Raw genomic sequence first — 107984 nt, 5'->3', positions numbered from 1 at the left:
TGCTCTCAGGAGTGTGGTTTCATCACAGAGTGCTCTCAGGAGTGTGCTTCCTCAAAAATAGTGCTCCCAGGAGGGTGCCCCTCCTCATAGTGCTCCCAGGAGGGTGCTCCCTCACAGAATGCTCCCAAGAAGGTACTCTCATCACAGAGTGCTCCCAGGAGCGTGCCCCCTCATAGAATGCTCCTGGGAAGAAGTCCACCTTGGATTCTGCACCATTAGAGATTACTCCCCTCAAGGATGATGCCTGGGGAGGGATGGCTGCCTCAGTGCCAGGGCTGGCCCTACATTGGAAGGCAGCCCAGAGGGACTCTGCCTGGATGGGGTCCCCTCCCCCCTTCTCTGTGCCTCAATGCAGGCTGTGTGCTTTGATTTAAAGGCAGACATTTCACCATTTCATTCCTTCACATGGCATCCTTGGGCTCGCAGGTAGTTCTGGCCAGCGGATGGCCCTGGAGTGCTGCCCTCCCTCCAGCCGCACTGCTGCCCTCCCTCCAGCCGCGCTGCTGTCCTCCCTCCAGCCACACTGCCGTCCTCCCTCCAGCCGCACTGCCGCCCTCCCTCCAGCCGCACTGCCGTCCACCCCCCTCCCCCCCCCCCCCCCCCCCCCCCCCCCCCCCCTCCAGCTGCCTGCTCCACCCTCCAGCTGCTGACCACCCTCCAGCTGCTGTCCTCCCTCCAGCTGCACTGCTGCCACCTCCAGCTGCCTAGCCGTCCTCCCTCCAGCCCTGCCACTGCTGACCACCCTCCAGCTGCTGACCACCCTCCAGCTGCTGTCCTCCCTCCAGCTGCACTGCTGACCACCCTCCAGCTGCTGTCCCCCCCCCCCCTCCCCCCCCCCCCCCCCCCACTGCCCCCCCCCCTGCCCCCTCCAGCTGCTGTCCTCCCTCCAGCTGCACTGCTGACCCCCCCGCTGCTCCCCCCCAGCCCCGCCGTCCTCCCCCAGCTGCTGTCCTCCCTCCAGCTGCACTGCTGACCACCCTCCAGCTGCTGTCCTCCCTCCAGCTGCACTGCCGTCCTCCCTCCAGCCGCTGTCCTCCCTCCAGCTGCACTGCTGACCACCCTCCAGCTGCTGACCACCCTCCAGCTGCTGTCCTCCCTCCAGCTGCGCTTTACAGGTGCGTTCCCAGATCTCTGGGGCCACAGGGCTGGGCCCTGGCCTTGCCTCCTCCTCGCCGCTGGGCTGCCCTTCAGGGGCCTTGGGGCTTTGGGTCAGACCAGCCCCAGGGCAGAGCAGGCCTTTGTGGGTGACTGTAGGGACGAGTGCCACAGGGTCGGTGGGTCTCTCCCCCTGTGTGGCGACGAGAGAGTGTAGAAATAGACACAAGACAAAGAGATAAAAGGCAGCTGGGCCCGGGGGACCACTACCACCAAGACGCGGAGACCGGTAGTGGCCCCAAATGTCTGGCTGCGCTGTTATTTATTGGATACAAAGGAAAAGGGGCAGGGTAAGGAGTGTAAGTCATCTCCAGTGATAGGTGAGGTTACGTGGGTCACGTGTCCACTGGACGGGGGTCCTTCCCTGCCTGGCAGCCGAGGCAGAGAGAGAGAGGAGACGAAGAGAAAGACAGCTTACGCCATTATTTCTACATATCAAAGACTATTAGTACTTTCACTAATTTACTACTGTGATCTAGAAGGCAGAGCCAGGTGTACAGGATGGAACATGAAGGCGGACTAGGAGCGTGACCACTGAAGCACAGCATCACAGGGAGACGGTTAGGCCTCCGGATAACTGCGGGAAAGCCTGACTGGTGTCACGCCCTCCACAAGAGGTGGAGGAGCAGAGTCTTCTCTAAACTCCCCCAGGGAAAAGGGAGACTCCCTTTCCCGGTCTGCTAAGTAGCGGGTGTTGTTTCTTGACACTTTTTGCTACCGCTAGACCACGGTCCGCCTGGCAACGGGCGTCTTCCCAGACACTGGCATCACCGCTAGACCAAGGAGCCCTCTGGTGGCCCTGTCTGGGCATAACAGAAGGCTCGCACTCTTGTCTTCTGGTCACACCTCACTGTCCCCTCAGCTCCTATCTCTGTATGACCCGGTTTTTCGTAGGTTATGATTATAGAGTGGGGATTATTATAATATTGGGATAAAGAGTAATTACTACCAACTAATGATTATTGATATTCATATATAATCATATCTAAGATCTATATCTGGCACGACTATTCTTGTTTTATATTTTATGATACTGGAACAGCTCGTGTCCTCGGCCTCTTGCCTCGGCGCCTGGGTGGCTTGCCGCCCACATCTCCCCCCTTTTTATTAACTAGGACCGCCATCGCCATCATTGCTTGTCGTTGACTTCGGACTTGGTTTCGGACTCCTTGGAGGCATCTGCAGACTAAAAGGAGACAACATAAGCATATTAATATTAATAATGCCTGTAACAACAATGATCCTCCGAAGGGTTTGAGCCATTCGAAGGGATTAAAATCAGATAATTGTTTAGTTATGCCTTCAAGTATGTCTGAGCCAGGAACAGTGGATAAATGGGCTTGTGAAGCCTCAAAAATTTGCTCTTTAAGTTGTGAAATATCCAAGGTTAAGTTATCATCCCAGGCTTTTAAATGAGACGTTTTCCCAGCTATGTTGATCTTGATTATAAGCATAAGGCATTACGCAATAATCAGAAGTATTCCAATCACACTGTAATTGCATAGGGTGTTCCAAATTCATAACTCTATCTCCAAGCCAGGTTACACTTTGGCGGAGATCATTAATTTGATTAGCTAATTTTTGATCAATTTGAGCCTGAGAATTCCAAAGTCTGGAGGAGTTTTTTTTGCCATGCTTCGACATAGTGAGCGGTTTGAACAGAATTGTGAATGGCCACTCCAGCAGTTGCTGCTGTTGCAGTAACTGCAATTAGTCCTGCAGGGACTGCAATAAGAGTAAAAATAAATCTCTTTGTCTTTTTTTGTTTTTGTTTTTGTTTTTGTTTTTTGAGGATACCTTTAAGAACTTCATTGACTATGTGAATAGAGGGGGAAGGCTCCCATGGACGATGTAAAGAAACTGGTATCCATACCCCTTGTCTAGCCCTAACTAAGAGAATACTTGTAGTGGGATTAAAAGTAGCATCAATGCAAGTGAACAGCTTACAGTTATCACATTCTATAGTTTGTGTATTAGGAATAATAATTATATTTTTAACCAACAGCATGTAAGGGAGTTTGACACAGCTCCTGATGGGTATCACCCGTTGAGAAATGAGGGTGATGTTGAATGTGGGTGTTTTGGTATTAGTGAGAAGGAGGTGATAGGTAGTGTCCCATATCCTTATTCCTGTCATAGCTGCAGCTAATTTTCATAATTCAGGATGTTTTGGGGTAACAAAGGGATGAATTATTTTTGGTTTAGGAGGAGCAGTGCCTGCGTCCATCCATTTAAATGGGTAAGGAGACACCCATTGTCTCAGCCTGTATGACTGCCATCCATGCTCTATATAATCTAAGGAATAAATAAACTCCGAGCATAAGGTATTTTTGCTGGAGCAATCTTGCCAATAATGTCCTTTTGGAGCCCAATCAATAACAATACCTGTGGCTAGAGTTTGAAGCACAACAGCCTTGGGAGCATCACAGTCATCCCATAAAATTGAAGTCGTTATAAAAGGCCCCTTTGTAGGTTTCTTTGGGCAGTCTGGCAGTTTTATTAGTTTTAGTAGTGAGGGGAATTCTCCATGCCTCATGTGGAGTACGTTTGACAGTGAGAAGTTGAAAAGAGTTAGTACTGAACACATTATGTACTTGATAAGAATCATCGTAAAGGACGGTACGGTCCACATCCAATTCTGGTAAGAATAAGCTAAACAGCCAGGTGACTTCCTGATGCATAGTGGTGGATATCTATAGCCAATTGACAGATTAAAGTGCATACCTTCTTCTTCCGGTTGAGCTGGAAACCGATCATCATTAGGGGCCGGCATGAATGCACTATTGTTACTGTAAACTTCTACTGGGGAGTCCATCCAGGAGAGAGACCGAATTAGAGGGGGAAAAGGAACATATGTCCAATAAGTATAATTTTGAATTGCCCCAACTGGTGGTATACTTACTGCTGCACTGACTACCATAAAGGCAGCCAGAATTATATTACCGGTCGTTTTTGGGATTCCTTTTTCTGTTAAGAACTTTTCTGTTTGATGAGATAAAACCTTTATATGACCCCATGTTGGTGGAGTTGAACGAGCGGTGTTGTAGGTCACACGGCGAGATTTTGTCTCAATGTGGAGGTCCTGAAGTGGATGTGTCAGGCGGCGAACGTTGCTCTTTGGTTTCCGAGGGGTCTTTGCCTTTTGTTTCTGGGAGAGTTTCATCTTTGGAGTTATGGTGCAATTTTAATCGTCGGGAGGGGACCCACATGGGCTGTAGTCCTTTTCCTGGGGAAACACAAGCAAAACCCCTTCCCCCAGTTATGACCGTGCCTAATTGCCATGTGTTAGTTTTTATGTCCTTCTACCGTACCTGCATTCCTGTTTGTGGATCAAATTTATTTCCAGTGAAATGTTGTTCTGCGGCTGTGAAAGGTTGATTTCTTGTTAAGTTTAAGAAATTTAGTGTGAAAAGAGCCAGATTTAATTGGGCATGAGGAATAGCAGCATCTCCCTTTGATTTAGTATCCTGTGTTCGAAGTTGATCTTTGAGTGTTTTATTGGCTTGTTCAACCAAGGCCTGTCCTTGAGAGTTATAGGGGATGCCAGTTGTGTGAGTAATTGCCCATGTCTGAGTGAACTTTTTAAAAGCAGCACTAGTGTAGCCGGGGCCGTTATCAGTTTTTAGTTTCTCGGGACAGCCCATAACTGAGAAACAGGAAAGCATATGTTGTTTACCATGAGCTGTACTTTCTCCTGTTTGACAAGTGGCCCAAATAAAATGAGAAAAGGTATCAATAGTTACATGTATAAAAGAAAGCTTGCCAAAAGGAGGATAATGAGTCACATGCATTTGCCAGAGAGCGTTCTGTGAATGTCCTCTAGGGTTAACTCCTGAAGACAGTGGCTGTACAATTAACACTTGACAAGTAGGACAGTGACGTACAATGGTTTTAGCTTGTTTCCATGTAAGGGGGAACTTTTTTCTTAGTCCCGCAGCATTGACATGAGTTAAAGCATGAAAATTTTTTGCATCTGTAAAAACGGGAGTAACTAATGTATCAGCTCTGGCATTTGCCGTCTAGAAGAGTCCGGGGAGGGGTGTGTGGGCCCGAATGTGAGTCATGTAGAAAGGAGAAGACCTTGCTCTGAGCACAGACCGAAACTTTTGAAAAAGAAAGAATAGGTTATCATCGGGCAAAAATTTGATTAAGGCAGTTTCAATGTTGCGAGCAAGATGTACTGCATGTGCTGAGTCAGAGACTACGTTAACTGGTTCAGGAAAGTCTTCAAGGACAGCCATTAACAGCAAGCAGCTCAGCTCGTTGTGCTGAAATAGCTCCTGTGTTAAGAACACGTTCTCCTGGTCCTGTATATGCTGCTCGGCCATTAGAGGAAGCACCAGTGAAAACAGTGACAGCTTCAGGTAATGGGGTGTTTCTAGTAATGTTAGGTAAAATCCAAGAAGTGAGTTTAAGGAACTGAAATAATTTTACATTAGGACAGTGATTATCAATTATACCCGGGAAACCTGCCAAATGCACTTGCCAAGCGATGCAAGTAGCAAAAGCCTGTTGAACTTGTAATCGGGTAAGAGGAACAATGATTTTTTGGGGCTCTGTTTCCGAAAGACGAAGGAGACGAGAACGAGCCTGACCAATTAAGGTAGAAATTTGATCTACATAAATAGTTAGTGTCCGTAAGGAGTTGTGCGGAAGAAAGCACCATTCAATTAAATTATGTCCCTGAATAATGAGTCCTGTTGGTGAATGTTCAGTGGGAAAACTTAGTATTTCAAAAGGTAAATGTGGATTTACTCTGGTAACCTGAGACTGTTGAATGCGTTGTTCTATAAGCTATAATTTAGAATCTGCCCCAGGAGTCAAGGACCTTTTACTGCGTAAATCAGGATTGCCCCGTATGTAGGAATGCCGAGGGAGGGACGAATAAAATTAATATCTCCAAGTAATTTTTGGAAATCATTTAGAGTTTTTAAGGAGTCTCATCTGAGTTGAACTTTTTGAGGCTTAATGACCTTGTCCTCTAGCTGCATTCCTAAATAGTGATAGGGAGATGAAGTCTGAATTTTTTCTGGGGTGATAACCAAACCAGCTGCCGTGACTGCTTCTTGTAAAGCTGAAAAACAAGATATTAATACAGAGCGTGAAGGTGCCATGAGATCAGCTGCCTGCTGAGCAAGATCAACAACAGGCTGTGGGTGATTTTTGTGCTGCTGGGGTGGCAGGTACTGGAGGTTGTAAAATTGCAGGAAATTGCCAGGCTTTGGGGTCCCCGTATTCCCTTGCCTGAGCTATAGCCCTCAGAAGAGGAGTGTCATTTTCAGGGATGTGTGTAGTTTGTTGCTTGTGAGTGGCAAAGGTAGATGAGCTTACCTGCTGAGCAGGTCTTTCATGGGCCTGAAATTCAGGCTGCCACAGCAACTGCAGACCAGGCTTCAAGGGGGCCTGTGACTCTGAGTCCGATTTGTAGGAAAGGGACCAGGCTTCAAGGGAGCCTGTGACTCTAGCCGAGTCTGAGTACTTATTACTGGCTTGTCCCGTGGTGTCCCCGGAATACTCTGAGTGCTGTAGCTTACTACCAAGCTTATTGACTGCAGTCCTCAGGAATCTCTCGTTGAACTCCGCTGAATCCCGCACTCAGGGTGCAACTTCACACAGCGAAGGAGAGCCCCACATCAGAGCGCCAGATGTAGGGACCAGCTCCACAGGGTTGGTGGGTCTCTCCCCGTGTGCGGCGACGAGAGAGTGTAGAAATAAAGACACAAGACAAAGAGATAAAAGAAAAGGCAGCTGGGCCCGGGGAACCACTACCACCAATGCGCGGAGACCGGTAGTGGCCCCGAATGTCTGGCCGCGCTGTTATTTATTGGATACAAAGCAAAAGGGGCAGGGTAAGGAGTGTGAGTCATCTCCAATGATAGGTAAGGTCATGTGGGTCACGTGTCCACTGGACAGGGGGCCCTTCCCTGCCTGGCAGCTGAGGCAGAGAGAGAAGACAAAGAGAAAGACAGCTTACGCCATTATTTCTGCATATCAGAGACTATTAGTACTTTCACTAATTTACTACTGCCATCTAGAAGGCAGAGCCAGGTGTACAGGATGGAACATGAAGGCGGACTAGGAGCGTGACCACTGAAGCACAGCATCACAGGGAGACGGTTAGGCCTCCAGACAACTGCGGGAAAGCCTGACTGATGTCAGGCCCTGCACAAGAGGTGGAGGAGCAGAGTCTTCTCTAAACTCCCCCAGGGAAAAGGAGACTCTCTTTCCCGGTCTGCTAAGTAGCGGGTGCTGTTTCTTGACACTTTTCGCTACCGCTAGACCACGGTCCGCCTGGCAACGGGCATCTTCCCAGATGCTGGCGTCACCGCTAGACCAAGGAGCCCTCTGGTGGCCCTGTCCGGGCATAACAGAAGGCTCGCCCTCTTGTCTTCTGGTCGCACCTCACTATGTCCCCTCAGCTCCTATCTCTGTATGGCCTGGTTTTTCCTAGGTTATGATTATAGAGTGAGGATTATTATAATATTGGGATAAAGAGTAATTACTATCAACTAATGATTAATGATATTCATAGATAATCATATCTAAGATCTGTATCTGGCATGACTATTCTTGTTTTATATTTTATTATACTGGAACAGCTCGTGTCCTCGATCTCTTGCCTCGGCCCTGGGTGGCTTGCCGCCCACAGGTGACTAACACAATCCGCTCACTCAGGGCAGAATATGCGTTCCTGGAGTCTTCCTGAAGATTAGATGTGTAGGTTGGAATAACCAAGACAAGGGGACTGGAAGCATAGCCACGTGCCGTCCAGCCACGCTGTGGGAAAGGGCAGGCTGCATAGGCAGGGGCGGCCCTAGAAGATTAGAATGCTGGATTCTTTTTTTTTCTTTCTTTCTTTCTTCTTTTTTTTTATTTATTAATTTTTTTTGCACACAAAAACAATAAACATTTTCTAAAAATACATACAAACAAAAAGATGCGTATCAAACATATTAGGAAGGTTACACATGGGAAGTCGGGGAATAGAAATGGGGGGTGGGAGTTAAAATAAATGAGAGAGGGACTTTATATGGATCAGTGATAATAACTCAATCCTCTATTTGACAAAGAAGAGGGAGAAGGAAGAGGAAGAAAAAGAAAGTGGGATAAAGGATCAGAAAGGGAGGAAAATAGAAAAAATTAGAGTATGACTCCAGGGTAGACCTGTTTTGTTGTCACTGAGTTGGTTGGTTGGTTTGTCTGTTGTATTTTTCATGTTTCGCCAAGTTGGCCAGACTGGTCTCGAACTCCTAGCCCGAGAGTGCCGGGACCACAGGCGTGAGCCACCACGTCCAGCCCCCACATTGCTTCTGGCCTCCGTGGTAGACCTCCCAGACGGAGCGGCCGGGCAGAGGCGCTCCTCACTTCTTCCCAGACACGGGGCGGCCGGGCAGAGGCGCTCCTCATTCTTCCCAGACGATAGGGGCCGGGCAGAGGCGCTCCTCACTTCCCAGACGATGGGTGGCCGGGCAGAGGCGCTCCTCACTTCCCAGACGATGGGTGGCCGGGCAGAGGCTCTCCTCATTTCCCAGATGGGGCGGCCGGGCAGAGGCGCTCCTCATTTCCCAGATGGGTAGCCGGGCAGAGGCTCTCCTCATTTCCCAGACGGTGGGTGGCCAGGCAGAGGCGCTCCTCACTTCCCAGATGGGGTGGCCGGGCAGAGGCGCTCCTCATTTCCCAGATGGGGCGGCCGGGCAGAGGCGCTCCTCATTTCCCAGATGGGTAGCCGGGCAGAGGCGCTCCTCACTTCTTCCCGGACGGGGCGGCCGGGCAGAGGCGCTCCTCACTTCCCAGACGGGGCGGCCGGACAGAGGCGCTCCTCACTTCCCAGACGATGGGTGACCGGGCAGAGGCGCTCCTCATTTCCCAGGCGGGGCGGCCGGGCAGAGGGGCGGCCGGGCAGAGACGCTCCCCACCTCCCAGACGGGGTGGCGGCCGGGCAGGGGCTGCAATCCCAGCACCCTGGTAGGCCAAGGCAGGCGGCTGGGAGGCAGAGGCTGCCGCGAGCCCAGACCACGCCACCGCACTCCAGCCCGGGCAACAGCGGGAACCGGGTGAGCGAGACTCCGTCTGCAGTCCCAGTACCTCGGGAGGCTGAGGCGGCCAGAGCACTCGGGGTCAGGAGCCGGAGACCAGCGTGGCCAACATGGCGAACGCGCGCCTGCAGCCAAAGGAGAAAAAGCAGGCAGCGGTGGCGCGCGCCGGCAGTCCCAGGCATTCCGCGGCGCGGGCAGCAGCGAGCCGAGTAGATTGCAGCCTGGGCCACAGAGAGGAAGGGAGGAAGGGAGGAAGGGAGCTTCTTTCTTTCTCCTGAGACAGAGTCTCGCTCTGCCTCCCAGGCTGGAGTACAGTGGTGCGATCTCAGCTCACCACAACCTCTGCCTCCTGGGTTAAAGCGATTCTCTTGCCTGAGCTGGGATTACAGGCGAGTGTCACCATGTCCGGCTAATTTTTTGTATTTTTAGTAGAGATGGGGTTTCACCATGTTGGTCAGGCTAGTCTCAAACTCCTGACCTCAGGTGATCTGCCCACCTCAGCCTCCCAAAGTGCTGGGATTATAGGCATGAGCCATCACGTCCGGCCAGAATGCTGCATTCTTACTGTACCTTTTCATGCACCGGGTTATAGCTGCCGATGGGATTCGGGAGTCACATGGGGTGCAGCCCAGGAGCAACAGGCTGCCCCATCCAGGTGTGTGCCATGCGCTGTGATATTCACACAGTGGCAAAATCGCACGACACATTTTCCAGTGTCTCCCCATCGCTAAGTGGCAGCTCACTGTAAAGGCTGAAGCCCAAGTTGGGGCACAGAGGCCTGCGGGGACACAGAGGCCTGCGGGGTGATGGGGCTGACTCCACAGGAAGCAAACCCTTGCATAGAAGCCCCACATGGCAGATGGTCCAGGCCCCAATGACCCGGTGGGGCGTGGAGTGGGACCTGCCCCTCCTGTCAGCCTGGAAGGGTCTTGTGGGACGCAGGGCACTCCTTGCTGGGTGCGCAGTGGGCCCACGAGGCCTCCTTCTTAGGTTGCAGCCCTGGGACCCCTCAGTGAGGAGTGAATTGGCAGGGACGGGGTGGGGTTGACGCTGAGGTCAAGGCCAGGTGTGCACCTGGAGCTTTCCTGACCATCACTCAAGGCAGGTGGGCCTGGCGCTCACTGCACTGGAGGGTGGGGGCTGCCACCTCTGCACCTGGCTCCTGCCCTCTGAGCTCCTGTTCATTTGGGCACAGCCAGGGCAAGGCCAATCCCACAAGTCCCTGCGGGGCCAGAACTCTGGCATGAAGGCAGGAACTAAGAGCACCTTCTATGTAGAAAACCCCGTGGACGTGAGGGAAGGCGGCCCGCGGGGTCGCTGGGGGTGGGACGACGGGGGGCCGCGTGACACCCCCAAGAACGAAGGAGCACAATGGGACATTCAGCAGAGCCAGGAGCTGGGGTTTCCACGGGGAGAGGTGGCGCTGGGGGAGGGGGGCTGGGCAAAGCCGGGGTGGCAGCAGGGCTGGGATGCTGGGACCTGCTGTGCTTCACTTTCGGGGCGATGGCACCGACAGCGTGGGGCCGCTGAGGTGCCCAGCATCCCAAGGTGCGCAGGAGGGACGCACGGCTGTAGGGGGTCAGCCTGGGTGAGGCTGGCCCCCCAACGCCACACAGAACACGCGACCACAGTTTCATCCAAATCAAGGCTGTATTTATCGTCATTGATTGACATGGGAACAGAATATTTAAAACAAACAGGGTCCACCGTGGAAACGTGGCTGAAACACAGAACTGAGCAAAGCAAGTGGCTCGACGGCTGACCCCGAAGGCTGGGAAGCCCGGCAGGGACACAGCCCAGACGTCGGGGAACACAAAAGGCCGCAACGGGGGGCAGGGCATGGGGGGGCTCATGTGGGTGAGGGCAAAACCCAAAGAGAGGAGGCCAGGCCAAGGGCCTGGGAGGCAATGACCACACCGAGGTGACGTTGATGCCTCAGATGGAAGAAAACACACAGCAGTGATTTTTTTTTTTTTTTTTTTTTGTAATCAGCCTTTAGACTCTTGCACTTCTAAACCTCCACTGATCTGGTCTACAGATTCCGAGAACACTGCACCATCCACACAAACGTCCACAGAATCGCCCTTGCGGCTGGAGCCGGCCAGTCCTGAAGCCCACAGGAGCTGCCCAGGAGTGCTGTTCTGGCCCAGGGGCCCTGCTGGGGGGACCCAACCCCTCCATGGACCCAGGGGCTGGGAGGTCGCTGGCATAACCTTCCCCAACCAGCAGAGCCGCCGGGGAGCGCTTGCATAGTTGAAGGAAAGTTGCTGCCATTAAACTTCTGATAATGTTTACAGCCGGCAGCGCCTGGGTTTTTGTGACCATGTTAGACAAACAACCAGAGGGGTTTCTGGAAACCGTTTTTATAAAGTCTAGCTAGATTAAGAATTTAGTAACGTCATATATTTATATCAACAGACTATTTACACATTTCGTTTGCTTTTAAAAAAAAAACCAAAAAAGAAATTACACTTCAGCATAATAAGGCAAAAAAACAAAGTTTTGTACATTATTATTATTATTTTAATATAGATCTGTAACTTCGGTTCCAAGTACCAAGGGGGGGCCAGGGCTGGCCTGAGTGGGGGCCTCACAGTGCGCTGGACAAAGTGACCGGTTTTTCTCCATAAATAAGACAAAGAAACCCTGGGGATCTGGAGAAGGATCTGAGGCCATTAAACTGCAAATCCCAACCGAAAACGAAGAAGCAAAAGTTTCTTTTTTGGTTCTTTTAAACGTCTAAAGAGCATAAAATTAAGAAAAATACAAATCCATTACAAACACTTCTCATCTGTGGGGGGAAAAGGTACAAACGCGATTTTTTTTTTTTTTTCCCAACAGCCGAATCCCAAACTCGGAAAACAAAAGATCACCCTCAGAAAAGCCGACACCCAAGTCCCCGCCTCCGCAGGCTGCGGGTGGAGAGGCGGCGCCGCCCCAGGATCGGCGGGAGCTGTGCTTGAGTTCTAGGAACTGATGGAGAAAGGAACAGCGGTGCGCTCGGAGAGGCGTCTGCGGCCCCGGGGCTACCGCGCCTCCACCTCCGGGGGGTTTCGGGACGGGGAGTAGTCGCGCGCCTCGCCCGGCCCGAGGCCCCCCAGCGGCGTAGTCCGGCTCCGCGGCGGCCCGGGGGGCGTGGGGGGCCCCGCCGTGGTCACCAGGGGGGGCGGTGCACCGAGGGCGGCGGCAGCGGGCGGGGTCCGTGCCAGGAGCCCATTGTGCAGCGCGGCCGGCGCGAGGCGCGGGAAGTGCAGGGCTCCCAGCGAGGGCAGCAGCGCGCCGTCCAGGGCGGGGGCGGCGGGCGGCAGGTGCGGAGCCCGCGCGCGCTCCAGCTCTCCGCGCAGGCGCTCGGGGCTGTAGCCGTGGGGCTCGCGGTCGCGGTAGGGGCGCTCCGGGGGCTCCAGGAGGGCGGCGGAGCCCGGGGCGGGGGCGGCGGCAGGGAAGGCCCGACGCGGCAGCTCCAGGCCGCGGAAAGGCTCCCACGTGAAGCCCGTCGCGCCCAGGCGCTCGCGGCCCAGGCCGAGCTGCAGGGGCGCGGGGTGCAGGCCGCCCCCCGGGGGCTCGGAAGCCTCGTCCTCCCCGCGCTCCTCCTTGACCTTCACGTCTCCAGGGACCGCCTTGCTGTGGGGCGGGGACGCGCGCGCGGGCATCTTGGCGGCCTCCTCCTTGGCCGGGGAGCGGCTCTCCTTGACCCGAGGTTCGGCCTCGCGCTCTGCGGGGGCCCCGGGCCGGCCCAGCTCGCTCTGGGCCCGGAGCAGGAGGCCGCTGACGGGGTGGCCAGCGGGGGTGGAGGGCGAGGCCCGGCTCAGCAGACGCGTCTTCTCCAGGAGGTCCCTTGGGGCGGCAGGGCGGACCCGTCACTCCCGAGACCTCCGTCCTGCCGCGCGGTGCAGCCTCGGGATGTTCCCATTGCCTGGCGGGGCCTCCAGCTCCTGGGTGGCCAGTGACCCCCCAGCACCCACGGCTCCTGCACCCCCACAGGCTCCCAACACCTACGCGTCCTCTCCCCGCTGGGCGGCCTGGAAACCTCGGCCGGGAGACGGAAGCAGGATGAGCCGCCAGCAGCGACTTCAGCTCCCCACGGGCCCCTCCCTGTTAGGACGGGGGGGGGGGGCTTCCGGCAGCCACACCCCGAACTCCTCCCTCAAACTCCGTGGGTCAGGGCGCCGCCACCTGGAGGTCTCCCGGATGGCAGGTGTGGGTGCCTGTGGTGGGGGTCTTCACCACCCTCATCCTTCCCAGCCCCAGGGCCCAGCCTTCACTCCCCACCGCAGGGAGGAGCTGCCGGGGAGCAGAGCTTTGGCCCCCGTACCCCGGGGCTCAGCACAGAGCTGGACAGAGCGTGAGTGGGCAGCAGTGGGGCGAGGAGGGTGAGAGGGAATGGGGAGGAGGAACGGGGAAGGGGAACGGGGAAGGGGAAACGGGGAGGGAGGGGAAACGGGGAGGGAGGGGAAACGGGGAGGGAGGGGAAACGGGGAGGAGGAGAGGGAATGGGGGGGGAACCGGGGATGACGGGAGTGGGGAGAGAGAACGGGGTAGCGGTGTGTGGTAGGGATAGGGAACAAGAGGGCCACTCACCGTTCCTGCTCCTCCTTGCCATTGTCCGGCTCTCGGTCATGGTTGGTCAGGGCTGACACCCGCTCCACGTCCACGGACTTGGGCCATGGGGGCGGAGCCGGGAAGGAGGGCGGTGCCCGGTGCAGTCGGTTCCAGGCCTCGTGGGGGCTGGGCAGGCCGTGCACAGAGGAGCCCTCCTTGGGGGCAAAGATACTGCCACCAGGAGCTGGGGGCAGAGGCCAGGGAACATGAGGTTGGGTCTGTCCGCTCCCCAGCCACTCCCCAGGAGAACCCGGTAGGGGTTTTAGGAGGGTCCCAGGCTGACACTGAGAAGGGGGTGCCCCAAGGAGGCCCAGCCCAGACAGGAGGGAGGTCAGCCAGGCATCAGGGTTCCTGCAGAGGACACAGGCATGGGGGAGGGGCGCGGGCATCGGGGGAGGGGGCACAGGCTGGGTCACTCACCCAGTGCGTGGCTGCCCAGGCCCCCAAAGGCGTGGCTGCTCAGGCTCCCCAGGCCCCCAAAGGTGCTCGGTCTGCTGAAAGGGTCTGTAGGGGCAACCGCGGGACCCAGAGGTGTGTGAGGCGTGGGCTGCGGCTCCCACCTGGCCCAGTGGGGGCTGCTGCAGAGGCTTCGGGCCTGGTGGGTACTGCCTGCATGACCCAAGGGGCTCCCTGGGGCTTGGGGCCACCTTCCCACCCACCTAGTTTCCCTGCCACAAGGCTGCTGAGGAACCAGCCAGGCTGCGTGGGCTGAATTCAGAGGCACCCACCTGTCAGGGGGCCAGCGGGCAGGAAGCTGCCAGGATGGGCTGAGGGTCCAAATGGGTTGGAGGCAGGATGGGCGGCACCTGGGGGGGGCAGCCAGGTTTGACAGAAGCCAGGAGAGAGCACCAGGGCCTCCCATCTGCAGCTCTGTTCACAGGGAGCACCCCAATTTCCTCTGTGAACCTTCACCTCCCATTCTCTCGCATGCCCTGAGGGGTGAAGTGTGTCCAGTCAGAGTAAGAGGTGGAATCTACCCCACAATTTGGAGGAGGTTTGACTTGGAGACGCAGTGGCAGCCATCCTGGGACCCCAAGGGGGGGCAGGGAAGGAGGTGCTGAGTGCGGTGCAGCCCTCGGAGCAAAGGGGCTGCAACTTGGGCAGACAAAGTCCAAGTAACATGCGCCTTGATCAGACCACTCCTGAAGCCCTTATCCCAGAGCTTTCACCTGGGAGCTGATAGATGGTCCTCACTTCCTAATGTGGTGCTGGGCCTCAGGCCTGCATGGACATGGTTCTGTCTTGGAGGCTGCGCATGGCAGCCCCTCGTGGCATTCCTGGGCACAGGCCCAGCCCACAGCACAATGTCAACATCAGCCCTGGCCCCTCAACAACCCTTGGAGAGCAACCATGTGGGGCCCTGGCCCTGGGAGGGGCTGCAACAGGGGACTCAGTGCTGTTGGGTCAGGGGCCGTCCTGCACATGGGTCCAGAGGGCAGGTTTCTGGTAAAGACCAGCAGGGCGTCATCTTTAGGTTACTCCGGCTCCCTCCCAGCACCAATCTTAGGGACCCCAAAGATGGGGTGCTCATGCCTCCCATGTAGGACACGGCAGGTTGTATTCAGAGCTTCTGGTCTCCACTGAGCTCTGGCATGAAAGCTGATGCCACTCTTCTAAACTAGAGGAAGACAGCCTGCCCCATGCTATGAAAACACAGCTTCTCAAAGCGTGTGCAGCAGGAGGTGGGGAGTACATTGTCTCAAATGCCTGCACTGTGAGACGCTGAGGAATCAATATTCTCAACCACCAGATCAAGCTAGAAAGGGCCAGAAAAGTGAGCAACACACAGGAAAACACACAGAGAAGGCAACAAGGTCAAAGCTGCTCCTTTAAAAATCCTGGTGAAATTGGTTGGGCGCAGTGGCTCACGCCTGTAATCCCAGCACTTTGGGAGGCCGAGGCGGGAGGATCACCTGAGGTCAGGAGTTCGAGACCAGCGTGGCCAACATGGTGAAACCATGTCTCTACTAAAAATACAAAAATTAGCCAGGTGTAGTGGCGCCTGCCTGTAATCTCAGCTACTCGGGAGGCTGAGGCAGGAGAATCGCTTGAACCCGGGAGGTGGAGGTTGCAGTGAGCCAAGATCACACCACTGCACACCAGCCTGGGCAACACAGCAAGACTTCGTCTCAAAATAAATAAATAAAAATAAAATACTGGTGAAATGGACAAACTTCTGGTGAGATTAATGAAGGAAAAAAGACAGATGGCACAGCCAAGCAATATTAAGAACTGCCAGGGCCTGCGGAGTTCAGGCGTGATGGATGGACACCGACAGCTATGGAGCCTGCCCCAAATCAACTTACTAGAAACACTCGAGTTACTGAAACCGATGCCAGAAGAAACAGCTTGAGGAATACCACACCCAATGGAGAAAAAAAATCAGTACTTGGAACCTGAAATGTGAGCCTGCCAAGCCTTGAAGGCAGTGATGATTGGGCCTCACAAGAGCTCTTCCAGAGAACAGAAAAAAGGAAAGCTCCTTAACTCACCGAAGAAGGCAAACAGCCCTCACGACAAAACCTGACAAGTGCAGCACAGGAAGGGAATTAAAGGCCAGGCTTACTCAGGGAAACTCATCTGGAACAAAGCGCTGGAAAAGTGGCTCCAGAAATGTATCAACAGTTTATACAAGGGGGCAAAACCATCCACTCGTAGATATGACCTTCCTACACAGAAGAGGTAAAGGAATTGACAGACAAATGTCTTTGCATTCGTAAGAACTTAGCGGGATTGCTAGTTACAGAATCAAGAGATGGCATACAAATCTTCAAAACAGATATGCATTTCTGTTTTCTAGCAACAGCTTAGGAATGTAACTTACAAATTCCAGTCATAATATTAGTAAAATATAAAGCATCTATGAATAATTCTACTAATACCTAAATAAATGAGCTACACCATGATCAGGGATAGGAAAATGATACCAGAGATGACGTACAAATTCCTCTTAGGTTGATGTACACCTTTAACCCAACTCCAGTGAAAGCTGGGACCTAACAGGCAGATTAAAAGTTTATATGGAAGAGAAAAAAGAGCAACGAGGAATCATCCTGCCCCCTGCCAGCAAGATATCAAGACCTGCCAAGGAGATGGAGGAGGAGGCAGCATTGGCCCCAAGGACTGAGGGGGCCCAGCCTCGCAGGACAAATGGCAGAGCATCGAGGGGCAGCCACCAGGTGTCCAGAGGAGGGAAGGGGAGGCAGGGAAGGAGCACGGTCGGTGGGGCGGGCAGTGTGGAGGGCCCAGAGCTGGGCGCCACACTGAGCAGGTGTCCTGGGGGCTTGAGCCAGGCTGCGGACAGCCAGAAACTGCAGTCTGGACTTCTGCTTTCTGAGAAACCCAGACTACTGGGCTGCTCCATGGCCCAGAGGCCACCATGCTTGTGAAGCCAGCCTCGGGTGGCTGCTGGGCACGCCTATCACCCTTACGTGGACAGGGCTCTACCTTCACACGTCCACGTGCAACGTGCCATCAAATGCTCATGAACGTGGAAGAGACAGAGCACGCTGAGGGGAGAAAGGGGGGCTGCAGCGGGGGTTGGGAGCTCTGAGGAAGGGACAGGCCTCAAGGACCTGGTGGCTGGGGAAGGTTCCAGCAGCAGGACAACTAGGCAACGCAGAGCCCATGTGTGTGCGTGTACGTGTGCCTCTGTATGTACGTGTGCCTCTGTGTACGGGTGCCTGTGTGTACATGTGCCTGTGTGTACATGTGCCTGTTTATGTGTGCCTGTGTGTACGTGTGCCTGTGTACGTGCCTGTGTGTACGTGTGCCTGTGTGTACAAGTGCCTGTAACTGTATGTGTGCCTGTGTGTACGTGTACCTGTACGTGTGCCTGTGCGTGTACATATGCCTGTGTACATGTGCCTGTATGCCTGTGCCTGTGTGTACGTGCCTGTGTACACGTGTGCCTGTGTGTACACGTGCCTATGTACGTGTGCCTGTGTGCGTGTGCCTGTGTGCACATGCCTGTGCCTGTGTGCGTGCCAGTGTGTGCGTTTGCCTGTGTACGTGTGCCTGTATGTGTGCCTGTGTACGTGTCAGTGTGTATGTGTGCCTGTGTACGTGTCCCTGTGTATGTGCCTGTGTACGTGTGCTTGTGCGTACGTGTGCCTGTGTGTACGTGTGCCTGTGTATCTGTGCCTGTGTGTACGTGTGCTGTGTGTACGTATGCTGTGTATGTGTGCCTGTGTACACGTGTCCCTGTGTATGTGCCTGTGTACATGTGCTTGTGCGTACGTGTGCCTGTATCTGTGCCTGTGTACGTGTGCCTGTGCGTACGTGTGTCTGTGTATCTGTGCCTGTGTGTACATGTGCCTGGGTGTACAAGTGCCTGTGTGTGTACGAGTACCTGTGTATGTGCCTGTGTGTACGTGTGCTTGTATGTGTGCCCGTGCCTGTGTGTGCCCATGTACGTGCCCGTGTACATGTGTCTGCACCTGTGTGTACATGTGCCTGTACCTGTCCCTTTGTGTACGTGTGCCTGTGCATGTACCTGTGCATGTGTACGTGCCTGTGTGCGTGTGCCTGTGTATGTTCCTGTGTATGTATGTGTGCATGTACCTGTGCATGTGCGTGTACGTGCCTGTGTGTGTGCCTGTACATGCCTGTGTGCCTGTACGTGTGCCTGTGTACATGTGCCTGTGTACGTGCCTGTATGTGTGCCTATGTGTACCTGTGCGTGTACATGTGTATACATGTGTGTGTACGTGTGCATGCAGCTGACCCTTAAACAACATGGGTTTGAACTGTGCGGGTCCACTTAAGACACAGATTTTCTCCCAGCCCTGCCACCTGAGACAGCAAGACCGGCCCCTCCTCCTCCTCAGCCCACTCAGCGTGAGAACAAGGATGAAGACCTTTAAGATGATCCAGTTCCACGCAGTGAATGGCAAATATCTTTTCCCTATGATTTTGTGTTTGTGTGACACAGGGTCTTGCTCTGTTGCTCCGGCTGGAGCGCAGTGGTGCAATCATGGCTCACTGCAACTTTGACCTCCTGGACTCAAGCGACCCTCCTGCCTTAGCCTCCTGAGTAGCTGGGACCACAGGTGTGCGCCGCCACGCCTGGTCATGGTCTGCCTCGTGAGGTTTTCTTTTCTCTAGTGGACTTTATTGTAAGAATACAGTCCATCATACATGTAACACACAAAACAGGTGTTCAGCAACTGTTTATGCTATTGTAAGGATTCCTGTCAACAGTAGGCTAAGTTTCGGGGGAGTCAAAACTTATACCTGGATTTTCAACTGTGTGATGGGGAGTGCCCCAGCCTCTGTGTGGTTCAAGGCTCAGCTGTATGTGGATGCTCATGCTTCACGTGTGCACACACGCATGGATATGTGTAACTGCGTAACTGTGTATGTATAGAAAGGCGTGCACCGTGCAGGCTGAGACACCATCTTTGGAAAGGTCTGTGCACACGGCTGGCTCTCAGCCAGCCTCTAGGCACCCAGCCTGTGTCCACCCCACACTGTGGCTGAACTTCGAGCCCACTTTCCTCCTGGGGGCCTGGAACATGGACTCGTGCCTGACAGTGGTGCCCACGGATCAGCACCCGAGTCTGTGTGCCTCTGCGTGCCTGGAGGTTGACACTTGCCTGTGGTCACGTTGCGTTGCTGGGGGAGGGGTGACTCGGGGGAGTGGGTGACTCCAAAGGGCAGGGAGGCCCTCGATGCTCCTGGCAGACCCCACCCTGGGCTGTGCCACGGAGGACAGTACAGGCCAAGTCCTGGGATCCTGGGAGCAGCTGTGCATGTGAGGAAGGGGCACTGGGGTGTGGGTCCAGCCTGGCTTCAGGAGCAGCTTCCTGCTCTTCAGCAAGAGGCCAAACTCCTCCTGGGAAAGGGGGCTGGGAGACAGAAGGGGGCAGCCTCGAGTGGGCCTGGGTCCCTGCCACTCCTTTGCCTCTGGTGGGGCCAGAAGAGGGAGCCCCAGGGAGGAGGGGTGGCCAGGATCAGCTGCCTCAGAGCCGCATGGCATGGGCTGAAGGCCCCCCAGGACACACTGGGTAGGACTTGGTGGGGAAGGGCAGCAGCCCCAGGCCCAGGTCCACCCTGGGGAGGCTGGTGGGGAGGGGAGGGGAGGAGGTGAGGTGAGGTATGAGATGAGGTGAGGGAGCTGCCAGGCTCTGACCTGAGTAAGTGGTGAGCATCAAAAAGCAAAAGCTGGTGCTGAGGTCCAGAGAGCGCTCTCACTCCTGGCACAGGAAGGAAGGCTCGGCTGGGCACGAGCGTGAGGTTTCTGCGCCCCCCCACCTGGCCCCTGACTCCAGTCTCACCTGTGCTGGGGAAGAGGGGCCGGGCCAGGTCCTGTGGGTAGTGGAAGCCGGCAAACACGCCCGGGGCAGGGGGTCTGCCGAACAGGTCCAGCTTTGCACCCACCTCCAGCTTGTGGGGGTCCAGCTGCATCTCCTGGGAAGATAGAGTGGGTGAGGGCCACCTGCCCGGGGACTGGCCCTGAACACAGGGAGCCCAGGCCTGGGGGGCCGCAGGGACTGGGTGTGAGCCAGTCCAGAAAGGGGAGCAGGTGGGATGGATTTCAAGGGTGTATTCTCTAACTCAGGATGATGGAAATGTTACATGTGATCAGCAAAAAAGTTGAACGGGAGAGCTCACGTCCTCTGAACTGTGGTGTGTATTTAGTGCATCTCAGTTGGGATGCTACGCTGTCATGGAAAATAACTTCTTCTGTATTTAGATTCTTTTAAAAGTTCAGGCCAGGTGCGGTGGCTCACGCCTGTAATCCCAGCACTTGGGGAGGCTGATGCGGGCGGATCACCTGAGGTCTGAAGTTCGAGACCAGCCTGGCCAACATGGCGAAACCCCGTCTTTACTAAAAATACAAAAATTAGCTGGGCGCAGTGGCGGGCGCCTGTAATCCCAGCTGCTCAGAAGGCTGAAACAGGAGAATCACTTGAAGCCGGGAGGTGGAGGTTACAGTGAGCCGAGATCGCACCATTGCACTCCAGCCTGGGTGACAGAGCGAGACTCTATCTCAAGAAAAAAAAATGAAATTGAAAAAGCAAACTCACATGACCAAGTTGTTCCAAATATGCTGAAGAGTTTCTCAGTGACTGAATTTGGTATCAGTTTTCAAAGTTAAATGTGTTAAAATTATATGAAACTACAATATGTGCCCCTCACTTGCACTGGCCACACTGCAGGTACCCACGGCTGCCAGGCGGCTGTGGGAGGCAGGGCCAGGCTTGGGCGGACTGGGGATACCCGTGCCCTCCCATGGGAGCAGAGGGGCTCAGAGCCAGGAGGGCTGTGGCCAAGCAAGACCCCACCGCGTCCTGGTGACTGTGCTGCCTCCGCCTGTCCTGCCTCTGACCCACACTCAGGCTGGCCCGGCCCGGCCCCTCCTGGTCCCTGCAGTGTGCTCTGGCACTGGGGTGGTTTCACTGGCCATGATGATGCTGTGGGGGCAGGAGTGAGGGCTGGGCAGACCCTGTGTGCACCCCTCTCCCTGGACCGCCAGCCTCTTACAGTATCTGCCCTCCTCTGAGGAGTAACCACGCCCTGAGTTCCAAAGACAAAACCAGGAGTGATGAGGTCTCCCAGCTCTGCCGTGGGCGGCCCCCCACCGGGAGCACCTGATTCCTCTGCGGTGTGTCCAGAAGTTCCACCCAGACACGCACGTATAAAGACATACAGCATTCTGGCCGGGCACAGTGGCTCACGCCTGTAATCCCAGCACTTTGGGAGGCCGAGGTGGGTGGATCATGAGGCCAACAGATCGAGACCATCCTGGCCAACATGGTGAAACCCCGTCTCTACTAAAAATACAAAAAATTAGCCGGGCGTGGTGGCGGGCACCTGTAGTCCCAGCTACTCGGGAGGCTGAGGTTGGAGAATGGCGTGAACCCGGGAGGCGGAGCTTGCAGTGAGCCGAGATCGTGCCACTGCACTCCAGCCTGGGCAACAAAGCAAGACTCCATCTCAAAAAAAAAAAAAAAAAGAAAAAGACATACAGCATTCTGCTCTGAATCCCATCCTGCTGACGCCTCTCCCAAAGGGTATTTAGGACACAATGATTTTTAAGAGTTGTGTGCAGAGGTGATGTGCGTCATCAGGACAGCACAGGGACAGCAGAGGTGCAGGGTCGCACGGGGCTGAGGCCACAGTCCCGCTGTCCTGGCCTCCCGGGACCCTCTCCTGCCCCCGCGGCTCCTAGCCTGGTGGGACCTGCACCAAGCTGCCCACGGGGCTCCCTCCTTCCTCAGCCTTCCCACGTGCACATCAGTTGTGAGCACTAGGGTCCACCTGGGTCACTGCTGAAGACTGAAGAACACAGCAGACACTCAATCACTGCGGGGAGTGGGGGCGGCAGAGGACCCCAGAGGCACCCCAGTGACGTGGGGAGCTGGCGCGGCACCCCGTGCCCCTGCTCTGCTCCCCGTGGCCCAGCCGGCACACCTCGCCGAGGGGAGGGGCTTGTGGCACCCGGGCACCCAGCACTGCCCTGTGGCCTCGCTGACCTGCTTAGAGTAAGAGCCCAGTACCCAGAGGAAGGGGCAGGCGGCTCACGCGTGAGAATCACACCCGTGCACATGCATGTGAACACACACAGCCTCATGCCTGGCCTTCCAGGGCCCAACCAGGCTGGAGACGGGTCCACAAGCGCCCTGCACCAGCCCAAGTGGTCTCACCTTTATCTTCTGCTGGTGGCGGTAGATCTGCCAGGCGATCTGCACGTGCACGGCACACCACCTCCCCGGCTTCTGCGACAGGACGGAAGCACTCAGTGGGGCCGGCGCCACCCCCACCCATGTCTTCTGCAGACTCCTGCTGTCACGGGCCCCCCGAGGCCACCCAGGGGGGAACCAGAGTCCCCCCCGCCACAGGCCATCCCAACGCGCGCTCACCTTGACCACCGCCCGGTACGGGTCAGACACCTGCGGAGACAGGAAAGGAGTGTTAGGTCCGGGAGGGGACACAGCCCGTTTGCTGTGGCCACCAGCACACACAGGGCCGGGCCGGGGCAGGCCATCACCCGGGGTGGGGACAGGCGCCCACTGACACCTACCCCAGGCGCTTTCTGCAGGAGTGTGTGAACTGCACCAGCTCGGCGGGCCACCTCAATGGGGCTTGAAGTCTGAGGGGAGAGAGAGACAGCTTGTGTGCGTGTGGGGCCGCCCGGGCAGGAGGACGCCTCGGGCTTCCTGGTTCTGGCGTGGGCCTGTGCCCTGCTTTGCCTTGCTGTGGGGCCCCGCACGCTGTCTCCCAGGGGCAGCCTGCCCTCCCTTGCAGGACTACCACACCTTCAGCCCACCAGTTTCTGCAAAGGTGGGAAGAAGGTGCTCTTGCCGGGGAAGGTGGGCGACCCTCCCTGGGGAGCCACTTGCCGCCAGGGCGGAGACAGCCCCACCTGGAGGGAGGGGTGGTGCAGACCTAGTCTCCAGCCCAGGAGGAGCTGCCGTGAGCCTGGGTGGGCCAAGGGGAGACGGTCGTTTCCCACCAGGGGTGCCAGGGAAAGGGAGGTCCCACAGCAAAGACTGGCCGTCACACCACACCCCTCTCCTGCCCGGACCGGCTCAGCCGCCCCTTTCTTCTGGGCTGCCGCCCTGCCCAGAAGCAGCTGTGTTCGGGGTGTGGCTGGGACAGATTCCTTCCCTCCCAGACTCACGGCCTCAGCGTCCTGGCTGTCTGGGCTCAGGGCAGTGCCCCCAAGTCCCAGTCTGGGGGTCCCTGTTCGACACCTGCAGGTGGACCACATGCATCCCTTCTCCATTCCTCTGAATTCCTCAACCACGGGGTCTGGGGGCCCAAGACCCTCTGGTGCCCAGGGATGCCTGGTCCTCGGAAGCGCTATCTGCCCATCCACGACGTGGGCAGCGCCCCAAGTGTGCCTGCTGGGCCCTTCAGGGCAGCTGTGGGCAATGAGTTGGGGGCTGCAGGGTCCTGGGAGGTCAAGGGCGTGGCAGCTACTGGGGATGGTCCAGGCCCCGTCTTCAGAACCCAAGGCCCACAGGTGAGGAGGCTTCAGGACTGAGAGCTGTGTGCCCCTCCGTGGAGGGTGGGGTTACAGCACAAGGCCGGGGACAGTGAGGAGGGTCACAGGGTTCCCTCTCCCCTGGCTGAGGTGGCACACAACCTCCTGCTGCCCAGGCCCCCTGCCCTGCGGACGGCCCCGTAAGAACCAAGTTCCTCGCGGTGTGGATGGCCCTGTAAGAACCTTCTCGCGGTATGGACGGCCTGTGAGGCTGCTGTTCACACCAGGGCCTCCTGCCAAGGACTGGAATGTTCTCCATCGAGGCGTCCACAGTGTGCTCTCCGCACAGTCCCACCACCTCCCAGGGCTGCTCCCAGGCCGGACCCCCTGCCCCTCCCATGGTGGCCGCACACAGACCGCAGGGCCCCCCATCCTGGCAGGGGCTGCTCACGCCAGCGCCCAGATGACGACAGGTACAAGGGAGGGAAGGGGGGGTGGTTGTGGGCAGAGAGTTTGGCGAGGTTGTCATGCACTCCCCCCAAAATCCACCCACCCGCTGTGCCCGCCCCACCTGCCAGGGGCAGCGGTACCTTGGGCTGAAAAGCGCCCTGCAGGGACCCGAAGGGGCCGGGGTGTGGGAGCAGGGTGGGCAGTCCTGGGATGGCAGGAGGGAAGGACGGGAAGAACTGTAAGAGAAGGAGAGCGGATGGAGTGGGGGGCCCAAGTCCTCACCTCACCCTCTGCCTGTAACCAGAAGGTGGCATCAATGCAGCAGGGGTGAGGCCAGGTGACGGGCAGCCCCACCCGCCCGCCCCGTGGCCAGGGCCTGCGTGCACAGGGACACGCGCCGGGCCTCTCAGGGACACTCACACTCACGCTGGAATGTCGGAAGTAGGGGCTGTCCAGCTTGGGCGCATACTTGTCAAACTGGAAGGGAAGGAGAGGAGGGTGAGGCCCCGCACACACGACACCCTTGCTGGGCCCCGGCCCCCGCCCACCTGGCCAGGCTGGGCAGTGACAGGATGGCGTTGTGATTCTTGAGGCTGGTGGCTGCGGCCAGCCGTCCCAGGCTCCTCTAGAGCGCCAGCCCCACGGCTGTGAACTCAGTCTCAGACCAGGGTGGCCCTGCCACTCTAAGGGTCCCCTTGAGTGGGGTGGGAACTCAGCCCACCCAGGCAGTCTGTGTGCCCGGCTGAGGCCTGGGGCATGAAGCCCTGGCTGCTGGGTCACGCTGGGGACACACTGGGTTACTAACAAACTGGCCAGTTTCCGAATAAAACTCGAGAAAGTGGAAGGGACTCGAGCCCCCAGCAACTCCCTTCTCAGACCGGGCCTCTGGGGCGGGGAACACGGGAGGCACCCTGAGTCATGGTCCCTGTGCCCCTCAGGCCTGTCTGGGCCTCCAGCCCTGGCACTGGGGATCTAGTGCAGGTGTGAGGGTGTCCCATGCACATGGGCACGGGGTGCCTGCCTAAGTCCAGGACCACGGCCCAGGGTGGGGGCCTCATGGCACAGCTTGGGGTGGGGACACCAGAGGGCACGCTGGGGACCGGACAGACAACAGAGAGGTGCCGCTGGCCCCCCACCTCCTTCTGGGCTGGTGTGTGTGCGAGCGTGTGTCTGCGTGTGCCTGCTGCGTGTCCCCGCCCCACGCCCGCCCCCGCCCCCTGCCAGCACGCGGGCCTACGCACCGGCGGGGGTGCGGCGGGCGGCGTCGGGGGCAGCCCTGCGGGGAAGGGGGCGAATGTGTGTTGGTGCTGGTGTGTGTGTTGGTGCGTGTGCTGGTGTGTGTGCTGGTGCTGATGGAACTCCGCCCGCAGCAGAGCCCCCGGGCCCAGGGAGGCGCCAGGCCGCTCGGCGCTCTGCACCAGAAACCGCGTGTTCAGCTCTTGCCTGAGCAGCTCGTGATCTACAAGAGAAAAAGAGAGAGAGACAGAGAGGCACGTTGGCCGTGGGCTCCCGGTGGGGCGAGGCGGATAGTCACCTGGCACTCCCGGGGTCGGCAGGCCAAGCCGGGGTGGCCGCTCGCCACGTGCGGGCCCAGGGGTGCAGGTAAGAGAGGAGCCTGTGACCAAGTACCAATCAGAATCCCCGAATGAGGCTGGCAATACATGATTGGCTGGCTGAATGAGACCGACAGGCTGGCATCTAGAGGCAAGAGAGAACACGGTGAGCCCCTCCCCGGGAGCCAGGGTCCAGCCACCCCCAGGCCAGCGTCCTGGTCCCATCCCGGGACACGGGGCCATCCCCAGCCTGGACCGGGCTGACTCGGAGCCTCAAGAAGCACCTGGGGGCCGAGGGAGGAAGGCTTCACGGCTGGGGTCCACTGGGATGACGCCTGCTTGATGTGCGGCCCCCTCCTCCCGGGGCTCAGGACCCAGCAGGCTGCGGGCGAGGCCTGGCCCCATGAGGGGAGGCCCGTGCGCCTGTCTCAATGTGAACACGTGTCTGTACGTGCATGTGCACGTGTCCTCCCTGTCCCTGCACACACATGGCCCGTGGCCCAGCAGGGACTCCTGGGGAAAGGCACACCTTGGGGAACCAGAGAGGCATGCAGGGTCCGCTGAGACCACAGCAGGTGGAGGGCCAGGCTGTGCACCCCTCCCCGGTGGCTGTGTCCCCGCACCCCCCACCCCTGCCCTGGGCGAGATTGCGGCCGAGACACCTACCGGCCGGGTGTCCTGGGAGGACCAGGCTGCTGGCCGGCAGTGCCGGGGGCGGGGGCAGTGTCGGGGGTGCAGCAAACATGGCCGCGTGGAGCTGGTGCTGCGCCTGGGACCGGAGCGCCAGGTGTGAGGTAGACAGGTGGGGGCCCGGCCCGTGTGGCGACAGCGACACGTGCTTCCCCAGGCCCAGGGGGGCGCTGCTGCTCCTGCTGCAGGACACGGGGCTCAGTGCCTGCCAGCCCGACCCCTGCAGAGCCCCCAACCTGAGACCACACAGGCCCCGTCCCCCGCGGGGACCCCACCTGAGGCCGTGCAGGCCGTTGGCTGCCGCCTGGCCGTGGCCCGCGAAGGCGCCCAGGGATGCAGGCACGTGTGTCGAGAGCAGGCCGCGGGGCTGCGGGGGTGGCGGCTGCGGGGTGTGGTGGGGCGGGGCGGGGGTCTCCTTCTTCACCAGGGGAGTGGCGCGGGAGCCGGGCAGGGGCCCCGGGCAGGGCGCGGCATGGGGCGCGGGGCTGGCTGTGGGCAGGAAGCTCTCGGCGCTGAGCTCGCGGCTGCGCTCCAGGCCTGACACCTTGGGCACCGGCCCGGCCTTGGCCTCCAACTTCTCAACCGCTGGGCCTGCAGAGAGAGGGTGGCTGCGTTCAGACCAGCAGGGCCTCATCCCTGCCCCTCCTGTGGCCCAGGGAGCCCTGGCAGATGCCTGATGTCCAGGCTATGTCTGGGCTCCAGCTATGCCCCCATTTCAGATGAGGAGGCAGGCACGGAGGCCACACAGCCAGCTGGATCTCACCCAAGGCTCCAGGCCCCGCCCAGAGGAGGGAGCTGGCTTGAGAGCCTGGGCCGTGGCCAGGGGTGGGGTGGGTAGCCCACCTGCCCGAAGACGCATCAGTGGCAGGGACAGGACAGACCTGCAGGAGTGAGTCCCTGGACAGGGGCGGCTATGACCTCATTTAACAGACAAAACCAAGATACATCAAGGACTTGGCCCAAGAGGGGAGCTGCATTTGAACACAGGAGCTAGGGCCTGTGTGCCTATGCCTCATGTTCATGGCCCCTGGATGTGCCCCCAGCCCAGGGCATGGGTCCGCCCCACCGCAGCAGCAGCGCCCACAGCTGGTGCCCACCTTTTCTTTCTGAAACCCCCTGGTGGAAAGCTTGACCACTTCCTGGAAACTTGGGCAGGGACTGGGTGGGAGGCTGCCCCCCACTGTGACTGCCTGTCACCTGCCACCCTCACCCCTGCTCCCCGGCCACCCTTCTGCCCACCTAGGCACGTCCCCCACAGGTCCTGTGGGCCCCTCTGAGCCCCTGGGGCCTGCCCGCCCCCGCACACCCCAAACCCTCCTTTTCAGGCCCCTTCAGGCAGGTCTCAGATCAAGTCCCCGGGAGTCAGGAGAGGGCAGCGTCCATGCGGGGAGCCCGTTCCTGGGGTCAGGAGCCGCCACGGTCAGGGGGCCAGTTTCGCAGGAGAAACAAAACCAGGTTCCACGTGCCACATGCCTCCTGTTCACGTCCCCGGCAGACCCTGCTTCCTTCCTGAGGCCTTGGGATGGTGGAGCCATGGCCCAGGGGGACAGCTGCAGCCGTCCCTGCCCCACGTGACCATGGGGCCTGGTCTGCTGGGGCCTCAAGGAGCTCCTCCCAGGTGAAAACAGGCAGCAGGAAGCAGCCCCATCTTCACTCTTCACCTGGGGCCAGGCCTTCCACAGCAGCCACCACCCAGCGACCGCAGAGAGGCTGCGCGGAGGACACAGGAGAGAGGGAGCCCACGGGCACTATCTCCACCGGCTTTCCCAGCTCCCCGGGTCAGCCCCACGGGGACCTCTCGTCCTCTCTCCCACATCTCCAAGCCACCCTTGCGTACAGTAAGAGTCGTGATCAGGATGGAAAGAGGCTCGGGCCACACAGACCTGGACTAGACCCCACGTGCGGGGCCTCCTGTGCCCTTCTAGCACCTCCAGACCTCACTGGGACATTGTCCAGATGCAGCAGCAGCAGCCACGGCAGTGAGCTGAGTATTCAACAGCCCCATGTGACACTCTGTCTGCGAAGCCAGTTGCCTCTCCTACTGGGGCCCGTCCCGTGCACACCCCTTCCGACACCACCCCATCTGCACCTGCTTTGCTGCGATGCTCTGATGTGAACAGGCTTCCAACGTGAAGGCCGGTGAAGGCCATGCCTGCTACAGGGCAGTAGGGCCCATCCTTGCCTGCGTTGGCAGGGCCTGTCCTGTCCAGTCACACCCGGGTGAAGCCGTCCCAGCAAAAGGGTGGTTCCAGCTGGAAACCCAGGGAGGCAGGAGCCGAGACCCCGCGGCCCTCCCGGAGATGCTGCCCACCTGGGTCCTGGTGTGGGAATCCCAGGATCCCAGCACCAGGGAGGCCCTAAGAAGATGCCGGGCTGTCCCCTCTGGAGAGGGTTGCTGGCCCGTGGACACCCCGCCCCATAGCTCACAGCCACAGGTTTTGAAGGCCTGGCCTGGAATGGCTATCCAGGCCCCTCTACCACACCACAGGGGCTCGCAGGCAGCAGAGCCAGGGAAGTGAGTCAGTCCCGTTTCTCTTTAACTCAGCAGCCACAGGTGCTTGTGGTGCCCGTGGCAGGTGGCCCTACAGTCCCGAGTGTCTGACCCCACGAGCCCGGGGAGGGCCTGAGAGCACGCATTCCTAACGGTTCCACTCTGGGAGCCGCTGCTACTAGCTGAGCCCAGGCCCTGCCTATGGCTCAGTGGCTTCGTCTACTCTCCCCTCCTCCTGGGGGCTTCCCAGCAATCCAGCACCCTGGTCCCACCCAGCTCTGCACCCTAGGTGCCAAGACCATCTCTCCCCTGACTTCAGGGGGATGTCCTGCCACCAAGACGCAGGGCACATCGTGTCCCTTCAGAGGCCCAAGAGCTGAGCCGAGGTGACCTACTTACCTTTATCGGTTCCCGGGGCAAAGAGCTGCTCGGAGCCCACGGATGCCTGGAGAGAGAGAAGGGGGTCAGGGGCAGTCAGGGTGGTCCTCATCCTCGTGCACCCTGCGCCCGATGCCCACACAAAGTCTGGGTGGTTTTCCAGCAGGGCTGGGCGGGATGTGCCCTTGTGGGTGCCCCCGTGTACGAGGCGAACACGCTTAGTCCTGAGCTCTGCGCGCGTGTGTACATGTGCTTACGCCGGGACACACAGGCCCTGCTCTGCTCAGAGCAGCAGGCTTCCTAGAGGGGGTCTGAGTGAAGACGGGGTTTGGGGGGGATTGGGAACCAAGGCTGCTGCCGGCATGGACTGGGGGAGCGCTGGCATTTGTCAAATCTGCACCTCTCCCAGGAGAACCAGCACCAGTAGCGTGGGCCCTGCTGGGCTCCCACCCGTCAGGCCAGAGGCAGATGACGGAGAGCCCCAGGACACACCTCCTGCTCCCAACCACAGCCCAGCACAGGTGCCCTGGCAAAGGTGAGAGAACCAGGATACCAACCAGGCTGGACGTGTGGGTCCGCAAGGCCGCAGGACACCTCACTATGCTCCCGGGCCGGCCGAGCTCCCAGCACCCACAGGATACCGCGCTGTGTGCCTGGGGCCGGCCGAGCTCCCACCACCCACAGGACACCACACTATGCTCCCAGGCTGGCCAAGCTCCAAGCCTGGTGCCCAGTGTTGCTGAGAGGCAGCTAAGTGTCCCGGGCCATGTGGGGGAGCTCTCAGAGGGTCAATTGCAGAAACTGCGCAGCCCCACTCCTCCGTCTCTTCCAGAGAAACTCGCTCAACCACCTGCCACAAGCAGGTGGCGAGAACGTGGGCCTGTCAGGGCGAGAGCGTGGGCCTGTGGCCACTGAGGGGGAGGGGTGGACGGAGGGCCCCATGCTCTGGAGGACTTCACGGCAGTTTCCAGGAATGAGCTTCGTAAGAATGACCTTAAATAGATATTTCCCTCCTAGTTTCTCCTTTTTTTTTGTTTTGATTAAACAGCTTCATTGAGTCGTGGACTGAACGTTTCTGTCTACCTAGAATTCACACGTTTAAATCCTCACCCCCCAGGTGATGGGATCAGGAGGTGGAGGGTGATGAGGTCATGAGGTCTTGAGTGTGGAGCCTCACAAGCGGCATCAGTGCCTCATAAAGGGCCCCAGAGCCACATGGCCCCTTCCACCACGTGAGGACGCAGCGGAGAGGCACCCTCTACGAACCAGGAAGCTCTCACAGGGACTCTGCCATGCCTTGACCTACTTGCGGCCTCCAGCACTGCAAGCTGTGAATGTCCGCTGTGGACAAGGCACCCGCTGGGGTACTGGGCCAGAGCAGCCCGCACGGCCTAAGACTTGAGATGTAATTCACACACCATCCAACTCACCGTCTAACGCTTACAATTCACTGGCGTTTGGTATGTTCACAGTGAAGCACCTGTCACCACCATCAATGACAGAACACTGTCATCACCCCAAAAAGAAACCCTGACCCCTAACCGTCACCCCCAACCCTGGGAAACCACAAATCTTTCTGTCTCTACAGAGCTGTCCTTTCTGCACTCCACGTGAACGCTGTCAGGCGGCACAGACCTGCTGTGATTGGCTTCTCTCACTGCACGGCTTTTGACGTTCACCCACACTGCAGTGTGTACCCTGGAGAGATCGGGGACTCTGTGTGTGGAGGAAGCAACTGCAAAGAAAAAGTGTTACGTGGATCTGGACAGTGTGCCTGTGCTTGGGCACATATGCACACTCAGGCACGTACACACACTCGGGTACGTGAATGTGGGCACACTCTCGGGTACGTGAATGTGGGCACTCTCGGGTACGTGAATGTGGGCACTCTCGGGTACGTGTCCGTGGGCACTCTCGGGTACGTGTCCATGGGCACACTCTCGGGTACGTGAATGTGGGCACTCTCGTACGTGTCCGTGGGCACTCTCGGTACGTGTCCGTGGGCACTCTCGGGTACGTGTCCGTGGGCACTCTCGGGTACGTGAATGTGGGCACTCTCGGGTACGTGAATGTGGGCACTCTCGGGTACGTGTCCGTGGGCACACTCTCGGGTACGTGTCTGTGGGCACACTCTCGGGTACGTGTCCGTGGGCACTCTCCGGTACGTGTCCGTGGGCACTCTCGGGTACGTGTCCGTGGGCACACTCTCGGTACGTGTCCGTGGGCACTCTCGGGTACGTGTACGTGGGCACACTCTCGGGTACGTGAATGTGGGCACTCTCGGGTACGTGTCCGTGGGCACACTCTCGGGTACGTGTACGTGGGCACACTCTCAGTACGTGTCCGTGGGCACTCTCGGGTAAGTGTCCGTGGGCACTCTCTCGGGTAAGTGTCCGTGGGCACTCTCGGGTAGGTGTCCGTGGGCACACTCGGGTACGTGTCCGTGGGCACTCTCGGGTAAGTGTCCGTGGGCACTCTCGGGTAGGTGTCCGTGGGCACACTCGGGTACGTGTCCGTGGGCACTCTCGGGTACGTGTCCGTGGGCACTCTCTCGGGTAAGTGTCCGTGGGCACTCTCTCGGGTAGGTGTCCGTGGGCACACTCGGGTACGTGTCCGTGGGCACACTCTCGGGTAAGTGTCTGTGGGCACACTCGGGTACGTGTACGTGGGCACTCTCGGGTTGACGTACAGGGGCACGCACATTCTCGGGTGTGTGTACCTGGGTGGCAGTGTGTGCATGGATGTTTGTGTACATGAGCATCACGTATGTTTACGTAGGTGCCCACGTGTCGGCGTCTATGTTGGTGAAATTGTAGAATGGGTCTCGAGCTCATGTGTCCACCAGGAGAGAGCAGTCCCCTCTGGGAATGGCAGGGGTGGGGGGCACAAGAGACTTGGCTTAAACTCTCACATTTTAAGTTTTTACAAAGGAGACTGCATTCTGGTAATACTTGTGTAACTGAAATGTAACAATGGCAAAAGTAATAAACAGCTTCACTGCTACCAGGGAGGGGCCAGCCAGGTTTGCCTAGTGAGCACGGCTGTGAGAGACCAGGGTGTGGGGAGCATCTGACTCGGAGGCTGGGTGCTGGGAGATGGGGATTCTGTGCTTGTCTGCCCCCTGATCTGTAACATGATCTGTGACTCTTAGGGTTAAAACAATAAAAAGGGATTTAGGAAGTTGGCTAGTGAAAAGTGTGCGAGACCCACAGCTCTCTAACCTGCTAAAACCTGGGAGCGTGGCCGGGCGTGGTGGCTCACACCTGTAATCCCAGCACTTTGGGAGGCCGAGGCGGGCGGATCACAAAGTCAGGAAATCGAGAGCACCCTGGCTAACACGGTGAAACCCCGTCTCTACTAAAAATACAAAAAATTAGCCAGGCGTGGTGGCGGGCGCTTGTAGTCCCAGCTACTCGGGAGGCTGAGGCAGGAGAATGGCGTGAACCCGGAAGGCGGAGTTTCAAGCGAGCCAAGATCGCGCCACTGCCCTCCAGCCTGGGTGACACAGCGAGACTCCGTCTAAAAAACAAACAAACAAACAAACAAAAAAAACCCTGAAGGGCGAGGGCAGGGGCCCTCCCATAGCCAGGAAGCTCACCAGGGCATAAGCCAGACCAGAGGGGCACTGGGTGCTGAGAAGAGGCCTGCTGTCCCCATGCCACAGCACGCGTTTCCTATCACCCCAATCAAAATCCCAGGCAGGTATCTGGAACACATGCATTACTAGGTCCTTCCTATGGGAGCTGCTTCCCCTGAATCCCACACGGCCCAGCCAAGGGAGCTGTGCTGCTTGCTGTTCAGGGCAGAGGGGAGGCGGCTCAGGGTCCACCGGGGCCTGGTGTGAAGCCAGGCCCAGAGGGACACCCGTGTCCAGCAACTGGCAGACAGATCAACAGTGAGCGCGTGGCCAGATGGCGCCCGCAGGTGGGTCAACGGTGAGCGTGTCTGCCTCAGCCACACACGGAGGAGCTGTTGGCATGTGCTCCGTGAGCCTCAGAAACATCACAGGAGCCAAAGCCAGACCACAAAGAGCATGCAGCCGTGTGACCGTGAGCGCAGCCCCAGCCACAGCAGCCGAGGGGTGCTGGGGGTGGACAGGAGCTCGGGGGTTCAGGGGCGACGGGGGTGAGTGTACAGTCTTAGGTATGTGTCAGCCAGAGGGGTGGGGGTGGACAGGAGCTCGGGGGTTCAGGGGCGACGGGGGTGGGTGTACAGTCATAGGTATGTGTCAAAAAGCAAACCGCACACTTAAAATAGCTGCATTTACCGCAAAAATAAATAGGTGAATTTACCGCCAGTAAATGACAGCACTGGAAACCAACAAAAAGACCTGACACGATGCTGGGACGGACGGACAGATGGAAGGAGATCCAAGAGCGGAATGAGAAGCCCAAGAGTTCCCACAGATGCCGGGACGGACAGAGATCCACAGAACGGAATGAGGAGCCCCAGACGTGGTGCAGCCTGTGGGGGCCAGACGGGTGCAGCCTGTGGGGGCCAGACGTGGGGTGCAGCCTGTGGGGGCCAGGCTGTGGGTGCAGCCTGTGGGGGCCAGGCGGGGTGCAGGCTGTGGGGGCCAGGCGTGGGGTGCAGCCTGTGGGGGCCAGGCGTGGGGTGCAGGCTGTGGGGGCCAGGCTGGGGTGCAGCCTGTGGGGCCAGGCGTGGGGTGCAGGCTGTGGGGGCCAGGCGTGGGGTGCAGGCTGTGGGGCCAGGCTGTGGGGTGCAGGCTGTGGGGGCCAGGCTGTGGGGTGCAGGCTGTGGGGGCCAGGCGTGGGGTACAGGCTGTGGGGGCCAGGCGTGACGTAGGTCCTTCAGAGCAAGCTCCTGTTTCACCCCCTATCTGAAAATAATTCCAGACAGATCGCAAACATAAAAGGGAAAAGCCATCAACGTATCAGAGAAGACCAGGTGTGGATTCCACCTTCTTGCTGGAATGGGAAGCCCTTCCCAGTCACGTCGCAAGAGCCTGAACCACAGAGAAGACCAGCAGGTCCATGCCTGTAAGATGGCAAGAGCCAGGAGGGCCTGCCACACCCACACGCGCCGAAAGGGCCCCTGCACAGGAGGAAGGTGGGCCCCTGGAAGGGAGCAGTGGTTGGGCCCCGCACGTTTGTGTGTTAAAGGGCTGTGGTGTGGCTGGTGTGAGGGGATGGGCACTGACGCTACAGGGTCTGCTCACTCTGTGCAGTTCCCGGGGTTGGGGAGGGGTCTGTCCACCTGCTGAGGGCCAGCAGGGGCGGGGGTCCTGCAGCCCAGCCTCCTGCTGGGTGAAACACCAACTCTATGTCCAGCGCCCCCAGCCACCAACCCCCAGGCAGTGAGGTAGGACCTCCTTCTGAGAGGAGGACACTTCTGCTCAGACCCAGCTCAACCATGCAGGGGCCGGGTCGGATGGAAGCTAGGAGACCCCGGCACCCCAGAAAGGGACCCTCCCAGCCCCAGCCCAGGGCCCCGATGACCCTCTCCCTCCCCCAGCCTTGCAGCCACCACCCGTAGAATCCTGGCTTGTTACAAACAAAGACAGGAACCTCTCACCCCTAGGAAGCCAGGGGGCCCGGAGGTTGGGGCGTGTGGCTTTCTCCCCTCTGCTCGCCTCAACATCATCCCCCAGAAGTGTGGCTCCCATGGGGTCCGCCTCCACCTCCCTGCCCTGTCCGGCCACTGCTGGTGACCCAGGCTACGCAGTGACCATCCCAGCATCGGAAACAGGAAGGACTCCGAGAGAAACAGGAGGAATAGTGAAGGGGCCTGTGCAGGTGGGCAGGGAGGAGTCCAGACCAGCCTTTGGGCCTCCAGGGGGCACTGGGGCTCCCCAGAAAGGCCTCGGCACCTCCTTGGCTGTGCCCATCCCCGAGCAGTGCCAGCACCAAGTGCTCCCTTGGGCCAGGCCCGCAAATCTGGGCCCCTCACACAGCAAGGATGGGGATCCAGTGCTGCTCCACGCCAGCCATGAACCAGGCACTGAACACCCAGGCCTGCCACAGCCCCCTGGGGCCTCTCCTGGGCCTGCACCACCCTCCTGGGAGGCCTTCTGGACCCTCATCTGAGGGGCTGCCCCGTCTCTGGCACCCACACGGGCCCTCTTCTTGGCTGGAATCCTAGATTTGAGTCGCCTCTTCACCAGGTGGCCCACCTGTTAACTGCCCCCTCTGTGGTTGGGGCAGCAGGCCCCACCACGCCACCAGGACTCGCCAGGGGCCAGGAAGGAGGCGGGTGCTGAGGCCTCCCAGGTGGACAGAGGGAGGAGAATTCAGCTTAGCCCGCGATTTGACGCCCAACCCAAAAGGCAGACCCCAAAGCACAGCCCCCAAAGCCGGCCCTCGTCTCTAGGGTAACCATAGGTGGAGCCCTGTCTGGGGCTCTGCTGCCCTCCACCTCACTGGGACCCGAACACTCTATTGGGTTCCACTCCACGTCCCAGGCTCGAGCACAAGCTCCCCAGGGCCACAAGGGGGCGCCCCAGACACCAGCAAAGCCAAGAGGGCTGCAGGGGAGGGGAGGGTCTTCCGCACGGGCCGCGCGGCTGGGGCCATCCAGCACCCTTTCTGGTTACGCCACAGTGGGCCCTACACTCAGCAGACAAGTTTGCTCAGGGAAGCTGAGAACGGGTGCTCCAGGGGTCCTCGGCCCTAGCAGAGGCCCCAGAGGCAGCTGGCCTCCACCTCACAGTGAGAACCTGGACACCTGGCCAGGTGCAGCCACGCCCATCCGGGAGGGCTGAGAGCAGAACAGGGGCCCGCCCTCTGTGGGCCTGGCCCAGGCTCCAACCCCTTCCTAGACCACACACAGCAGCTGCACCTTCTGGGGCTCGTTCCCCCACGCGGTCCCTCAGCGCTTTCCCTTCTAGAACAGGGCTTCTGGCGCTGGCCAGCTGACCCAAAGGGGGTGGCAGCCCCAGGGGCCACCAAACTCGTATTAACTTCTCAGCATGATCTGTAGGGACGTGACCCAGGCACGAGCAGCCGCCTCTGCCTCCTAGCCCGCGTGGGGTGGAGGGAAGGGGGTCACTCAAGCCCAGCGTACAGGTGGGAGGACTCCGGGCCCGCAGGCTCAGGGTCCCTGCGAAGAGGCAGCTGGGGCGCCCGGGCGAGCCTCAGCCCTCGCGAGGTGCACAATCCCGGCGGCGGGCGGAGGTCAGGGAGCGCTTTGTCTGCGAGGACCCGACCCGCGGAGCAGCCTCGGCCAAACACGCGGCGCAGCCTGGGCCAGCCGCGCCCCGCCCCAGACAAAGAACTCCAACTCGGGGCAGGTGAGCGCGGCGCCGGGAACCCGGGTGGCCGATTCCGCACCGGGGCGCAGACAAAGGCGCGCGCCCCCCACAACGCTCGGCCCCGCCTCCACCCCCAGACCCCGGGTGCCCTGACCCGGGCCTGGGACCCTCGGCCGCGCCGCACCCCCGCCCGCCCGCCGCCACGTGCGCCCCCGGGAGGACGCGGTCTCCGCGCTCGGCTCCGGGAGAGGCGGGGTGGGCAGAAGACCCGGGGATCTCGGGCGTCCGGCTCTTCTAGGGGGCGGTCGCTCCCCCTCCCCTGTTCCCCCGAAGTCCCGATTCCCTTTCCGGAGCCCGCAGCGCGCACTCACCTCGCCGGCGCCCCAGGCACTCGCCACTAGTCCCGGGGCCGGAGCCGGGCTGCATGGACGCGGGCGTGGAGCGCGGGCCCCGGGTGGCCCCGGCCCGTCCAGGCGACCCCTCTCCCCGCGTGCCCTGCTCAGCCGGAGCTCGGGCCAGGGACGCGCATGTCCGCCGCGCCGGCTCCGCGCGCTCTGGGCTCCCGGGCGGACGTCAGGCGCGGCGCGGGCCCCGAGGCGCCGGGCGCGGAGCTGGGCGCGCAGGAGGCGGGAGCGCGGGCGGGGCAGGGGCGGGGCGCGGGCAGACCCGACTAATCCAGCCCCGAGGCGCCGATCCACACGCGCCCGCCGCCGGCCCGGGGTCCGAACGCGCTGCCTCCGATCGCGGCCACCCGGGGAAAGGCGCGCAGCGCCGGCCTCACTGAGCGCTGTGTGGGCGCTGCTCCTCTGGTCCTCACAAGAAGTCGTTACAGACACGTGCCACCCCGCTCCCAGCAGGGGAAACTGAGTCAGAAAGGGCGACAGCCGGGCGCGGTGGCCGGCGCCTGTAACCCCAGCACTTTGGGAGGCCGAGGTGGGCGGATCACTTGAGCCCAGGAGTTCGAGACCAGCCTGGCCAACATAGGAAGACTCCGTCTACAAAATGAAAAAATTAGCCGAAGGTGGCGGCATGCGCCTCTGGCCCCAGCTACTGGGGAGGCTGAGGTGCGAGGATCAATTGAGCCCGGGAGGTGGAGGCTGCAGTGAGCCAAGATTGCACCACTGCACTCCAGCGTAGGTGACAGAGCGAGACCAGGTCTCAAAAAAGGAAAAAAGAGCGACTTCATTGCCACTGTGGAGAGTTGGGACCTGAAAGGAGAAGCCCTTCCCCCACCCACCCGCTGCAAGCCCCGCCCTCCCTGGTCCTCGGTTTCTCCCTCTGTGAAACAGGTGTGCAAAGTCGGAGACGGCTCCAAGCAGCTGCTGTAGCTGCCAGCGGCTGCGCAGCACACCCCCCAAGACCACCGCCCTGAACCCCCAGTGATTTTACACGTGAGGTGGCCGGGAGGGACAGGAAGCACCTGGCTCTCCCTTACAGTGGGCGCTAGAACTGGGATCCAGGCCCAGCCATGGCTTCCTGCAAAGGCTGCTTATGTGCGCCTGACCAACCCAGACGCCCAGGCGGGACCCTTCCATCCCAGCGCCCACTCAAGTAGAAAACCAGGACACCAACTGTGAACTCAAACGCGGTGAGTAAGGGAGGGAGGGTGCAGCTCTGGACCCGGCAGTCGGGAAGTGTTTAAGGACGGGTCCCCTCCAAGCTGCTGCGTGGCTGGCGGCACACAGGGAGGCCGGCACTGGTGCGGCCAGGGACAGACGACTTGGGCGCCGGTTTCGGGACTGAGGTGGGAGCTGGGGACACGTTTCTATTTCTGGGCTTGGAAGGCCTGGCCCGGGCAGGGCCTATCCAAGGCGGAGCCCGCAGCCATTCAAACTGTGGGAGCGGTTCCCACACGGGTTCGATGGAGACCTCTGCAAGCTGGATCAGCACTTTCTGTTCCCAAAGGCGCCAACGTGCGCAGGATGCCTCCAAGGGTATAGAAGGAATCGCCAAGGTCGGCCTCAGCCAGGGAGTTCCAGCCCTCAGGCTCTGTTTGAACTATTTACCAAATACACGCACTCCCTTTAGCAACAAGTCGCCCCCAAAGCCCTGCTGTTTCCTGCCATGAAAACGGCACGCGCTTGCGTCCACGCACACACTGTGTCCACACAGGCACTTCTGGGCGCACTGCGTGCCGCAAGCCACAGGGCCCTGAGGCCTGTACTCTGAGGACTTGGACAGGCCACCAATCGTCTCACTGACGAGGAAACAGACATGCTGCTGGCGTGGCTGGTCTGTGGCAGAGCTGAGCTGGGCTGAGCCGGCAGGCTGGCTGCAGGGCTCATGGCTCAGCAGGGATACTCCTCCAGGAAGGTGGTGGGCCACTCCTGAGATGGGGATAGGGTTGCTTCATTTGAGATGCATGGAGCCCTCAGGGATGTCAGGGTTAAGGTCAGGCCCAGGGCGCTGGCCTGGGCAAAGCCAGCCAGGAGGGGCCGTGAGGACAAAGGCTGTGAAGGGGCCCTGTGCCGAGGTCATTTCTGTCCATCGGGGGTCCAGATGGCGAGGCCCACAGAGAGGGAACGGGCGGGGGGGAGGGAAGGAGAGAAGACAGACTCAGGCACAACCCTAGCTCAGCCCCTTCCTGCATGCCTGGCCCTGAGAGGATGCCATCCCCGGTCCCCTCTTCCGGGCCCTGCTCTGGGGACCCTGCAGATGCAGCCAGTGCATCCTCAGCCCCCTGAGAAGCTGTGCTGCCATCAGCTCCTTCTCTGGGTACAGGGCACGGGAGGCGGCTGCCCAGCAGGCCAGGGTCCCGCCAAGCTGTGCCCACTCTCCCTGCTGACTGGAGACCCCAGGGGGCTGGGGAGTTGGGGGAGCAGGAAGAAGGAACTGAGGGGCAGCAACTGGCCAGCTCCAACCGGGCTATGGCCAGTCTCAACGTGGCCAGCTCCTCTCTTGGGACCTCATCACTCGAATCACAGAAGCCATCTTCCTCCCACAAACGAGGCTTCCAACCCCACTTTCCAACCTCAGTCCTGAGGCTGCCTTCAGCACTGACCATCCTGGAACAGGCAGAGATCCTGGCCTGGGTCAACGGGGCCGAAAACCCAGCCCCGAGCCCCGCCCCACAGCCCTGTGCCCCAGTTTGGGAGTGAAATTAGACTCTGAGAACCAGGGGCAGGTCGGTTTTGTTTAGAAAGGAGAGTAGCTGTGATATGAAAGATGTAATGAGGTTAGAAGCCTAGAAGGAAGCAGAATGGGAATAGATTATCTGGAGAAAGAAAGGCATTCACCGGAGAGCACGCTGATATTAAATATCAAGCTTCCAGGCCAAATATACATAATCCAGTTAGGGACTGATGGTGGTGTTCAGAGGCACATTTATCCGGAGCTTATGGTTCAGAAACCAACACTGTAACTGCGTCTGTCACTGTTACGCAGCGGGGGGCCGGGGGTGTCATCATGGGAAGGCATGGGAAGGTGCTGGAGGCCCCAACCATTAACCAGGGAGTGCAGGGCACACAGGGTCCTCTCAGCCATGCTGCCCCAGCCACCCCAGGACACCGGATCACCCTGGGAACCGCCCTGGGGGGCACCCAACCTCCATTCGGCCATGGTTAGCCGAGTACTGGGGCCAGGAGATGACAAGACTGCTTCCTCAAGGCTGCCACTCCGCGGGGCATGTGTCCTTGAATTGGGCTGTGTCCTCTCACGCCTGGAGAGGGGCCTCCCACACGACGGGGGTTGGGGGGCAGCGTGAAGGCCTGGAGAGGAGCGTCCCACAGGAGGGGGGTGCGGGGGCAGCAGGAAGGCCTGGAGAGGAGCCTCCCACAGGACGGGGGTGCAGGGGCAGCTCGAAGGCCTGGAGAGGAGCCTCCCACAGGACGGGGGTGCGGGGGCAGCAGGAAGGCCTGGAGAGGAGCCTCCCACAGGACGGGGGTGCAGGGGCAGCTCGAAGGCCTGGAGAGGAACCTCCCATAGGAAGGGGGTTGGGGGGCAGCAGGAAGGCCTGGATTGGAACCTCCCACAGGAGGGGGTTGGGGGGTGGGGGCAGCAGGAAGGCCTGGAGAGGAACCTCCCACAGGACGAACACTCAGACGCGCCCAGCAGGCTTGGGCCTTGAATGGTGGTGGCGTAGGGGGTAGGGCCTGTGCCTGCTGTTGTTCGGCCTGTGCAGGCCACGGCCACGCTGGCAGTGTGGCTTTCCCATGGAACGACTCTGAGGTTCTGTCTGTTGCAGAGGTGTGAACTCTCTGAGCAAGGCTGTGGTGCACAGGTGAGGGGTAGGCCAGGCCCCCCAGGCCCAAGGGCGACATCAGGGGGAGCCCGGAGAACCGTGCACTCACCATCTCCATCAGAATGTTGGGAGAAAAGCAAAAGCCAGAACCACCTATAGAGATGCTCAGATGCTACTCAGCATCCCTGGCGGCTGCCGGCCTGGAAATGCAAATCCCATTGAATTTCAGCTCCCAGGGAAAGTGCAGAAAGCACTGGAACTTCGCGGAAACACAGAAACCCAGGGAAAGCCTCTGAGGAGAGAGGACCCCAGGGGCTGGCGGAAGAGCCCAGGCATGCTGTGCCCGAGGCCCTGGATGGCAGCGCCTCCCCGAACCCCGAGGCCACAAGCGGCCCTGCAGGCTGGTACACAGGCACGAGTGCCTGCGGGGAGAACGGTGGGGCCGCCTGCAGGACCCAAGGCCACGCCCATCCCGACCCTCAGATGGGGCCCTCCCAGGTTATCCGGGTGGACCTAAATCCGAGGACTGGCATCATTTTGAGGAGAGGAGACACAAAGACACACACAGGGGAGGGGCCACGTGAGGACGGACAGGGGCAGAGATAGGAACGATGCGGCCACCAGCCAGGGACGCCAGAGTCAGCAGGAGTGGGAAGAGGCAGGAAGGATCTTCCTCTGGGGCCTCTGGAGGGAGCGTGAACCCAACACCATGATGCCGGACTTGTGGGTGTGGCCCCCACGCTCACGCTCGGGTGGAGCGGCTACCGTGGAGGCCACGGGACACCACGGCCCCATACTGCCTGCCAGAGAAAGCCGTGACCCCCCTCCAGAGATACGCCACAGCTACACTCCCACCCAAGGGAGAGCTGTGCACAGCACAAGTTTAACATTCGTGAAATATTAAATCACAGGAAACGCGTACCTCCCCCAAATGCATCGAATTCAGCCATCCCCACAGCTGTCCTGGGCAGGCGCTACTCCATTTTACAGGCAAGGAAACCAGGGCTCAGAAGGTCGTCTGCGGTGGAGGTCGCCCCCAGCAGGGGGGCAGGATGGGGCCAAAGGCCACACAAGCTTGTCTTCAGAATGTTTGGTTTCCGATTTCGAGATATAGTTCCAACCGCACATTTTATTTTTTTATTTTTTGGAGACAGAGTCTCACTTTGTCGCCCAGGCTGGAGTGCAATGGCGCGATCTCAGCTCCCTACAGCCTCCACCTCCGGGGTTCAGGTGACCATCCCTCCTCAGCCTCTAGAGTAGCTGGGATTACAGGCACGCACCACCACACCCAGCTAATTTTATATTTTTTTGTAGAGACGGGGTTTTGCCATGTTGGCCAGGCTGGTCTTGAACTCCTGACCTCAAGTGATCTTCCCGCCTTAGCCTCCCAAAGTGCTGGGATTACAAGCGTGAGTCACCGCAACTGGCCCAATTGCACATTTTAGAAAAGCATTAAGATGCATATTTAACATCAATTAAGTTACATTTATTTAAACACACTCATCAAAACCCACCTTATGAAACATCCTTTCTGTGACACCCTGTTCTGTTCCAAATCCACTCTGGGCTGCTGTTTTCAGACCCCAGTTTCTACCGGTGCCCTGCAGTGACGCCCCCAGCTGGGCCTCCTGAGGGTGCAGGTTGCCCTCGAGGCTTCTGAGGCAGGGGCGGCACCTCCTCCACATGCCGGGGGTGAGGGCCCGAATGGGGGGCCCTTGTCGCTGCCCCCTCCCACTGCCCAGGGTCTTCCAGTAACTGCTGACCCCTCCCAAGGCGGCGAGGCCCTTCCCGACACTTGAGGGTCTGACGCCCGCTGCAGTGTTCGTGGGACCCCCGAGGTGCCCCGTGGCGACCAATGGCTCTGGGACTTCTGGGCTTCCAGTGCGTCCTACATCTTCCTTTGCTGTGACGGGGACACCACGGGGCCCTCAGGACGATCCAGGCTCTGTTCTTGGAGCCCTGTGAGCGAGGCTAGGCCTGTGGAGCGGAGCAGCTGCCCAGGTACAGCCAAGTGGGGCCTCTGAGGCTCGGAAAGGCAGGACACCAATTCCCCTGAGGTCGGTACCTTGACTTCAGCCTGGTGAGACCCATCCTGGACCTCCAGCTCCACCGCCGCCATCAGCTCGTGCCATTTTGAGTGACTGTGTTTACGGTGACTTGTTACAGCAGCTGTGGGACGCTGAGACCCCCTCGCACCCCCGTTGCCCTGAGTCTCTGACGCCACTGCCTCAGCCGGGCCCCGCTTCTGCTGGGACCAGTGCAGAAGCCTCGCTGGCTATTGAGCCTTTGATCTGAGGACCCAGGTGCTCGCTCTGTGGTGGTCTTGGTCTTGGTCCTCAAAGGGACGGACACGTCCGCATCTTGTGCCTGTGCCCTCAGTCCCTCCGCCTGGCTCCAGTGAAGCCTGAGTGCCAGCTCAGGGTGGGGCGCCGTCCCTTCCTGTCCCCAGCAGGCCCCCACCAAATGCCGAGTTCTACCAAGTGGGACCCAGGCAGGCAGGGCCCCGCAGCCTGCCACACAGAGAGCAAGATGGCCTGTCTCGGGCACCCAACCACCCGAGGCCCCCACTCCCCACGGAGCCAAGCCTCTCAAGGCCCTTCTGGGCTCAGCAGCCCCAGCTCAAAGTGCAGGCTCAGGCAGGAGGGTGGCGGCTTCAGAACTCCACACACCCTGTGAGGTCACCCCATGGTCACCCGGTGTGGGCAGGGCCTGTGTCCAGCAAAGGGAGTCCTGGCCCAAGTTCACCAGAGACGGTGGCGCCTGGGACGCCGCTCCCTGCACTTTTGTCCCTAGGGAAGGATAGATGGGCCTCCAAAGCCCCCAGGAAGGTGCTCCCAGGAGTGGGCTGGGGTGGGTGGGTGTTAATCACACACAGAGGAAGGCCTCCGTGAGCCACAGACACGCAGCAACCCTTCCTCAGAAGGTGCCCGGCCTGCCGGCGGCCAGATACAACAAAGGCGCAGCCTGCACACTGGGCTGCTGTTGAAATTTCCCAGGACCCCACGGAGGCCTAGCAACTGTGGGGTGAGTGTCCATGGCAGGGGCCTCCAGCCTGTCCAGCCGTCCATCTGTCCTTCTGTCTGTCCCGCGGGGTGAGTGCCCCATGGCAGGGGCCTCCAGCCTGTCCAACCGTCCATCCATCCTTCTGTCTGTCCCGCGGGGTGAGTGCCCCAAGGCAGGGGCCTCCAGCCTGTCCAGCTGTCCATCCAGCCTTCTGTCTGTCCCGCCGGGTGAGTGCCCCAAGGCAGGGGCCTCCAGCCTGTCCAGCCGTCCATCCATCCTTCTGTCTGTCCCGTGGGGTGAGTGCCCAAGGCAGGGGCCTCCAGCCTGTCCAGTCGTCCATCTGTCCCTCTGGCTGTCGTGCTGGTAGTGCCTGAACTCACAGTTCCCAAGAACAAGAACCTACGAACTTCAGTGACGAGAAGGCAGAGGTTCAGAGAGAACCCAGTCAGGCACAACGCCCCACTGGAAGGAGGGTCTGCTGGGGAGGGGCTGGGTGTGGAGGACTGGCTGGCCTCCAGCCCTCTGGGGACTGTGCTTGGGGTGGTGGGCAGTTCTCTTCCTCTGCCCAGGCCCCACTGTGGCCCCATTTTGCAGACAGAACATGGAGGCTGTGGATGGTGGGCTGCCTCCGGGGTCGGCCCCACGCCATGTCAGACCTCATGCCACTGTCCCCAGCCCTGCCCCTTCCAGGCTGGTGCTCTTGGCCGAGGCCCGGCACTGGGGGTGCTTCCTGGTGGGCTTCCACAGACAGGCCACACAGCCGACCCTGGAGGTGGCCGTGGTGGCCGCCGGCAGCAGGAGGAGCAAGGCTGCCACCACCACCTGGTGGCTGCCTATGGAGTCCCATATTGCTCTTCACCCCACACTTTTCCAAGGAAAAAGTGGTTAGACACAAACTGCAGACTTGCAAAGGGGCCATCTGGCAGTGCCCGAGCCTCCCGTCAGCTGCCAAGGAGCCTCCTGCCAAGGGCCAGGAGGGGCTTTGCAGGGCGGGCAGCCTCTAGGGAGGGGGCGGCTGGGCAGGCACAGCGTGAGGGAGGTGGTGGAGAGGTGTCCTGGTCAGTCTGTTCACGTGGAGGAAGGCTGTCCCAAAGTCTCCACCTTGATTGGCAAGAGAGCCCAGGGTGAGTCCCCAAGGGGTGGCTGGCCTGGTGGGAGCTGGCACCCCAGACCAAGCTCAAACCCGCAGGTGTGGGATAAGATGTGGAAGCGCACTGGCCTGAGACGTGCGCCCGCGCCCTCCCCACCACTCTGTCCAGGAGGCTTCTTCGGGGTGCACTGCCACCTGCCCCGGCGTCCGCTTCTGTGGGCAGGGCTGTTCCCTGCATGGCTGCTGGGTCAACGCCCACAGACCCCACGCAGGATGCTGTCTGTGGCTTCTCCGTCTTCTGTCCACCGGGAGCGGCCAGGCCACGTGCGCAATGGGCTTCCCAGGTCTGAGTGAGGTCTCTGGGGGTCCCTGTAAATGTGGGCACTCGGGGACCTTCCTTCCACATCCAGTTCACAGACGGGTTCCACAGAAGCCCAGGGCTGCTGAGGGGCTCTGGGCACTGCTGATGTGAAGCGCCCCCACGTTCCTGCCTCAGAGCCGGGAATTCTGCCATCTGGAGCCTGCAAGGCTCTGTTCCTCCTGCTTCTCCCGCCTGCTCCCTGGCAGGGGTGCCGGCCTCGCACAGCGGTGCCCAGGGACAGAGATCTGGGTGCCTCTGCTCCCAGCGGGTAGGGAGGAGGGCTGGGGACGGCCAGTGGGGCATTGGCTGACTTCCCACACCTGCCTACGCCTCTGTGTGCGTCTGGATGGGCTCCACGCACACCCTCTGCCCAGCGTAAGTTCCTGAGCCCCTGAACCCAGCGCTGGGCAGAGAAGACCAGGAGGGACCTGAGGCCTCTGCCCTCCCAACTCTCCCAAACTCAGGACGCTAATTTCCGAGCATCAGGGGCTGGATGCCACGGGGAAACGGAGACGTCTGGACGGGGGTGTCCTATGGTGCAGCATCCCATGCACTCAGAGGGAAACGGAAACTCCCACTGTGGGCTCTGGGCTCCTCCCTCTCGCTCCGCTGCAGCCTGGGACGCACTGCCGGCTCCCAGAACGCACCAGGGTCGTCCCCACCTCTGGCAAGCCAGTCTTGAGTCAGCCTGGGACACACCCCTCAGAGCACGCCCCAAGGCCACACAGAGACGGACAGGCTGACGGGCCAACAAGGAGAGGCCCCTGCGGTTTTCCTGGCCCACCCTGCTGCTCTGCCCGGCCTCCGGGAGCTGCCCCCCAACAGAAGCAAACGGGGCCACAGGCAGGTCCCACCCACTCTGCCAGCACTGTGCCCCTTGTGTGCCGGCGCTCAGACCCTGACGCAGCCAGAAGGAGCCACCATCACGGGGACTCAGTGTTTGGCGGAGCTGCCTTCTCTGTCCCCGCCCCACCAGGCCTCTCTGCTCTCTCCAGAGTGGGCGTGACCCGAAGTGCTGCCTTGGAGAGAGGCTTGCAGCCCCTCTCTGCTCCCCTGCCGTCCTCCGCAGCTCCTCTCCCTCCCCTGCTGTTCTCCTCAGGACCTGTGGCCACCACAGCCCTGGAAGCCCCAACACGGCCCCAACGACACGGAATGCCGACCTCGCCCGCCGGGACCCTCCGTGTGCGGAGCCCTGGACTGGACTCAGCCTCCCGGACACCGCCTAGAGCTGGTCATCTCCCCTGGGGCTGCTCGGGCGTCTCAGAGATAAACGCCCCAGTGTGCAGCCTCCACCTGACCCTTCTAGAACCCTCTTTCAGCCTGTGCTCTCCTATGGACCCCTCGGCCTCCAGCCCAGGTGCCGCATCACTGCAGGCACGGCCTGCACAGACATCATTTGGGTCTCGGAGGCTGGCGTTACCCTTGGTTGCTGGACATGGGGGGTGTGCAGTTATGGGGGCGGCTGTCAGCCTTCCCCGCCAGCATCGCCGACTCCACGTGGACCTGGCCTCTGGGGCCGCAGGCGGCTTTGCCTCATCTCCGTAAGGCAGGCGGGGAGGGGAGAGGGAGCCCCCAGCAGGCCCCAGCCTCCCGAAATCCCCTCCTTCCTGCCTGTCTCAGAGCAGCCCTTGGTTGTCGAGAGTGTCTTCCCCAAAAACTGCTTTTAAATGAAAGGAGGTGGGGAGGGGGCGGCTATTTCCCGGGTGCCCGTGACCTCATTTCATTCCTGAGATCAGGACGAAGGTCACTCCTCTGAAATGTTAGGCCTGTCAGGGTTCGGGCGCCGGAGCTGTGGGCAAGGGCTGAGGGCCACGCAGAGCCACGCGGGGTCCCGGGTGAGGCCACTCCTGTGGGCGACCACCAGGACGCGTCCCCAACACTGTCCATCCGTGGACGGGTGAGGAGAGGTGTGTTGGGCGGGGACATCGTGGCTAGAAGCAGCCCAGGAAGCCGGAGCCCCAGACATGGCTGAGCCTGGCATTGCGGCCCATGCGGCACCTGCCCCAGACCCCAGGCCGCGGCGACGGGAGAAGCCAGCACAGCCCGGCCTCTGGCTTCCATGGCAACTTACCTTGACTTCTTGGCGAATCACAAACTGAACCAACCGCCCAGCCCCTCCTCCCCCGGCCACCGCCACTGACCCCAATATCTGGACCCCCACCGGGCCCTCAGCTGTGAGACCCCACAGCCCAGACAGCTCCTGCCAGGCCACGGGCCACCGTGGGCGTCCCCAACCCCTGTGCAGACCCCTCATAGAACTGTTCCATTCATAAAAACCTGCCTGGAAACCCAGGGCAGCGTCTCCCTGGCCCACGGCGAGAATCGTCGCACACATGCAGTCCTCCTTGGGCCTCTGCAGGGCCGTCCCTGAGGCCGGGGTGTCCATTCCCCTGGCACATCCGGCAGGGCCCTTACCCCCATCCAGGTGCCCCTGGGTAGCCCTTGGCAGTCACAAGGGGACAGTGAGGTGCACTGGTTACGGGCCAGGACCTCGCGCCGCCTGCCTGGCCTCCTCACCCTCCCAGGCCTGATGCTCCTCGGCCACAGCAGGTGACGGTTCCTTCCCGCAGGGCTCTGGGGCAAGTGGGGCAGGCCTGGGCCCTGGAGCTGCCCTGGGGCAGAAGGAGAGCCCCCCAGAGGCTGCTCCGAGGCTGAGGGGACGTGGCTCAGGGGCTGCTCGGGGGTTTCACTCCTGCTCAGGCTGCAGGCATCCTGCACTAGGGGGACTGTAACACCGAGGGTGACTATGATGTGGTCCCAGGCTGGGCATCTACCTCCTGGTTCTGGGGGCCACCGGGTTTAGGGTGGGGGCTGGGCTCTGCCCCCGCTCCCTCAGGACTGATGGGGCCAGTCCTGGGGCACAGGCCCAGCTGCCCCCTGCTGCCCAGGAGCTGGAGCTGATGTGCCTGACCCCACGGCAGCCCTGCCCAGGGCACCCTCCTGGCTGGGGCAGCACTGATGCCCACCTGGGCCTGTGTCCCGCCAGCCACAGTACCAGCTCCAGCCCTGGACGGGCTCTTCCACAGCCCGGAGAGGCCAGCACCCCCACACCTGGGAGGCCACAAACCCCCTGCACCCACTGGGCGGGGGGATCCCCCCAGTGCCCGACCTTCTGCCTGGTCTCCAGGGCCCACCTCACAGGGCCAAAGTCAGCAGGGGAGGGCAGGGCCGTCAGCCGAGCCCAGGAGGAGGACGCTGGGCTTACCTTGTCATCCGGGCCGCTCTCGCTGTCACACTGCAGGGACAGAGAGACAGAAGTGAGTCGGGGCCCCACCAACCAGTGTCACCCGCCCGGGGCACGGCGGCAGCCAGGCTGCAGGGGCACAGGTGGGGCGGCCCTGGCTGCTGCCAGGAGAGGGAGGTGCCAGCAGGCTCAGGTGGTCGGGGCGGTTAGGAGGAACCTGGGCCAGGGCCCGGTGCTGCACCAGGCAGACCGGGATCACAGCCCCCCCACGTGGGATGGACAAAGGGGCACAGCCAGGCCGACTCGCCAGCGGTGGGGACAAGACTGGCCCTGCAGCCCAAGAGGAGCCCTCACTGGCCAGACCCTCAGAGCAAGGCGGCCATGAAGACCCCCATTGTGGGCCAGCCAGGGCCTTCCTCACACCAGGAAGGAGGGCAGCCTCCGGCCCAGGGCAGCCCCACTGTCCCGTGACCCCCCGAGGGGATCGATGGCACCACATGGGCTGGGAGATCCAGGCACCCCAGCTCCTCATGGAGGGCAGAGCCTGGTCAGGACAGCCGGGAGCAGAGGAGGGGCTGGCAGCACACGGAGGGCCACGGCCGCTCAGGGTTAGACACTCGATGCCAGCGCCATTTGTCAGCTTGGCTGGTTAGGGTGGGGGTGTGATAATCCCAAACACAAATCCGTTTTCCATTTTCAGTAAGCAGAGCTTTACAAAGAACACACTGACTGCAATGTCCCCCAAAACAATCAAAAGGGGAAAAATCCCTTCCTGGCGACTGCAATTATGAGGAATTCACGTCGAATGAATGACATGGCGGAAGAATAAACCCCCCAGTGCACGGAGGGTGGTGAGTGCCAGCCGGACGTGTGGGCGGCGCCCTCCTGTGTGGAGCCCACTGGGTTAATGCAGGGAACCGAACGCACGGCCACCCTTCATGTCCAGCCGCGGCTGCAGAGTGTGCAGTGACGGAGTTCACGGTACGGTGTGAAATGCGCTTTAGCAGACACTCTGCAGCCAGAATGTGCTGCTCCCAGCCCATGACGAGTCACACTCCAGGTGGCTCCTACTGGTGGGATCCCAGCTGGGACCCCTGGGGAAGCCGGGCAGCTGGGGTGGGCCTGTGGGGGGGTCTCCTGAGGCTGACAGGCTCCCCCAGGCTGTCTGTCCCGGCTGTGTGCTGCCCTGGTGGGCTGGGCCAAGACCCCCAGGGTGGGTGTCCTTTCCCACACAGAGAAGGAGGGTGTGAGCCTCTTCTGGCTGCACAGTTGTGGCCAAGCCTTCTCCTTGGGTCCCCCTGGTCTGGCCTTTTAGCCGTGGCCAAGCCCTCTCCTAGGGTTCCCCCTGGTCTGGCCTTTAGGGTGAGAGGCAGAGGAGAAGGGCCTCAGTCCCACCCGCACCCGCCCAGCCGGGCCCACCACACAAGCACTGAGGGCTCCAAGTCAGAACCGGGCCCACCCCGCCCCGGAGGCCGCAGGTGCGGAGCTCACCAAGGGCTGGGCCACAGGACCCCCACATGCAGACCCGCTTTGCTGGCGGCCCTGGGCCCCTTGAGGCCTCCATCTCCCCTGCTGTGATACGGGCGGGCCTTGGTGTTTGGTGAGGAAAGTATGAAATGGAACTGCCCAGGCTCAGCCAGGAGCAAAGGAAGCAAAGACCAGGACGTGGGGCAGGGAAGAGCCACGACCTCCTGCGGGGAGCGCAGGGGAGGGGAGGGACATGCCAGAACACGCCAGGGCTGAGGGGACCAGCAGGGCCGGAAGAGGGCAAAGCAGGAGCCCAGACTGTACCAAGGGTGCCCTCTGACACGGGGAGCCTGGGGAGGGCAGAGAGGGAGTGCGCCCTGGAGGCGGGACAGGAGGCAGCCCCGCCAGCATCCGGAGGCCTGTGGGGGCGTCAGGTGCCCTTCTGGCCTCACAGTGGGATTTCTGGGGACCCCCAGCAAGGCCTCTCCCTGCTGAATTTGCGCTGCAGAGCCTTTGACTTGGAAACTGCAATCCCACCAGACTGTCGGGGCTCTGGCCAATCAGGCCTCGAGAGCAGCCTGACACTTGGGGCCACATGGGTGCACCCGTGGCCTGGGGGCCACCTGCCCAGTCTGGCCTCTGCTCTTGTCCCCACACTCAGATCCCTGCTTGAGCCTGGGTTGGCCCCAAAACCCATGGGCCGGAGCCAGCAGCTCCCACAAGCCCGGACCTGGTTACAGATCTCCCCGTGGGTTTCAGGTCTGTGGCTGGACCCAGGCAGGCTGACCGCACAGGCGAGGGTTTAATGTATCCAACAGCAAAGAGACACTGAGGGGTGCTTTCCAGCAAGCGCACAAGAGGACGCTATATGGATCCTCTAATTAACCAAACAGCACGGCATTGTCAGCCAGGCGCAGGCAGGGGTGTGAATGAATTCATGTTATTAAGTCCTACTGAATTAATGTTTAACTGCAGTGGAGTCGGCATTGAATGAGGCAATCAATCAGGGCGAGCAGAAAAGGAGAGACACATCCACCTCTCGGGGCCTGCCCAAGTGAGGCTACCTTTCACGGGGCTGGGGCTGTGCTCGGGGGCTCAGGAAACGTCACCCTGGTGTGGGTCTGGGATAGGCAGGAATGCCTGGGAGCAGAGGACAGACCCCAGGCCCCGAAGGGACATGCTGGGCGTGGTCAGGAGGCCAAGACTCAGGCTCCAAAGACGCCCCCTCTGTGCCACACGGCCCCACGCTGGGCGAGGCCCTCAGCTCTCTATGTCTCAGTTTATGCTTCTGTAAATAGGAACAACTTACAGGGTCGTCCCTTACAGCTCATAGGGTTAGTGTGTGGCTTAAATAAGTGAATATGTGCAAAACACTAAGGCAGTGCTTGATATACAGTCAGTGTACATTATACACATATGATGATATCATCACAACCATCACCATCCTCATCACCATCACCCTCCTCACCATCACCATCACCCTCATCACCATCACCATCACCCGGACCACCATGTTCACCATCATCCTCACCATCGCCACCATCACCACCACCATAATCACTATCACCAATGTCACAACCATCACCATCACCATTGTCATCAGCATCCTCACACCACCACCATTATCATCAGTATCGTCATCCTCACGTCACCATCCTCCTCGACAGCATTACCATCCGTTATCTTCACCACCACCACCATCGTTACCATCAGGTCACCATCACATCACCCTCATCCTCACCACCAGCATCACCATCATCATCTGCCCACAAAGCCAAGAACGAGAAGATGCCATTTACCCTGGCGTAGGTGAAGTCCTGGTCTGGGAGTTTTAGAGTCTCTTAGCCCTGGCAGTGCTCACGCTTGTCTATGACCCTGACGGCCAAGGCTGGAAAGCTGAGCCTTCCTGCAGCCACAAGGAGACCCTGACACCAAGTCTCTCCTTCTCTGCTTGTCCTGAGCTCCAATGGCAGCCAGCAGGCAGCAGCTCCCTGTACCATGGTCTGCCAGCCTCCAAGGCCCCTGAGTCTGTCGAGGCTCACCATCCAATAATGGCCCTCGTGACCACTTCTCAGTGCTTGTTCTCTGCACCCATTGCCCTCAGTCAGTCTGGTTTTAAGCCGCACCAAGGCTCGGGGCCCCTGGACCACTTAAACCCGGGTGCCTGGGGTGGGGAGTAGCAGCCGGGTGATTCCGGTGAGTGGCTGTGGGGGCAGGCTCTGCCCCCGAACCACTGGGCTCTGTTCCTTCCTCCTGCCCAGGGCCGCGGCCCTCACACCTAAGGTGTGGGGTGGCCAGAGGCAGGCACCTGACAGGGGTTCCAGACCACTCAGCAGTGCCAGTCAGAGGCCAGGTGTGAGCCAGGGCTCCCCACCCCAAGCCCACAGCTCAGCTCTCCCAGGCCCTGGGAAGCTCTATCTGCCCCACCTCCATCCCGGGCTGGGTGTGAGAGCCGCGGTGGGGCTCGGAAGCATAGGCACCTGTTTCGTCCTCCGTGAGAGTGGCTTCCCCGACCACCCCAGGGGCCACTGCGTGTCACTGTATTCACAGATGTGGCTGTGCGGTGGGGACACCTAGCACCTCCAGGCTCCATTAGCGGCCTTCCCAGACCCTCACCCGTGGGTGGACAACGGCCTTGAGACATGGCTTTTAGAGCCACAAGCTGGGCAGGGGGGCACATGGGCTCGGTTTGGCCTGATTTTTTTTTTAAAATTGGCTGCCAACATTTGGGCACCTGGAGACTTCTCATGAGCACCGATGACTGCTTCCTGCTGAGAACAAGAAACTGCATCCCCGCGTGACAGCTCCCTGTGGGCTCCCGACACCTCCCCCAGCTTCTGGGCCCCAGCCCTAGGGCGTCAAATGCTGGGCATAGCCCAGAGTTAACATGCACCCCCTGGAGCTCGGTCTGGGCAGGTCCTGGCCCCACTGCTTCGTGGATACTGGACACCGTGGCAAAGGTCTCTTCGTTTCTCCGAGCCTCAGTTTCCTCATCTGCAGAGACAGAGGTGCCTTCATGGGGCTTCTGAGTCAGAGGAGGCAACGTGCGTGGCAGGCTCGGGACAGCAGCCGCTGGCGGCCAGGCTTCATAAATGGGAGCTGCCATCAGTGTCACCTTCACTGTCATTGTCACCACCACTGCTACCAACCCCTCCCCCTTCCCTCATCCCTCAGAGGCATCTGAGCCCACCCCACAGCCGGGCACGGGCCCTGCCAGCTGGCAGTGCACCCTTGCTACCCGAACAGCCTGGAGGGAGCTTGGCCCCCATCACCCAGGCCTCCCTGCACCCCTTCCAGACCCTGGGTGGCTACGGGCTGGGGTTGGGGCTGCCTGTCAGCCCCACACATGGGGAGACACAAATCAGCACGGCTATTAGGCAGCAAAGGACACGCGCCTTCCCTTTCCAGCGCAAGCGTTAATTACGGCTTTGCTGCGCTCAGGGGCCGCCTGATCCCACTGCTCAAACAAAGGCATGAAAAATTCATGAGCAGGGACCCTGCGTTGAGGTCACTGCTCCCAGGAGTCCCTCAGTGTCTGGGCCCCGACCAGGCAGGGTGGGGAGGAGACAGGAGACAGAGGGGCCAAGGGGCTGTCCTGGGGAGGGTCTAGGCCCAGCATTGGGGGAGGGTGCTGGAAACACTGCCAGCCTCTACTTCCACCTCCCCAGCTTCCATCCAGGAGAGCTGTCTGGGCCTGGTGGGTGGGAGAGGGGCTGAGGCAGGGCCAGTGAGGGCTGGGTTTCTGCCCTGAGGCACTGCATGAAGGTTCCCGAGCAGAACTGCCTGGGGCAGGGGGCCCTGACCCCTCCACACCAGCAGAAAAAACGCCCCAACAACACGGGCGCCTGCACCAACCTGAGGTACCTCTAACAGCGGCAAGGCGTGGGCAGGACGGAGTGGAAAGGCACGGCCTGAGTGTTGGGTGAGAGGCCGAGCTGCTGGGAACACCGGTGTGGAAGCCCCCGCCTGGCTGAGCTCGTGTGGCCCGAGTGTGCACATGTGTCCTCCATGGGGCCCTGTTGAGCCATGTGTGCACACTCAGGTGCCCGGGGATACGAGGAGCATCTGCCGTGTGCACGTGTGCCGTGGCGTGTCCTGTGTGTGCCAGTTCCTGGCCCCTCCCTGTGCCATCTGGTCATCCTGCCCTTGGTGGCTTCTGCCCTCAGTGTCCTGCCACGTGTCCCAATGTCTGTATGTGGAACGTGGGCGCCTCAGGACCTGCCACGGAGCCACGTGCCGCTGAGTGGGGAAAAGGGCCACCTGCGCCGACTGTGCTGGGCCCTCGTGGGGCAGACGGCAGCTCGGCTGCTTCACCTATTGTCTGAACCTGCAGCCCAGAAACTCCAGCTCCCTGGATGGCTCAGGGCAGTGGGGGGAGCGGCTCTGGAAGGGATGGGGCAGGGGCATGAGTGGCGGTGGGCCCCGTGCCCTGCCCTGTGGGACCCCATCTTCCCAGATGGCAGTGCCAAGGGCCCCCCCTTCATTTGGGCTGCATGCTCGGCCGGGATATGCAATGCATTCCAACCAAGCGATTTGGCTGAAATAAAGGGCAGGGGCTGGTGTGGCACTGGCAGCCCCCAGGGCTGAGAGCAGCTGGGGTGGTTTCAAGTTGAGCTTCACACTGTGTGAAATGTCTCACGATTGGAAAGGTCATTCTCAGTCCCTTTTGGCCGCCTCAGTCCTGTGAATCCGTACCCCTCCACCGTGTGGGCTCAGCCCAGGCTCCACTTCCCTTCCCCTCCATGGGCAGAACTGGGCTGCCTGGGGGGGCGTGGCCAGGTGGGAGCCACCTGTGCACTCACCCCATGCAGCCGGGCAGCTGTCCCCAGGGTTGGGGGGGGTGCGTGACCTCCGGGGGGGGCTGCTGGCCCCTCGTGGGCAGGAGGTTACGGGTGTGGGTGCTGGAGCTGCAGGGCCCAACTCTGGCACTTGAGGGTGAGGCGCCTTTGGCCTTCCACGGTACTGGCACAGAATGGATGGGTGGGGCCCACTGAGTGCATTTGCACCTGATGTGCCTCAGGGTAGATGTGGGGCTGTGCCCCCCAGGCTCACAGTGGATTTGCACCTGATGTGCCTCGGGGTAGGGGTGTGGTGGGAGGCTGTGCCCCCAGTGTCACAGCAGTATCAGCCCATTTCATAGGTGAGGAAGTAGAGGTTCAGAGGGAAAGAACTTTCTTCAGCTGCATGGCTACTCTGCAAGGGCCTGGAGCTGAGCCCAGGACTCACAGCTGGGGATCTGGGGATCTGGGCTTGTGGGGCCATAGGTGTGGGGCTGGGAGCCCTCCTGACATCAGGGAGGGCCCCCCCGGGCGAGGCAGGTGCAGTGAGCAGTGGGCTTGCCCTGGAGCCTGGTTCCAGGTGCTGATGTGGTGAGCCCAGAGCAGGCGCCACACACACCACAGGCGGCTCGGAAGCCCACGGGATGGCTGGCAGGGACAGTGTGCGGTGCTTGGGTCAGGGGGCATGTGGAGCCCACTGAGAGGGGATGTCTGGCCTCCATTCTGGCAGGGTTGGGTGCAGGAGACAGTGTGGGGCTGGGCTCTGCTGCTGCACCAGGCCAGATGGAGGTGTGCCAGGGACTAGGGTGGGTAGGTGGCCGGGGCCAGGGTGGGTAGGTGGCCGGGGCCAGGGTGGGTAGGTGGCCGGGACCAGCTGGGTGCACTTTCAGGGTGACCCACAGGGAATGGGGCCCAAGGCCGAGGGGAGGTGGCACCTGGCGGGAGGGACCTGGGGTCAACTGAGAGAGGGCTGGGGGGCAGGACTGGGTGGGTGGGGACACGGGCCTGGGAGACTGGAGTGGGTGGGCATGGGGCTGGAGGGCAGGACTGGGTGGGCCGGGGCACGGGGCTGGAGGGCAGCACTGGGTGGGTGGGGCACGGGGCTGGAGGGCAGGACTGGGTTGGTGGGGCACGGGGCTGGGAGACTGGACTGGGTGGGTGGGGCATGGGGCTGAGGCTTCCTGGCCTACCTGAAGGCCAGCTCCTCCCTCTCTGACCCTGATCCTAGCATAGATGCTCCCCGCCCACTCCCCAGGCCCTTCTTCTCTGGAGACTGGAAGAGCCGGCGCCCGGAAAGAGCTGCCATGGAGCCTGAGGGGTGGGGGCCGGGCAGTGTGTGGGGATGTGGCTCATTTGCAAGTCGCCACGGACCCACCTGCTGCCCGATGGGGAAACTGAGGACCAAGTGCATGGGAGCCCACCAGGGCACAGCCTGGGGCTGGCTGGGTGGGTTCTGAATCCTGAATCCAGGCTCTGGAATCTGTGGCAGAAGCCCTGGAGGCCACGCTCACCCTCCGGTCAGGGCCCCGCCATACTGAGGCCCACCTTCCTCTCGCTGTCCTTGGAGGTGGAGGCACCCTTGCACCTGGTTACACAAGATAATCGGGTGGCGGTCACGAAAATGCTATGCTTGCTTACTCAGCAAATTCAATTTTTATGAGTGTTTAAGCTTCAAAGCACAACAAAGCACTAATTACCCAATTAATGAGCAATTAACAAGCAATCGAGTCACTGCAGCCAACTGCCACAGCCTCCAGGAGCTGCAGGTGAGTGAGGCTCTGGAGCAGACACACTGGAGCTGGACTTGCCTGTGCACCCTCCCCAGTGCCGAGGCCCCATGGGCTGTGCGCCCGCCTGTGAGGGTGCCTCAGGAGAGGCTGTGCCACGCGGCAGCCCCGTGGCCATCACTGCCAGGGAAAGCTCTGGGCTCTGCGGCGCCCACTGGAGGCCCCCACTCAGTGCACCCAGCACAGCCCGCGCTTGCCTCAGGCCTTGCAGGACTCAGGCAGCCCTTGACCTCCAGTCCAGGCTGGTGAAGAGACAGCTGGGGATGGAAAGGGGAGCGGTGGGGCTGCAGGGCTGGCACCCCTGCCTCTGGCCCCAGGATCTCCCCATGCATTTCTGAACTTTCCCTGAGAGCTGCCAAGGGAGCAGGCCTGGCGAGCCCTGCGTCGGCGAGGATGTGGGGCTGGAGCCCTGGTTAGGAGGAGAGGCAGCTGGAGAATGCACCCTCCCAGGCCCCTTCCATCTCAGGACCTCCTATGATTCAAACTAACTCCCTCCCAGGCCTGGCCCCAGGGACCGGCCCCTGGGTCACAGGGCCTCAGCCCAGCCACACCCAAGCTCACTCTGACCAGGGATCTGGGTGAGCCCGTTCCCCCAACGCTCTTCGAGTCCCAGCCAGTCTGGCTCCTCCTGGCACTCAGGGCTCCGCGGCCCCTTCCCTGAGCTCTCCGTGCAGCGGTGGCCCCTGTGCCTGCACACGAGTGCGGCCAGCTCCTGCTCTGGACCCTGATCCCACCCAGCGATGATCTCCGATCAGCTGCTTATTTGCTATCCATGGTCTTGTCTGTTGAGAACATGGATCCTGTCCCTGAGGATCCACGGGGTCCACTTAGCTGGAGACATGGCAGGCACACGCGTGGGCAGCCTGGGCTCCGAAGTCCGCACTGCCTGTTGCCCCACGCTGTGGTTGGAGGGGACAAAACTGTCCTCGTGGGGGCTCCCGACTGTCACAAGATTGGGGCACTGGGTGCTGGGGGCCAGTCTCCAAGGGAGCACTGCCCAGCCCCAATGCAATTCCAGAACATTCCGTCAGACATGTACAGAACTAGAAACCTGTTTAGCACCCCGAGCCTTGGGCCTAAATGCTCTAAAATGCACAAAATCACCTTTAATTTTCTCAAGTTGTGACTGCCACAAATAGGAACATCTGGACTGGCATTTGCACTGCAACACCCTGGGACACGGGCCGGGGAGGGCCCACCACAGCTGCCTCTGGGCTCGGCCCGACCCACACACTGGACAGGCTGGACCGGCATTTGTGCTGTGACGCCATGGGACGTGGGCGGGGAAAGCACTCACCTCAGCCACCTCCAGGCTCGGCCCGACCCACACACTGGACAGGAACCGTCTCAATCAGAACGGCTTTCCATTCTCTACCCGAGTGCCACCTCTTCCTATTAAGTACGTGTCCCTGGCCACACACTCTGTGGGCTTCACACCCACGGCAGAGGGCACCCACCACACGACAGGGTGGCCACGCAGCACATCCCTAACCCTCTGCCCTCACATCCTGTCGAGCGTACACATTACGTACACACCATCATGTACACATGCACTCACATCATGTACACATGGCACAGACACCATCATGTACATGTGCACTCACACACACCATCAGGGACACACGTGCACTCACGCCATCAGGGACACACGTGCACTCACGCCATCATGGACACACGTGCACTCACGCCATCATGGACACACGTGCACCACCCACAGCCCATCAGGGACACACGTGCACTCACGCCATCATGGACACACGTGCACCACGCCATCAGGGACACACGTGCACTCACGCCATCAGGGACACACGTGCACTCACGCCATCAGGGACACACGTGCACTCACGCCATCAGGGACACACGTGCACTCACGCCATCATGGACACACGTGCACTCACACCATCATGTACATGTGCACTCACACACACCATCAGGGACACACGTGCACTCACACCATCATGGACACACGTGCACACACACCATCAGGGACACACGTGCACTCACGCCATCAGGGACACACATGCACTCACGCCATCATGGACACACGTGCACTCACACCATCAGGGACACAAGTGCACTCACGCCATCATGGACACACGTGCACTCACACGCCATCATGGACACACGTGCACTCACACCATCAGGGACACACGTGCACTCACGCCACCATGGACACACGTGCACTCACGCCATCATGGACACACGTGCACTCACGCCATCATGGACACACGTGCACTCACGCCATCATGGACACACGTGCACTCACACCATCAGGGACACACGTGCACTCACACCATCATGGACACATGGCACAGACACCATCATGTACATGTGCACTCACACACACCATCATGGACACACGTGCACTCACACCATCATGGACACACGTGCACTCACACCATCAGGGACACACGTGCACTCACACCATCAGGGACACACGTGCACTCACGCCATCATGGACACACGTGCACTCACGCCATCATGGACACACGTGCACTCACGCCATCATGGACACACGTGCACTCACACCATCAGGGACACACGTGCACTCACACCATCATGGACACATGGCACAGACACCATCATGTACATGTGCACTCACACACACCATCAGGGACACACGTGTACTCACACCATCATGGACACACGTGCACTCACACCATCATGGACACACGTGCACTCACACCATCAGGGACACACGTGCACTCACACCATCAGGGACACACGTGCACTCACACCATCATGGACACATGGCACAGACACCATCATGTACATGTGCACTCACACACACCATCAGGGACACACGTGCACTCACACCATGGACACACGTGCACTCACACCATCATGTACATGTGCACTCACACACACCATCATGGACACACGTGCACACACACCATCATGTACATGTGCACTCACACACACCATCAGGGACACACGTGCACTCACACCATCATGGACACATGGCACAGACACCATCATGTACATGTGCACTCACACACACCATCAGGGACACATGTGCACTCACACCATCATGGACACACGTGCACTCACACCATCATGGACACACGTGCACTCACACCATCAGGGACACACGTGCACTCACACCATCAGGGACACACGTGCACTCACGCCATCATGCACACGTGCACACACCATGTACACACAGAACACATGGTCATGTACACATGGCACACATACTGTCATGTACATGTGCACTCACACCATGTACACACATCCACACATGCAAACACGTGCACACACACGTGCACTGCCATGTACACATGCACTCACCCACAGTCATGTACACACGTGCACTCACACCATCATGGACACACGTGCACTCACACCATCAGGGACACACGTGCACTCACACACCATCAGGGACACACGTGCACTCACACCATCATGGACACACGTGCACTCACACACACCATCATGGACACACGTGCACTCACACCATCATGGACACACGTGCACTCACACCATCAGGGACACACGTGCACTCACACACATCAGGGACACACGTGCACTCACACCATCAGGGACACACGTGCACTCACACACACCATCAGGGACACACGTGCACTCACACACACCATCATGGACACACGTGCACTCACACCATCATGGACACACGTGCACTCACACCATCAGGGACACACGTGCACTCACACCATCAGGGACACACGTGCACACACACCATGGACACACGTGCACTCACACACACCATCATGGACACACGTGCGTGCACACACACACCATCATGGACACACGTGCGTGCACACACACACCATCATGGACACACGTGCACTCACACACACCATCAATGGACACACGTGCACTCACACTGTCATGGACACGCGTGCGCTCACACACACCATCATGGACACGCGTGCGCTCACACCATCAATGGACACACGTGCACACACACACCATCAATGGACACACGTGCACTGTCATGGACACGTGTGCGCTCACACTGTCATGGACACATGTGCGCTCACACACACCATCATGGACACGCGTGCGCTCACACCATCAATGGACACACGTGCACACACACACCATCATGGACACGCGTGCGCTCACACCATCAATGGACACATGTGCGCTCACACACACCGTCACGGACACGCGTGCGCTCACGCCATCATGGACACGTGTGCGCTCACATTGTCATGTACACATGCACACACGCAGGACTCCTAACCCCTGGCCCCACGAGCCTCCCCTCTGGGTCTCTGCTCAGCGGCTTCTCTGGGGATTCCTGCACCCCCTGGGCCTAGTGTGCTTGGGGCACCCACAGCCTCAGCCTCAGTTCCCCGTGCACCTCCTGCTCTCTGGTACTGGCTGCATCTGCTCCTGTTCCTCATCTCTCTGGGAGAGCTGGGATCTGGCAGCCAGGGCCCCACACACCTGCACATCAGCTCCGCTCCCCTCTTCACACCCAACCAGCACTGTCAGGGGGCCAGGCTGCAGCCCGAATCCTGCCTCAGAGGCCTCACCAGGGTTTCCTTCCATCTCGCCCTCTACGTCCCCACAGCGGATGGCGTGTGGATCTCAAATCCACTCTCCTTTTTCTCATTAGTGTCCCTCCCAGCACAGCCCCGGCTGGGCTGGAATAATTAATGAACCTGTGTCAGGGAATGAATAAAAGATGGCCCCCCAGCCCCGAGCACGTGGCTGACCTTTCTTGGAGCCGACCGTATTAATATATTCTCGTGTTGTCAGGCTCAAAGTGCTAACTGCCTCATGAATTATTTATCGACACAAAAAGTCTTAACCAGAAACAGTGTTAACATTAATTCCTAACCCCCGTGTCACAGCAGCCCGGCCTGTTCCCATAATTGGATTTCAGCTTGACGGGCACCCCAGACTCTGGCCTGGCCCTCTCCAGCAGGGCTGCGTGCCACCACCTTCACCGCCTGTGCTGCCCTCCTCGGTCGGGGATCTCCCTGCCCTATGGGGCTGTCCTGCCTGGTGGACGGCTGTGGACCCCGTACCTGGGAGCGCTGCAGGGAGCTGTGGGTGGGCTGAAAGGCGGCACTCATGAGGCCCCTCCAGGCCGGGGTCCAACCCCTCCCCTAGAACCTGGGCTGGGGGGCTCTGACCTGCAGAATGTGCTGGAATGGTGCTGCCGGCCTGGCTGAGGCTCTGGGAGGGCTGGCCACAGCTGCCTGGGCCTTGAGCCACCGAGGCCCAGAAGCCAGGCACCTCAGCAAAGCCACCCTGAACCCTCCACCCAGCCCAGCCACCAGCCACCGTCCCCGGGAGACCCCAGTGAGCACAGTGCAGCATAGAGGAGCCACCCGGCTGAGCCTTGCTCAATTCTGACCCACAAAACGGGAGATCAAAGAGCACATGCCCGCTGTGGGGAGTGAGCCCTGTGTGGGCACATGCGGGGCAGGGAGGTGGCGAGGGGAACGGGGTGGACAGGGAGGGGACCAAATCTATCGGCCCCATCTGGACCCTGCCCTGACAGAGGGTGCGACAGGTGCAGCTGATGCCTGGGCCTCGGCTTCTGCATCTGCAGACGGAGGCGAGGCCTCTTCACGGACGTCACCTGTTTGCAATCAAATACCACAGGTGGAGGAGTCAGATGATCTAAATGCCATGGAGATGAAGGTGTTCCCACATGCAGACACTCCCTTCACCTGGGGCCCAACAACGCACGTGGCGTCCCACCCTCTCGCAGCCCATGGAGGCCAGGCCCGGAGCGGAGGCGGACAGCAGGACGGCTACCTCCCAGGACCCCAAGTCCCTGCTGCCCCCGTGCCGACCTCCCAGGGCTGAGTGGTGGTGCCTGGGCTGCTGGAACAAGCCAGGCCTGGACGCTGCCCCTCTTAGCACTGGGTGGGTCAGCCCCTTTGTCACTTAGCCCGGGGTGGTGGGGGATAGTGGCACTATCTGCACAGCCTCCCATCCTCTATGGCCCAGCGCTCCTGTACCCCTCCCTGTTCCCTGCCACAGCGGTGCCCGCCCGCCTCAGGTCCTGCACACATAGGCTTGCCCCTACCCAGACGCCCTGGCCTGCCCCTTCTGAGATGCTGCCCCGACCCTGGCCCACCTTCCTTCCAATCTGGCAGCTGCTGCTCTCTTTACCGACTGGCTCCTGTCCCCTCTGGAATGGCAGCTCCCTGAGGGCAGGGACCCTGTGTGACGTGCTCCTCACACCCCAGTGCCTGGCATGGAGCCCAGCCCAGAGTCAGCCTGTGCTGAAGTCACTGCCCTCAGGCACATGATCACCGTGGCATGGACGGACAGACGGGTGGCAGATGGGGGACAGGTGGTGGGTAAGTACATGGATGTGGGTGGGTGAAGATGGACAAATGGGTGGGCAGATGGGCACGCGCTGTGGCCACCACGGGCGAGGACATGGCTCAGCCCCCACCCCTACGGTCCCCACACAGCAGCCAGCCTGAAAGACCCTCCTATGCTCAGAGGTCGGGAGGAGACTAACTCTTTGACTCCAGGGAGAGGCTGGGTTGGGAGGAGACTGACTCTCTGACTCCAGGGAGAGGCTGGGTCAGCAGGAGACTGCAGTTCTGACTCCAGGGAGGGGCTGATGGGTTTTTATTGCTTCTGTACAAATTATGGCTGCTCAAAAGAGGCCCAAGGAGCCCCGTAATGAGTGTCATAAACCTGCCTCATAAAGACAGTGCCTGTATCGTGCCCTGGCACAGAGCGAGGGCAGCGGGACCCCAGTGGCTGGTGGGCATCTGCAGTGTCCCACCTGGCTGGGTCTCTGCCCCTCCCACCCACCTCCAGCCTCCCTGTCCCAGGCATGTCCCCAAGCACACAGGGTGGGCTCCTTCCTTAGGGGCCTCAGGGCCTCTCACCGGCCCCTGTTCAAACCTGTGCCTGCTTCGGCTGGCCTGGCCCCTCCTCCTGCCCACTTCTAGGCCTCTCTGTCCGGGGCCTGCCCCTGCCAACCTGGGCCCCCCTCCCACCCTCTTGTGCTACACTTAACACCCCGCCTGGGGCAGCGACTCCTTGGCTTCCCTTACCCGGGTCTTTCCCATCTTTCTCCCCATGTGCATGCCCGGCCATGGCCACGCTCAGCACACATGGGCTGGAGGGGAGGCAAGGGGACGGATTTCTCCACACCTCAGTTTGTGCAGGGTGGGCGTCTGTGACCCTGACGGAGGGCCTCGCCAGTGGGGACAGGAAGGGCCTGGGGGGGCTGCAGCCAAGTGGGCGCTACTGGGGGCAGAGGAGGGCATGTGGGCATAGCCATGCAGGCGACTTTTCTTGACGGGCACAAGGGGCTGGGCAGCCGCATGGAGGACAATCCTGGGTGGGCGAGGCCGAGTGGTGAGGGAGGTCTGAGGGTCTCAGCTCCCGGTCACTGAGGTGGGTGGCCCCATTGGCCTCTCTGGGCCTGTGACCCTGTCCGGAGATCGGGATGATGTGGTAACTAAATGCCACGTGCAGGGTAAGATGGGTCCCTGAGGCCTGGGCCTCACCATGGGCTGCTACCACCACCCTGCAGCTCACCCGGTCCCTCACTCTGGCCCCTGCTGGCCAAAGGCCCTTCCAGAACATTCTGTGCACGGGTGTGGGAGGGCAAGCCAGGGTCCTGTGCCAGCAGGAATGGCTCCAACCCCAGCAGGCTCTTATGGATCCTCATTCTGTCTAATCAATCCACCAGCCCCCGCCACGCTGAAGTCAGTCACCATATCCTTGGGTGGAAGCATCTTGACCTTACAGCACTGACGGTGGCTGAGAAGGCCAAACCATACACTCGGGGCAGAAGCTGCTGAGGATGAGCAATAGCTGGGGCTTTGCTGGCCACCGATGTGGACAAAATTACACCACTTTAAAGACGGTTCATAAAACCAGACCAGGTGACGAATGCCCGTGCCGCTCAGCAACACAGGAGGCTGCTGGCCTGGCTGTGCCTCATTAGGCCAGAGGCCCCAGTCACAGATAGGCAGGTGGCAAGGGGTGCACACGTGCACAACACGCAATGCCACACGCACAACACGCAACGCCATGTGCACAACACACAACGCCACACGCACAACACGCAACGCCATGTGCACAACACAATGCCACACGCACAACACGCAACGCCACACGCACAACACGCAACGCCATGTGCACAACACACAACGCCACACGCACAACATGCAACGCCACACGCACAACACGCAACGCCACACGCACAACACGCAACGCCACACGCACAACACAACGCCACACGCACAACACGCAACGCCATGTGCACAACACACAACGCCACACGCACAACATGCAATGCCACACGCACAACACGCAATGCCACACGCACAACACGCAACGCCACACGCACAACACACAACGCCAAGTGCACAACACGCGACGCCAAGTGCACAACACGCAACACCACACGCACAACACGCAATGCCATGTGCACAACACGCAATGCCATGTGCACAACACGCAACGCCACACGCACAACACGCAATGCCATGTGCACAACACGCAATGCCACGTGCACAACACGCAACGCCACGCGCACAACACGCACACCACACGCACAACACGCAATGCCACACGCACAACACACAACGCCAAGTGCACAACACACAACGCCAAATGCACAACACGCAACACCACACGCACAACACGCAATGCCACACGCACAACACACAACGCCACATGCACAACACGCAACGCCAAATGCACAACACGCAACACCACACGCACAACACACAATACCACATGCACAACATGCAAACACACAAACACAGGTCACACACACACGCGGGTGCACACACACACACACACACACACACACAGAGGCCCAGAGAGGAACCCGTGACACTGTTCGACAAGGCAACGCACAGCCCCATGCAGCCCACCACACGGGGGTACCGCAGACACGAGCTGCACACAGGACAGGCACAGACCCACCCAAAGCACATGCACACACGCACGCACACACATACACACATGCACATGCACACACATGCTTACACACGCACGGCAGCCTCAGCCTAGGGAGCACCCTGGGAGTCTGAGGGCCTCAGGGAAGTCCCGAACCCCCACTGGTGGGTCCCAGGCTCCAGCACAATCCAGACCCTCGCCCGGGCCCCGTCCTGCTCCTGGGTCCTGTCCTGCTCCTGGGTCCTGTCCTGCTCCTGGGTCCTGTCCTGCTCCTGGGCATGCGTCCCGTGGGGCTGGTTCTGGGTCCTCCACCCCTGGGGTGGTCTGGCCTCCACCTGCCTCCAGTCCTCAGTGCCGGGGAAGAGCACTTCCGAGGAGGCCGGGCACCTCCCTGCTGTCCGCCTGGAGCCCAGGCTCTCACCTGCACCCCCCAACACACTGGACACAAGGGACCCCCAGGGCTGACATCATGGGCAACTGCGGGCCACACTGGACCAAGGCCCCGGGCGCACACCTGCACACGGCAGGGCCCATCTGTATGCACAAGGGTCTGAAACACAGGTGTGTGTGTGCCGGGGCCCAGTGCACACACACAGGACCCAGTGCACACACACAGAACCCCTCAGGGTCCTCCCAGGCTCCTGCGGCTTGGAGGGGAACCCCAACCCCGGTGCAGCAGGCTGGCCCCTCCCCCCACCCCCACCCCCACCCCGCCATCTGTCACTTCTGTGCCTCGGCTGTGGGGGTTAAGCTGCAAGCAGCTGGCAAGTTAACGACGGGCTTTCTCAGGAAACAGAGTGCTCTGGGGAGAAGACTTGAATAGTGAGTGGAGACCCAGAAGCAGAAGGGCACCCAGTGGCTCAGGGCAGAGAGACCCAGGTGCCCTAGGGGCCTCAGACCAGCTGGGGTGGCCACAGGAGGTGGCCACATACACACCTCACCAGCAACAGGGGGCAGAGCCCACCTTCCAGAGCTTAAGACCCGGCCCCTCCCCCTGACCCACAGTGAGCCGGCAGGAGCCCTGCCCAGCACTCGGCGATGTCACCGACACTCACAGTCTGGCACCTATGCGGGGAGCACAGTCCTCCTCCTGCCCATGGAGGCTGCATCTGGGCACCCCACTTGGCCCAGGTGCCTCCCAGCAGCCGGAGCCAGGTGGCCTTAGCCCATTTCCACACTGACCCCGAACACGCACACCAGGAGCTGGCCTGTCAGGACACCACCCAGAGAAGGGCGGAGAAGTGTCAGCATACTCACGACGATGGCTGTCAGGACACCCACAGCAACCTCTGAGGGGTTGCCCCCACGCACAGGCGACAACAGCAAGGCTGCCTGAGACCCCACGCAGCACAGGAGGAAGGAAAGCCCCAGGAAGAGGCCCCCTGGGCGGGGCAGCCGCTCCAGAAACCATTGCCCAGAAGTGAGCTCCAGCCACCCCAGGTCAAAGGCTCATGGCCTCTGGGCCAAACCAGGTGAGAGGCCAAAGGCAGAGCCCAGGGTGGCAGAGAAGAGCCCAGGGTGGCAGAGAAGAGCCCAGGGTGGCAGAGCCGAGCCCAGGATGGCAGAGAAGAGCCCAGGGTGGCAGAGCTGAGCCCAGGATGGCAGAGCCGAGACCAGGGTGGCAGAGCCGAGACCAGGGTGGCAGAGAAGAGCCCAGGGCTTTAGACAGACCCTCAGGTGAAAGGGCAGCCTCAGGGGAGCTGGGGTGGGGGTGCGAAGGGCCTGGCTGGGCCCCTGCCGTGACCCAGCCAAGTGGCCAATTCCTGCCCATGATCTTGGGTCCAGGGATCATGGGGTCCACTCCTGGCCTGTGGCGGCGCTGCCCATGCCACTCCCTTGCCGCTTCCTGCTCTGCCACCAGCAGAAGCTGCGGGACGGAGACAGTGGGGGGCTGTCCCCACCAGGCTGTGTCCCCTCTGGCCTGGCCACACTGGGTCATTCATGGTTTAATTACACACCCCACAGAAAGCTACTGTGGTTTAGTGAGGGAGCCTCTCCGGCCTGGAAATTGTGGGGGGCTGCAGGGATGGGGTGGGCGGAGTCCAGGCCCCTACCCTCCCACGAGCTGAGCAGGCCGTCAATCTGTAGAAATGGCTTTTATGGAGCTCTGGGTTTTACGATGTCATTAATGTTCCTCCTGATACTTAAGGGAAAATGAAACACAGTCATGAGGAGGGCAGGGGACAGCGGTGATAGGGGCCGGGGAGATAGCGCTGGGCCTCCAGGTCCGGGGGGCAGGGGTCGGCGCCCAGCCTCCCAGGCCATTCCCACAGTAAGTCTAGGCACATGTGCAAGGAGCCCTCCACCGTGCCATGTGCACCCACAGGGAGGTACGGCACACCCTGAAACACACCCACTCCCCCCGGGCACACACCCGCTCCCCCCGGGCACACACCCGTCATGAAGCCCGCACACAGGTCTCCTTCCCCCTGCCTGCCACCGGGTGCTGGCTCCCTGGGTGTTGCCCAGCCTGGGCTCAGGCCTCTCTGTCCGGGGTGAGGCAGGTGCCGGTCAGGGCATTGGAGGCAGCTGCTCACACCACGGGCACCTCCCACACCAAATGTCCCAGGCCCCCAACAGGACCCCAAGCAGCCCGGCCTTGGCCCTGCGGATCCCGGCACCCTTAGCCGCAGCTGGGGTCTGTGCAGGCTGACTACTCTGAGGCTCCTGGGAAGGCCACAGCCACAGGGCCAGCCCGTCCCCCTGGGGCAGCATGTCAGCCTGGGGGCCCCTGGCAAACCGTGAGCAGGACGCACCCCCAAATCTTCACTCTGGAGCTTGTCCGTCCCCCACCAGCCCCACAGTGGTTGAGGCCAGAACCAGCCTGGGGCTCCAGAGGGAAAGCGGGCACGGGACTGGGGTGAGCTAGGTTGTGGGGCCTCAGACAGGTGAGGTGGGGACCCGGTCCTAGGGCCCCGGGGGGACAAAGATGGAGGGGGGGTGCTGGGGGACTTACAGAGTAGCCTCTCCCCGAGACCGCATGCGCAGAACTCTGCAGGAAGGAAGAGGGGACAGTCAGTGAGGCTGCCGCTCGTACCAAACTCCCAGGGACGCACCCAATGGCTGCCCCGCAGCCCTCAACCCTGCCCCGCAGCCCCGCAGCCCTCAACCCTGCCCCGCAGCCCTCAGCCCTGCCCCGCAGCCCTCAACCCTGCCCCACAGCCCCACAGCCCTCAACCCTGCGCCACAGACCTCAACCCTGCCCTGCAGCCCTCAACCCTGCCCCACAGCCCCGCAGCCCTCAACCCTGCCCCACAGCCCCGCAGCCCTCAACCCTGCCCCACAGCCCTCAACCCTGCCCCACAGCCCCGCAGCCCTCAACCCTACCCCACAGCCCCACAGCCCTCAACCCTGCCCCCCCCACAGCCCCGCAGCCCTCAAACCTGCCCCACAGCCCCGCAGCCCTCAACCTGCCCCACAGCCCCGCAGCCCTCAACCTGCCCCACAGCCCTCAACCCTGCCCCGCAGCCCCACAGCCCCGCAGCCCTCAAACCTGCCCCACAGCCCCGCAGCCCTCAACCCTGCCCCACAGCCCTCAACCCTGCCCCACAGCCCCGCAGCCCCCAACCCTACCCCACAGCCCCACAGCCCCGCAGCCCTCAACCCTGCCCCACAGCCCTCAACCCTGCCCCACAGCCCCGGAGCCCTCAGCCCTGCCCCGAAGCCCTCAACCCTGCCCCGCAGCCCTCAACCCTGCCCCACAGCCCTGAAGCCCTCAACCCAGGTGGGGACAGGTCCAGATGCCTAGACCCAAGACCACCAGCGAGACATCCTCTCAGGCAGGGGCCACGAGGGCTGAGGCCACAGGGAGGAGGACAGAGCTAGGCGTCATGGTGGGGTCCTCCCCAGGGGCTGTCATCCTCCTGAGGGGCCCAGCCAGTCTGAGGCTCCCCTGCAGCAGCTCTGGGATCCAAACCCAAGGAGGTTCCCACAGGGACACCCTTGGCTAGTTCCCTGTCCCCAAGAGGGAAGGCCCCACCAGAAATGCTCCTCAGAGGAGGCAGGAAGACCTGGGGGAGGTCAGCCCAGGGCCCCAGCTTCTGCTGACCTCCCTCCATGCCCACCCACCAGAGGGGTCCACAGTTGCAGGACTTCGGGGAAGGTGCCCTGGCTAGACAAGGAAGGCTTCTGGGAGGAGGTGCCAGATGGAGCCCTCAAAGGAGGGTTCATCACAGGGGCCTGACAGGTGGCGGGGGTCGGGGCTGGGGGATGGCAGCTGGGGGCCCCTCAGACATCAGGGCACGCTCTGGTCTGCAGGGGCTGCTGGGGCCCCCCACACGTTTGGATCCCTCTGGCTCGAGTGGGTGTTGTGAGGTCTTCAGGACAAAGGTGTGGATCACACCAGCTACATACTCGGACCACCAGGGCCTCCCCCAGCAGGAAGGGTGGGGAAACAGGCTCAGGGCTACTGTAGTGGATGGGGTGGGTCACTGAGCTGGGCAGGGTGGGGCTCACAGAGAGGGTCCAGAGCAGCCTGGGGAGTGGGGGTCAGATGCAAAGATCCAACACCCCCTCTGAGGGGTGGGGCAGAGGAAGAAAAGGAGGGCTATGGGGCTAGCTGAGGGCAGCCCTCCACTCTCCCAAATCAATCCACGACCCCCGCTGCAGAGTCAGGGAGGGCACCCCCTCCCCTTCCCCAGACAGACCCTTGCCGGGGACAGGTCAGCTCCTGAAGGGCCACAGGGTGTCAGGGGACAGAGCCCAAGGCCCTGCGCCCCGATGGGCCCACCTGCCAGCTCCTGGCTGCCAGACAGTTGGGAGGCCTTTGTTGCCCCGAGTTTGAGCCTCAGCCCCAGCTGCTGTGTTGTGCCCAGAATGTGACTTCCTTCACCAGGGGCTGGCAATTAGAGGACGAACCAGGGCAGCAGTGGCCCCAGGTAATTCCCAGCCTATTTTCCTAACTTGTGGCAATGAGATGGGGAGCCAGGCAGTGAGGCCTTCATTTAAATGATAATGAGATGCCTCAAGTTCCATTCAGCAGAAACTTCCCCACCGCCCCGCCCCCTGCACCTGCAGGAGCCGGGGGAAAAGGTGCCAACGGCCTCCTCCTGGCCCGGCCCGCTGGGGTGCTCCGCCTCCGCCCCGGCCCAGCCGGATGCTCCCATGGCCGTGCTATCAGGGTCCAGCCCTGTCACTGGCCAAATCCCGCATGACAGCCTAAGTGTGGGGGGTCCTGGCCCCCTGGGGACCTGGGGCCCAGGAGCCTCTCTCAGGGACACCAAAGGCATGTCCTGACCCAGGTCAGTGTGTGCCTCCGCCTGGCACGGGCACATCGGGAGCCAGGACGGGACACTCGGCCCAGACCTGCTCAGGGTGAAAGAAGCACCTTCCACTGACATTTAACAAACCCTGGCTCCTGCTGCCCGCCACACTCCGCCTGTCTCCCGTCCCAGCCCACGGGGCAGGTGGGTGTCCCCAGCAGCAGGGCAGGACCCACGGCAGCCCAGGCGTCCCCACTGGCGGCCCATCTCAAGGCTCGGTGGCCATCCGCCTGCCCTCCACCCCCAGGCCAGCGGTGCAGGAGCAGCGTCCAAGGCTTAACATTTTGTGCCCTGGGCTCCTGCCAGCTCACTCACCATTTCTTCATTTAACTCTCCTAACAGGAAAGTCCTAATGAGTAAAAAATCATGCTTTAACGAAGGCAAAATGCTAACTGCTAAGACAAAGCCTTATGGGAAACCGGGCCCTAACCAGCGGCTTCCTGGACGCCTTGTGCAGGGCGCAGCGGGCAGGCGGCCCAGAGTCAGGAGTCTCTGGGCGCGGACAGCTGGGTACTCACATCGCTGAGCGGGTCCCGGGAGCTGGTGGCTTCAAGGACGCTGTCGTCGTCACTGTCCCGGTCGCCCCCTTTGGACACGGTGACTTTCATCTGGGACAGAGAGAGACACTGTCTCAGGCAAACCCCCACCTCACCACGTCCGCATCGGGGCCCCCTGGCTAGGGCTACATGCCTGCCCCCGGCACCCCGGCCCCAGGCGCCCCAACAGCCGCTGGGCGCTTTGGGATGTGACGAGCTGCGGTGGGCTGGGTCCCGGTCTGGGGGCAGGAGCAGCAGCAGGGCAGAGCTCTGCAGAGCCAGGAATGCCATCCCAGCTGACGGCGCACACACTGATAACACACTCTACCAGGACGGGGAGGACCTACCCAGGACCCACCGACTCAGTGACACAAGAACCGCCACGTGCTTGGAGCCGCCCCTCCCACAAGCCGCTGACTTTGAAGACATCCTGGGGGTGCTAGGGACCTCGGGCAGGGCCTCCGCCCGCACCCTGGCGTCTTCTCAGCCGCAACGGCCAGGCCACACCCTGGCTGGTTAGCACCACCCCATCCGGCCGTACAGGGCTATGACCTCCAGGCCGAGCCTCAGTGCCACCCACTGTCCCCTGGCTGTGCCCACACCACCTCCTTCGGTCGGCACCATCCCAGGGCAAGCAGCGAGGTGACGGTGGGACCTGCCTGTCCCTGGCCATGGGCCCTTGGGCCACTGCTCGGCCTCCCGGTGCCTCAGTTTCATCACCTGCAGAAGGGAGCACCCATACTCACTGCCCACCAGCACCACCTCTGACACCAGCCAACATGGGCGCCGCTGCATGCCAGGGCCTGGCCTGGGCGCTTTGCACACACTCACACATTTGCTCACACGGTGGCCCCGAGTAGAAACTATTTTCCTTTACATTTCACAGATGAGAAAACAGAGGTGCAGACAGGTTAAGGGACCACGCAGGGACCAGAACCTGAGCCCCGCATGTATTTAATTTTTTTTACTTGGAAATAATTTCAAACCTGCACAAAGTTGAGGGAAGTGAGAGGCCAGAGCTCCTGCTGGCCAGTGCCCAGCAGGGATGCCCTTGCACAGCCAGCTCCCAGCCTCCCGTGGAGGCCCAGCGGTCTCCCTCTCTGGCCACCTTGGATCTGGAACAATTCTGCACCTTGTGGTGACACGCCCCAGCACGTCTGGGCCCCCAGGCCTCGCATCCCAGGGCCCCTGGTGGGGCCCTTTACATTGAGTCACCCAAGTCAGGAGCACGCCCCAGCCCGGGGAAACCGGTCCCAGGACTGGCTGGTGTGGCTCGCTGCAGCCATGAGCCTGGTTCCCCGCCGACCTCAGGCTCAGCCAGAGGCCCGCTCTCTGCACCTCCTGCAGCAACAGGCCTCCCTGGGTGGCTGACAGGGTGCACACAAGGCAGACGGTGCCAGTGCGAATTAAGGGATGTCACCCAGGACCCTGAGGTCAAATGCCCCCAGCCCATGAGGTCCATCAAGCCACACAGTAGCAGGAGTCCACACTGGAGGAGGCCCCGGCCGGGCAGGCATGCAGCCCCAAGGAGTCTGAGCCTTACTGGGCAGGAGCTGGGGGCAGGGTGGTGGGCTAGTGACCTGCTCAGCTGCGCAGTAGCCCTCACGGGCCCTGGCCAGGCTGCCCGGCTCTTCCCGGCACTGTGGCCTCGGGCAAGCGACTGGCCTCCCCCAGCCTCCATTTCGGCATCTGTAACTGTAACATTCGGGAACCCCGGCAGGGCCCCTCGGTGCAATGAGGTTTAGGTGGAGGCGCGGCCTGTGCAGCGGAGCCTGGGGCCAGCACCTTCCAGGCCACCAGGTGTCACTGTTGTCACCAGCTGGACTCTCACAACCCCTCCTTTCTCACCCCCGGAGTTGGCACCGTAGTCCCAGCTGGGCAGCCCTGCCCACCGGGTCCCACACTTGCTGCCCTGCTGGGGCCATCAAGGGTTCTGTCCACCTCTGCAGGGAGCCAAGGGTCCCACCCCTAGCGGTTCTCAACGCCGGGTCCCGGGAATGCATCATCGTCCCTCAGAGCCTGTCAGGAATGAGCTTCCAGGTCCACTCCAGGAACCGTGTATCACCGGCCCCCTGGGGAATCTGGCCATTGGCAATGGCCCCATGAGCCCTGCACTCACTGCTAGGGACAGAGGCTCAGGGCGGTACCTGGCAGCGACGGGAAAGGCTGCCACAGGGCTGCTGAGTACAGTGGTGCAGGCTGCTCACTGCCCAAGGACACCCAGCTGATGGGAAGGGAGGCGGGGCTAAGATACACCCACACAGCTGAGCCGTGAGGAGTAGGGCACCTCTCTACACTTCACACCCACACGACAGCCACCTCCGGTCAGGGCTGGGCGCAGACGGAACAGTCACCCCCATGCCACAGAGGGGCTTGGCAGGCTGCCCTGCGTGTGCTCCTCCCAAACCCGGAGGCCCCGAGAGGTGGCCAGGCAGGCCGTGGGGTGGGGTCTCTTCCCCTTCCTCGGGTGGCCGGTTTTAGCTCTGAAAGTTCCATGTCTCAAAAAACCCTGTAGAACTGGGAACCTGTGTCCTGGTCACCCCACTCTGTCCCCAGGCAGGACCTCAAACAGCCAAGGTGGCTGCCCGCAGCCCAGCCGCTTCTCAGTGCTGCCCGCCAGCCACACCAGGGGCCGGGGAGGCCACACGTCCACTCCCAGCAGGAGCTGCAGGGACAAGATCACAGTCCCTGGATGACATGTCCACGTCTGGGGCCGGAGGGTGCCTCTTTTGCCCTGGAGGGTGGGCAGGAGCTACTGCACCTGTGCCCACCCTGGCCTTGTGGTCTGCCCACCTATTTGTCCACCCGTCCACCCGTCCACCCGACGCTTATGGAGCCCCGACGAGCCAGGCACCATTCTGGGCAGTGGGCAGAGCAGACCCAAGCCCCTGTCCTCCCAGAGTGACAAACGATCAACCGTTCCCAGTGCACACAGAAGGTGGCTCCGTCTGCCAGGCGGCAGGTGCCAGGGGAAAGGCAGCGCAGGCCGGGGAGGGCCCTGGACACAGCTCACTGATAGCGCCAATGGCCCAGCACACACGCTGCAGCCCTGAGGTGCCCTCCTCACGGGGCACCCTGCTGCTCCACCAAGCCTGTGCTTCCTGGGGTGGGGGAAGAAGGCTGAGTCTGTCCAGTTATGTCAGCAGGTGGGGCGTGTGGCAGGACCAGGGCGGGAGGAACAGCTCCCTGTGGGCCAGCGTGGGGCGCCCATCAGTTTCTGAGACGTCACCACCCAAACCACAGCTGATGGAAGCCACTAACAGTTTAACAGCCGGCTTCAAATTTCCTGAACCCTCAGCAACCTGCTCCTGCACTCCACTGGGTGGCTGCAGACCAGCCGCTGGTGGGACCAGGAGCACTGGGGCCCTGAGGGTTCTGGCAGTAACCGCAGGAACATGGTGGCTCCAGGTGCAGAGAGCCCCTCCCCCCGGGTCCCCTCCCCTCACCAACCCCCTCCCTCCACACCGTCCCCCAGTTCCAGGCTGCACGTCCAAAAATCACTGCCTCTGGGTTGCCCACAGAAATATGGTTCCACCGGGAGGCTCAGGCTCAGTCGGGGGCTCAGGTGTGGCCTGGCCTGTCCGGGACTAGTGCCCTTGAGTTGTCCTGTTGCTGGGAAGGGGCCAGAGGGACGGGAGCCAGCAGTGGCCCCACCATGCAGCCAGGAAACCCTCTGGGGTGCACGAGACCCGCAGGCACACACACCGCCCCGCACACACACTGCTCCAGGCTGAGGGGCCGCGCCAGCCGCACACAGAGACCCACGCAGACCCACAGGCACCTGCCGGCACACACACCGCCCCAGGCTGAGGGGCCATGCTGGCCGCATACACGCACCCACACCCCTCTCCACCACAGCAGTCACACTGGCCCTGTACACACCGCGCCCCATGCACAGGGACTCATCGCCCCACCTGCTCCCCAGACCCACCCCAAGGCTCTGAGCACACACTGTCCTGCGCAGGCCCCGCCCAAAGTGGAGCACCCAAAAGGCCCCACACCAGCCCCCGCGTCCCCTTGTGCAGACTGAGCAGAAGGTGCCCTCCCAGGGAACATGCAACGGTCAGGGCAAATGCACATACCACATATACGGCATTGTGGAAATGGCAGCCCTGGAGTGGAGCAGTGCACAACTCTGACAGCCGTACTCTGCAGCCCTGGTGAAGCCTCACACCAATTGGATCACACCAGGGGGACTCTCACACCCCATCCCATGCTGTCACATTCAGACAAGGACTATCCTACAGGGGCATGAACTGAGACTGGCCGGCCATGATGCCTCCAGCCTCTGCACCTGCAGGCCTGGGAGCAAGGGTGAGAGTTGGGGGCTGCCTGGGCTGCTATTCTAATGCAGACCCTGGAGAACCCTGAGAAGGGGCCTACGGCTTCCTCAGACCTGCCAGGCCAAGGACAGGCCCCCTGGGAGATTGGGCAGAGGTCAGGCCCCCACACCCCCTAGTTGGGCTGGGCCACAGTTCCAGCAGGAGACAGGAACGCGACGCCCCTGCAGAAATGGAGCACAGGTATGCAGGGGCGGAGCTGCCACCATCCTGTGTCTGAGTGTAAATGCGTGTGGACACAGCGCACCCCTTCCCCAGCCCCGCAGCCTGCGCTCCCTCCTCCTTGCAGCTCCCGCTTCCTCTTAAGGAGCTGAGCCCTAGAACATGGCTCCTTGCCCAGTGCAAACAGTGCTCCCTCGGGGAGCTTTCAGGACTCCTGGGCCTCCCCCAGGGACTGGACATCATGGATCTGGACTTGAGACTTTCCAAGTTCCCCACCCACCAAGGTTGAGAAGCCTCAGGGGACTGCAGTGGGTGTCCAGCTCCCTGGCTCAGGGCAGGGCAGAGCAAAGAGGGCGTGGCTGCTTTTGTCCACAACACTCCATTTCCCCACCTCCCACAGTCCCTACCAGCTCCCAGCTGGTCCTGGTTTCCTGTGTGTTTTGGAAGCCCGCAAAGCCGTCCCTGAATCCTGAGAGCAGGTGCCTGGCACAACTGTGGGTGGGTGGTACCTCTCTCTGCTGCCTTCCCTCCCGAAGGGACAATCCCAGAGCCTTCACAGTGTCTCCAGGCCTGGTTGAACCATGGATGGTGACTATGGGCCCCTCATATTCAGCAAGAGCAGAGCCCAACTCTGGGGCCCCTCCATCCCGAACCTGCCCGGGCCACAGGGACTTGCAGGCAGACGCTACGCCCTGCCCTCAGCCCTACCACAGTCCCCTGTCGCTACCTCCTGGGGGCTGGGCTCATGTCCCTGGTCGGGAGGAGCCGACGTGGCACCCATAGTAGGTGACACCAGCGACCGCATCCTGCTCTGTTTTATGGACTGTTGTCCTCACCCTCGGGCGTTTGGAGGGCAGAGGCTTTGTGGCGGTCACTGGTGCTGCTCCAAAACTTGTACTCCCAAGGTGAGCCTGATGGGGAAAAGAAGTGACCCAGTTCCGGGGTCAACCTGAGCAGGGGCTGCCTCGGGAAAATCGCCATCTGCAAAGAAAGAGATGGGAGAGCCCTGAGGAGCGCCCCAGACAGCAGGAGCAGCCAGGGAAAGGGAGCTCTCCCACAGCTGCTGGAGGGGTGCAAGGAGGGTGTGCTGGAGGGGTGCAAGGAGGGTGTGCTGGAGGGGTGCAAGGAGGGTGTGCTGGAGGGGTGCAAGGAGGGTGTGCTGGAGGGGTGCAAGGAGGGTGTGCTGGAGGGGTGCAAGGAGGGTGTGCTGGAGGGGTGCAAGGAGGGTGTGCTGGAGGGGTGCAAGGAGGGTGTGCTGGAGGGGTGCAAGGAAGGCTGTGTACCTGCTGGTGGGGGCACTGGAAGGGGGGCCCAACTTCCTCACCACCCATCCACGCTGCCTGCACAGCCTCTGGGCTCTCTCCCACACATACTCAACCTATAACCCTCAGACTGGAGGAGTAGCCACTTTTTTTTTTTTTTTTTTTTTTTTTGAGACAGAGTCTTGCCCAGGCTGGAGTGCAGTGGTGAGATCTCGGCTCACTGCAACCTCTGCCTCCCGCGTTCAAGCAATTCTCTGCCTCAGCCTCTCTAGTAGCTGGGATTACAGGCACTTGCCACCATACCCCGCTAAGTTTTGTATTTTTAGTAGAGATGGGGTTTCACCATCTTGGCCAGACTGGTCTTGAACTCCTGACTTCGTGATCCACTTGCCTCGGCCTCCCAAAGTGCTGGGATTACAGGCGTGAGCCACTGTGCCCAGCCAGGGGTAGCCACTTCTTAGCACCCACAGCTCAAAGCTCAGGCTGGAGTCACATTGAGCTGAAAGCAGCACCTACTGGTGAGGTCTGGCACTGCAACCCAGCTGTATGAGACTGTATAGCCTATGGGAGGGAGAACGACTCTGAGCTGGGAGTCGGGAGTCAGAAGCTCCAGAATGAGGGAAACTCTGTCGTCTGTCTCCAGGACCCTGGTATTAGCAAAGCATGCCATCCCCTCCTCCAGGCTAACACCACACAGTGTGGCTGTGGCCCTGCTTCTTCCTGAAACCATTCCTGACACTCCCCTCACTCCATATGCCAACCAGGCTAGGTAAAGAGCTCCTCCAGGCTCCCACAGTCCCCTAAGTGTCTCTCTAAAAGAGAAGTGGGGTTGCTTGTTTCTGTCTCTCTCTTCAATAGACTGTGAGCACCCAGTGGGCAGGGGCTGTCTTTTATCCTTGCCTACCTAGCACAGGCAGACACAGTAAAGAGGGACTCAGGCAATGTTTGGGAGAGACCAAGTGTTCCCTGAGTCAGCACAGTGTCAGGGAGCAGGATACTGCCCGCCAAGTGTGGGACACTCTGGTACACTGCTCCACCTTCTTCTATTGCGATTCAGATGGGTGGATGGATGGACAAACGGGTACATGAATGGGTGCATGGGTGGATAGATGGACAGACGGGTGGATGGATGAATGCATGGGTGTCTGGATAGATGTATGGGTGGCTGGATGGACAGATGGGTGGATGATGGATGCATAGATGGATGGATGGACGGGTAGATGGGTGGATGCATGGGTGGATGGATGGACAGACAGGTGGATGGGTGGATGGATGGATGTGTGGATGCATGGGTGGATGGATGCAAGGGTGAATATGGATGCATGGGTGGATGGATGGACAGACAGGTGGGTGGATGGACAGACGGGTGGATGGAAGGACAGATAGGTGGATGGATGGATGCACGGGTGGATGGACAGATGGGTAGATGGATGGATGCATGGGTGGATGCATGGACAGACGGGTGGATGGGTGGATGGATGGACAGATGGGTAGATGGATGGATGCACAAGTGGATGGATGGATGGATGCATGCATGCATGGTGGATGGATGGACAGATGGATGATGGACACATGGGTAGATGGATGGACAGATGGGTGGATGGATGGACAGATGGGTGGATGGATGGATGAGATACACTACAGATGGGTAGATGATGGATGCATGGGTGGATGGATGGACAGACAGGTGGATGGATGGACAGATGGGTGGATGGATGGATGAGATACACTACAGATGATATGAGGGATGCTGGCTGAGTTAAGGCCTAGGAGATGCATTGCCAGCAGGCTCTTGGGACACTAGTGTGTGTGGGCAAGTGCAGGTGAGTGTCTGCAAGGCCCTGCCTGTGCAGTCCTGTGTGCTGGAGGAGGGGTGGGAGCAGAAGCTATGCTCTGTGTCAGAGTGGACTCCAGCAGGTGTGTGCTGCCAGGTCTGGAGTTGGGACCTCTGGACTCCTGGGCTCCACCACTTTTGCTGGGACCACCTGGGCTGCATCATTTGGTCTTGCTCAATTGGCGCCCTATCTGTCCAACAGAAGAATGACCTAATTCAAGCCACTGCCACCTCCTCCTGAACAGCTGCAGCAGCCTCCCGACAGGCGCCACCACCCCCACAACCGTGCTGCCTCCCCCACGAGTTTGTAAAAACACAGGAGCTCACGTTGTTCCCTGGCTTAAAACCCTCAGTGGTTTCCCTCTGTATGAGACCAGGCCCCTCCTTAGCCCTGTCTGCCCACCCCATGCCCGCTGGGCTCCTCAGGCACACACCATCAGAGGCCTGGGTGGCTGCACCCTCTACCCAGAGTGCTCTTCCCTGATCGCCTGGTCTAACGGTGCCTTCTCTCCTTCCCAGGCATGGCTGTGCTCACACTCAGAACAGTCTCCACTTGCTCTGCTGTCGTCCCAGTTATAATTTAACTTCCCAAGGGCAGCACGGTCACTTGTCTTGTTTGTCGCTGCAGCCCCGGGCCCAGAACAGGGGCTGAATGACCAAAAGTACAAAGTGGATGCCAGTCGGAAGAGCTTTCCCGACCAGAGTGAGGCTGGGAAAGCAGAGGTGGCCACACTCACCCCGGACCGGCCCGCCCCAGGCTGTGGGGAGCAGTACCTGCCAGGCCCAGGTGCTCAGCCTTCCTCTTCCACTCCCACCTAACAGCACCCTGGCTGGTGTGGCCCCCAGCCCTGCTGAGTGGCCCCTTCCCCTGGACCAACTCTTGGTTTGTAGGAGGGCCCTGTCAGGTGGGAGGAAGCTCTAGGACCCTGTCACCCAGCCTGCTGCTCCCGGCAGGTGGCAGGCCCAGGCCCAGTGTCTAAGGCACTGATTAACCGAGTGCCTCTCTCCACAGGCCCTGCACAGGAGGATCCTTGCCTGGCAACCAGGACAAAGATGAGCCTCTAGCGTCTGGGCCTCAAACCAGCCAGGCTGGGTCCAGGAGGCGGGAGAAATTACTCTGAGAATTCATAACAATAAAAGCAGGAATCGATATCATCATGGCAGCTATGTAGACAGCACAAACCTTGCACGTTAGCTTCATTTTATCATCTCAACAACCCGAAAACAAATGGACTATTTAGTAACATCCCCATTTTACAGATAGGAAAACTGAGGCTGAGAAAGCTGCCCTCCAGGGAATGGCCCAGGGTACAGATTCCACAACAAAGCCAAGCCACTGGCCTTGAACCCTGGTCCAGCTGCTCACTGTGTGGACCTTGGCCAAGCTCTTTAGAGGCGGCTTTTTTTCTTCAGCAAACGGGAATAGTTACAGGGTTGCAGTTAAACAAGCTGATGCGTGTTAACCGGTGGAAATGTGCCTGGTACAATCAGAAAAGACTTCAAGTGTTAGGCTGGTGACAGGGTGCTGAGCGGGCTGGGGGAGGTGGCACTGAAGACGGTAAACATGGACATCCAGAAACTCCATCTAACAGATGTAAGACTCTTCAGATTATCTAAGCCGGGCGTGGTGGTTCACGCCTGTTCCCAGCACTTTGGGAGGCTGAGGCGGGTGAATCACCTGAGGTCAGGAGTTCAAGACCAGGCTGGCCAACATGGTGAAACCCCATCTCTACTAAAAATACAAAAATTAGCTGGGCGTGGTGGCACTTGCCTGTGATCCCAGCTACTCAGGAAGCTGAGGCAGGAGAACTGCTTGAACCTGGGAGGCGGAGCTTGCACAAGATCGTGCCACTGCACTCCAGCCTGGGTGATACAGCAAGACTGTCTCAAAAAAAAAAAAAAAAAAAAAAAAAAAAAAAGACTATCCGGATTATCTATTTCATCTTGGGTCAGTTTTGTTTTCCAAGTAATTTGCCCACTTCACCTAAGCTCTTGAATTTGTTGGAATAAAATTGTCCCCATTTCACCTCTTTCGTGTCTATGGTGCCTATAATGATACTTCCCCTTTTGTTCCTAATATTCATGATTTGTGTTTTCTTTTTCTGATTGATCTAGCTAGGGATTTCTCAACTTTGTTAATGTTTTCAAAGAACACCTTTTGGCTTTGTTCATTTCCTCTATTGTCTGTTTCCTACCTTATATTTTCTCTTTTTTTTTTTTTTTTTTGGGACAGAGTCTCGCTCTGTTGCCCAGGCTGGAGTGCAGTGGCGTGATCTCAGCTCACTGCAAGCTCCACCTCGTGGGTTCAAGTGATTGTCATGCCTCAGCCTCCCAAGCAGCTGGGACTGCAGGCGTGTGCCACCATGCCCAGCTAATTTTTTGCATTTTTAGTAGAGACAGGTTTCACCATGTTGGCCAGGCTGGTCTTGAACTCCTGACCTCAAGTGATCCACCCTCCTTGGGGTCCCAAAGTGCTGGGATTACAGGCGTGAGCCACCACACCTGGCCTGCCTCATTAATTTCTGTATTTCTGTTCTTGTCTATACTATGGCTTTCCTTTATAGGTTTACAAACCTTCCTTTTTTTTTTTTTTTTTTTTTTTTTTGGTTTCTTAAGGTAAAATCTTAAGATTCTAGATCTTTCTTCTTTTCTAATATAGGCACAAGCTAGTTTTCCTTTAAGCATTGCTTTAGCTGCATCCCACAAATTTGGATGTAGTATTCCTTATTTTCTAGTGAAATTCAGCTCAGAGGGAGATTCAGGAGGTGGAAGCTAAGGACCCGCCTGGCTGGGTGTGCTGGGTGGGAGGACAGGGGAGTGAGGAGAGGAGAATGACTGTCAACTTCTAGCCCTGTCTTCTGAGTGGTTCCAGGTTCACCCACTGAAATGGGGAAAGACAGAAGCTGGTGTGTCTGGTTTGTCCGTGCCAAGTGAGGGGTGCATCCTGGGTCTTGGCAAGACACTCTGGCCTGATGCATGAGGGCGCTCAAGCCATAGAGCTGATGAGGTAGAGGATGAGGAGACAGACAGCAGGCACCTGGGAACAGCATCGGCATGAGATAAGCACTCACAGAGGGTATATTGTTCTGGACCCCCCACACCTCCCTGCTGCCAGCCCTGTGGTCACTGGGCGCAGAAGCCGCCAGTCTAAACTCAAGTGTTGTAAATGTAAGACACCTGCTGGCTTTCCTAGACGCAGTACAAAAAAAGAGTAAAAAAGATCTGATAATTTTTATATAGATTACATTGTTGAAATACTATTTTCAGAGTACGTGGAGTGAAATGCAATACTTTATTAAAATGACTTTTACTTATTTCTTCTTAACTCTGTATGTGGCTGCCCTAGGAGAGTCCAGGGCCCCACCCACCCCTGCTGGATGAGAAGCTGCACTCTGCCAGGTCCCAGGGTTCACCCAGGGAGCCCTCCAGGTTGTGTACCGGCCCTAAGAGAGGCTTCTTGCCAAATCCCTGCACTGTGGCCGGGCCTGTGGCCCAGCATGGAAACCCTTCTCCCTTGGAGTCTCCCCACAGCTTTGTGAACTGCTAAGGATGTCCCCTATCACTGCAGCTTCCGGCTGGAGGAGGATGGCCGGTGGCCTCAGCCGGGTCAATGCCAGTCCAGCTCAGTCCGGTACTGTGGTCCTGGGCCACCAGGGAAGACGCCAGGGAGGCCAGAAAGATCCTGGGTCAGGCCGCAGCCCTGCTCAGATTCCTCCGAGGCCCCAGGACTCCCCCTGGACTTCTGGGCGGCCCTGGGTCTCCCTCGGGCACCTGCGGGTGGTCCTGCCTTCTGGCTTCTGCACATCCAGATGCCCCCCCGGCCCCCCACTCATGCCCTCTGCGTCTTTGCCCTCACCACAGTCGCCCAGCGCGTTATCCCAGCCTGTCTCCCCACACACAGAGGAGCCGAGCCCTGATGCTAGAACAGAGGCAGAGCTCATCATCCTCAGTGCCCAGACGAGGGTCCCGAATGAGCAAACGGGGAAGGCCCAGGAGGCGGTGTTTCCAACACGCAGGGCAGGGCCTGGGGGTGGGACTGTGGCTATTCACCTGCAGTGAGGGGTCCAGAGAGATGGGGCCCTCGGAAGAGGGTCGGCAGGCAGAGGCCCACGCACCAGGCGTGGATGATGGGCCAGGTGCCGGGAGCCCACCCATGCTCACACCCCTCCCTCCCTGGGGGCTGCTCAGCGATGGCTCATGGACTTGGCCTGACTTGGGGAGGACCCAAGGGCCTTAGAGCTCCAGGCCCCCATGGGGTTGGCCCCACCGCCACAGTCTGTGTCACCCATCTTCCAGGAACCCACCCCGACCTCCCCTTCTCCTCCCCCAACAACAAACCAACCACTGCCCCCGTCTGCTGTGGGCTCTGCAGGAACACGCCTCCGCCTCTCCCAGAAGGCTCACACCCTCCCCACAACCCCTTCTGCAAATGGGAGGGGACCAGCCTGCCTGTGCCAACAACAGCAAGGTGGGCAGAGGCCCCCGCAGAGGTGACCAGAGGGCTGATGGTCACTAAAGCACTGCACCCAGGCCCCAGTCTCCAGAGGGGTTCCTGAGGCAGCAACAGGGTCTCTAGTCAGGCAGCGGGCAGCCTCCCCCAGATCCCCACTGTCACCCCCCGGAAGACACCTCCATCCTTAACCTTCAGGCTGGGCTGCCCCCACCCCCTCTACAGCAGCCAGGACCCAAGCCCATCTCCCTGGGCAGGCGCAGCCCCACTGAGTACCGACCCCTTCCAGAAACAAGGGAACAAGCCATGTCCCACCCAGGCTTCAGGCTCCAACCTGTGCCTGTGACGGGAGCCAAATCCCACCTGCCAGAGGCCCCGCAGGCCTGCAGCTGCACCTTCTGGTTAGCAAAGCGAGTCATAAAAATTAGAACTGACCACCAACATTTCAACGTTGCCGAATCCAGAGAAACCTAGATTTCCAGCTCTTCAGAAACATCAAAGATCTGGCCACACAAAATCTGCATTTCCCAGGGCGACGCCTGACAGCAGTGTCCCCACCAGGGCGTGGGCCCCAGGATACAACACAGATGTCCAGCACCATAGGGCCCTGGTGTCTCTGCCCTCTCCATGGCGACACCCCAACCCCAGGCCAGTGCAGACAGTGGGTTCGAGCTGGAGGCTGCAGGGTCATGGCCAGGCCTTGTGAGCCCTTCTGGGTCCTGAATGTTTCCTCCACAGGTGTCCTCTCCACCCCCAGCTGCTGGCCACGGGGACCCAGGCTGCAGTTTTCCGCCCTCCTCAGCCCTCCCTGGCAGCCTGGCCTTCCCCATTAAGGGGCAGCCAAGTGCCACTGCTCAGCTCCAGCATGGATGGCCCCTCTCCACTCCCTCAGGCCGTTCGGGCCTGCCCCAGACACGGCTCTACTCACTCCGCCCCATCTGTACTCACAGAAGCCCGGGGGTGGGGGTGGGGGCCTGAACGTGGAAGGAGGGCAGGAGGCTGTTTAAATCATCACTGTCCCCCATGCATGACAACGGGGACGTGTGAAGGCAACTTCAGCCCCTCTGCGAGGCAATGGCTTGTGTGGGCGACTCTGAGATGGCACCGCCCTCCAAGCCCGCACCTCAAGTGTGCCAGGTCCAGCCCGGAGCTCAGCCAGGGTGCCACAGCCAGGACTCAGCCCCTCCACGCCCCGGCCTTCCGTGAGCAGGACACAAGTACCTGACAGGCCGCGCAGAGGACGCTGGGCTGAACCACGCTCCCCCACGGGTGCCCAGGCCGCACAGAGGACCCTGGGCTGAACCACGCTCCCCCACGGGTGCCCAGGCCGCACAGAGGATGCTGGGCTGAACCACGCTCCCCCACGGGTGCCCAGGCCGAACAGAGGACCCTGGGCTGAACCACACTCCCCCATGGGTGCCCAGGCCGCACAGAGGACGCTGGGCTGAACCACGCTCCCTCACGGGTGCCCAGACCGAGCAGAGGACCCTGGGCTGAACCATGCTCCCCCACGGGTGCCCAGGCCGCACAGAGGACGCTGGGCTGAACCATCCTCCCTCACAGGTGCCCAGACCGAGCAGAGGACCCTGGGCTGAACCACGCTCCCCCACGGGTGCCCAGGCCGCATAGAGGACGCTGGGCTGAACCATCCTCCCTCATGGGTACCCAGACCGAGCAGAGGATGCTGGGCTGAACCACACTCCCCCACGGGTGCCCAGGCCGCACAGAGGACGCTGGGCTGAACCACACTCCCCCACGGGTGCCCAGGCCGCACAGAGGACGCTGGGCTGAACCACGCTCCCCCACGGGTGCCCAGGCTGCACAGAGGACGCTGGGCTGAACCATCCTCCCTCATGGGTACCCAGACTGAGCAGAGGATGCTGGGCTGAACCACACTCCCTCATGGGTGCCCAGACCGAGCAGAGGACCCTGGGCTGAACCACACTCCCCCACGGGTGCCCAGGCTGCGCAGAGGACGCTGGGCTGAACCACGCTCCCTCACGGGTGCCCAGGCCGAGCAGAGGACGCTGGGCTGAACCACACTCCCCCACGGGTGCCCAGGCTGAGCAGAGGACCCTGAACTGAACCACCCTCCCCCACCAGTCCCCAGGGCACCGACCCCGGGGATGGGTGCCCCCCAGACATGAGCCAAGAGGGGGGTCTCGACCCCTGCCGCACTGGCCCACACAGTAGCCTTGCGGTGGGGGGATCTGGGGGCCAATGCCCCCCATGCTGAGTACAGTACAAACCCCCATTCCAGGACTCAGATGGGTGGGCAGGAAGGTCAGGAACAGATGCTCCAGGTCTCCCCTCTGTTTGGTCAGAGTGCAATGAATCCCGAGCCAAGCCCAGCACAAAAGCCGTTTGTGGGAATAAATCATGTAAGACACATGCTCGTCTGTTTAAATTACAAACGCTGATGCTGTTATAAAAAATAGTGGCACGGCACTTTTTATTTTCTTTAATCAGAAAAATAAGCCCTGCGCTTCTGGGATGGAGGCCCCAGGTGAGCACCGGAGGAAGGGGCCTGGGTGGGTGGGGAGCGAGGGGGCCCGGAGGCCAAAGCAGATGCTGCACCAGAGGCTGGTCAGGACCCGGGAGGGCCTGCGGGGGTGGGGTCCTCATGAGCAAGTGCAGGGGGGCTGGAGGTCAGCAGCTGCCTGGCCTGGGAGCCAGGGACACCCATCCCCTTCCTGACACCTGAGGCGGCCCAGCTGGGCAAGACCAGGCCTGCAGGACCAGGGCCTCCCATCACTCGGCGCAGGGGTCCAGGTGGTCAACGCTGCTCTCTGGAGGACCACTGGCTAGAGCCTGCCCAGCTCCCCTGAGGTCTGGAGACAGTCAGAGCCCCCCCAAACAACCCCTCCCTTTTGGGCGAGTGGCGTGCCTTGGACTCCAGAAGACTCGAGTGGGGCTGCCTCGAGACCAGGTCCTGAGGGGGTGGCAAACCCTGACCACAGCTGGAGGCCGTGGAAGGGGCAGGGATGGGCCCAGGAGTAGCCTTGTAGTGTGAGGTGTGCCCGACTGCATGTAGGTCAACAGCCAGATGGGACACTGCAGGGGACTGTGGGGAAGCCGGGAGAAGGCGCTGCCCACCCTGTGGGGTCCCCCTCGCCTGGAGACCCTGCGGGCAACCCTTCAGTGCATGCCCACGGGGGTGGTGGAGGCAGAGTCCTGAGAGGTGGGGGTGGGAGCCTCCGGGTCCCCTGCAGGTCCTGACCCACCAGATGGGCCCGTGTGCCCCCTGTAGCTTGGGGGCCCTGGAGGTGGACACCAGCACCTCCTGACTACCAGGGGGAGGGCCTGGACTGAAACCCACACCTTCACCATTCGCCACTGGGCCATTCTGCAGGAACTGCAGCACCCCACAGATGCTTCATGCCCAGCACGCCACTCACTCTCACACCCTCTCGCACGCAGGCACGCACGCACACACCAGGCTCACGCGCTCCGCACAGGTGGCACGCCGGGGGCAAGCGTGCATGTAGACTCAGAGATGCAAGGACAGTATTGGCAATTCAGAGGCACAGAAAGACGCTGAGGGGCCCCCAGCAAGGTCCCCGCCCTCAGGGGCCGTGTTCCCCTCCCAGGGCACGCACACCACAGGCAGCAACGCAGGTGGGGGCACTGTGACGCCAGTCGGGGGAGAGGGAGCATGGAGGGGTGGCAGGCAGACGTGGGTTCATCTCTCCTCCTGGTGTGGTGAGCCTCAGCCTGATCACGGCACTGTAGGGGCTCCCGCCTCTGGCCGAGCCTCAATTTCCAATGACAAACGGCCCAGCCCTGTCTAGACAAGGCCTCAGGCTAGTCCGGCAAAGCATCTCCAGCCCGAAGGGCAAGGCGGCCTTGGCCCTCGGGGCCCTGCCAGGGTGCAGATCACACTGGAGTGGGCTGGAAAACCCATATGGGGAGGTGCCTGCAGGCATCAGGCTCCAGGGCTCACAGATGGGGCCTGACGGGCCATCCCGGGGGCACAGGATCGGGTCCACCGTGACCTCAGGGGCCGGCAGGGATGGCCCAGGGCCAGGAGTGAGAGCCGGGGCTGACGGGCCGGCACCAGATCCAACAGGGACCGCCGCGGCTGGCACAGGAGCCCCAGGAGAGGCCGGCAGGGTGGGCCCGGCTGCCCCAGGAGCGAAGGGCGATCGGGAATGGGGAGCAACGGCTGGGGTTTGCAGGGCTTGTTGGGGCCCATGAGCGGCCGCAGGGGCTGGCAGGGCTGCTCTGGGCCCATGAGCGGCCGCTTAGGTGGGCAGGGCTGCTCTGGGCCCATGAGCGGCTGCTTCTGCTGCCTCGGCCGTCCTGGGCCCAGGAGTGAAGGCGTGAGTGGGCCGGGTTGCTCTGGGGCTTCCACTAACCGCTGGGGCTGCCTGGGGCGCGGCAGCGACCGCCGGGGGCGGCTGGGCTGGCCCAGCAGGGACCTTCGGGGCTGGCCGTACTGACACGGGGCTAGGAAGGCCCGCCGGGGGCAGCAGCACTGTCCTGGGAGGAAGCTGGCGGGCCGTCGGCGTGGTCGGAGGGTGAGGAGTGGCCGTGGGGGCTGGTACCGCTGGCACTGGGCTAGCAGCGACCACAGGGGCCGGCTGCGCTGTCCTGAGGATGCCCTACTGGGCTGGCCACAGTGACACGGGCTGGCCCACGGCCGCAGGGGCCGGCAGCGGTGCCACAGGGTCAGCAGGGACCGCAGGCGCCTGCAGCGGTGCCTTGGGGCCAGGAGGAACCGCAGGCGCCGGCAGTAGAGGCAGGGGACCAGGAGGGACCGTGGGGCCAGGAGGGACCGCAGGCGCCGGCAGTGGTGACACGGGGTCAGCAGGGACCGCAGGCGCCTGCAGCACTGCCTGGGGCCTGGGAGTGCCCAATGCGGCCGGCAGGGCTGGGCCGGGCATGACCGCTGGGGCTGGCAGAGCTGATCTGGGGATGGAAGGAGCCGCTGGGGCCGGCAGGGCTGACCGGGGCCCAGAAGTGACCGCCGGGGCTGGCAGGGCTGTTTCAGGCCCAGAAGTGACCGCTGGGGCCAGCTGCGCTGACCCAGGAGTGGCCGCTGGGAGGGCTGGCAGGGCTGCCCGGGGTCCGGGAGTGCCGACGGGGCTGGGAGGGACCCCTGGGGCTGGCTGGGCTGGCTGGGCTGGAGCTGTTGCTGGCGCTGGGCCGGGCCGTTCTGGTCCCAGTGGCTGGCTGGGAGCGGCCCCCCTTCTGGGGAGCACACCTGCATGGAAGAAAGAGCACGTGTCCACCTGGGCAGGTGTCACCGCCCACGGAACCCCCGTCCAGCCCGGGCCCAGGAGGCATGCTGCCCTTCTCCAGCAGCCCAATTCCCAAGGGGGCCGAGGGGAGCCGAGGACACCGCGCAGAGCCCCACCCTGGAAGGAAGGCGCACACCAGCGGACCCCTGCGGAGGAAGCAGCTGCAGGCTGAGCCGCACCCAGGACAGAGCCCCACGCGCTGGGGAAGCCCCCACCTGCTCTGACAGCCCCTCCTGGGCAGGAGGCCCCGGGGCAGGGCAGGCAGAGCCCTGTTCCCAGCTGGGCCACGCACCTGACCACTGACCACAGTCACGTGCCTGCAGCCACTGCTGGGACCAAGTGTTCCCTTCCCCACGCCGCACACGTGAGCGGATGGCGCTGCGTGTGGACAGGACAGCCCTCGGCAATGAGCCTGGACCCCCTCCTTATAGACACGCTGGACACCTGTAGTCGGCGGAGCCTGACGGACACGGCAGGGAAACGGGGCCGGCCTATCAGCTTGGCGCCCCAGTCCGGAACGCGCGCCTTGCTGCCCCAGACGGGCACCTCTCCTGCTGTGGCCCTGGGCACGTCACGGCCCCTCCGTGACCCAGCCGGCTCCTGCCTCTGCTCGGCCCCAGCCCTGTCCACGTGTCCTGCACCCCAAACCTGACAACGATGGGCGCGCTGCCAGGCAGGCCCGGGGGACACGTGGGGTGGTGTCCAGGTGCTGGCATGGCCCTGGGGCAGTGAGCACTGACCCGCCGCAGAGCTTCCGGTCGGGGAGGGACCTGCTCACCTGCTTGGAGGGCTGCAGTGGGACCTTCCTCGCCCCATCGCAGGCAGGCTCGAGGTCCTGCCCAGGGCTGCCTGCCTCCAGGGGCCGCCTGTTCTCACTGGGCTCCGCAGGTGGGCAGGTCTCCGACTCCCGGGGCTTCTTGATGAGACGACGCTCCCACTTCTCCTTCCGCTCATGTGGCTTCAGGGCCATATCCTTCTGCAGGGAGACAGGGAAACGCCAGTTAATTGGCGGGACCCCAGGGCCTTGGGCCCAGGACAGCATCTGGGACAGCACCCACCTGAGCAGCTCTCAGGAAGGAGCCTCCCCACTTGGGAGGGGAAGGAAGATGGCAGGTGAGATGCTGCTGTGGGACGGGGGATGGGAGGGGAAGGAAGATGGCGGGAGGGGAAGGAAGATGGCAGGTGAGATGCTGCTGTGGGATGGGGGATGGGAGTTTCCCAGGGCTCAGCCAACGAAGGGGCCAGACGAAAAAAAGCTTAGTCTAGCAGGCAGTCTCCAGTAAGCTTCACAGGAGGCCAGCCTAGGGCTGCCCAGGACTGCCCCTGAGCCCTGCTGAGACCAGGGCTGCCTTTCTACACTGAGCGAGTGCCCTGCAGTGGGGGTCAGGGACCACAGGAGCCTCTCCAGGGGACACCCAGGCCCCACAAGAAGCGCTCCCCCAGGTGACACCGTATTCCAGAGGGCCTGAGGGGTTCTGGCCAGTGCTCCTGGACGGGTCTGTGGATTTGGGACAGAGATGCTTCCCCGTGTTCACCTTTGGGCTATCGGACCCTGGGGACACCCCCAGGCCCCCTGTAAACCTGCTAGCCTCCCCTGGTCCCCTCTCGTCCCATCTCGACTCCTTCAGAGCACCTTCTAGCCTGCGGACAGCCCCAGGACACTCCAGCCTCCACCCTGCCGGTGGACATTGGGCAGCCCCAGGTTCTGGGGTCCCCACCTCCACACTCGATAAACCACTAGTAAGCACCTTCTGTATGCTGGCTCAGCTCCTGGCACCAGGGCTGGTGCAGACAGATACTGCCCATCAAGTTTAGGGTCCAGAGGAGCCAGCCAGCCAGGGAGAAGTGTCCACGAAAGGACAGAATCCTCTTGGGGAGGGCACAGCTGTGAGGAAAACAGCAGCAGTGAAGCCCAGGACAGGACCCATGTCAGAGCTGCTGCCAAGGACCCTGGGAAGCCACTGGGGAGGATCCGCCCCCGAGGAGGGCCGCAGTGTCCCTGGGGAGGAGGACCCGTCCCCGCATAGAGTCACGGTGTCCCTGGGGAGAAGGACCTTGGCTGTCCCTCCAGTAAGGACAGACGACAGAGACAAGGGCCATGGTGGTGCTGGCGCCACACCCTCCCCGGCTGGGCGCCCTCCCCATGACACAAGCGCCACCCCCACCAGTCTGAGCTGGAGGCCCTGAGAGGCCCAGCAGCGTTTCCGGGCCCCCTGCCCACGAGGGCTGATCCTGTCACTCCAACTCTTTGCTGTTTCCGGCTCCAGGAAGACTCCTTGCCTCCCCGAGGCCCAGCTCCCGCCATGTGCTCTCCGCAGAGCCACCACTCAAGGCCCACAGCCCTGCTGTGAGCAGCCTGTTCCCGCACAAGCCCGAGAGCCCACGGCCTCCAGAGTTCCTGCTCGTCTACCCAGGATCTGTCAGGGCTGCCCGTCCCAGGCAGCTGTGGACCCAATATGCTAACATTGCAGAAACGGTTCCCAGTCCCACTGGGCTCTGAGGGTCTCAGCCCGGATGAATCAAAGGCTGCAGCCGAGAGAACAGCTGTTTGCAGCGTTGGATCAAAAGTAGGAACACATCAAGGTGTTACCTTTCACAGTAATCACGAAACCTGCAAGGGCAGCCTGCCACGCAGGGCACCGCTGTGCTGGGATTTGTCTTTCTACTGGGCAAAGAGTCAGAGGGGACAGGCAGAGGGCAGATCTGAGGAGGCGGGACCGGGTGGTGCCCTCAGGGCACAGACGCTCCCCCAGGCCCGCTCCACACCTCTCCCCATCGCCACAGTGTTCACAGCTGGCCAGAAGGATGCATGTGTCAAGAGCAAATTGTTTAAATTTACCACATTTTCTGTAAACCTGCTCTAGTGTTACCTTGCTTTCAAAAAAATATAAAGATTCTTGCCGGCCCCTCTTCCCATCCACAGACCCACCCTCCAGCTCCCTCCCCACCCCAGCCACAGTCACACCAAGCACAAGGCAGTTTCCTGTCCCGTCTGACCCCCACCAGAACGTCCATCTGTCCTGCCCCCTGCTCAGCCCCAGACAGGGCTCACAAGCGCTGCTGAGTGAACATTCTAGAGAAAAGACAGCACAGGAGTGGGTGCCCACACCGGGCAGGAGAGGCCTCCGACGTCTCCGGCTCCAGGCGCAGCCCCTGTGCCCACACACCCCCAGCCAGCGCTGCAGCCACACTCATTGCAGAGAACGGAGGCCATTCCCAGGAAGCTCTGGGCGGGCTGTCCCAGCGCTCTGCTCTTGCGACGCGAGCCAGCGCTTCGCCTGCTACCCTAAGACGGTGGGAAAGGTACCCAGGCCTGGGAGAGCCACGCGGCTGGCCCCTCTGCTGGCCACTCCGGGGCTTTCCAGGATGAGGCTGGCCCTGTGGGCTTCGCCTGACAGGTTTCAGAGGCCCCACAGTAACGCCACAGCACTACCCTGCCCAGCTGCTGAGAGAGGCGTGACCAAGGAGGCCCAGTCAGGGGCCCTTGCCCGCCCCACCGCTGCACCCAACACCCCACTCTGCGCAGTCGCTCAGTCACTCCACGTACACCTGAGGGGTTGGTGGTGCAGCTCAGAGACCATGCAGTGTCCCGTCCAAGGCCACCATGACAGGCAGCAGCGTGGCCACCCCCGCTCCTGTGAGGACTGGAGCTCCCCTTGGGGCAGACCACGGGTGGGGGTGGGGCCGGGACAGGAGTCCAGGCCAGACAGGGGCAGTCCCCAGGGACTGAGGGACAGTGTGTGCCCTGGGCAGCCCCAGTGTCCTCACTTGTAAGCTAGGCAACAGCCCCATCCCCATAGGCGGTGCCAACCACCACACCAAGGATGCCTGGGCTCCATGGAAGGAAGGGCCCAGAAGGTTCGCATGGGGACGTGACATGAGCTCCGGGTGGGGGACCCTGCACCAAGCCAAGGAGACCAGTGGCGGCTGCGTGCTCACCCACTTCATCGTGTTCACCGCAGTGAGGTCTGTGCCAGGTGCTCTGCTAAGTGGTGGGTCAGGTCCCGCTTATCTTTTTTTTTTGTTTGTTTCTGAGATGGAGTCTCACTGTGCTGCCCAGGTTGGAATGCAGTGGCACGATCTTGGCTCACTGCAACCTCTGCCTCCTGGGTTTAAACAATTCTCCTGCCTCAGCCTCCTGAGCAGCTGGGATTACAGGTCACCACGCCCAGCTAATTTTTTTGTGTTTTTAGTAGAGACAGGATTTCACCATGTTGGCCAGGCTGGTCTCAAACTCCTGACCTCAGGTGATCCGCCTGCCTCGGCCCCCCAGAGTGCTGGGATTACAGGTGTGAGCCACCAGGCCTGGCCTGGGCCCCACTTATCTAATCCACACAAACAGGACCCCATGAGTTGGTCACAGTGACCACCCCAGTGTCGAATGAAGACACAGAGAGGCCTGGAAGGGCTCCAGGAGCCGTGTCCCCAGCACCACCCATCACCCAGCCCAGTCCTGGGGTGCCAGCCAGGGCTGCCTCAGGCCACTGTCCCAGCTGCAGGAACCCCTGCTAGGCTGAGGCAGGCAAGGCCTTGAACCCCCCACAGGTCTGCAGTGCACACCTGGGTCAGCACACGTGGCACCACACCTGCGCACACAGGGGCCCTCCAGGAAGGCGCGGTGGAGGCCCTCCCTGCGCAAGGCCACTGCCCTGCAGTGGCGCCAGCACCCCCAGTAGTGGCTAGGGCCCCAGACCTCCCTGCTCCCCTCCCGGGAGGACCACCAGGGCTGGGCGCAGGCTGCCATGACACTGCTAGACAGATTTTCCTGTAGCAATTCTATGCGACTGCTTTGGGTTCTCTTAACGTCATTACTGTACAGCACCAATAACATTCTTAATCACACTACAGTGAACCAGACATGGAGAGATAAATTCTACCTCAGCATACACAGAGCCCTACTGCCCCTCCTTGGGACGGGGCTGCCTGTTTACACCAAGGCCTGACCCACCCCCTGCAGCCAGGTGGCCACGCCCTGCTCCTGAAACCACAGCAGGGGCCTCTCACCTCCTTGGCACCAGGCAGGAGGCTCTGGAGAACCGCCTACCCAAGACCTCACCTCCCTGGCAGGCCCCTCTGCTTCCCACCTAGAGTGATGACCACATTCCCCTGGGCAAAGCCAGGCCTGGAACCCCCAGGGATCTTCTTGGATGGGTGGGAAGCTGCTCTCCGCTGTGGGCAGGAGGCTGAGGGAGGCTGCAGCTGCTTGGCTCCCAGAACCTTGTTGGCTCACACCTTCGTCAGGCCTGTCTCTGTCATTCCAAGAGCTCAGGCCCAAAGCCCAGAGCCTCTGCCTCTCAACTGTGTTCAGTCTGGGTGCAAACCCCACAGCTCTCCCTGCAAAGCACTTCAATGTCCGCTCAGCGCCCAGCTGGCATGGCTGCCTCCCATACCCGGGACCTGTGGTGGCCTGTGCCCCGACATCCCCTCTGCCTTGGGTCAAAAGCTGAATAGAAACTGGCACAGGAGACCCTACAGGGAGCCCCACCCATGGCCCCGTGTGGGGACTGGGTCTAATTACCCCTCCAGCTGCAAAGGTGGGATCGGGACCCTTTCCCACCGTGACTCATCTCCCCCTTGGCTCACACCCACCTGGTGGGTGACAGTCCCCACATCTCCCCCCTGCCCAGGGCATCCCATGTCCAATGTCACCTTGGCCGGTTTCTTCTCACGGAGACCCCACATCACGCACCCAATGGGGACTGCCCCGGCAAGCCTCACTGACACCTCACTTGTTCCAGAGGCCTCCAGGTCGTGCCCAGCTGCTCCTATGGCCTCCAGGATGTGGTCCTGCGGGCTTGCGGCTCACGCCTAGCAAGGGACCAGCAGCTGGGAGCTGGGCTGCCCCTGCAGGACCACCACAAGCATGGTGGCTGCTACCTCTCGGGGCCGGCTGAGATTCCTGAGCACCCAGTGACGGCATGTGGCTGCACTCTAGGGGCAGGGAGGTAGGGTCAGGGCTCCTGGGGGGTGGGGTGGGAGGCGCGGCGCTGTGAGGCCCAGCTTGGCTGTTACTGCTGCACCCCACCCCTTGGGAACTGTGGAGGCTGTGGCCTGGCCCTGTGTGGGCCGGCAAGAGCTACCTGGAGACAAGTCGGAAACCCAGACCATTGGGGACGGTGCCATGGAGAACAGCAGTGCTGCCTGGGATGGAGTGGTGCCAGGACGGGTATGAATGCAGGGGGCACGGCAGGTGGACAGGAGAGGGCGGGGGCAGGCAGGCATGGGGATAGGGGGCGTGAGGCCTGAAGCAGGGAGGTGGGGGATGGTGCGAGCGGCAGACTGGTGTGAGGACCGCAGTGCAGCTACTGCTTGGCCCTGGTTTTATCCCAGGGCTCCAGTCCAGCCATGCCTGGAGAACCGTCTGATAGGGGCTGAGCCTGGAGGGTGAAAGAGGCTGCCCAGTCACCCTCTGACCAGCCCGACTGGGAGGCTGCTGTCACGCGCCAGCCAGGCCTGGAGGTCAGTCCTGCTGTGCGCTCGGAGCCTCACTGATGCGTTCCTCCCTCCAGCTCCGATTTACTGGAAGACCACGGATCACACCTGGCTGTGGCCCGCAGTCTCATCCTTCAAACCAAAGGCCTTCCCCGCAGGATTCCTCTGGGCAGCCATGAGGGCCAGGGGTGGAGGGCCGGGGGTGGAGGGCTGGGGGTGGAGGGTTGAGGCAGCACCAGGGAAGATGGCCCAGGGTGGCAGTTTGCCAGGAGGGAGGTGACGAAGCGCTGGAACCTGCCCCGGCCACCAGTGGGGTCTGCCAAGGATTCTAGAAGGGCCCCCAGAGGGACAGACCACACCAATGCTGGCAGGTGGGGGAAAGCAGGCAGCTGCCCCCTCTGTCCCTAAGGAAATGGGGGGCTGCCGCAGGTTGGGGCATGAGGACGCATCAGGATGGTGGTCAACACACTGAGAGGGACGTGTCACTCTGACCCGGGAGGTCAACTCTTCAAAACGAACATATGTCCCGTCCATGCACTCTCTGTACACACGGACTTCCTCACAATAACGAAAAGAATAAAAGAAAAGGCAAGTCGTTTGGATTTAGATTTAGATGAAGACAACAAAAAGGAGCCAGGTGTTGGAGACGCCCGGCAGGTGAGGCTGTCCCCAAACGGGGGAGGCAGGGCAGGACCCTGTGAGCTGAGATCTGGGCAGCCAGTCGAAGGAAGGAGAGGAGCCACGGGCCTGGGTGTCCTGCTCCCCGCCAGCTGCTGCTCAGCCGCCCTGCATGCTGGGCCCTGCTGTGCGGCCAGCACTGCTGGGACGAGGAGTCCACCGCTGGGGTCTCACCCTCTCCAGAGGCCCCTGTCCCGGCCCCTCCCCTCACTGGCCCCTGCACAGGAATGGGCTGTGGATTTGCTCACGGCAGCCCCTCTCACTCCTGTCCAAGGCCTTGGGCCCCGAGCAGAAGGCAGGCTCAGGCTTCATTTCCATGGCCCACTCTGGCCCCTGTGAACCCATGACGGCAGCGAGGGCACCCAGAGCACCAACCACCGGGGCTGGGCTTTGTCAGCCCACACTGGTCTCTGAAGCTTCTGGCCGTGGGAGCCCCTCCCTCGGCCACTCACCCCTGCTGACAGCTGCCACTGGCGATCCCACGTAGCAGCCTGGGACACACAGAGCCTCTTCCTCAGCCATGGGGAGGGCAGCCCGGGCCCACGCTAGCCAGGTGTTGCTAAAGCCACAGGCCTGGGGTGCGAGGACCACAGGGGCAGCCGCCGCTCGGCCCCAGCTTTATCCCGGGATTCCAGTCTAGCTGCGCCCACAGAACTGACGACCCCTGGGGCTAGGGGCTGGTAGGGGCTGGGCTCCAAGAGTGAACAGGACTGCGAGGCTGACCCACTTCTGACCTCAGGGCCTCGGGGAGGAGAGTTGCAGGGGGACCAATGTAGCCCCCACCCAGTCCAGTCCACGTCGGGCGCCCGGTCCACATCAGGGTCCCCCTCCCTGGGCAGTCGCTGCAGGCCCCTTGGGCTCCTTCCCTGCCCAGCTCCCGGCCACATGGTCCCTGGGGAGAGACACGCAGCCATGCCGGCCACAGGACAGGGTGTGAGGGGCAGGCAAGTGAGGCATGGGATGAGGGTCTGGCTGAGGACAGCCAGAGGCCTGCTGCGGTATGAGCAGCAGCAACTGGGGCAGGGGCCAAGGGCTGTGGGGAACACTGAAGCAGGAGAGGTTAGAGAGGGTGGGGCTGTGGCAGGGCCTGAGCTCCCTGTGAGGGCACAGACTGTTCCAGGCTGGATGGAGTCTGCAGGGCCTGGGCTCCCTGTGAGGGCATGAACAGGCTGTCCCGGGCTGGATGGAGTCTGCAGGACCCTGGGCTCCCAGGCAGGACAGCAGCTGGATGAGGTCTGATTCAGGAAACTACAGACTGAGTGAGTGGAGGGGCCAGGATAGGGGACGGCGACAGGGCCAGGACTCCCTGGAGGCTGGTCTGGACACACAGCAGCACCGGCTGGCCCTACGGGGGACAGAGGACAGGGAGCAGAGAGGCCAGCCCCATGGGCCCAGGCCAGAGAGGGGCAGCCCCAGCCTCCAGCCCTTGCCTGAGTTCTGATCCTGCTCAGCCACTCGCCAGCAGTGCAGACACGGGAAGTGACTGCACGGCTCTGTGCCTCGGGTTCCTCCTGTGCAGCATGGGGACAGCACAGCACCCACCATGGGGGCTGCCGAGAAGAGCAGGTGCGATGCACACGAAGCCCTGGAGCTGTGCCTGGGCCTGGAGCCGGGGCCCCGCTGCCTTTCCGTCACTGTCACGGCTGCTCAGCAGCAAGGCTCGGTGGTGGGGCCACGCGTAAGCCTGGGACACACTCGGCTGCTTTGCTCTCTAAAGCCGCCCGGCCAGGACCAAGTTCTCAACAGAGGGAAGGTGGCGGCCACAGACTGGGCAGGCGTCCCTCTGGCCTCAGTGGGGCAGGGTCACGGTGTGCAGCTCCCAGCCCCAGACGCTTGATGGCTCCTGCAGAGTCCAGAGGGCAGTGCCGGCGCCTCCTGAGCCAGACACCACGGATTCCGGCCAGAGGGTCCCGGGTGCACGCACATGGTACACACACGGTACACACATGGGCTGGGAAGACGGGCGTGGAGACCTCGACGCCTGTCTGGGCTACAGAGGGCCCGGCAGCCCACCCGGCCTCCTCCCTGACGCCAGCACAGCTCTGGGGAACCCCATCCACCCCACAGGCCAGCTTTCTACGCAAACCAGATCAGCACAGCTCTGCTGCGCCAATGGAGCTGTGGCTCGGTGGCCGTTCTGTCCCTCACACTCCTCAGGGCGCCTGCTGTCCTCCACGGGTACGTGGAACCAAGTGCCCCATTTGCCGAGTCCCCAGAGCACCTGATCTCACGGAGTTTAGGTACTGCGCAGCGCCCCACCCCCCAGCCCTGCAGCCCCCCAGCCACAGCCCCCAGCGGTCTCCAGACAGTCTGCCACCAGCACCCCAAACCCATACCACCTGCTACACGTGCCCTTCCTGATGGGCTCTCAGGAACCGCCACGCCACGGTGCTGCCCCCTCACAGCCTGCACTCTTCCCCAGAAGCCCTCGTGTCCTCCTCTGTGACTCCTAGCCTCCGACGACAGCCTGTTTACTGCCATCCCAATACTCGCTGGCAACGGGGCCCGTGGGTGTATCTTGGGGGCTGGCCCAGGGCCTGGCACACAGCCGGTGCTCAATAAATGCTTATAGAGTCTGTCAGGGAAAGCAGAACAGCTTAGAACCCTTCCCTGCTGGCCAGCGGCTCGCCTGGCCTCTCCCAGAGGTCCAGCACCACTGCTGCCTAGCGCCACCCCTGCCTGGCCGGCCCTGGAGGCTCCACTGTGCAGCAGCAAGACCTGGGCAGAGCATAGATCTGGAAAGGGCGGGGCGGCTGCCGAGGCTGGATGAGGCCCACCAGTCCCAGGGACAGTCTGGCCACCCAGGCTCCTGGAGGCCTTGCAGAGAGGGGACAGCAGAGGCGGCAGGTACCCTTGGTCACATACACAGGCAGAAGGGGCCCAGCCTGCCGTGGTGAGGGCAGAGGAAGCCCGCTGAGCAGACGGGAGCATGGGCAGGTGGCCACGAGACCTGGCTGGGGTTGTCGGCCTGTCTGCCCAGCCCCCAGTGGGGTGAGTACCATGGCCAAGCCTCAGTTTCCATGCATCACACAGGGTAGCTGCAGCTGCGCCTCCAGCTGTCCTGGCTCACGGGGACACCAGCACCTGATTGTTCTTCAGCCTCCAGCCTCCCTCCCCTAGAACAGGTTGGTGGCCACCCAAGCACAGCCCCACCCAGCTCTGCAAGGCCCACCCAGGGAGGAGCACAGCCAAGTCCCACCCAGGGTCGCCTGGGTGCTGACCAGGATGGAGGGCCCTGTGCAGTAGCACCTCGAGGGGCCCTGGCACCTCCCAAAGCTCCCAGGGGATCTGGACATTCCAGGCTGTAGAGCAGGAGACCCCAGACTTCCACGACCCACATCCCCACATGGGGGTGGTGGGGGCAGCCCAGGACAGGTGTGTGGGGATGGCCCATCCTCCTCATTTCCCTGGAGGGTCTGTAGAAGGATGGGAGTGGAGGGCTAGGGGCTGGGAGGGGTGGGCAGCCACAGATCCACTCTGCTGCAGTCCTTGACAGCCTGTAGCTCAGCCTCCAGCAGGGACCTCCAGAGATTGGCCAGAAGGTGTGTGACAGGCAGGTGGCTGCTGCGGCGCCTCTGCAAGGGTGGCTGGGGCCCTGTGGGTCCTGAAGGCCTCCCCACTGGAACATTCCGACTGCTGTCACATCCCAACACAGCCCCCGGCCCCATGCTCCCCGCACAGGCCTCACTGTGAGCGTGGGGCCCGGAGAGAGACCCACACCCACACAGGGGGCACGCAGCTGTGGGGCTTGGCAGATCTGGACGGCCGGCTCTCCCCGCCGGCCACCTCCCCAGGCTCCCAAAGAAACAGCACGAACCCTCCCCAGAGGCCCTGTGGGCCAGCTCTCCTGGGGTGCAGGCCAGGCTCAGCGACGGGCCTCCCAGCTGCTGCCACACGACCACTTCAGATGCCACACGCTCCTGGGGTGGGGCCGGGGAGGACATCAGGCCCGAGGAGTCTCTGGGCGAGGCACATGCGTGGCACAAACACACACATCACACGCCACAAGCCCTGGCCCTCCCTCAGGGATCCGCGGGCTGCTTAGATGCTGACCCTTGTTTAGGGACAAATGGCTTTGTCATGGGCCGCATAGCGGGAGTCAGGGCCTGACCCTGGGCCACTGAGAAGGGTTAGATCCCCAGCCTGGGACTGCCTCAGCAGATGCGAGGCGGCGCCCTAGGGGTCCCGAGGCCCAGAGCCTGGATTCTAGCCTGGGGCCACCCACTGAGCTCATCTAGACAGGGGCAGGAGGCCTGGGGGCACTGAAGGGTGGTCAGGCCTGTGGGCTCCTGAAAGCAGGAACTGAGGCCAGAGGGGGTCCTGGTGCCATCTGGGTAGGGGAGTATGGAGGGGGAGTCTGGAGGGAGGGGGCAGCCTGGGACACAGGGGTCACTCAGGGACTCCTGGAGACTCAGGTGGGCTGGGCTCCTCCCATGGCTGCCTCTGACTTAGGGCAGTCAGGCTGGGTCTGCCCTGGGACCTTGGCCCAGCTCTGTGGTCCTCCTACTTAGAGGGCCCTCCTGACCCGGCCAGGCCACCCCAGGCTCCTCTCCCCCAGCCTCCACTTCTAGCGAGGTGGTCCCATGGCCCCTCCCTCATTACCCGTGTCCCCACCCCAAACCATGCTGACTTGGAGTCTCTAACTGGTCACCAGTAAATGGACTGGAGTACTGGGACCCGAGTGTTCTGTCCAGGCGCTGAGAAAGTGGTTAATTCTTATGCCATTTTGACGTTACAGAAAAAGATGAAAAGTTCCCAACCAAAATGCAGCAGAACCAGCGGAAGCAAGACTACCAGACTAACTTTACTAGAAACAGGGTGGCAAAAATCCGAACCGTCGGCAAACAACCCGAAATGAGACTCCACCAACACGGCCCGCCAGGGCCACATCCGGAGTTCAAGGACAGCCCGACAGCAACAGCACGGACGCCGCAGGGCCTGGGAAGGAAGCGCCGGGCGCCGGCACAAGCTGGGCAAGCAGGGCCACCCCTACCTGATGCTGGACCAGAGACGCGCCCCGCGCAAGACAGGGTGCCCATCAGAATGCGGGGAAACAGGGAAGGAGGGAGAAACACAGATACCCACAAACAGCAACACCAATCCTCACGCTCTGGACACACAAATCCAGCGCAGCCACGGGGAAGCAGCAACATCACAGCCATGTGCAGACGCCAGCAGGGCCAATGACAACCCCCTAAGAGTCCCCTAGAAACTGCCCGTACTGAGGAGAGAATTCAACAAAGTGCCCAGGTAGAGATGTCAGGTGGGAAGACAAACAGCAACAACGAGCCAGAAAACACAGTGAAATGAGGCTTCCAGAGTGACAAAAACACAAGCCCAGGTAAATACACAACACAAGCCCCTCAGCAGGGAGGGACCCTCACGACCATCGGGAGCCTTAAAACTGCCACCCACAGACAGCAGGGCCAGTTCTGGGCACTTCTCTTTCTCTAGAGAAGCAATCACACAAAGGAGGGATATGGGAGACGTCTAGCAACAGACCTCCCTGTAAGGACAGCTAGGACACGAGAGCCTAGTCGGGAATGAGGGGTCTGGTGTGGGTCTGGCTCCCTGCTGCAGGACTGTGCGGTGAGTCACAGAGACCCCGGGAGACCCCTCCAGGCAAAGGGCAGCCGGCACCAGGCCCCAGATGCGAAGGTGCGCAGCACGTGCGGAGGCGCAGGCTCGAGGCGTAGCCACAGCAAGGACGGGAAGGCCTTGGAAACCTGAGCCAGGAAGTGACAGGCCCAAGCAGCCGGGAGGCAGGGGATGGGGAAGAGGGCCGGTGACTGTCCTGCTGTAACAGCCCCGACCCCGAGGCCAGCAAACCAGTGGGCAGGGGCCCGGAAGGGGCAGAACCACAGGCAGAGGACGCAGAACCTTCCCACAGCCAAAGCAGGCCAGGTGCAGGCCCTGCTCCAGCCATGGCAGGGCCTGAGGAGCTGCTGGCCCCCAGACAGGGCCTGGACAGGTGGCGGGCACCCACATGGACCGAGGGGCCAGCGACGCTGCTTTCAGGGCCTCTGCGTCCACCTCCCCCGAGGGAGCAGCCCTTGCCCACAGCTGTGGGACTCTCTGGGAGGACAGGAATCCACGCAGCCTCCCGGCAGCCCCTCACTGTCACAGGGCGGGCCCCAGCTTAGCTCTGCACCCCTGCCCCATGGCTGTGGGTAAAGCACTTCCCCTCTCTGTGCCTCAGTTTCCCCACCTGGAGACCAGGAAGCAGCCACAGGGAGTTCCCTGGGCTGAAGCCTGCCCTCTCCCTGGCTCTCCTCACTGAGCCCAAATGTCTGCGGTCTCAGCCCCCACCCCCATCTGTCTGAAAGATGGGCCAGGCATGGACTCACAGTACCCCCGGCAAACTCAGCCGCCCCTGGCACCACCAACAGTGTGGCCTCAGTGGTCCCCGGAGGTCCAAGTGACACTGTCAGGCCCCACACACGGTGCTCGGTGGGCCGGGCCCAGCCCCCACATGGCCAGGTCACACTTTCAGCCCAGACCCTATGCCTGGGCTCTTGCTCCTGGAACCCTGGCCACTCTGTGAAGCCCGCCAGGCCCACTATGGGCTCACAGAGAGACCACTTGGCTCAGCCTCCAGGATGCAGGGCAGGGCAGTGTCTGGGCCAGTCCCTCACACCCTCACATTCCCCACCACGGGCCGTGTCTCAAAACCTGTACCCTCCCCTTGGCCAAGGCCCACCGGCTCCAGGCTCACACCCTAAGCCCACCAGGGTTCTGAGCCATTTTCAGCAGGGGTCACAGCTCGCCCATGGACAGACCTGGGAGGCTGGGGGCCGCACATGATCAGTAGCCTAGGATTTCTTAAGCACAACCGTCTGTGCGGGTTCAGCAGCGTTTTGGGTACATGTCCTGTGGTTTATGCTGAGCAGAGAATGTGGAAGCACAGGCGTTAGAGGAGGCCGCTGGCCACCGAGCCAGGATGCCGGGTGCTTTCCTTCCGCCTTTATTCCTGGGACACACGTGGACCTTCTGAGTGGCCTGTCTGCCAGTCAGAGAACAGCTCAAGCTTCAGAATGCACCTTCTTTATGGAGCTTGACGTGTGAACCACGTGAAAGTCACCAGGTGAAAGTGATTTGCTGTTTGAAAAATGCAAATTAACCAAAAATCACAGACACCAAACCAGAATGGTAGTGTCCGCCTGCAGCTGGTGGCCAATGTGCTCCCAGGCACCCTGCCACCTCCCTGTGGCCCAGGCGCAGCCCAGAGCACCATGGCCAGCGTCGCTGGGGCTGTGCGGCCAGCACGTGGGAGTGGGCGGTGCAGCCCACTGGGCTAAGCAGGCCTGGCCTATCTCCCGGGAGATGCAGGGACCGGCACAACCTGTTCTGTGGCCTGAGGCCAGATAAGGATGGCCTTTGCTATGTGGGAAGACGGGGTCTGACACAGCCCTGGATACACCTCTCAGACCCCAGCCTTCTTGGGAGGACCGCAGGTAGAGAACAGCAGCACTGATGGGGCACTTATGGCCACAGAACTGCTCCAAGGGTAGGGGGCTTCCCGTGTCCTCTGGTCAGTACAACCAGGGGACACAGCTGTCACAGGAAACAAAAGGGACAGCAAGAGCCATGTTCCCAAGCACCCAGAGTCCCCGGTCAGAGCAAGAGCAGGGGAGAGGCCAGCGGGGCTTCCTCAGGCCTCCTGTCCCCACAAACCACTGCCCCTGGTTACAGAGTAAAAGGTCAAGCGGGCTGGCTCAGGTCTGCCGCGCCGCCCCACCCACCCCAGCACACACAGCCCAGCACGCCCCTCTGCAGGTCCTCAGCTCTGCCACAGGGTTCCCATCTCCATCCGCAGTTAATCATTAACGCTGTCTCCAGGGCTGCAGGCACACCCTGAGCCAGGCCATACCCTGGCCCTCCTCAGCCCACAACCACCACCACCACCATTCAGGGAGTGCCCACTGTGTTCACAGCACACATAGACACAGGCACAGGATAAGTGGGGACTCCTCCTCCCCTACAGGAGCACATATAAATGTGCAGGTGCTGGGGGCCTGCCCTGGGCACAGAACGGCCTGTGTGTCCCATCCAGGGCACAGAAAAGGGGCAGGGACCTGCCTGGGGCACAAAACAGATACAGAGACCTGCCCCGGGCACAGGGCAAGGGGGGCCTGTTGAGACAGGCGGGGAGGGTGGTCTGCCTGGGGGCAGAAGGGGCTGCGAGTGGGGGGCCTGCCCGAGGGGCCGGGGCTGGGGCCGAGAGTTGGTCCCAGCGCGTGTGGGGTCTGGGTGGGAGGTAACAGGACTCCTGCAGGCAGGCTACACCTCCCCGGCAAGTCTACACCTGTGTGTGGTTGTTTACACCACTGCAGTGTCCCACGGGCACGAGCCAGCCTCTGGGGTTACAAGGGCGTCCTCCAACTCCTGAGTGTCCCATCCTCCAGCATCCCAGAGTAGGAAGCGCCCCCAAGACGCGGGTGGGGCAGAGGGACTGTGAGCGAAGGCGGCAGAGCCAAGGGCAGGCCGTGCCTCTGGGGTGGGTCCTGGTGGCCACATCTCCTTCGGTGTCCCGTGTGGGTGGCCTCGCAGGGCAGCGCCCGCTCACTCCAAGACCAGACAGGCGTGGCACCCAGTGCTCCTTGCTCTGCCTCAACGGGGAGCCTCGAGGTCCCCATCTGTGGAATGGGGGCATCCAGCCCTCCTCGTGGGTCATTTGAGGAGTAAACGAGTTGATGTCTGTGAAGGGCAGCTCAGAACATTGCCTGGTGGAGACAATGCTTACTGAACCAGTCACTACTATTGATATGATTATGATTTATCTGAACTTTGGGGAAAAACCACCACACTTTGGCAAAAAATGCGGCCAACCAAGAGACACGTGTGGGACGATCATGAGGTTATGACTTGTGCAGAAGCCCCGTACTTTCCCAGGCAGGCTCCGAAGGGCAGAGGAAGGGACATGAAACCACCCCGGGGTGCTGTGGTTGTGTTAACGCCACGCAGAAGCAGACTTGTCTCACTATGACCTGGGGGGCCGGCTGGTCTAAGCCGAAGTCACCAAAACCCACTGAACCCACTGCCTGCAGGCTGGGGGCACGTGACCCTGCCAGAGCAGGTGGACAGCTGGTCAGAGCCGCTGCAGGCAAAGCACGTGGGCCTGGGATTGGCCCTGGGTCTCCTCACTCACTGATTGCTGACACACGCATCTGGGGCACTTTCTACACATCCAGCTCTTCCCAGCACCAGACCCCATAGGAGACGCACAGGACAGCACAGTGGCTGCTCTCCTTCAGCTCACAAGTTCTTGTGGGAGAGGAAAATGGAGAGCAAAGACATCCTAAAACAGCTTCGCAGAGCGGGGATGACAGGAAGAAGGTGGGCAACGTCGACGGGGGTGGGGGGCACCACTTCAGAGGAGTCGGAGGTGACATTTTTGCAGAGATACAAAGGCACCAAACATCAGGCAGGCAGAGAACGGCAGGGTACAAGGGCTGACCCGCTCGGAGCAGTGAGGAGGCCGCGGTTAGGGACCCAGGAGGTGCGGGTGGGTGGCGACAGCTCTGGAAAGTGGGCATCGTCGCGGTCTCAGCTGCAGTGCAGGAGCCGAGCGCAGGGCCTGGCTTGCAGTACGTGCTCAGTACACGTACAGTCTGTCATTATCACCACTGAGAGGGCAGAAGACAGCCCCAGGGCCATCCCGTCCCAGCACAGAGCAATGGTGTGTGCCAGCCCTGGAGCCATCTAATAACGTGCACGACAGAGGATGGCCAGCCTGTGTGATAAGCCTGGCCACCACCCCCTGTTCCTGGGCCCACAGGAGCCCCAGCTCTGTCCGTGCACTCGGGACACGAAGCCCCAGCTCTGTCTCTGCATTCGGGACACGAAGCCCCAGCTCTGTCTCTGCATTCGGGACACGAAGCGGCACCTGTTCTGGGGCCACTTCCCTGGCCACCGGCCCTGACCCAAGGCTCTCTACAGTCCCCAGAGTTTGGATGAGAACTTAAAGAGGACTTGCTGCTTCAGGGGCCTGCAGCAGGCATCTCCCCTTTTCCCAAAGCTCAGCTTCTGAGACTGGGGGATCCCAGGCCATGGGCTCCCAAGCCCCTGGAAAAGTGAGAGGGGTTGGAAATGGGGTGATTCTGGGAGTCAAAGTCCAGCAGATGAGGGTCCTCCAAAGTAAGTGCTGCACAGGGCACACCTCGATGGGCGGGTCTCTGCCCTGGTGGAGGGCGCCTTGCTAGCATTCCTGCCCATGCCAGTCCTGGGGAGACAGTGCCTGCCCCAACTCTCAGACAGCATTTAATTTCCTTCTCTGCTCAGCTGGGTTCACGCAAGAGGGGCAGTATTTGCTCAACAAATATTGCCCGTCAGCCAGACAAGCAATATTTTTTGCCAATCTATTAACCATGCAGCAGGCAGCAGTCACCAAGAGGGGTCTTGAGATTAATCCTCCTTCTCCCCTTCTCAGCAGAGCCCTCGAAGGGAGGAGGGAACGGGATGGCCCGCGGAGTATCCATTTTATCACCACCTCCCTAAGATCCAGCACTACTCCCTAGCACGTCCTGAACCAGGCAGAGCGATATGCTGGCAACAGAAACACAACCGATAAAAGGCCGACGGTGCTGTCAGACAGCCCCCAATTCCGAAGCGTGGATTTTTTTGCCTCTGCAACTCAAAACGTCCCCAAACCCACCCGACGCTGCTGGGTCTTCCAGATGCGACGGTCTGGGCAAGCGGTGGGCACCCAGGGTCCCTGGAACGGGGACCAAGTGGCCGGGGCTTCCCCTCAGGGCTGCCCACGGCGCGGGCGGTCGCAAGCCCAGGGGTCCCGGGATCGCCCGACGCGTCAACTCCGGGCCCCGTTCTCGCCTCAACGCCGGCGAAGCCGCGCCCGTCCACCTACCTCCAGGGCCTCCAGGGTGCTGAAGCTGGCGATGGCGAAGCCGTCGATGACCTCCTCCTCCTGCGAGCTGGACTCGCGGCGGCGGCGGCGCGAGGGACGCGCGGCGCGGGGCGCGGGGGCGGCGCCTCGGGGGGGCGCGCCGCGGAGGCCCGCGTTCTCCTTGCCGGGGCTGGGTTCGGGCTCGTCGCCCGACGACGGGCTCTGGGCGCGGGCGTCGCGGGCGGCCTCCCGGCGCCGGCCACGGTCCCGCTGCGCTCGCGAGCGCCGGCTCGGGCGGACCTTGGCCTCCATGGCGGCGCGTGCGCCCCGTCGGGCCGGTGACCTTGACGCCCCGCGCCTGGCTCGCAGCAGGCGGGCTCCCTCGGCTACGCGGCGCCGCCGGGCTGAGTGTGCGCCGCGCGGGCTCCGGCCCTGGGCGGCGGCGGGCGGCGGGCCGGGCCGGGCATGCCGGGCGCGGGGGGCGGCTCAGCCCCGGGCCCGGCGCGGCCTGGGACCCCCGGCGCGGGCGGTTGGGCGCATCGGCGGGGGCGGGCCCGGCGCTCAGCGGCCCTCGGCCGCCCCCCCGGGGGCGCGCCCCATGCGCGCGGCGCGGCGATCGGGCCGAGCGGGCGGGGCCGGGCGGGCGCGGCGGGCGGCAGGCGGGCAGGAGGCCGACCTCCTGGGCACCGGGCTCGTGAGGCGGCGGCGGCGGCGACGGCGCCCCGAACAGATAACAACTGACGCACTTCCGCCCGGCTGCGCTCGCCAGAGGAAGTGAGAGCCGCCGCGGGCGCCCGCGCGCCCCGCCCCGACCACGCCCCTGCCCCGCCTCGCTCACAAGGCTCCGCCCCCCCGCGCTCACGCGGCCCGCCCCGCTCACAAGGCTCCGCCCCCGCCCCGCCCCCCAGGCTCCGCCCCCTCCGCGACCCGCTCACGCAGGCCCCGGCCCCGCCCCGCCCGGCCGCCCTCGCTCATTCAGGCCCCGCCCCGCCCGCAGGTGCCCGCCCTTCGGCCTCGCCCGCTACCCGCGCGCCGCCCCGGCGCCCCGACCTCCCGTGCAGCCCTCGGTGGTCTACGCGGCTCCTTCAGGGGAGGGCGCTAGGCTGTCGCGACCCCTCCGCGGGCACCTACGGGCGGCGCTCTCCAAGCGGGAGGCGGGGGCAGCGCCGCCCTCCTCTGCGGGGCGGGGGTCCCCGGCCGTGGGCGGCTTCCGAGGAGGACGAGGGGCCTCCGGTCTCGCGGAACCTAAGTCCTGCCCTCGGCGAGCGTGGAAGGGACGGGGAAGGGGCGGGGAGGACGGGGGGAGGGTCCTTGGCCAGGCGGTGCCCCCTCCCCGCGCCCCCGCGGACCCGCCCAGGCCTCCTAGGATGCGTTAGGGGTCTGCCCGCGTCCCCGCCCCGCGCCACGTGCCCCCCAAGTCCCACAGGAAGGCGGCTGCTGCCACCGAGACCCCCGGGAACGCGCTCAGCGGGGCGGGGGTAGCTGCCAGGCACGGAGCGCAGTGTGGAGGGCGGCGCGGGCAGGAAGCGCACGGGGGCGGCTGCGGTAGAGAAGCAGGCGCGGGGCGAACTTCCTCCTCCACCCCCAGGACAGGCTGAGCTCGGAGGGTCCTGCCTGTTGGGGTTTTCTGAGCTCCGGGGCCCCTTGCGTGTGGGCACTGGAGTCATTGATTCATGCAGCGCGTATTTGACAGATGCCTCCTGTGTCAAGGCGCTGTTGGTGACCC

At 61.4% G+C, this 107984-nt stretch overlaps 1 protein-coding gene across 12 annotated transcripts; it reads right to left on the bottom strand.

The window, feature by feature from the left end:
* Positions 1-10822: 10822 nt before the first annotated feature.
* Positions 10823-107000, bottom strand: FBRSL1 (fibrosin like 1). Of its 12 annotated transcripts, none has more exons than XM_030821718.1 (20): positions 106280-106721; positions 89084-89281; positions 70997-71086; positions 68174-68209; positions 48336-48365; positions 29308-29353; positions 26693-27008; positions 26394-26599; positions 25804-25872; positions 25416-25633; positions 24595-24651; positions 24315-24410; positions 22819-22887; positions 22658-22687; positions 22442-22513; positions 20069-20201; positions 14519-14722; positions 14211-14294; positions 13770-13974; positions 10823-13025 (listed from the first exon to the last, which is right to left on the bottom strand). In XM_030821718.1, the coding sequence occupies exons 1-20, from the start codon at positions 106568-106570 to the stop codon at positions 12218-12220; spliced, it is 3258 nt and encodes a 1085-aa protein (XP_030677578.1). In that variant the 5' UTR covers positions 106571-106721; the 3' UTR covers positions 10823-12217. The 12 variants fall into 12 exon arrangements, with proteins under 12 accessions (XP_030677578.1, XP_030677584.1, XP_030677580.1 ...); XM_030821724.1 differs by having other exon boundaries at positions 14519-14596; XM_030821720.1 differs by having other exon boundaries at positions 24601-24651.
* Between the last annotated feature and the right edge of the window lie 984 nt (positions 107001-107984).

The sequence above is a fragment of the Nomascus leucogenys genome, chromosome 10, assembly GCF_006542625.1.
Source record: "Nomascus leucogenys isolate Asia chromosome 10, Asia_NLE_v1, whole genome shotgun sequence".
NCBI classification, from domain to species: domain Eukaryota; kingdom Metazoa; phylum Chordata; class Mammalia; order Primates; family Hylobatidae; genus Nomascus; species Nomascus leucogenys.
This window is presented reverse-complemented; position numbering and strand designations above follow the sequence as displayed.

Bases quoted from the DNA above. Each gene is read 5' to 3' on its own strand.
- FBRSL1 (XM_030821718.1), bottom strand. From the start codon at position 106,570: ATGGAGGCCAAGGTCCGCCCGAGCCGGCGCTCGCGAGCGCAGCGGGAC. The intron at 25,634-25,803 runs GTACTTGGTCAC...TTTCTCTTGTAG, and splicing joins TCATTCGGGGATTCTGATTG to ATCACGAGCTGCTCAGGCAA. The intron at 14,295-14,518 runs GTGGGTGCCTCT...TTGCCCCTACAG, and splicing joins GCCCGCTGGCCCCCTGACAG to ACCCTTTCAGCAGACCGAGC.